The sequence below is a fragment of the Pongo abelii genome, chromosome 22, assembly GCF_028885655.2.
Source record: "Pongo abelii isolate AG06213 chromosome 22, NHGRI_mPonAbe1-v2.0_pri, whole genome shotgun sequence".
NCBI classification, from domain to species: domain Eukaryota; kingdom Metazoa; phylum Chordata; class Mammalia; order Primates; family Hominidae; genus Pongo; species Pongo abelii.
Genome location: NC_072007.2, coordinates 79,730 through 198,475, shown reverse-complemented (window position 1 = coordinate 198,475; position 118,746 = coordinate 79,730). Strand labels below are relative to the sequence as shown.

The 118,746-nt window shown below is 42.7% G+C and overlaps 2 protein-coding genes and 1 pseudogene across 10 annotated transcripts; 1 reads left to right on the top strand and 2 right to left on the bottom strand.

Annotated features, from left to right (window-relative positions):
* The first annotated feature begins 25,317 nt into the window (after positions 1–25,317).
* Positions 25,318–64,076, top strand: LOC134760828 (zinc finger protein 717-like). Of its 8 annotated transcripts, XM_063720835.1 has the most exons (8): positions 25,323–25,427; positions 28,863–29,020; positions 43,132–43,384; positions 43,929–44,021; positions 45,880–49,226; positions 53,762–54,286; positions 54,957–55,334; positions 59,027–62,096. In XM_063720835.1, the coding sequence occupies exon 5, from the start codon at positions 46,379–46,381 to the stop codon at positions 47,570–47,572; it is 1,194 nt and encodes a 397-aa protein (XP_063576905.1). In that variant the 5' UTR covers positions 25,323–25,427; positions 28,863–29,020; positions 43,132–43,384; positions 43,929–44,021; positions 45,880–46,378; the 3' UTR covers positions 47,573–49,226; positions 53,762–54,286; positions 54,957–55,334; positions 59,027–62,096. The 8 variants fall into 8 exon arrangements, with proteins under 8 accessions (XP_063576904.1, XP_063576908.1, XP_063576906.1 ...); XM_063720833.1 differs by lacking the exon at positions 43,132–43,384 and having other exon boundaries at positions 25,330–25,420; XM_063720834.1 differs by lacking the exons at positions 43,132–43,384; positions 43,929–44,021 and having other exon boundaries at positions 25,318–25,420.
* Positions 64,077–67,445: 3,369 nt separating this feature from the next.
* Positions 67,446–69,643, bottom strand: LOC129053625 (tubulin beta-8 chain-like; annotated as a pseudogene).
* Positions 69,644–110,425: 40,782 nt separating this feature from the next.
* Positions 110,426–112,577, bottom strand: LOC112131943 (protein FRG2-like-2). 2 transcript variants are annotated; one of them, XM_054546190.2, is made up of 4 exons: positions 112,070–112,577; positions 111,731–111,808; positions 111,424–111,501; positions 110,426–111,100 (listed from the first exon to the last, which is right to left on the bottom strand). In XM_054546190.2, exons 1-4 carry the CDS (start codon positions 112,245–112,247, stop codon positions 110,586–110,588), a joined length of 849 nt encoding a protein of 282 aa, XP_054402165.2. In that variant the 5' UTR covers positions 112,248–112,577; the 3' UTR covers positions 110,426–110,585. The 2 variants fall into 2 exon arrangements, with proteins under 2 accessions (XP_054402165.2, XP_054402166.2); XM_054546191.2 differs by having other exon boundaries at positions 111,731–111,805.
* Positions 112,578–118,746: the final 6,169 nt, after the last annotated feature.

The window sequence follows — 118,746 nt, the reverse complement described above, 5'->3', positions numbered from 1 at the left end:
GGACTCAAGCCATCTTTCTACCTTGGCATGAGCCACTATACCTGGCCTGTTTTCTCTTTTTAACATTTTTATACTTTGGTTTTTACTAGTTGCCCTGGAGTTTGCAGTATAGACTTGCAACAAATCCAAGTCCACCTTCAAATAACAGTATACCAGTTCAGTTACTTCAACTGTCTTCTAATAGAAATGTAATACCAGTTTCTCTCATATTCCCATCTGTTGTGTTATTGTTGCCATTTGTTTCACTTATATGTAAGCATACATAGCCTTGTATATATTAAGTATGTAATTGGCTGGGTGCCTTGGCTTAAGCCTGTAATCCCAATACTTTGGGAGGCTGAGGCAGGTGGATCATGAGGTCAGGAGATGGAGACCCTCCTTGCTAACACGGTGAAACCCCATCTCTACTAAAAATACAAAAAATTAGTTGGACGTGGTGGCACACGCCTGTAGTCCCAGCTACTCGGGAGGCTGGGACATGAGAATTACTTGAACCAGGGAGGAGGTGGAGGTTGCAGTGAGCTGAGATTGCATCACTGCACTCCAGCCTGGGTGACAGAGCAAGACTCTGTCTCAAAAAAGAAAAAAAGTATATAATTGCATACATTGTTATTATATACAAACTGTTATATGTTAGGTCAATTAAGAATAAAAAGCAGCTGGGTACAGTGGCTTATGCCTGTAATTCCAGCACGTTGGGAGGCCGAGGTGGGCAGATCATGAGGTCAGGAGATCGAGACCATCCTAGCTAACATGGTGAAATCCCACCTCTACTATAAATACAAAAACAAAATTAGCCAGGTGTGGTGGAGGGTGCCTGTAGTCCCAGCTACTCGGGAGGCTGAGGCAGGAGAATGGCATGAACCTGGAAGGCAGAGTTTGCAGTGAGCCGAGATCATGCTACTGCACTCCAGCCTGGGTGACAGAGTGAGACTCCATCTCAAAAAAAGTATTTTACCACCACTTATTCCTTCTCTAATGTTCTTTTTAAAGTGTAGATTCAGGCCGGGTGTGGTGGCTCACACCTGTAATCCCAGCACTTTGGGAGGCCGAGATGGGTGGATCATGAGGTTAGGAGTTCAAGACTAGCCTGGCAAAGATGGTGAAACACTGTCTCTAATAAAAATACAAAAAAATTAGCCAGGTGTGGTGGAGGGCTCCTGTAATCCCAGCTACTTGGGAGGCTGAGGCAGAGAATTGCTTGAACCTGGGAGGCAGAGGTTGCAATGAGCCAAGAATGTGCCACTGCACTCCAGCCTGGGCAACAGAGTGAGACTCTGTTTCAAAATAAATAAATAAAAATAAATACAATGTAGATTCAGTTTTCAGATGTATATCTTTTTTTTCTCTAGATAAGGTTTAATATTTTCTCACATGACACATCTGCTGGTAACAAGTTTCCTCAACTTTTGTTTGTCCAGGGAATGTTTTATTTCTCATTTACTTTTGAAAGAAGATCTCACAGGGCACTGAAATCTTAGTTGATTTTTTTTTTCTCTCAGCGTGTTTAATATTTCATTCCACATTCCACTCTCTTTTTACTTTTGTGATTCTGAGATTTTGAATGTAATTCCTCTCTTTTTTTTTTTTTTTTTTTTTTTTGGAGACAGAGTCTTGCTCTGTCACCCAGGCTGGAGGGCAGTGGTGCGATCTCGGCTCACTGCAAGGTCTGCCTCCCAGGTCCACACCATTCTCCTGCCTCAGCCTCCCGAGTAGCTAGGACTACAGGCTCCCACCACGCCTGGCTAATTTTTTGTATTTTTTAGTGGAGACGGGGTTTCACTGTATTAGCCAGGATGGTTTCGATCTCCTGACCTTATGATCCACCCACCTCGGCCTCCCAAAGTACTGGGATTACAGGCATGAGCCACCGAGCCTGGCCTGAATGTGATTCTTATCTTTGTTTCTCTATATGTTGTCCACTCCACCTTTGGTTTCTTTTGGAGTTGATTTTTATACAGTTGGAGAATAATATGCCTAGGTGTAGGTTTTTGGCATGTATCCTGCCTGGTGTGCTCTGAGCTTCCTGGATCTTTGGTTTTGGTGTCTGACATTAACAGTGGAAGTTGTTAGACATGATTGTTGCAAATGTTTCTTCTATTTCTCTCTCTTCTCCTTCTGGTATTTTCATAACTCTATGTTACACTTTTCTAGCTGTCCCACAGTTCTTGGATATTACTTTCCATTGTTTTCAGTTTTTAAAGTTTCTTTCAATGTTTCCAGAGCTCAGAGACTCTTTCCTTTGTTGTGTTCAGTCTACTGATAAGCCAATCAAAGACATTCTTCAGGTCTGTTGCAGTATTTTTTTATCTGTTTCTTTTTTGTTCTTTCCTTGTACTTCTGTCTCTGCTTACATTGCCTATCTGTTCTTGAATGCTGTCTCCTTTGTTCATCAGAGCCCTTAGCATACTACTCAGAGATTTTTTTAAAAATTCTTGTCTGATAATTTCAGTATCATAGCTGTGTCTTGTTCTGATGATCTGCCACTTCAAATTGTGTTTTTTGCCTTTTGGTATGCCTTGTGCTTTTTCTTCATTCCTAGATATGAGATACCAGGTAAAAGGAACTACTGTAACAGTGCATCCAGTAATGATGGGAAGCTGTGGAGTTGAGGGGAAGCTTAGTCCATCCACCAGCATAACTTAGAGCAAGTAATTTGTAAACAACAGAAGTTTGTTGCTCGGTTTAGAGGCTAGAAAGTCCAAGGTCAAGGTTCCAGGAGATTCAGTGTTTGATGAGACCCATTCCTCATAGATGGTGCCAGCTATATGTCCTCTCATGTTGGAATGGACAAAAAAGCTTCCTTTGGCCTCTTTCATAAGTGCACTAATCCCAATCAGGATGTCTTTGCCATTACCTTTCAAAGGTCCCACCCCTTAATTCTAGTGCATTGGAGACTCGGTTTCAACAGGCACATTTTGCAGGGGGTCGGGCAGGGACCAAATATTCAGACCGTAGCAGAAGTGTTCCGGAGTCTTATGACTGGGCCTCACTGTTTAAGTGAGTCTCTGCTTTTGGACTATGAACTTCACGTGTTTCTCTGTTTTTATCTTCCCCTTTAGGGATGACTGGAATAGGCTGGATTTGGGTATTTCCCTTCCAGCAAGTCATTTAGGATCTGATTATATGAGAGCAGGTTAGGCTGAGGTTCAGTAATTTCTCCTGAGGACAAGTCTTGCAGGGTGCTCTGGCATATTTTAAGATGGTTTTCCTTTCTCCTTCCCAAAGGTGGAAGCAGGAAGCGAGTTTTCTCAGGTAATTGCCACAGGAGCCTGGTGAAGCTCCAGGAGGTAAATTTTATAATATTATGCTCCCTCATAACTGGATCTCCCTGGAGTTTTTACCTCCTTGAGTTGTCCATATGGAACCTTCAGCAATTCACCAGTTACAGTTCAAGATTTTCTACTCCAGCACTGGTTCCTAAGGTGGTTTCAGTAGTAAGTCTGTTCCTGTAAGCCATAAATTCCTATATACACTTCTCTATCTCTCCAATCTTGGGGGCAGTGATTTGTCCTATATCCTCTCCACATTCAAATCCAAAAAGAATTGTTGATTTTTCAGTCTCTTCAGCTTTTATTTGTTTTATTTAAATTTTTTTTTTAGAGTTGGGGGTCTCACTATGTTGCCCAGGCTGGTCTCAAACTCCTGGACTCAAGGGATCCTCCTGCTTTGGCCTCCCAAAGTGCTGGGATTACAGGCATGAGCCACCACACCTGACTTTTTCAGCTTTTCATATGTTGTTAAAATGGACTGATTACTTCTATTCTTTTCTTTTTTTTTTTTCCTTTTTTTGAGATGGAGTCTCACTTTGTTGCTCAGGCTGGAGTGCAGTGGTGCAATCTCAGCTCACTGCAACATCTGGCTCCCAGGTTCAAATGATTCTCCCTGCCTCAGCCTCCTGAGTAGCTGGGATTACAGGCACCCACCACCATGCTGGCTAATTTTTGTATTATTATTATTTTATTTTTTAATTTTTTGAAGCAGCTCACTCTGTCATCCAGGCTGTAGTGCAGTGGCATGATCTTGGCTCACTGCAACTTCCACCTCCGAGGTTGAAGCAATTCTTCTGCTTCTGCCTCCCAAGTAGCTAGTACTACTGGCACACACCACCACACTTCGGTAATATTTGTATTTTTAGTAGAGATGGGGTTTTGCCATGTGGGCCAGGTTGGTCTCAAACTCCTGACTTCAGGCGATCCACCCACCTCAAGCTCCCAAAGTGCTGGAGTTACAGGTGTGAGCCTCCGCACCCAGCCTAATTTTTGTATTTTTAGTGGAGATGGGGTTTTGCCATATTGGCCAGGCTGGTCTTGAACTTCTGACTTCAGGTGATCTGCCACCTCAGTCTCCCAAAGTGCTGGGATTACAGGCATGAGCCACTGCACCTGGCCCCTTGTAAGCTTCTTACATGCAGAAATCAGAACCTGGAATCTGTTTCTAAGACTTATCTTCTTAATGCCTATGTGGACAATTAAAGATTTTTCTCCTCAGGACTCTGAATGTGATGAATTGTATTAGTAGACTTTCTAATATTGAGCTTTTCTTAATATGTGAAATAAACTCAGAAAGTTCCTTCTTGGTCTAACAGTCTATTCCTTTCTGTAAATATTAGTGTTTCTGTGGATTCTGTACTTGTTCCTTTTTATCCTTTCATTCTCTTAGGTTCATTTGGTCTGATGGATTCAGGTACCATTGAAATTCTGATAGTTTCAAAATCTTTATCTCCAGCTTTGATCTCCCTTGTGAACTCTGGAACTGTATTCCCAATTGCCAGTTGGACATCCCTACATATGGGACCTCAGATATTTCAAACATGCTGTGTCCAAGTCTGTATCACTTCTGGCCATCATATTGTTCTTTTATTTTTCCAAATTTCACATCACCAGTAACAAACTAGCTGTGATCATGGCAGATAGCCTGGAAATAAAACTCCCCTTTTTACCCTCTGCACAGCAAATTGACATCAAATCCTGTTTCTACTTTTTTTCCTTTTAACTATTGCTTCCCTATTCTGTATTCTCACTGCTCCATCTTCTGATGTAGGAGGTCATCTGTCTTCCTCTTTTCCACTCCTCTGACTCTTAAGCCCTTTCCCATTCTCTTTCTCAGGAATGGCTGTTAAAATGCCAATATGGTCATGTAACTTTCCTGTACTTAGTGAACCTCCGTATTTACACCCTGTTTGTGAAGTGGCTGTGTTCACCCTGGGTGGACACGGAATGTTTCTGGCATGTACAAAGAGAATTTTATGCTGCCTGTGTACAGCTATTAATATGTAAGTACACTCAGCTTTTTGTATCTGTAGGTTTAATATCTGTGTACGTAAATAAACTTGGATGCAAAGTATTTGAAATAAAATCAGACGCTTGCATCTGTAGTGAACATATTCAGACTTTTTCTTGTCATTCTTTCCTAAACAACACCACTGTTTACATCCACATTGTATTTGGTCTTCTAAATGTGAAAGGAAAATAAATCTTGGGACTCCAAACTCATTAAGCTAAAGGGAAAAGTCAAGCTGGGAACTCGGTCATGCAAACCTGCCTCCTTCTTTTGGTTCCTAAATAAGATGGCTCCAAGATAAAAAGCTTTTTATCTAGTAGCCCCCTCCCTCATATTTTTCCCACAAGGAAATTTCTGGTGTGCTTTAAGATCTTTAAAGTATTTCGTTAAAATTAATTATGGCGATGTAAATTGATAGCTTATCCTTTTTTTTTTTTTTCCTAGATGGAGTTTCGCTATTGTCACCCAGGCTGGAGTGCAATGGCACGATCTCGGCTCACTGCAACCTCTGCCTCCTGGGTTCAAGTGATTCTCCTTCCTCAGCCTCCTGAGTATTTGGGATTACAGGCATGCACCACCACACTTGGCTAATTTTGTATTTTTAGTAGAGACGGGGTTTCTCCATGTTGGTCAGGCTGGTCTCGAACTCCTGACATCAGGTGATCCACCTACCTCAGCTTCTTAGAGTGCTGGGATTACAGATGTGAGCTGCCACGCCTGGTCTGATAGCTCATCTTTACAGTGCATAGGACAGAACTCAGAGTCACCCCTCTGCCCACCTGAGACAAATGCATATCTGATTGTTCCCCTCCCTGTTTGTCTATGTTATGTACAAATGCAGATTCACTGAGCCAAAGGCATGAATGACTGTATCAGTCTGTTCTCATACTGCTCTGAAGAAATACTCAAGACTGGGTCATTTATGAAGGAAAGAGGTTTAATTGATTCACAACTCTGCACGGCTGGGAAGGCCTCAGGAAACTTACAATAATCGCAGAGAGCACCTCTTCACAGGGTGGCAGGAGAGGCAATGAGTGCAAGCAGGGGAAATGCCAGACACTTATACAACCATCAGATCTCATGTGACTCATTATCATGAGAACAGCCTAGAGGAAACTGCCCCCATGATCCAGTTACTTCCACCTGGTCCCACCCTTGAATATGGGGATTATTACAATTTATGGTGAGATTTGGGTGGGGACACAGAGCCAAACCGTATCAATGAATGTTTTCCCCCTACCTCAGTCTTACATGAAAACTGTATTTCTCAATATTTCACCCTTTCCCCTTTAAATTTGGAGCCCTCAAAATCATTTTTGAAGAAAGGCATAGACTGTCTCCTGGGTGTGTGTCCTTAATGTTGGCAAATAAACCTCCTAAAATGATTGAGATTTTTCTTGGTCATTTTTCTTGATTGACCGAAGTGTTCCAGAGGTGATATAAAGTACAGTCATGCATGGCTTAATGACATGTGTATGTTCTGAGACATGCATTACTAAGCAATATTTTTGTTTTGTGAACATCATAAAATGTTCTTACATAACCCTAGGTGGTATATATATTTATATTTTTTCATATGAGAAACCATATGTTCTAACACCATCACTGAATATCAGTCACTTTCCCTACTTGATCTGCAGTGATAGTATCAAGTCCCACATGTCAGGTTTTATGGGGGAACCAGCCCCCACCATTTCAACGTAGGTTCTTTCTAGTTTCCCTAAGTGTTGGCTGGTCTGAGGAATAAAGAGTACAAAGAGAGAAATTTTACAGCTGGGCTTCCGGCGGTGCCATCACTTTGGTAGGACCATGATGGCGACCTTGAGCTGCAAAACCAGCCAGTTTTTATTAGGGATTTTGAAAGGAGAGGGGGTGTACGAACAGGGAGTAGGTCACAAAGGTCACATGCTTCAAAAGGCCATAAAGATCAAAAGGCAAAGACAAAATTAGAACCCCTGATGAGGGTCTGTGTCCTGCTGTGCACACATTGTCTTGATAAACATCTTAACAGGAAAGAAGGTTCAAGAGCAGAGAACCAGTCTGACTAGAATTCACCAGGCTGGAATTTCCCAATCCTAGCAAGCCTGAGGGTACTGCAGGAGACCAGGGTGTATTTCAGTCCTTATTTCAACTGCATAAGACAGACGATCCCAGAGCAGCTGTCTATAGACCTACCCCCAGGAATGCATTCCTTTCCCAGGGTATTAATTATTAGCATTCCTTGCTGGGAAAAGAATTCAGTGATATTCTCTTACTCACACGTCCATCTGTAGGCTCTCTGCAAGAATAAAAATATGGCTGTATTCTGCCCAACCCTGCAGGCAGTAAGATCTTATGGTTATCTTCCCTCATTCCCTGAAAATCGCTGTTATTCTGTTCTTTTTCAGGGTGCACTGATTTCATATTGTTCAAAAACTCATGTTTTACAATCAGATTTGATATTGTTTGAACAAACATGTTTTACAAACAATTTGTACAGTTAACACAATCATCACGGGGTCTTGAGGCAACATACATCCTCAGCTTACAAAGATGACGGGATTAGGAGATTAAAGTAAGACAGGCATAAGAAATTATAAAAGTATTAATTTTGGGAACTAATAAATGTCCATGAAATCTTCACAATTTATGTTCTTCTGCCACGGTTCCAGCCAGTTCCTCCATTCAGGGTCTCTGACTTCCCACAAGAAGGTTTCTATATGTGTTTATAATCTTAGGGGACCATGGTAATATACATGGTTCATTATTGATTAAAAGGGCATTATAAGGCACATGACTGCATATGAAGGATAAGCATGGGTTATATGCAAATACACCATTTTATGTAAGACTTGAGCATCAGTGGTTTTTGGTATCTGGGGGGGTATTCTGGAGCTGATTTCCCACGGATACTGAGGAACAACTGTACTTTGAAAATGAAAGGTGCATACATTTTTGTTATTAAAATTAGGTCAAATACTTAAATGCAGAATCACTGCAAAATCAGTTCCTTCAAGACTGCATCTATCTCTCTCATCAAGGCCCAGGATCGTTTGTCTAGATACACTGCAGTATGTCATTCCATTAACATGGTGTGTCTTCTTTGTGTCCTTGGGACTGGACTTCTGCTACACCTCATACTTGTGAGATGGTGTGGTTCACATGGAAGTGCTAAACAACTTTGGTTTTTCAGTGAAGTGCAACCTCATAATACCATGCATCACCATGCCTGGCTAGTTTTTCTATTTTTTGTAGACAGGGTTTCACCATGTTGCTCAGGCTTGTCTTGAACTCATGAGCCCAAGTGATCCACCTGCCTCAACCTCCCAAAGTGCTGGAATTACAGGCATGAGCCACTGCACCTGTCCTAACTAACCATTTCAACTACAGATGAAGCAAAGTCTCTCTCTCTCTCTGATATTTGGTCTTCTATTTACAACTCCTAAAATATCTAAATGTGCCCTCCCTCTCAGGGCACACAGCCCAATCCTATTTTCTCCCAAATGATAGGGAAGAAAGAATCACATAACAAACGCCTAGTGATCTTCATTGTGAAGAGCACATGGTCAAAACTTTTTTTAAAATCCTATTTTGAAGTCCAGTTATGCAAAGAATTAATAAATAATGACACAAATTGATGAATGAGTAGCTATCTTACTGAGTCCAGTTTAAGAACACAAATGGATTTCATAATGAGCCACAAAGTCATCTGAGTCCAGATCAAAATGTCAAGGTCTTGAGAAAAGGCCCAACTGGGAGTAAATTATGAAATCTGCATGAGTCTCTTAAGGACGACTTAGGGAAGGCTTGGCTTTTGGTCCTTATTATGAGACTGATACGGTTTGGCTGTGTCCTCACCCAAATCTCGAATTGTTATTCCCATAATTCCCACATATCGTGGGAGGGACCTGGTGGGAGGTAATTGAATCATGAGGATTGTGTTGTTCTTATGATAGTGAATAAGTCTCATGAGATCTGATGGTTGTATGGAGGGAAGTTCCCCTGCATATGCTGTCTCTTGTCTGCTGCCATGTAAGACCTGACCTTTGCCTTCGGCCATGATTGTGAGGTCTCCCCAGCCACGTGGAACTGTGAGTCCATTAAACTTATTTTTCTTTATAAATTACCCAGCCTTGGTCATGTCCATATTAGCAGCATGAGAACAGACTAATACGGAGACTTTCATAATGAGTTTGACAGGAAGGTGCAGAAACAGAGTTCTGGAGTCAGATTATGGGTGACAGCTACATAATCTTTTTTATTCAGGAAAATTGAAAGACTTTGTATATGAGTGGAACTTAGCTTCTGTTCAAGGTTGATGTGGGAAAAAATGAGGTTAGATTTGTGAGCAGGAGCTGAATCATTAAACGTCTTCAAGTCCTTGCTAAAGAGTGAGAACCTAAGTTTTAAGCTGTTGTTAAATGCTTTTAAGTCCTTGAGGAACACAGTTACCTGTTTAGAGATATGTCTGGAAGCGAACAAGATAACGGGAAGTAAGAGGAGTTCAGGCTGATGGAAACATGATGGAAAATGGAAATATTTCAGATGAGAGAGAGGGAGGGTTTCACTGAGTCGAGGAGAGCAGGCTGATGGAAACATGATGGAAAATGGAAATATTTCAGGTGAGAGAGAGGGAGGGTTTCACTGAGTTGGGGAGTACAGGCTGATGGAAACATGATGGAAAATGGAAATATTTCAGGTGAGAGAGTGAGGATTTCACTGAGCCGAGGAGTGCAGGCTGTAGGAAACATGGAAAATGGAAATATTTTGGATGAGAGAGAGGGAGGGTTTCACTGAGTCGGGGAGTGCAGGCTGATGGGAACATGATAGAAAATGGAAATATTTCAGGTGAGAGAGAGTGAAGGTTTCACTGAGTCGAGGAGTGCAGGCTGATGGGAACATGATGGAAAATGGAAATATTTCAGGTGAGAGAGAGTGAGGGTTTCACTGAGTCATAAAGTTGTGGAGAGGAAGCAGTAAGTAGAAGAATACTTAAGAAGTAGAAATTAATAAAACTTTGTGACAGAACAGGTGTGATGGGTCTGGGAGAGAACTATACCTGGAACAGTGAATCTCAGAGTGCTCCATGAAAATAAGACTTTCTATCATAATACCGATATGTTACTTGTCTTTTTTGCTTGTTTTTGTTCTCTGCTTTGGTGCAAATGCAATAGTAAGTAAAACCGTAGCACAAAACAAGACAGTGGCTCCAAACAATAGCAGCAGTTCTATTATTTACAGTCACATCGTTGCCTAAATAAGTAAACATGCCAATTTTATTTTCATGTTGCTTAAGAATATCCTTGATGAAGCAGTAAAAAATATAATTTTCATTAAATCTAGATCCCCAAGTATGTCTTTTCAGTATTCTATTTGATAAAATGGTAAGAACTCATAGAGCACTTATTACTTAAAAATGAACAAAGTGTGACAGGGTGCAGTGGCTCACGCCTGTAATCCCAGCACTTTTGGAACTCAAGAGTTTGAGACCAGTTAGAGCAACATGATGAAACTCCATCTCTACAAAAAATATTAGCCAGGGGTGATGATGTAAGCCTGTAGTCTACTGTAGGGATGAGCCCTACAGGGTCTGTGGGTTTTCATCCCCATGTGCAGAGATGAGAGATCGTAGAAATAAAGACACAAGACAAAGAGATAGAAGAAAAGACAGTTGGGCTCGGGGGACCACTAACACCAAGACGTGGAGACTGGTAGTGGCCCCGAATGCCTGGATGCGCTGTTATTTATTGGATAAAAGGCAAGGGGGCAGGATAAGGAGTGTGAGTCATCTCCAGTGACAGGTAAGGTCACGTGGATCTCGTGTCCACCGGTCGGGGGCCCTTCCTTGTTTGGCAGCCGAGGCGGAGAGAGAGAGAGGACAGCTTATGCCGTTATTTCTTCTATGCATTTCAAAGACTTTTAGTACTTTCACCAATTCTGCTACTGCTATCTAGAAGGCCGAGCCCGGTGTACAGGGCGGAACATGAAAGCAGACCAGGAGCGTGACCGCTGAAGCACAGCATCACAGGGAGACAGGCCTCCGGATGGCTGCAGGCGAGCTTGACTGATGTCGACTTCCACAAGAGGTGGTGGAGCAGAGTCTTCTCTAACTCCCCCGGGGAAAGGGAGACTCTCTTTCCTGGTCTGCTAAGTAACCGGTGCCTTCCCAGGCACTAGCGCTACCGCTAGACCAAGGTCTGCTAAGTAACGGGCGTCTTCCCAGGCGCTGGCGTTACCGCTAGACCAGGGAGCCCTCTGGTGGCCAAGTCCAGGCGTGACAGAGGGCTCGCACTCTTGTCTCCTGGTCACTTCTCACCGTGTCCCTTCAGCTCCTATCTCTGTATGGCCTGGTTTTTCCTAGGTTATAGTTGTAGAACAGAGATTATTATAATATTGGAATAAAGAGTAATGCTACAAACTAATGATTATTAATATTCACATATCATCATCTATATTCTATTTCTAGCACAAGTATTCTTATTCTATATATTTTCTTTATTACACCGGAACAGCTCATGCCCTCAGTCTCTTGCCTCGGCAGTCTACTACCGGGGAGGCTGAGGCGGGAGGATCACTTGGCCCCGGGAGGCAGAGGTTGCAGTGAGCTATGACTGCACCACTGCACTCCAGCCTGGGCAACGGAGCAAGACCTTGTCTGAAAAAAAAAAAAAAGTGAGATTGTCTTAAAGAAAAATAACTGAGCTGTTACTGAAAATGTAAAAAGTTTTCAAGTGAAAATTGAAATATGGAAAACGTATCTGCATTCTTGAACACGATAATTTTTTCAAAATTTACGGATTTTTCTGAGGGGATCAAGGGTAATATTACTGAATTTCAAAATATTTTATAGTAAAGTGTATCAATATTTGGAACATCTGCATTATTCGATGAACCAATATTTTCCCAATGGCCATGCCAATATGATAAAAATCATGATTGGTAAAAGACCCATTAACATTGAAAATAGACTTATAGGTTTTAATGTTATATAGCAGAAAAAGCATATGATGTGGTGTCATGCCTCCCATTGCAATAACCTGAATAAAGCATTTGTTTGAAGATCAAAGAAGAAGAACAATAGTTGGCCAAAAATACTTAATTTTTTTTTTTTTTTTTGAGATGGAGTTTCACTCTATCACCAGGCTGGACACAATCTTGGCTCACTGCAACCTCCACCTCCTGGGTTCAAGCGATTCTCCTGCCTCCGCCTCCCAAATAGCTGGGATTACAGGCACTCACCACCACGCTGGCTAATTTTTGTATTTGTAGTAGAGACGGGGTTTCACCATGTTGGCCAGGCTGGTCTCACACTCCTGACCTCAAGTGATCCGCCCGCCTCAGCCTCTGAAAGTGCTGGGATTACAGGTGTGTGCCACTACACCTCGTCCAAAAATTCTTTTAAATTATTCTTCCTTTCTACAATTTCATGTCTGTGTGGGGCACTATTTTCTTCACACACTTAGTCAAAACAACATATTGCAACAGATTGAATTCAGAAGCAGATATGAGTATCAAGCTGTCTTCAGTTAAGCCAGACATTTTGCAAAAATGTAAGAACATTGCAACTCTTCAAACTGTTTGGGGACTTGTTTTATTTTAAAATACTATTTTGTTAGCATGAACTGAATTTATTATTTGTAAGCATATTACTCATTTTTTTTTTGAAGTGGAATCTTGCTCTGTCTCCAGGCTGGAGTGCAGTGGTGCGACCTTGGCTAACTGCAACCTCCACCTCCTGGGTTCAAGTATTTCTCTGGCCTCAGCCTCCCGAGTAGCTGGGACTACAGGCGCCCGCCACCACGCCTGGCTAATTTTTTTTTTTTTTTTTGTATTTTTAGTACAGATGGGGTTTCACCATGTTGGCCAGGATGGTCTTGATCTCTTGACCTTGTGATCCACCCGCTTCGGCCTCCCCAAGTGCTGGGATCACAGATGTGAGCCACCGCACCCTGCCAATATTTACTAATTTAGAAGTCCTAATTTCTCTTATGATAATCATTAATAGAAATAATACATATGAATAAAGTTGGGTGAGAGAGAAAGGTTTGGAAGTTGTCAATGTTTTTTCCTTTTAACTTATTTAAAATTCAAGTGTCATGTCTACAAAGTGGCTGCAAAACTCATAAATTAAAATAGAGACCTTATTCCTCCACACTCCTTCCTTTAGTTTCATTTTTTCCTCCTATCATAGGGTTTATCACTATTATTTTTAATCTTGTCATCCCAACTAAATTATGAAGTCCTGCAGAAAAAGAAAGTTATGTGCTTTATTTTTTACTTATTCGTACTTAGCACCATGAATTGCTTAGGGATTGTTCTTTAAAATAAAAATTAAATAACATCAGGCGTGGGGGCTCACGCCTGTAATCCCAGCACTTTGGGAGGCTGAGGTGGGCAGATTACCTGAGGTCAGGAGTTTGAGAACAGCCTGGTCAACATTGCGAAACCCTGTCTCTACTGAAAATACAAAATTAGCCAGGCGTGGCGGCGCTCGCCTGTAATCCCAGCTACTCAGGACACTGAGACAGGAGAATCGCTTGAACGTGGGAGGCAGAGTTTGGAGTGAGCTGAGATTGTGCCACTGCAATCCAGCCTGGGTGATAGAGCAAGATTCCATCTTAAAAATAAATAAATAAACAAACAAAAACATCAGTTAGCAATGTTGTCATTTAGGCATATTTAGGCATTAATTCTATCACTTACCAGACCTTAATATATTAAATTGTTGATCATGGAATTTGTTGATTTGAATCTGAACAACCTTAATTATTTTCAAGTAGTTTTTCCTTCAATTAAATTATATTAACTTTATATTTATTTGAAATAATTTATTTTCATGTTTTTATTAAACTTTAATCAATGTTTTGTGCTTTTATAGCCATGTGAAATATTGATTTGTTTCTGAAATATTGATTTTAAAAACAATGCAATCAGTTGATATTTATTATTAAAAAGTACTAGAATTTCACAATCTTAATAAATATTGATAATTATTGTCATTTAGAAAAATAATACTGGAGTAGGAATGAAGACAGAAGAAGGAGTAAGAAAGGTGATTGCTTTTGATTTTGAGTATTTTCTTTTCTTTTTCTTCTTTCTAGTAAAAATTGGGTCTTGCTATGTTGACTACGCCGGCCTTGAACTCCTGGCCTCAAGTGATACTCCTGCCTCGGCTTCTCAAAGCACTGGGTTTACAGATATGAGCCACTGTGCCCAACCTGATAATTATTGTTATGTCATATTGACAGGTTGTAGACTAATAAAACATTTTTATTTCGTTTATTATTTCAGATTCAGGGGTACATGTGCAGATTTGTTATAAGGATATATAGCATGGTGCTTAAGTTTGGGCTTCTATTGATCCCATCAACCGGATAGCGAACATAGTACCTAATAGGAAGCTTCTCAGGTCTTGCCCCATTCCCTCCTCCCTACTTTGAAGTCCCTAGTGTCTATTGTTCCCATGTTTACATCTGTGTGTACCCAAGATTTAATTCCCACTTATAAGTGAGAACATGTGATAGTTGCTTTTCTGTTTCTGTGTTAAGTTGCTTGGGATGATGGGCTCCAGATGCATCCATGTTGCTACAAAGAACATTATTTCATTCTTTTTTATGGCTGCATAGTATTCCATGGTGTACATATGCCACATTTTCTTTGTCCTATTCATCATTGATGTGCACCTAGGTTGATTCCATGTCTTTGCTATTGTGAACATATTAGTGTATGTGTCTTTGGGTAGAATAATTATAATTTATTTTCTTTTGGGTATACACCCAGTAATGGTATTGCTGGGTCTAATGATAGTTCTGTTTTTTGAGAAATCTTCAAACCGCTTTCCACAGTGGCTGAACTAATTTGCATTCCTACCAAAAGTGTATAGGCATTCCCTTTTCTCTGTAGGCTTGCAAAAATCCGTGGTTATTATTCTTATTCTTATTCTTATTCTTATTATTGTTATTATTATTATTAATTATTATTTTGAGATGGAGTTTCACTCTTATTGCCCAGGCTGGAGTGCAATGGCACGATCTCAGCTCACTGCAACCTCCTTCTCCCGGGTTCAAGCGATTATCCTGCCTCAACCTCCGGAGTAGCTGGGATTACAGACATGCACCACCATTCCCAGTTAATTTTTTGTATTTTTAGTAGAGACGGGATTTTCGTCATGTTGGCCAGGATGGTCTCGAACTCCTGACTTCAGGTGATCCACCTGCCTCAGCCTCCCAAAGTGCTGGGATTACAGGCATGAGCCACCACATCCAGCCAAGATGTTTTTCAAAAGTAGAATTTTATACTCCTCATTAATACTTTTCCTTCTTGGCATCTCTTTAATTTCTTAGGGCACACACTGAGGCAGATGGCATCTCACTGTTAATCAAGAACAAAAAGTCTTAAATTATGCTAGAAACCACTATAGCAATGTCTGTGTCAAGAGGCTGTCTGCATATCTAAATGTACATTTCACAGTACAGCAAACATTTTTTTTGAACTACGTTATCTGTCAGATTGCCTAAGGCAATGAAATAGAAAATCCCTAGTGCTTGCTGTATTTTGCTAGGTTATACATTAGTTTCTTTTGTTGATTTTTGCTATGAGAGGACCAAAAAGATAGAAACCACAGTATCTGTTTCAATATTCCTTTTTTTTTTTTTTTTTGAGACAGGGTGATACTCTATTACCCAGGCTGGTGCAATCACAACTCACTGCAGCCTCAACTTCCTGAGCTCAAGCGATCCTCCCACCTCAGCCTCCCAAGTACCTGAGACCACAGGCATGTGACACCACACCTGTGTATTTTAGTATTTTCTTGTACACAGAGGGTGTATTTTAGTATTTTCTTGTACACAGAGGGTTTTGCCATGTTTCCCAGGGTGGTCTCAAACTCCTGGGCTCAAAGGATCCCCCTGCCTCAGCTTCCCAATGTGCTGTGATTACAGGTATGAACCACCATGCCTGGCCTTAATATTCTTTTCTATTTGTAAATGGAAAGCTTCAGAAAAGATCCTCAAACAGGACTATAAATGTTTTCACAATACTGTTTGGTACAGCCAGATATTAATAGTATATATAATATAACTCAGGGGTCCCCACCCCTGGGCCATGGACAGGTATTGTCCGTGGCCTCTGAGGAACCAGGCTGCACATCAGGAGGTGAGTGGTGGCTGAGCAAGCATTATGAGCTGAGCTCCGCCTCCTATCAGATCAGCTGCAGCATTCGATTCTCATAGGAGTACGAACCCCAATGTGAACTGCATATGTGAGAGATCTAGGTTGCATGCAGTTATGAGAATCTAATGCCTGATGATCTGAGGTGGAATAATTTCATCCTGAAACTATCCTCCCTGCCATCTGTGGAAAAATTGTCTTCCAGGAAACCCATTTCTGGTGTCAAAAAAGGCTGGGGACCACTGATGTAACTTATATACCAGTATATCACATTTATTCTTACCTTTTGACATATATCCTGAAATTAGGTGTGAACAAGCTGTGGGAGTTAGGTGTGAAATTAACTTAGCAAGTTACACTCCCAGGACAATTCCACACTTCACTAAGCAAATGATGGCTCTTCTTAACTGACAACATCATCACCACCTGTCTCTTACTAACCCTAACAGTATAATAGTATACGCGGTAGGAGCCCAGCCAAATGTCTTCCTCCAGCCCCACATCCAATGGCTGGGATGTGCACCCTCTTACCTAAGGTTGTGTATCCCCTTCTCTGCAGCTAGAGCCCACTTGGCCTGGGTTCCATTCCCCACTGCAGAAAAGCCTTCTACTACTGACTGGAGTGGAGAATACATGCCTCAGTTCCGTTGTCCCCTGGCTGTGTATCTCTGAGGTCCATGTTCGACGTGGCTCCCTAGAGTTCTGTCATGGGAGTAAGCACCAGTCGTCTGCAGCGTAACTCACTTGGCAACACATCCTTATTTTGTCTTCTTCCTGTTCCCTGTCCCATTCTGCCGCTCCTTGACCCATGCTTCCAGTCTCCTTGGGATCATGCCCCAAATAAACTACGTGCACTGAAATCTCTGTCTAATGCTTCCAGTCTCCTTGGGATCATGTCCCAAATAAACTACGTGCACTGAATGCTTTCTAATGCTTCCAGTCTCCTTGGGATCATGTCCCAAATAAACTACGTGCACTGAAATCTCTGTCTAATGCTTCCAGTCTCCTTGGGATCATGTCCCAAATAAACTACGTGCACTGAAATCTCTGTCTAATGCTTCCAGTCTCCTTGGGATCATGTCCCAAATAAACTACGTGCACTGAAATCTCTGTCTAATGCTTCCAGTCTCCTTGGGATCATGCCCAAATAAACTACGTGCACTGAAATCTCTGTCTAATGCTTCCAGTCTCCTTGGGATGATGTCCCAAATAAGCTACGTGCATTGAAATCTCTGTCTAATGCTTCCAGTCTCCTTGGGATCATGTCCCAAATAAACCACGTGCACTGAAATCTCTGTCTAGTGCTTCCAGTCTCCTTGGGATCATGCCCCAAATAAACTACGTGCACTGAAATCTCTGTCTAATGCTTCCAGTCTCCTTGGGATCATGCCTCAAATAAACTACGTGCACTGAAATCTCTGTCTAATGCTTCCAGTCTCCTTGGGATCATGTCCCAAATAAACTATGTGCACTGAAATCTCTGTCTAATGCTTCCTGTCTCCTTGGGATCATGTCCCAAATAAGCTACATGCAAAGCGATTGAATTATTAATAAAGAAAAAACTCCACACCAAGAAAAGCCCTAGCCCAGAAAGTTCACTGGTGAATTTTGTCTAATATTTGAAGAAGATTTAGGATCAATTCTTTTAAACTCTCCAAAAAATAGAAGTGATAGAGACATGTCCCCACTCATTCTATGAGGCCAGTATTACCATGATAGCAAAGCCATACAAAGGCATCATGAGGAAAGAAAAATTCAGACCAATATATCTTATGGATACAGATGCTAAACTCTTCAATAAAATACAAGCAAATGGAGAGGCCAGGCATGGTGGCTCATGCCTGTAATCCCAGCACTTTGGGAGGCTGAGGCGGGGGCATCACAAGGTCAGGAGATCGAAACCATCCTGGCTGACACAGTGAAACCCTGTCTCCACTAAAAATACAAAAAATTAGCCAGGCATGGTGGTGGCACCTGTAGTCCCAGCTACTCGGGAGGCTGAGGCAGGAGAGAGAATGGCATGAACCCAGGAGGTGGAGCTTGCAGTGAGCCAAGATCGTGCCACTGCACACCAGCCTTGGTGACACAGCAAGACTCTGTCTCAAAAAATAAAATAAATAAAATAAAATAAAATAAATAAAATACAAGCAAACAGAATACAGCAACATGTAAAAATAATAATACCTCATGACCAAGTTGGATTCATCCCAAGTATAGAAGGTTGGATAGCAGCCAAAAATTATTTAATATAATACACTATACCAACACAATAAGCAAAACCACAGTCATCTCAATAGTTGCAGAAACAAAATCCAACATCCTTTCATGATGAAATATTCAACAAAGAAGGAAAGAAGGGAACATCTTTAAACTAATAAAGGACATATGAAAAACCACAGCCAACAGCATACTTAATGTTGAAAGCCTGTATACTTATATGCTAAGATCAGGAAAAAGACAGATAAATCCACTCTCACTACATCCATTCATCATTGTGCTGGAGGTGCTAGCCAGGACAATTTGGCAACAGAAATAAATGTAAGCCATCTAGATTAGAAAAGGAGAAGTGGGCCAGGCATGGTGGCACATGTCTGTAATCCCAGCACTTTGGGAGGCCAAGGTGGGTGGATCACCTGAGGTCAGGAGCTCGAAACCAACATGGCCAACATGGTGAGAACTCGTCTCTACCAAAAACACAAAAATTAGCCAGGTGTGATGGTGCGTGCCTGTAAACCCAGCTACTTAGGAGGCTGAGGCACAAGAATCACTTGAACCCAGGAGGCGGAGGTTGAAGTAAGCTGAGACTGCACCACTGTGCTCCAGCCTGAGCAACACAGCCAGACTCCATCTCAAAAAAGAAAAAAAAAAGCTGAGCTGGTGCGTACCTTAAATAAACAACCCTCCTGTTCTGCATATCAGCCTCTCTCGTCCTCAGTTTCCTGCAACATTTTTGGCAACCATGAAGGGACCAGAGATGGAAAGTTTACTGTCTCCTTTGCCTCTAGGGGCTACAGCCCCGGCCTCAGGAGACCTGTGACCCCAGGCACCACCAGGAGAGCTTCAGCCCAGAGAGCAGATCGGCTTTCACGTGACCCGGCGCCCCTACCGAGCAGTGGAACAGAACCTAAAGAAAGGCTCCAGGATGATTCCAGAAACAGTGTGCTTCAAGAACTGCGGTAAAGTTTTAAGGCCCAAGGCAGGACCCATCCCATAAGGGCGAAAAAGGAGCCTGATCACCTCCCAAGGTGTGCCTAATAGTCCAACCCAGAGAGGCTAAAGGCGGTGAGAAAGGCTCACCAATTCAGATGAAACTCACACCCCAGCAAACACAAGATGTGAGACTGGCTTGCTAAGTCTGTTAAGAAAAAGAAACTAGAGATATTGGGAGTGGCTTGCCACCCCAGTTAGGTACACAGGAACTAGGAGTAGAGAAGTGTGTGAAAGTGTGTGAATGAAAAGGCCTAATTAAGCTCATCAGCCGTGAAGTAAGGAGTCACAGATCTCTTAGCGTGGACTGTGCGCTCCAAGAAAAGTGTAAGGCCGACTACGAACAGTAGCGATCTGCATATGACTAATAAGAACAGCCCTAAAGCTCAGAGTTGTAGCAGGAATAAGGAACTCTCCAAAGCCAAGCAGCCTCTGAAAACTCCCCTAATAGGAGATGGTATAGTAGGCCGAAATGAGAGGAAACAGTGTGCTGTGCCATAAAAGAAAGAATAGGAAGAAAGTCATCAAAACTTACTCCGTTAGAGTGCATGTTACAGAACTTTAAGAAAGGTTTTGCAGAGGATTATGGAGTTAAGCTAACCCCACAGAGGTTGAGAACTCTCTGTGAATTAGAATGGCCTTATTTTAGTGTTAGATGGCCGAACGAAGGAACTATAGATAAGGAAATAATTGGCTGTGTATTTAAGGTGGTGACAAGAGTCAGAGGACACCCAAGGCATCCAGATCAATTTCCTTATATTGATTCACGGTTAAATATAGCATAGACAAGACCAACCTGGATCCAGCCCTGTTTAGCAGCTTATTGTGAAACAAGTGTGGCCTGAGCCCAGCCAAGAGTGAAAGTAAGAGCAGCTTCACTGGCAGACACAGAGTTAAAGAAGTCCCAAAGAGAGCAAGAAAAGTCAGTTTTGCAGGAGCTGCCAGAAAGAACAGAGATTCTTCCTCCACATGTCCCAGCCTACCCCCCTTTACTGAGTCCAACAGCCCCCCAGGAGCCAGACTGAAGAGCCAGCATGCCCCAAGTTTCACCCCAAAGGGGAGGATCAGAGCCTTGAAAGGCCAGGGAAGGAAGTCAAGATAGTCAAGCAGGCTGTCTCAGATCTGGTGGTGCTCAAGCTCTGCAAATGCCTCTCTAGGAGACGTGAGGACCCATTTATTATGATGACCAAGGCCAAGTCCAAAGAAGGCAATGGACTTTCATCAGTCAGCCCTTTTCAACCACGGATCTTTTAAACTGGAAACACCATACTCCCTCATACATGGAGAAGTCTCAAGCTCTTATAGATCTGATACAATCCATCTTTCTGACACACAATCCAACCCGGCCAGACTGCCAGCAGCTCCTCCTCACATTATTTAACACTGAGGAACGCAGGAGAGTAACCCAGGAAGCTCTCCATTGGCTAGAAGCCCAGGCATCAGCAGACGCAGTGCATGCTCAGGCACACACGCAAGGTCAGTTCCCAGATGCTGGCTAGGAGCCCAGGCATCAGCCGCAGTGCATGCTCAGACATGATGCACACACAGTGCATGCTCAGGCATATACTCAAGGTCAGTTCCCAGATGCTGGCTAGGAGCCCAGGCATCAGCAAACGCAGTGCATGCTCAGGCATACACTCAAGGTCAGTTCCCAGACCAAGATCCTAACTAGGACCCAGAGGATGCAACTCAGTTTCAGCATTTGCAGAGGTACCAAGAGGCACTTCTGCAAAGGCTGAGATGATGGAAAGAAAGCCATTAAGATAAAGAAGATTTCAGAAGTGCTTCAAGGAAGTGATGAGAGCCCTAGCCAGTTTTATGAAAGATTCTATGAGACATACCGGCTTTCACCCCGTTTGACCCTGAGGCCACTGAAAATCAGTGTATAGTGAATACATCATTTGTAGGACAGGCCCAAAGCGATATCAAACGAAAGCTTAAGAAGTTAGAAAGTTTTGGCTGGGCACGGTGGCTCACGCCTGTAATCCCAGCACTTTGGGAGGCCAAGGTAGGTGGATCACGAGGTCAGGAGTTCAAGATCAGCATGGCCAAGATGGTGAAATCCCGTCTCTACTAAAAATACAAAAAATTAGCTGGGTGTGGTTGTGGGCACCTGTAATCCCAACTACTTGGGAGGCAGAGGCAGAGAATTGCTTGAACCCAGGAGGCAGAGATTGCAGTGAGCCAAGATCATGCCACTCTACTCCAGCCTGGGCGACAGAGTGAAACTCTGTCAAAAAAGAAGAAGAAGTTAGAAAGTTTTGCAGGTATGAATGTCATCCAGCTTGTAGAAGTAGCCACCAAAGTGTATGTTAACTGTGACCAGGAGGCAAAGAAAGAAGCAGACTGGAGGCTTAAGATCTGTTGGCAGCAGCCCTTATAGAAAAAGAGATTACCAATGTAAGATGACGTGGACACAGACGTGGATGTAGAAGAAGTCAAGTCAGACAAGGATTTGAAAGTTGACCAAGGCTAGAGAAGTATCAGTGTGCGAGATGCAAAAAGAAAGGACACTAGAAAGATGAATGTCCAGAAGGCAATGAAAGAAATGGCCAAGGCCATGAGACAAACAGGCCATTGGCCAAAGGCTGCCGCACCTTAGAGGAACCAGATATTGATCTGATCAGGCTAGCAGGAGCTGAAAGATGTGAGGACTAAAACAGACTACACTCCTTCTCATTAGGCCTCCAAGAGCCCATCGTCACATTAGAAGTTGAAAGCAGCAAGATTCTGCTGTATCTAGATTATAAATTTCTCACTGATGGCTAAGCCATTATATGAAATTACAAAAAAAAAAAAAAAGAGAGAGAGAGAAAAAAGAACCCCTCCTCTAAGAAATTGAACAGGAGAAGGAGCCATGCCTTCATGCCTTGTGAAAACTTGCTTATGGACTTTACCAAAATGCCACATGGCAGAGGCTATCAGTCTATGCTAGCGTTTATTTGCACTTTTTCAGGATAGGTTGAGGCTTCCCCATCAGGGCAGAAAAAGCACGAGAAGTGACTAAAGTACTACTAAAAGACGTTATCCCTAGGTTTTGACAGCCTCTAACTTTAAAGTCAGACAATAGGCCAGCATTTGTAGCTGAAATAGTGCGAGATTTAACAAGACTGTTAAAAATAAAATAGAAGTTAAACACAGCCTATCGGCCGCAAAGTTCAAGAAAAGTAGAACGCATGAACCAGACACTCAAGCAGCTACTGAAGAAATATTGCCAAGAGACTCATCGTGAGAGATCAAAGGAAGGTCCTCTCTTAAACCAAACCAGGGTCCCTCCCTTTTACCAAGGGCCTATTTCTCTGTATTTTGATGCTTGTCAGGCAGCAGACCAAGACTCCCCTGTCTGTGGTAACCTACCTTTAGAAAGATACTATAGAAATGACTACAAATATGTATGCATGCCAAGAGTAACTCCACCTTGTTCTCCTAGGACCCCAGAAAAAGATTGTTGGCATTGCATATCGTAGCAACCTAGCACAAAACAAAGGTCAATTATGCTTACCAAAATGCTGGTGAAACCAGATTGTGAAGCAAAAACCTGTAATCCTATAAATTTCACCATTCTAAAGCTAGACTTACCCATGTAGACTGCAGGTTACCCCATACATATGTATATACACACATACCCAGCAATCTACCTATATGTTATCAAAAAAGAACCCGGACCCATCCAGCCCAGCAACAGTTCCAACTCTTTAAATCTTTCTATAAGCATGTAGACCAGAAGTTACCAGAGCCTACTCCTTTAGCCAAAAACCTGTTTGCTCAGCTGGCTGAAAACACTGCCGGCAGCCTAGGCATTTCATTACGTTTGTAGAAAGACTAACGTAGGAGACCAATGGCCTTAGGAAGCAAAAGAGTTAATGCCACAAGATAATTTAACTCTAATAGACTCTTCCCCTGAACGGATGCCCACAAGTTCAAGTGTCTAGCTCTTAAAAACTTCTTTTATCAGGAGATACTGTGTTGCTCCCTGAAGAAAGGCTTTTACAGACTCAGTAGGACAACTAACCTGCTTAGGACAGCAATATTATAATGAAACACTAAAGAAAATTTTGTGGCGAGGCAGAGATGACTCCAAAGCACCTCATCCAAATCAGTTCTCCTGTTTCTCTCCTCTAAACCACACCTGGTATCAGCTTGAAGCTCCAAACACTTGGCAAGCACCCCTTGGTCTTTATTGGCATCTGTAAGCCACAGACATATCGACAGTTGCCAGCTAAATAGACAAAGTCCTGTGTGTTTGAAACAATTAGACCATCTTTCTTCCTACTCCCGCTGCAACAGGAACAAACTTTAAGGTTTCCCGTCTATGATGGAGTTAGAAGAAGCAAAAGAGATGCAGACATAAAAAGAGATATAGAAATAGGAAATTAGAAAGACACAGATTGGCCCCCTGAAAGAATAATTCAATACTATAGGCTAGCTACCTAGGCACAAGATAGGTCGTGAGGGTACTGCACTCCTATTTACATGCTTAGCCGCATCATAAGTTTGCAGGCAGTACTTGAAATGATCACTAATGAAACAGCAAATGCATTAGATTTACTGGCCCAGCAAGCCACAAAATGAAGAATGCTATTTATCAGAACAGATTAGCTTTAGACTACGTCCCAGCCCAGGAAGGAGGAGTATGTGGAAAGTTCAATCTAACTAATTTCTGCCTGGAAATTGATGAAAATGGAAAGGCAATTGTAGAAATAACTGCAAGAATGAGAGAATTACCCCATGTTCCAGTTCAAACTTGGAAAAGGTAGTCTCCAAATCCCCTCTTTGGAGGCTGGTTTTCCTCCTTCAGTGGATTCAAGACTTTAATAAGAATAGTCCTGGCCATACTAAGAGTTTGCCCAATACTCCCTTGCCTCTTACCCCTCCTTGTTAGAAGCACTCAGTCAGCTATAGAGGCAACAGTAGCTAGGCAAACTACCACTCAGCTAATGGAGCTATATAAATATCAGCCTGTGCCTAAAGAAGAAAACTTGTCTCTTCAGGCAGAATACCCTACATACCCTAAAATAAACAATCGTCGTGTTCTCCATATTGGTCTCTCCAGTCTCTGGAGTCCTCTATTTCATATTGGTCTCTCTAGTCTCTCTAGTCCTCTAGTCCAGCACTTTTGAAGGCCAAGGTGGGCAGATCACTTGAGGCCATGAATTCAAGACCAGCCTAGCCAACATGTGGAAACCCTATCTCTATTAAAAATACAAACATTATCTGGGCGTGGTGGCGCATTTCTGTAGTCCCAGCTCCTCTGGAGGCTGAGGGAGGAGAATCACTTGAACCTGGGAGGTGGAGGCTGCAGTGAGCTGAGATCCTGCCACTGCACTCCAGCCTGGGAGACAGAGGGAGAATCCGTTTAAAAAGAAAAAAAAAGTTTTTTCTGTGACAGCAACACTTAGAACTAAAAAAAAAGTAAGATTACTTGCTAATATAATTGACTAGTTGGTCCGCGTTCGAATTTTCCCAATATTCCTGCAACGTGCCTGGTTGTCAAACCAGGATTTAATAACCAGATTCCACGTCTGTCAGGCGGATAGACACCAATCCTGAACCATCCTCGGCTCCCTCTTGGAACAGAATTTCCCGCTTCAATACCGCAATGTCTGTGGGAAATGCAGTCTTGGCTTCCAATGACGTCACCAGCACAGGACGGCGGGAAGGGCTCTTTGCGCATGCGCAGCCCCGCCCACGTCCGCCATCTTCAGCTAGAGAATTCCGGCTCCTCCCGCAATGGAGAGGGTGCTCTGGAAGCTCTGGGGTTGGAGTCTCTTCGTTCCTGCAGGTCGGTGGTAGGATGAAAGAGGAGACAGCGGGCTTGGAGGCACCATAGGGAGGCGGGGCTGACGTGCCACAGTTGGTGGGAGCAGAGGCCTGGGCACATCTCAGGGGGGCGGGGCCTGACGCGCAGATGCGGGCCGCGGACCCAGGCTGGGGCTGAAAGGGCGGCGCTGCTGGGAGGGCGGGCGTGGGATCCCGGTACTGAAGCCAGTTCCAGAGACGCCGGAGCGGGTGGGCGAAGCCGGTGGCGCGGGGACAGGGTCTGCAGGCCACCCGAGCCTGGGAGGTCTACGGGGAGGCTGCGCTCCCGCACTGCATGGACCTTGTGCGGCGTTCCATGCACGCCCTTGTAAGGTCAGCATAGGGAAGTTCTAGGGAGATGCCCCTCATTCCCAGACGAGGAGTATGAAGCGCGTGCACACCGACCGTCCTACTACTTGGCGAGTGTATTAGTAGGGTTTCCCGGTGTCTTTTCAGCAAGTGAAGATTCTGCTTGTGTCCCCTTCCTACGCATCCCATCCCGGCTTTAGTTTATAGGAGTTTATACAAGATCTGGTTTCTAGGGAAGTTGGGGGTCCCAGATGATGGTCCTGTTTTCTTTGTAATAAAGTAGGTGTTACAGAGTTTGGAGGAGGGCGCCTTTTAGGAATCCCACCTAAAAGAACACCTCTTTGGACTAACCCTCTCACTGGTACTTCAAAGCAGAGGAAGTGTCACAGGTGAAGATTCCAGTTTGTATGACCTAAGCAGTTATTTTCCCACTCTCCAGAATGGCCCAGATTTGGTTGATAAGACCTTATCCAATAGCTCTCAAACACTGGGTGGTAGCGGAAGGTTTGGACCAACATTCAGAAGGAAGAGGGGAGTTTGGCTGCGAATGACAGGCAGGGGCCAAAGAGATGTTACTTATTGGAGAGGACTTAATAGTGTGGTCTTCGGTGGAAAAATATCCTGTTATACCTGAGAGGATCTGTCTGGAGTACTCTGTAAAGACATTTTCATTCCTTCAATCTTTTCTCATTGTTTCCAGTGGCTGAACTTTCTTAAAAGTAGCCTAGGCCAAGGCAGGAGGATCACCTGAGGTCAGGAGTTCGACACCAGCCTGGCCAACATATAGTGAAACCTTGTCTCTACTAAAAAATACAAAAATTAGCTGGGCGTGGTGGTGCACACCTGTATAGTCCCAGCTACTTGGGAAACTGAAGCAAGAGAATGACTTGTACTGGGGAGGCGGAGGTTGTAGTGAGCCGAGATTGTGCCACCCTACTCTAGTCTGGGCAACAGAGCGAGACTCTGTTTCTCAAAAAAAAAAAAAAAAAAGCCTGTCACGAAATTCAGCTTCCAGTGATATGCCGAAGCTCCCTCTATCCTGGTAGCTCTTCCTGGTAGTTCAGTAAGGGTTAGCCAAACTATTTCTACCTTATGAGAAACATGAAAAAAATTTGGCTTTGAGGAGCTGTGACTTGCCAGGGTCACATGATATACAGATGTTATGCATCCTGACTTTTTGGCTAGTGTTACTCATTTTGCCCCAATTAAGTCAAAACTTTTTTTTTTTTTTTAGATTTTTGCTGACACTGAAGTCAACTAAGAACAAACATTGCTTTAAAGTACTTCCTTAGCCCCTCCCTGCCTGCTCACCCCTCCCACTGGAAAAAATAATAATAAAGTACGTTCCCTTGCTGGGTGTAGTATCTCACAGCTATAATCATAGCACTTTGGGAGGCCAGACAGGAGGATCGCTTGCGCCCAGGAGTTTGAGACTGGCCTTGGTCACATAGGGAGACCCTATGTGTTTACAAAAAAAAAAAAAAATTTAGCTGGTTGTGTTGGCATCCACTTGTGGCCCCAACTACTTGGGGGGGCTGAGGTGGGAAGATCACTTGAGCCCAGGAGGGCGAAGTTGCAGTGAGCTGTGGTTGTGCCACTGCACTCCAGCCTGGGTGACAGAATGAGACTCTGTCTCAAAACCAACCAACCAACCAATCAACCAATCAGAAACATTTCCGTAACCATCTCTTTTCCTTTTTATCCCCAACTCTTTCTTTGAATTATGTGACCTCAAGGACAATAACACAAGTGTTTCCTGCTCAGTGTCAGTAATCTGTTCTTGGAAATTATAAATTCTGTAGGAAAACAATAGCATATTTTACATACTTAAAAAGGAAAGATTAGACAGTGTCTCACTTCTATTCCAACCAGTATCTTAAAATGTAAGTAAAATACAGTACAATGCTCACTTTGTAAGAGATCCTTTTTATGTATTTTTTTAAAAGTCAACAGACATTTTTATGATGTAAAGAACCTTAAAACGCAATTTACTAATATGCAAAGAGTTGCTTTTTATGATTTAGCACCAGCAGTCTCACTGATTTCCATCAAGTTGGCATTTATTGTGATTTGCAAAACTTCTACATGAGGTTGTGATGTTCTAGTGATTGTATTTGACAAGTAATTTCACATTATCTCCTTCACATGATTTTCTTAAAAACGTTGAGTTCTGGTGGCTTAGGTGTATCAGTTACTGTTTTCTGTGTAAAGAACCAACGAAACTCAATGGCTTAAAAAGAAGTGACCGCTTTATTTGATAGAAGTTCTGTTGATTCACATTTTGGCGTGTGTTCACCTGGGCATTTCCTTTGCTAATGTTGTCTGGATCACAAATGAGGCTTTAGTCATCTGGTGCCCTCACTCACATGTCTGGTGTTTCATGCTGACGCTTGTCCAAGAAGGCAAGCAGCAGTGGGCAAGTACTTTTCCAACATATATTTTCATCATATTTTCTATGTCCCATTGGCCAAAGCAAGTCAAATGCCAGAGCCCCATTCATTATGAGAACACACTCTATGAGGTCTTAGATACAGGGAGACTTGTCACTAGGAAACATTACTAAAACAGTATATCCCAATAAATATACAATATGTACATTTTTCCCCCTATATAATTGTGGGCAAAAAATGTTGGGTTGCAAGATGCATTCTTTCAATGATGCTTAGGTATATAAAAAATGCATCCTTTCAATGATGAGTAGGTATATAAAAGATGCATCCTTTCAATGATGCATAGATATATAAAACATGAATCCTTTCAATGATGCGAAGGTATAAAAGCAAGATGTATTCTAGTGGAAACACCTATATGGAATCATGTAGAATCTCCATATTAGTAGTGAAATAGATAATGCAGCTGAATTATATTTCTACAATATTAATTTCATTGAAGACTAAATGTATATTTCTTTGGTTTAAATTATTACGTTGTTTCTTTGGATAAATTAATTGTCTCTTAATCAGTAGGTAATACATGTTTTCATTAATCCCAAAATAAATTGTATGTATCTCTACTAATTAATGTTCTTGTGGGTACATCTTCAGTGGGATATTTGTTGTCCCTTATTGAGGCATGAATGACTGTTCTGTCACAGGGAGGTTTTGTTGTTGTTTTAGTCTTTTCCAGCTATTGTGTAGAGCGTTTTGGGCAAGAGAATCTAGGACCAAGCCACATCGGTTCTCTGCTTAACCCACTCCATTCGACTGTTCTCCCAGCTATGCTTCCAGAGTGCTCTGTGCATTTCCACGATCAACAAACGATGAATAAATCTCTGGTGAGTCATTTGTTTATATATTCCTCACTTTGTTTTACATTGTATTTTTTGCCTTTATGGAGTCCACCCGCGGATTAAAATGAAAAAATAGAAATAAGTAAAGTTCAGGTTAAAGGAAATGCACATAAATAAAATAATTCTGGCATGTAGACATATGCAGGTTATAAGCCATGGAACTTGAGTACAAATGTGTCTCTGGTCTTTCTGATGCTGCAACAAAAAGGCAGTCACATTTGTTACATGATTGGAATGGAACCTGGAAGGAGTGCATGCTGCATTCTCATGGGACAGGAAGACTTGCTCTCACCAAAGTCTGGAACACTGACTGCATTGGTCACAGAAATGGTGTAGTGAAAAGTTTTTTTTTACTGCCAACCTGGAAATAAACACTTTTAGCATTTTGTGGTAGAAACAGTCACTTAGTGCTAAAGCATAACTCCCGTAATGAGGTTTTTCTGGAGTTGCTGAAACAGAGCAGTCCCAGATGGCTTTTGCAAGGCCCTACTTGATTCATGGCTAAAACTTAGAACATCTGGAGGATTGAGTTGACCACAGGTCCTTAACTAACCCCCCATACGTTTCTGTCAATTCATCTGTACATGGAGAATTTGTAGCAGATTTTTCACAATTGTATTTTCTGACAAATATTTCCACTGCTCACTTGCATTTTCATTCAGTGTAGTCTTAATTGGTTTATTCTAATGCTCACCATTAACCTAAATTATATGCAACCCCAATGGCTGTTCTGTAGTCTGCCTTACTTGAATCTTGTGCCGTACAGTAATCCCCCTTATCCACAGTTTTGCTTTCTGTGGTTTCAGTTCCCCGTAGTCAACTGCAGACAGAAGAGACAATAAGATATTTTGACTATCTTGAATATTTTGATATTTTGAATATGTTGAATGCAGTAGAATAAGATATTTTGAGAGACCACATTCCTATAACTTTTAATATAGTATGTTGTTATAATTGTTCCATTTTATTGTTGTTAATATCATACTGTGCCTAATTTATAAATTAAACTGTCAAGGGTATGTATATATAAGAAAAAACATAGTGTATATAAGGTTTGGTACTATAAACAGTTTCAGGGATCTGCTAGGGGACCTGGAATGTATCCCCCATGGATAAGGGGGGACTCCTGCATTTCAAATTATTGTTCATTATCTTCTCCTGGAAATTCTTCTGTGTTAGTTTCTATCATGATCTCACTGATGCTGCTTGTCTTTTTTTCCTGAATTCTTCTACTTCTCCTTTACATAGCTTATCCAGTTGTTTCATCCAATTCCCCATCCGTCCCACTGTGCAGTTCTTTTTTTGTTGTTGGTTCTTCGTTTTTTACCAGTTCTGCTTTCTGTGGCGTAGCAGTTGTGTTTCTCTCCAGCATGGACTTCTCCAGACTTTAGACCAGGGATCCCCAACCTCCAGGCCATGGACCGGTCCAGTCTGTGGCCTGTGAGGAACTGGGCTGCACGGCAGGAGATGAGTGGCAGGCAAGCAAGCATTACTGCCTGCACTCTGCCTCCTCTCAGATGAATGACAGCATTAAATTCTCATAGGAGCAGGAACCCTATTGTGAACTATGCATGTGAGGGATCTAGGTTGCCTGCTCCTTATGAGAATCTAATGCCTGATTAATAGCTTCATCCCAAAACCATCCCCCCTCACACCCTGGTATATGGAAAAATTGTCTTTCACAAAACCTGGTGCCAAAAAGGTTGGGGATCACTGCTCTAGACCACAGGTTCAACTCTCCATTGAATGATTCTTTGTAGCTGTCCGGAAGGCACCTCAAGCTTAACAAATCCAAAATAAAATTACATCCTTCTCTCTTCCTTTACACACGGTATTAGATTAGAGACTAATTAGCTTCTACCTCTCAATAAGAGGAATAGTGAGAATCTGTAGCAGTCTTTAATAAAACACAGTTTTCCCTCGGGCTACAAATTATTTACATTCCTTCCACATGCAAAATATACCTACCTGTAGAGATAAGTATTCACCCATGGAACCGTCACCACAAACAGTGCGATAAACAACCTTTGCCTCCACGAGTTTCTCCCCCTGCTCCCTGCCCCTTTTGGGATATAACCATTTGACATAAGATATATTCTCTGTATAAGTCCGTTCTCCCATTGCTATAAAAAACTACCTGGGACTGGGTAATTTATAAAGAAAAGAGGTTTAATTGACTCACAGTTCCACAGGCTGTACAGGAAGCATGGCTGGGGAGGCCTCAGGAAACTTACAGTTATGGTGTAAGATGAAGGGGAAGCAGGCACTTCCTATGTGTCTGGAGCAGGAGGAAGTGGGTGGTGAAGGGGAAGGTGGTGTACACTTTTAACAACCAGATCTCATGAAAATTTACTAACACGAGAACAGCAAGGGGTAAGTCTGCCCCCTGATCCAGTCACCTCCCACCAGGCCCCTCCTCCAGCCAGCCTTGAGGCTTACAATTTGACATGAGATTTGGGCAAGTAAACAAATCGAAACAATACCATCCTCTTAACACATTTTTAAGTATGCAATTCCATATTAACTATATGCTTTGATCTGTAGATTCGATATTTAGAACTTACTCATTGCATAACTAAAACTTATACTCTGTGACCAATACCTCCCCAGTTACCCTTCCCCATCAGCCCTTGGTAACCATGATTCAGCTCTAGGCTTTTGTAAGTTTAACTGTTTTACATTTTTATATACATGGAGTTCCACAGGCTGTACAGGAAGCATGGCTTCATTTGTGCTGGAACAACAACATACTTCAGACTTGGAAATTAATAAAGAACAGAAATTTATTCTTAACAGTTCTGAAGGCTGGGAAGTCCAAGATCAAGGCACTGTCATCTGGTGCCTGGTGAGAGACTTCTTCCTGCATCCTTACATGGTGGAAGGCAAAAGAGTGGCAGAGAATGAATGCACTCCGTGTCCATTCGAGAGGGAAGAGCCCTCACCTCATCACTCCCCTGAGGCCTCACCTTCTAATACTATCACCTTGATGATTAGATTTCAACATAGGAATTTGAGGGGAATACATACATGTAGACTATTGCAGATGGGATTATATAATACTTTGTTCCTGTTTGGCTTATGTCTTAGCACAATATCTTTCTGGTATGTGCATGTTTTTGCAGATGGCAAGGTTTTCTTCCTTTTTAAGGCTGAGTAATATTTCATTGCATGTATAGACCACATTTTCTTTATGCATTCATTATTATTGAGAGTTCTTATTACAAATGGGGAAGTGGTTTTTAATATTCATTTAATTTTTATTATTAAAAACGTTTTTAGATGGTTAGATTCTTTTTAAAAATAAATATACTTTATTAAGGCAGTTTTAATTTCACAGCAGAATTAAGAAGTACATAGATTTCCCATATACTCTGATCCACATATATATGTAGCCTTCACCCTTTTCAACTCCTCCCCTCACCATAGTAGTACCTTTGTTAAAATGAGGAACCAACATTGAGACATCATAGTTGTCCAAAGGCCATAGTTTACATTAGGGTTTACTCTTGTGGTTTTACATGCTATGGGTTTGAGTAAATGTATAATGACATGTATCCAGCCTTATAGTACCTCACAGAACACTTTGTTCTAAAAGTCATCCCTGCTCTTCCTGTTTATTACATATCATCCCCTTAACCCTGCAAACCATCTCCATCATTTTGCAGAATGTTACATAGTTGCAGTTGTATAGTAAGCAGCCTTTTCAGACTGCCTTCTTTTACTTAGTAATATGCATTTAAGTTTCCTCATCTTTTGAGGACAAGATAGCCCATTTCTTTTTAGTGCTGAATTATGTTCCATTGTGTGTACCATAGTTTATCCATTCACTTACTGAAGGGCATCTTGGTTGCTTCCAAATTTTAGTTATTTTTGAATAAAGCTGCTATAAATCCCTGTTTACAGGTTTTTATGCTAGCATTTATTTTCACCTCCTTTGCGTAAATACCAAGGGGTGCAGTTGCTGGATCATATGGTAAGAATATGTTTACTTTTGTAAGAACAACCAAATTGTCCTCCAACTGAGTGACTGTACCATTTTGCATTTCCACAATCTGAATGAGAGTTCTGGTTGCTGTGCATTCTCACTGTCAGTTGTTGTCAGTGCTCCCAATTTTGGCCATTCTACTAGGTATGTAGTGGTATCTCATTATTTTAATATGTTATCTTAATGTTACACAAGATAATGCATTATTTTATATATTTATTTCCTATATGTTTCTCATCATTGGTGAGGTATCTGTTAAGGTCTTTGGTCTATTTTATTAGGTGGTTTTCTTACTGTAGAGTTTTAAGAGTTTTTGGAATGTTTTGCATAACAGTCTCTTTATCAGATGTGAGTTTTAAGAGTTTTTGGAATGTTTTGCATAACAGTTTCTTTATCAGATGTGAGTTTTAAGACTCTTTGGAGTGTTTTGCATAACAATCTCTTTATCAGATGTGAATTTTTAGAGTCTTTGGAGTGTTTTGCATAACAGTCTCTTTATCAGATGTTTTGTAGAACAGTCTCTTTATCAGATGTTTTGTGTAATGGTCTCTTTATCAGATGTTTTGTTTAAAAGTCTCTTTCTCAGATGTTTTGTGTAAACAGTCTCTCAGATGTTTTGTGTAACAGTCTCTTTATCAGATGTTTTGTGTAACAGTCTCTTTATCAGATGTTTTGTGTAACAGTCTCTTTATCAGATGTTTTGTATAACAGTCTCTTTCTCAGATGTCTTGTGTAACAGTCTCTTTATCAGATGCTTTGTATTAACAGTCTCAGATGTTTTGTGTAACAGTCTCTTTCTCAGATGTTTTGTAAAACAGTCTCTTTCTCAGATGTTTTGTGTAACAGTCTCTTTCTCAGATGTTTTGTAGAACAGTCTCTTTCTCAGATGTTCTGTGTAACAGTCTCTTTATCAGATGTTTTGTATAACAGTCTCTTTCTCAGATGTTTTGTGTAAGTCTCTTTATCAGATGTTTGGTATTAACAGTCTCTCAGATGTTTTGTGTAACAGTCTCTCAGATGTTTTGTGTAACAGTCTCTTTCTCAGATGTTTTGTAGAACAGTCTCTTTCTCAGATGTTTTGTGTAACAGTCTGTTTCTCAGATGATTTGTGTAACAGTCTCTATCAGATGTTTTGTATAACAGTCTCTTTCTCAGATGTTTTGAGTAACAGTCTCTTTATCAGACGTTTTGTAGAACAGTCTCTTTCTCAGATGTTTTGTGTAACAGTCTATCCTATGTTTTGTAGAACATTCTCTTTCTCAGATGTGTCTTTTGCAGATATTTCCTCCAAATCTGTGGCTTTTCTTCTCATTTTTGTGACATTGGCTTTTGCAGAACAGAAGTTTTCAATTTTAATGAAGTCTTGTTTATGAATCATTTTAAAATGGATCTTGACATTGTTATTATATCTAAAAAGTCATTTCCTTTCCCAGGATTGTCTATGTTTTTTCCTTTGTTATTTTCTACAGTTTTATACTTTTGTATTTTACATTGAAGTCTATGATCCATTTTGAGTTAATTTTTGTGATGGCATAAGAGCTATGTCTAGATTCTGGTTTTTTGTTTTTTTAAATGTGGATTTCTAGCTGTCCCCATGCCATTTGTTGAAAACAGCAACTTTGCTTTATTGTATCAGTTTGGTGTATTTAGGTGGGTGTATTTCTGGGCTCTTTATCCTGTTCCATTGTTATGTTTGCCTACTTTTGGGTAATACCACAGCATTTTGATTAATGAATAAGGCTTAAAGTTAGGTAGTGTTTGTCTTCCAACTTTGTGCTTCAGTAATTGACTATTCTTGGTCTTTTGCTTCTCCATGTGAACTTTAGAATCAGGTTTACTTTTATTTTATTTATTAAGGTTTTATAGTATTCCTCATATAGATCCTGTTACATTTGTTAAATTTATACATAAGTATTTCATCTTTTGGGTGCTAAATATAAGCAGTACTGTGTTTTCATAGCAAATTGCACTTGGTTGTTGCTGGTGCATTAGAAAGTGATTGACTTTCTCTTTTAACCTTGTATTCTGTAATCTTGCTTTTCAGTTCCAGGAGGGTTTTTTTTTTTTCGGTTTGGTCTTTTTTCTTTTTTCTTTTTTTTTTTAATTTTTTAGATTTTCTGTATAGACAATCCTGTCATCTGTGAACAAAGTTCATTTATTCCTTCCCAAGCTGTATGCCTTTAATTGTGTTTTCTTGCCTAATTGCTTTAGCTAGTATTTTCAGTATGATATTGAAAGGGGTGATGAGAGAGTACATCCTTTTCTTCCTCCTGATATTGTGGAAAAGCTTTGAGTTTCTCATTATTAAGTATGATGTTCCCTGTAGTTTTCTGTAGATATTCTTTATTAATTTCAGGAAGTTCCCCTCTTAGCTTGATCATGTGATTTTTCCTTTTCAGTCTCTTGATGTAATGAATTACATTAATTGATTTGCAAATGTTGAACCAGCCTGGTATCTCCAGAACAAATCCCACTTGGCGATGGTGTATGATTCTTTCTATATATTGTTGGATTTGATGTGCTAGTGTTTTTGAGGATTTTTGTATATATTTTCATGGGAGATCATGGTCTGTGATTTTCTATTTTGAAATGTCATTGGAATAATGCTGGCCTCACATAATGAACTAGGAAGTATTTCAGCAGCCTCTATCCTCTGAAATAGATTATGGGAAATGGGTATAATTTCTTCCTGAAATATTTGGTCAATTTATCAGTGAATATATCTGGGTCAGGTACTTTCTGTTTTGAAGGTTATTAAAATAATAGGTTATTCGGATTGTGTGTTTCTTCTTGTGTGAGTTTCAGTAAATTGTGTCTGTCAAGGAATTGATCCATTTGAACTAGATGATCAGATATGTGCACAGAGTTGTTGATAGTATTTCCTTATTATCTGTTTAATGTCCACAGGATGTGTGGTGGTAACCCCTCTTTCATTTCTGATATTATTAGTTTCTGTCTTTTTTTTCTTAGCCTGGCTATAGGGTTTTTAATTTTATTGACCTTTTAAAAGAACCAGCTTTGTCATTAATAATATTCTCTTGATTTTTCTGTTTTCAATTTCATTGATTTCTGCAATAATTTATTTTCTTCTTACTTTGAGTTTAATCTGCTCATTTTTTCCTTTATTTTATATCATTCTTATTTTCTAACATATGCATTTGATGCCATAAATTTTCTTCTAAGCCATGCTTTTGCTGTATTCTACAAATTTTGATAAGTTGTGTTTTTATTTTCATTCTTATTTAGTGAAAATACTTATTAGGCTAGGCGTGGCTCACACTTGTAATCTCAGCCAGGGAGGCTGAGATTTGGGAGGCCAAGGCAGGAAGATTACTTGAGGTCAGGAGTTTGAGACCAGCTTGAGCAGCTATAGCAAGACCCTGTCTCTACAAGAAAATTTTAAAAAGTTAGCAGGGAGATATGTGCCTGTATTTTCAGCCACTTGTGAGGCTGAGGTGAGAGGATTGCTTAAGCCCAGGAGTTCAAGCCTGCAGTGAGCTTTGATCATACCACTGCACTCCAGCCTTGGTGACAGTGAGACCCTGTCTCTAAAAATATATATAAATAATAAAATAAAATATTAATTTCTCTTGAGATTTCTTCTTTGATCCATTCATTATTTAGAAGAGGTTCTTTTATTTTACTGTATTTAGAGATTTTCCACTTCTCTGTCTATTGCTAATTTTAAGTTTGATTTCATTGTGGTCTAAGAGTGCAAATGGCAAGATTTGTTATTTTAAATTGGTTAAAGGGTATTTTATGGTCCACAATGTGATATATCTTGGTGATTATTGAGCCTAAAAAGAATGTATATTTTACTGTTGTTGGATGAAGTCTATAAATAGAATTGTATTTGTAAGAATTAAAGAAAGAGGAGAGAAACATGAAAGGTGTCTTGCCAGTTAAGACAGATTTATTTTAGAGAAAACAAACCTGAGAGACGCCTTCTGGCCAAGTGAGGTCAGAGGCACACTCTCTTACAGACTAAGAGTTTTTAAGGATTCAGGGTGGGAGAGTTGATTAAGGCTTGGACTGCTTCTGTGTCTGTGTTGCGCTTATCTGGGAGGGAGAGTTGTGTGTCTGTCCCCATACATCTTTCTGCAGCTGCAGGCATTTCCCCTGAGTCTGCTTTTAGATTTTCTATCTTAGTGCACCTGCAGGGAAAGGAATGTGCTTACTAAGGCCCACTATTTTACTGGGCCTATTGTATGAGGGTGAAGTTTGGCAGTTAAACTTTACCCAAGAGACTTTCCCCCCACCTCCGTCTGGGCCCAAGCTGTCTTATCGGTGTTTTACTGTCTGCTCTTTCTGGCTGCTTGTAGTTAGAAGAGAAGTGATTTCCTTGAAATTCATGAGGCTAAGAAGGGAGCTGGAACTTAAAGTGGTAGTGTTTGTCTGAGGTGATGGGTGCTCCTGCTCTGTCAGTATCCAGTTGATGTATATTGATATTGAATTCAACTATATTGTTACTAATTTCTGCCTGCTAGATCTGTTTCTGATGGAGGGTGCTGATGTCTCAAATTGTGACAGTGGATCCATCTATTTCTCCTTCTAGTTCTGTTTTTGCCTCATGTCGTTTGACAATCTGCTGTCAGGTGCATGGACATTAAGGATTGTCATCTTTTTGGAGGGTTAACTGCTATGTCATGATGAAGTACCATTCTTTATCCATGATAACTTTCTTTCTTTGAAGTCTACTTTGTGTGAAATGTAGTTACTCTTTTTTTTTTTGAGACTGAATTTCACTCTTGTTGCCCAGGCTGGAGTGCAATGGTGCAATCTCAGCTCACTGCAACCTCTGCCTCCTGGGTTCAAGCGATTCTCCTGCCTCACCCTCCCAAGTAGTTGGGATTACAGGTGCCTGTCACCATGTCCAGATAATTTTTGTACTTTTTTTTTTTAATACAGATGGGGTTTCACCATGTTGGCCAGACAGGTTTCAAACTCCTGACCTCAAGTGATCCACCCACCTCAGCCTCCCAAAGTGTTGGGATTACAGGCATGAGCCATCACACCTGGCCACTCCTGCTTTCTTTTGATTATTGTTAGCATTGTATGTTTTTCTCTATTTACTTTTAATTAATGTGTGGTTTTATATTTAAAATTGGCTTCTTGTAGACAACATATAGTTGGGTCTTGTATTTTGATCCACTCTGACAATCTGTTTTAATTGGTGCATTTGGATGATTGACATTCAAAGTGATTATTGATATAGTTGAATTAATATCTGCCATATTTGTTATTGTTATTATTCCCATATTGTTTTGTCTTCCACTCTTTCTGCCTTTTGTGATGTTAACTGAACATTTTATGATTCCATTTTCTCTTCTTTCTTAGCATGTATTTTCTTTATAGCTGTATATTTTTAAACTTTTTATACTAGTTGCCCTAGGGTTTCAATATGCACTTACAAGTCCAGTTTCAAATAATACTATACCACTTCACAAATAGTGTGACTGTCTTCTAACATAATTTTTCTTTTCCATCTTCCTGTCCCTTGTGTCACTGTCATCATTCATTTCAACTATATATAAGCACACATAATCATGCATGTGTATGTAATTGTATATATTTGTACACAATAATATGTAGATTGGTTAAGATACCCTCATTTATTGTTTCTTTACTGCTCTTCCTTTATGTAGATCCAGGTATATGACCTGTATCTTTTTCTTCTCTCTAAATCATTTTTAATAGTATGAAGACGATAATTTTAAAAATTGGTTTGATTGATACTTAGTGCATACGATATGTTAGGCATGATTCTAAGCCATTGTACATACATATTTAATAGATGTGATACATAAGAGTTTAAAATTAGGAACCCAGAGATTCATTAGTAGTGTCAGATTGACATGTTTTAAATCCTATTTGGTAACTGTAAAACTATCATACAAATTTACTATTTAGGTTTACAATAAATGAACATACCATTGTTAGAAATTTTATTAGAAAGTTGGACTAACTGGGCTTGAAGATAAATGGGTAGCACAATTGAACAGTAAGCAGAGGATACACATTATTAGCAAATGACAGACAAAAATATTTTAGAAGAAAAAATACTAGGACTAAAAAATGCGACTGACTTTGTAACAGCAAAAATACAGCAGATCACATTTTGGGGCACTGTGATATACTAACATAAGCTATCATTTAATGTGTAATGACAGTCCATTGTGCTCCTCATTACACCAAATAACTTTTTGAACTAATAAACTAATTAAGTAACATTTCAGGATATTGTATCAATGTACCAAAAGTACCACTTGCATTTCTGTACCCTAACAATATGTCTGACAAAAATCCAGAAATAAATCCATTTAACAAATGTCAAAGTATTTAGGAATAAATATAACCAAGAAAGTGAAGGATCTGTACATCAAAAACTGTAAAATATTAATGAAAGCAATTATAGGAGACACAAATAAAACAAAAATATGTTGTGTTCCTGAAAAAGGTTTGTTTAAACATCCATACTGCCCAAAGTGATATACAGATTCAAATCAGTCTCTATCAAAATTTCAACAGCATATTTCACAAAAATAGAAAAAAATTCTCGTTTAGAATCATGAAAGAGTAAAGCAATTTTGAGTAAAAAGGCAAAGCTGGAGGCATTATAATTCCTGATTTTAAACTACCTACCAAAGCTGTAGTCATCAAAACAGAATGATACTAGCATAAAAACAGACACATAGACCAATGGAACAGAATAGAGAGGTCAGAAATATATCAGTCAACCTGGCCTGAGTGAACTAATTTTCAACAAATACATACAAATACACACAAGAAAACAAACTCTTCAGTAAATCTGGTTATCTACCTGCAAAAAATTGGACCCATATTTTACACCATACACAAAAGTAAATTGAAAATGAATTATGGCAAGATATTAAAACAACCTAAATGTTCATAGAAATATAAGTGAATATAGAAAATGTTATATAGTTGCACACTGTAGGTCATGTCTTCAATCCCAACACTTTGGGAGGCTGAGGCAGAAAGACTGCCTTAGGCCAGGAGTTCAAGACCAGCCTGGGTAACACAGTGAGACCTCATGTCTACAAAACAACAACCAAAAAATTAGCTGGGATAGTGGTACACTTCTGTAGTCCTAGCTACCCAGGAGGCTGAAGAGGGAGGATTTACTTGAGCCCATGAGGTTACAGTGGTCTATGATTTTGCCACTATACTCCATCCTGGGTGACAGAGTGAGATCCAGCAGCAGGATGGTCTGGGTGGCCCTTTTCTCTGGGGTGAGTTTGGTGCTGGGAGTGTCTCTACTTAAACGAAAGGATTACCATGCGTGTACTTGAGAGCAGCATGAGACCTATAAGGCAGACATCACTAAGTTTTGGAAAACACAGTAGGAACAGCTAGGTTCCAAACTTTTCCGTGTGTGAGCTCATTTTTCTAGATAACTTTGGCCTGGTTGATTGTGTGGTCTCAGTGTTTGTCATCAAAACAGGTATCTCCCAATAGTCCAACCTTGGCAATCACTTGAATTTGTATCTTCCAAATCTTGCAGTAAATTTAGAGGTCAGGCTTCCAAATAATGATTTGGGGGGACAAAAACTTGTAGACCATAGCCAAAGTGGGCTGTAGTCCCATCAATAGGGCTTATTCTTTTCATGAGCTATTCTTCCTTATGAACTGTGAACTTCACAAATGTTGCTCTTTTTTTTTCCTTCTATTTTAGGTGGGACATGATGGCTAGAGTGGGTTGGAGTTGGGTGTTTCCCTTCACCTAGGTCGTTGAAGCTGTCAATAGCACCCCAGGCTAGGCTCTGGTTAAGTAGTTTCTCTGAAGGCAGGCCCAGCTCTGGTGAAGTAGTCTCTACCCAGGGCAGGCCTTGGCTCTGATGAAGTAGTCTCTCCTGAGGGCAGGCCTGGGCTCTGGTGAAGTAGTCTCTCCCGAGGGCAGGCCTGGGCTCTGGTGAAGTAGTCTCTCCCCAGGGCAGGCCTGGGCTCTGGTGAAGTAGTCTCTCCCGAGGGCAGGCCTGGGCTCTGGTGAAGTAGTCTCTCCCCAGGGCAGGCCTGGGCTCTGGTTAAGTAGTTTCTTCGAGGGCAGGCCTGGGCTCTGGTGAAGTAGTCTCTCCCCAGGGCAGGCCTGGGCTCTGGTGAAGTAGTCTCTACCCAGGGCAGGCCTTGGCTGTGGTGAAGTAGTCTCTCCCGAGGGCAGGCCTGGGCTCTGGTGAAGTAGTTTCTTTGAGGGCAGGCCTGGACTCTGGTGAAGTAGTCTCTCCCCAGCGTAGGCCTGGTAAGAAACAATGCAGTGCTCTTTCGTATTTCAGAATGATTTGCCTTTTCCGCTCCTGCCTGCAGGTGGAAGCAGGAGGGCAGGTGGAAGCAGGAAGGGAGTTACCTCCAATATTTACTGTAGGAGCCTGTTTAAGCTCCTAGAGGTAAATTTCACAATACTGTGGAGTCACCCCTATGACTGGGTCCCCCCAGAGTTTTTAACTTTTGGAGTTGTTCACACTGAACCTCTCGCAATTTGTCAGTTACAATTCAGAATTTCCTACTCCTGCACTGGTTCCCATGGTGGTTTTTGCTAGTGAATCTCTGTTCTTCTTTTTCCCTGTCTATATCTCGAATCCTGGGGCAGTGGATTGTCCTGTGTTCTCCCTCCCTTACAGATCCAAGAAGAGTTGCTGATTTTTCCGTTTCTTCTGCTTTTCGTTTGTTGTTAAGATGGAATGATGACTTTCAAGCTTCTTACATGCAGAAATGGAAACCTGGAATGTGGTTCTAAAAGTACCTTGTGTATGTCTATGTGCAAAATTGAATTTTTCTTTATAGAACTATGAATATGATTACATTAGTATACTTATTAACACTGAGCTTTATTTGTAGAATAGTCTTAGAAAGTTTCTCTTGGTCAGTGTTTCTGTAGATTCTGCATTTGTTACTTTTTTCTTTCAATCTCTTAAACTGTGATGACTACAAGTACCTTACAAATTCTGATACTTTCCACATATTTATCTTCTGCTTAGATATCTTTTCTGAACTCGAATTGTATACCCAGTTGCTAGTTGGACATCCCCACGTACAGTACCTCAGATGTTTCCAATATGATCTAAGTCTGTGTCACTTCTGGCAATCATATTTTTAATTTTCTAAATTTGCAGTACCAGTACCTCACTAGACATGATTCTGCATCATCTGGAAGTGAAACTCCCCACTTTACCCTCTGCACAGCAAATTAGCACCAAATTCTTTTTCTTTTCCCCTTTTCCTTTTTAAGGGTTACTTCCCTGTTCTGTATTCTTACTGCTCTGTGATAGGATGAATGTGATCATCTATCACTCTATTTTCTTCTCCTCTGAGTCTCCCCAAAGTCCTTACCCATTCTCCCTCTGGGTGACTGTTAAAATGCATATTTGGTTATGTAACATACTTGTTCTTACAGGTATGTATTACACACATTACACTCACAAATGAGTGTAAATGTTACACAGATTTACACATTATTTATACCAGGTGGTTAGGGAAATAGGAGTGTTCACCCTAGGGTGGACACAAGCAGTCATTGGGCATGAGGAAGGAAATGTTCAGATGCTTGTGTACATTATTTTAATTTATAAATAATTTAAAAATAAGGTTTGGAGTTAGGTCAGATATTTACGTGCAGACTCACTCCATAATCAGTTCCTTCAGTGTTGTGTTCTCTCTCATCACAGCCCAGGGTCATTCACCTAGACAGCATGCTGGGTGCAGTTCCGTTAATGTGGTATGTGTTCTTCCTGTCCTTATGACTAGGCTCCGGTGTTGCCTCATAGTCGTGAGAACACACAGTTCACATGGAAGTACTAAGCATCTTTGGTTTTTCAATGAAGTGCAACCTTCTAATACAATATAGAACTATATTTTCTCTTTTCTTACTGCAGTCAACATTAAACTTATGTCTCTACTAGTTCATCTATCATATTGTTCCAGGTATGTATTTATAATTTTCGTCATCATACCAGATTACAGCAGAATTTTATTCCTACTTTTATCTTTCACAATAAGGATGATTCTACATCTACAAGGTAAACTCTGTAATCTATTTTATTAACAAAACATTATAGTGGCAGGATACTTCTACTGTGCTTGTTCTTTCTCCATATAGAGTACAGAGAAGCTACAGTTTATGTAAGATACACATAAGAGACATGCAGCTACAGAAGAATGAACTCTGACATTCCTATTCTTGTGACCCTGGGCTGATGACTTGAGGAGAAATGTGCTATTACAGGGGTTAGGGTCCTTTGAGGAGGTAGCCGTGCACTTCACCTGGGAGGAGTGGCAGGACCTGGATGATGCTCAGAGGACGCTGTACAGGGACATGATGCTGGAGACCTACAGCAGCCTGGTATCATTGAGTGAGTGAAGCTTCCCAGTAACCCCCAGAAGCAACAGTTACTTCCACGTTGGTAAATATAGGAAGCATTTATAAGGTTTCTTTTTTTTTATTGAGATGGAGTCTCACTCCATCACCCAGGCTGGAGTGCAGTGGCACGATCTCAGCTCACTGCAAGCTCCGCCTCCTGGGTTCATGCCATTCTCCTTCCTCAGCCTCCAGAGTAGCTGGGACTACAGTTGTCCACCACCACACCCAGCTAATTTTTTGTATTTTTAGTAGAGACGGGGTTTGACTGTGTTAGCCACGATGGTCTCGATCTCCTGACCTCATGATCCACCTACCTCGGCCTCCCAAAGTGCTGGGATTACAGGTGTGAACCACTGTGCCCAGCCCCACATTTATAAGGTTTAATGCTATTCCATGTGAAGAATGTGTCAACCCTCTCTAATGAAAGATTCAGATAGGCTCTTTCATTATCCAGCTTCTGAAACCGAGCTGTTGTCATTCGGAAAAGGACCTTACTTTGCAGTTTGGCTAAGTCCTCCATTATTTCCCATTACCAGGCCATTGCGTTACCAAACCTGAGGTGATCTTCAAGTTGGAGCAAGGAGCAGAGCCATGGTTAGGAGAAGAATGGGTGAATCAGTGTCTCTCAGGTTGGTCACTGCATCCTGGGCAGGGAAGCCAGGAAGAGCAAAGCCCAGCAGATATCTGCATTGTTGACTTGTTTTCACCAGTTTTTCTCCCAGGTCCCATACCTGAAGACAGCTGGTCTTTGTGCATCAAACATGTGAATTATATCGTCTCCAAGGAGGGCTTTCATGCATATATCCCTGAATTTTACTTTGCTGAATATTTAAAAATATTTCCTCAATCTAGTACCTACCTTGCTCTTCTTAGACATTTTTCTTTGCTGTTCATTTTCTCAGTTGTCTTCTTTTCCTCCATTTTCATGGACCGCTTTCTTCCCCCAGACATTTACTCATACATCCATTTATTCTTTCAACACATCTCAGTTGAGGAGCTTGTAAGCCGTGGTAACTTTATACTTGCATTTATAACAGCAATGATCAAAATAATGTCTTTTTCATAAAGTGTACATTGTGATAAGAGAAAAACAAAATAATATATGTTAAGTAGTTGTAAAAGAACCATGTGGAATATTTAACCAGAGTGAGAAAAAAAGATATAATTTAGGAAAGATGTTAAGACAATGCAGTGTCAGAGGCATTGTTAACTTTGGCATAGCTCCTGTTCAATTTCACTCTTTTCCAATTATGGCACATAGTAGGTGAATATAAATATATATGTAAGAGTGGACATCACAATTGGAGATACCAACTTAAAAATTGGTAAGTCACAGCTGGTGTTTAGAATCATAATTATAGAGGAGGTCACCTAGGGAGTTGAACAAAAAATAAGAGCAATCTAACAGTGAGGCTTTTTTTATAATGACACCAGAAATCCTTACAGTGAGGAAGACCCAGCATAAGAGCATGGAACAGGTTAGGTCTGGACTTTGGAAGAGAACCAGGAGGTTCTGGATTCCAAAGCCTATTGAAGCAAAAGTTTGATGTTGAAGGGCTGAGATTTCTGTTTGGCAGTAGACAGTGAGAAGTGTACAAGAGACCCCATTTTTCTCTGAAACTAGGAGACAGCTGAAACTTGAACATACAAAATAAAAGCCTTCAGAGGCATTGAATTATGAAGCAGGGATGGATGTGCCAGGAAATTGGGGGGAGAATATCAGGGCTGTTCATCTCGGAAGGAACCCATAAATGACTTTTCAAAGATGGTGAACACCACCCGAGTTCCAGAACTGAATCCTTAGGACCAGCAGGGAGGGTATGCCCACAGTGGTGGAGTGGCACTTCATGTACCTATTACAGTTCTGAGAAGTGAAGCAAGTCAGTTTAAATTAGAAATTTGAAAGAAGCAGTCTTCATAGTTTGGAGGAGAGACTTTGTATTTGAAAAATGCCAAGACGCCTATAGACATTCCCAGGGAAGCATGAAAACTAAAGAAACACTGGTATAAAATCTGGTCCTGAAGACACGTGGCCATCAGGGGCACGTGCAGGTAGCTGATCCAGGAATACCTTATCATCTTCAAGGCAGAATGAGAAAAATAGCAGCACAAGATACCTCCTGTTGTTACAAGAATGAAATGGAGAAAAACAATAGAGAAAACAGTTGGCTGGTGATAAGCACTTAGGTGAAAATTACAACTAGGTGTAGGTGAATATTTTTTACCAAATATTTTTGATGAAACAAAAAACAGTGAAAGACATGATTTCACATTAGAAAATCTATTAATGTAATTTCTTATATTAAGTTAGTAGGAACAGCCATGTGCTTATAAAACCAGTGCTGATTATTGATTTTTAAAGAACCTTATGCTACTAGGAGAGAAAGTAACTTCATTGAGTCTTTACATAAGCATTCCATAACAAATGCTTACGTGTGGTTCATGGATTTTTGTTTCGCTTTGTTTTGTTTTGTTTTTTCATTTCAGATGTCCAGACAGTTGACATAATTGAAAGAAGCCAGGAAGTTCATCAGAGACATATATGGCAGGTTGCCATCACCAACAGCAAAACATCAACTGAGGAAAGAGTTGAATTAGGAAAAATACTTAATTTGAGCTTAAACCGTATTCCAAATATGATGGTAAATAACGCAAGCAATTCAGGAATGAGGGCTGAGGAGTTAAATGTAAGTCAGAACATATTTATCTCTATTGAGCCTCATGAAATGCAGGCAGGAGGAAAACTTGATGATTGAAGTATAACTGGGAAATCTCTCATGTGTCATGAGTATCTTAGTCACCATAACAAGATTCATATGGGACAGCAGCTTTTTGAATATAGTGGACAAGGAAAGCTTTCAGCACTGAGGCAGAGAAGGGTCATGGTAGAGAGACTGCATGTACTTATAATGAATATGGGAAATCCTGTGATAAGTCAGCACTCTCTTCCCAGAAGATAAATGTTGAATGTAATGTATGTGGGAAAATGTTCAGTAAAAAGTCTAAACTTACCAAACATCAGAAAATACACACAGGAGACAAACCCTATAAATGTATACAATGTGAGAAATCCTTCATTAGGAAATCATATCTTGCAAATCATCAGAGAACACATACACAGGAGAAACCCTTTGCATGTACCAAATGTGAGAAATCCTTCTGTCAGAAGTCAAATCTAATTGTTCATCAGAGAATCCACACAGGAGAAAAGCCCTATGAGTGTCATGAATGTGGGGAAACCTTCTGCCAAATGTCAGCCATTAATTATCATCACCGAATACACACAGGAGAAAAACCCTATGAATGTATGGAATTTGGGAAAACCTTCTACCAGAAGTCAGCCCTCAATGTACATCAGAGAATTCACACAGGAGAGAAACCATGTAAATGTAATGAATGTAGGGAAACTTTTTATCAGAAGTCAGTCCTCACTGTACATCAGAGAATTCACACAGGTGAGAAACCATATGAATGTAAAGAATGTAGGAAAACTTTCTACCATAAGTCAGCCCTCACGGTACATCAGAGAACTCACACAGCTGAGAACCCATATGAATGTAAAGAATGCAGGAAAACTTTTGCTCAGAAGTCAAAACTTTCTGTATATCAGAGAACTCACACAGGGGAAAAACCCTATGAATGTAATGAATGTGGAAAAACATTTTGCCTGAATTCAGTTCTCATTATACATCAAAGAACTCACTCAGGTGAGAAACCATATGAATGTAATAAATGTGGAAAAACCTTTAGCCAGAAGTCAAATCTCAGGATGCATCAGGGTACTCACACAGGGGAAAAACCCTATGAGTGTAATGAATGTGGGAGAACTTTTAGCCAGAAGTCAAACCTGAGGATGTATCAGAGTACTCACATACGGGAGAAACCCTACAAATGTAGTGAATGTGGAAAATCCTTCTACCAGAAGACAGTGCTCACTACGCATCAGAGAACTCACACAGGAGAAAAACCCTATGTTTGTAACGAATGTGGAAAAACCTTTCATCAGAGGGTGAACTACAGCAGGCATCAGAAAACTCACATGGGACAGAAGGCTTATAAATGTAATGGATGTAGGGAAACCTTCTTCCAGAAGTCAGCCCTCACTGTACATGAAAGAATTCACACAGGGAAGAAATCCCATGAATGTAATGAATGTGGGAAAACATTCTACCAGAAGTAATCCCTCATGATACATGAAAGAATACACACAGGGGAGAAACCATATCAGTGTAAAGAATGTGGGAAAAGCTTTTGCCAGAAGTCAACCCTCAATAGACATGAGAGAACTCACACAGGTGAGAAACCATATGAATGCAAAGAATGTAGACAGGCTTTCTACCATAAGTCAGCGCTCACTGTACATTACAGAACTCACTCAGGTGAAGAGGCCTGTTAACATACTGAAGGTGTGAAAAGCCTTATTAGCAAATGAAATCCTACAGCATATCAGTGGATGCATACAGGAAATAAACCCTGTGCATGTAACCAGTGTGAGAAATCCTTCAGTCACAAGTCAAGCCTTACTGTCCGTCAGAGAAGTCACACAAGGAAAGCCCTATGACTGTATGAGTGTTGGAAACAGCTTTTAGTAGAAGTCAGACTTCAGGAGGCATCAAGAAATTCATACAAGGGAGAAAGCTTAAGAGTATAATGAATGTGGGCTGGGCGCAGTGGCTCATGCCTGTAATCCCAGCTCTTTGGGAGGCCAAGGTGGGTGGATCATGAGGTCAGGAGATCGAGACCATCCTGGCTAAGATGGTGAAACCGTGTCTCTAATAAAAATACAAAAAAATTAGCTGGGCATGGTGGTGGGTGCCTGTAGCCCCTGCTACTTAGGAGGCTGAGGCAGGAGAATGGCATGAACCTGGGAGGCGGAGATTGCAGTGAGCCAAGATCACGCCACTGCGCTCCAGTGACAAAGTGAGTCTCCAATCTCAAAAAAAAAAAAGAGTGTAATGAGTGTGCAAAATCCTTTTGTCTGAAGTAACACCTCAGCAGGTATTAGGGAATTCACACAAGAGAGAAATCCTGTGTGTCAGAGACTGGCTGTGTGTTCTACAAAATTCACCCTTTTATCTGTTGGACACACAGACTACATTTCTCAGCCCCCTGTTATTGTGGGTGCATTATATAACAGCTCTGTAGTAGAATATGTATGCAAGTAGCCGGGCGCAGTAGCTCACGACTGTAATCCCAGCACTTTGGGAGGCTGAGGTGGGCAGATCACGAGGTCAGGAGTTTGAGACCAGCCTGACCAACATCGTGAAACCCTGTTTCTACTAAAAAATATAAAAATTAATAGCCAGTCATGGTGGTGTGCACCTGTAATCCCAGCTACTCTGGAGGCTGAGGCGGGAGAATGGTGTGAACCCAGGAGGCAGAGGTTGCAGTGAGCTGAAATCGTCCCATTGCACTCCAGCCTGGGTGACAGAGCAACACTCCATCTCAAAAAAAAAAAAAAAAAAGTATGTGAGTGATGATCCTTACGGGCCTGGCTCTCACACAGAGTGACATAAAGCCTTCCACATTTTCTCAGATCCTGTGGTACTGAAGTACTGATGACCCCTATGATGGCCTTGGGAGCCATAGGTGGGAAAAGGTGACTGCTTTAAGACTGAAGGAATTACATACACCTACTATGTCCCAACAAAAATTAAAAATAAAAACATTGAACTGATTGTCTATCCTTGGCTTACTCCTTTAGGACATGTGTTAATCCATGGCAAGTGGCGCACACAAGTGTGGCAACGTTTTTTCCTAGTACAGTAGTTTAATGGGGAAGAACAGTATTGAAGAACATGTCAAAGACAGAAACAGACACCTGCTGAGGCAAGGTAACATATACAGGATCTTGACGAATAGGATTTTGCAGTGGTGGAGTGACACAGCTCAATTCCAAATGCAGCATGGTGAAATGGGAATGTTTAACAAGGGAGGGGGTTTAGGGTCACTCAGGGTTAGGGCTTAGAATCCAAAGATAGGTTTATGATTGTTATGTTGAGAATTAGGGTTACTATCAGTGTGAGGGTTAGGATTAGGGTATGATGTTGGGGTTGGGGACAGCATTAGAATAAGGGTTTAGGGGTTGTGATTAGGATTAGAATTAGGGTTAGGTGTTATGGATTAGGATATGTCAGCTTTGGGATTTGAGTTGTGGTTACATTTTAAGGTTGGGGGTTAGGATTCGAGGGGTAGGGTTAATGTTTGGGGTTAGCATTAGTGGTTGTGGTGAGGGGTTGCAGTCAGATTAGGGTTAGGGTTTAGGGTTTGGGCTAGGGTTATGGGCTACCATTAGTGGGTTTGTGTTATGGTAAGAGTTAGGGGTTAGGGTTAAGATTTAGAATTAGGATGAGGGGTAGCGGGTTAGGGATGTGGGTTCAGGTTCAGGTTATGGATAGGGGTTAAGGGTTAAGGTTTAGGGTTGGGGATTGGAGTTAGGGTTAGGGTATGGTTTAGGGGTTAGAGTTAGGGTTAATGCTAGGGTTAGGGTTGGGGTTAGGTGTTAGGTTCAGGGCTGGTTCTGGGGTCAGGGTCATGGTTAGGGGTAAGGGTTAGGTATAGAGTTGGGTTAGGGTTAAGGGTAGGGTTAGGGTTAAGGGTTAAGGTTATGGGTTAGGGTAGGGTTAGGGGTTGAGTTTGGCATTGGGGTTGGTGTTAGGGTTAGGGTAGGGTTAGGGTTTGGGGGTTAGAGGTTAGAGGGTTAGGATTAGGGGTTAGTGGTTTGGGTTAGGGGTTGGCAGTAGGGTTAGGGGTTGGTGGTAGAGTTTGGGGCTGGGGTTAGGGTTGGGGGTTATGGGGATAGGGTTGTGGTTAGGGGTTAGGGCTAGGGTTAGGGGTTAGGGGTGAGGGTTAGGGTTGGGGTCAGGGTAGGGTTAGGGTTAAGGGTTAGGGTTAGGGGTTAACTTTAGGGGTTAGGTGTTAGGGCTAGGGCTATTGGTAAGGGTTAGGTTTAGAGTTAGGTGTTAGGAATTGGGGTTAGGGTTAAAGGTTAGGGTTGTTGTTGTGGTTAAGGTTAGGGTTACAGGTGTGGGATTACAGTCGTGAGCCATGATGCCTAGCCTCCCCATCTTGAAAAATTGGCATATATGGTCCAAATAAATTACCACATTACTTCAAATAAATAAAACTTATTATATAACTCCTAATTAATTAGTGAAGGGGTGATTATCCTCATTGCTTCAACAGTTAGCAGTAGAATTTGGTCTGTTCTTAAACCTGCAAATAATAAATGGTGTTTCATAGTGGGTTGCTGTATTGTGAGTGCAGTGCTCCCATCCATTAAGGCCCCCATACCCAGTGCCTAATATTACTGTGGTTAATTTTTTTTATTTCGGTAGGTTTTTGGGGAATACAATGGTTTTTTTTTTTTATTTCAACAGGTTTTTGGGGAACAGGTGCTGTTTGGTTACATGAATAAGTTCTTTAGTGGCGATTTCTGAGATTTTTGGTGCATCCATCACCCAAGCAGTGTACACTATACCCAACATGTAGTGTTTTATCCCTCACTGCACCCACCCCACCACTCCTAGCCTTTCCTCTAAGTCCCCAAAGACTATTGTATCATTCTTATGCCTTTGCATCCTCATACCTTAGCTCCCACTTATGAGTGAGAACATACAATGTTTGGTTTTCCATTCCTAAGTTACTTCACTTAGAATAATGGTGTCCAGTTTCATCCAGGTTGTTGTGAATGCATTCTTTCATTCCATCTTATGGCTGAGTAGTATTCCATGTTAAATATATATACCACATTTTCTTTATCCATTTATTGATTGATGGGCATTTAGGCTCGTTTCACATTCTTGCAGTTGCATATTGTGCTGCTATAAACATGCATGTGCAAGTATCTTTTTCATATAATGACTTCTTTTCCTCTGGGTAGATACCCAGGAGTGGGATTCCTGGATCAAATGATAGATCTGCTTTTAGTTCTTTCCGAAATCTCTTCACTGTTTTCCATAGCTGTTTTACTAGTTTACATTCCCTCCAAAAAGTGTAAAAGTGTTCCCTTTTTACTACATCCATGCCAACAGCTATTATTTGTTGATTTTTTGATTATGACCATTCTTGTAGGAGTGAGGTGCTATTGTATTTTATTGTGGTTTTGATTTGCATTTCCCTGATAATTAGTTATGTTGAGCATTTTTACATGTGTTTGTTTGCTAGTTGTATATCTTATTTTGAGAATTGTCTATTCATGTCCTTAGCCCACTTTTTGATGGGTTTTTTTCTTGCTGGTTTGAGTTCCTTGCAGATTCTACATATTAGTCCTTTAATCAGAAGTATAGATTGTGAAGATTTTCTCCCACTCTGTAGGTTATCTGTTTACTCTGCTGATTATTTCTTTTACTGTGAAGAAGCTTTTTAGTTTAATTAAGTCCCATCTATTTATCTTTGTTTTAGTTGAATTTGCTTTTTGGGTTATTGGTCGTGAAGTCTTTGCCTAAGCCAATGTCTAGAAAGGTTTTTCAAATGTCATCTTCTAGAATTTTTGTGGTTTCAAGTATTAAAGTCCTTGATCCATCTTGAGTTGATTTTTGTATAGGGTGAGAAATGAGGATCCACTTTCATTCTTCTATGTGTGGTTTTGCCATTTATCCCAGCACCATTTGTTGAATAGGATTTTCTTTCCCTGCTTTATGTTTTCATTTGCTTTGTTGAAGATTAGATGACTGTTAAGTATTTGGCTGTATTTCTGGGTTCTCTATTATCTTCCATTGATCTATGTGACCATTTTTATACCAGTACCATGCTGTTTTGGTGACTATGGCCTTATAGTATAGTTTGAAGTGGGCTTCTAGATTTGTTCTTTTTGCTTAGTCTTGCTTTGGCTATCAGACTCTTTTTTGGTTCTAAGCTTTTATTACATTAAGGTACGTCCCTTCTATGTCTTTATTGTTTCCATATGAATTTTTCTGGTTCTGTGAAAACTGATGTTGGTACTTTGATGGGGATTGCATTGAGTTTGTAGATTGCTTTTGGCAGTATGGTATTTTCACAATATTGATTTTACCTATCCATTAGCATGGGATGTGTTTCCATTTGTTTGTGTCTGTAATTTCTGTCAGCAGTGTTTTGTAGTTTTCCTTGTAGAGATCTTTTGCTTCTTTAAGTATTCCAGATATAATTAAGATTTTGTCTGCAAAGATTGCACACAATTGACAATTATAGGAATATACTATTATAATTATAGGAATTATAATATTCCTAAGGTTTTTATTGCAGCTATTGTAAAAGGGGGTGAGTTCTTGATTTGATTCTCAGCATGGTTATTGTTAGTGTATAGCAGAGCCACTGACCTGTGAACATTAATTTTGTATCCTGAAACTGCTGAATTCATTTACCAATTCTAGTAGCTTTGGGGATGAGTCTAGGGTTTTCTAGGTATATGATCATGTCATCAGCAAAGAGTGACAGTTCGACATCTTTACCGATTTGGATGCCCTTTATTTCTCTTATCTGATTGCTCTGGTGAGGACTTCTAGTACTGTGTTGAATAGAAGTGGTGAAAGTGGGCATCATCGTCTTTTTCCAGTTCTCAGGGGGAATGCTTTCAACTTTTCCCCATTCAGTATAACGTTGGTTGTGTGTTTGTCATATATGGCTTTTATTACCTTAAGGTATGTCCCTTCTATGTCGATTTTCCTGAGGGTTTTAAACATAAAAGGATTCTGGATTTTGTCAAATGCTTTTCCTATGTCAGTGTTCCTGAGGGTTTTAAGCATAAAGTGATGCTGGGTTTTGTCAAATCCTTTTTCTGCAGGTATTGAGATGATCATGTGATTTTTGTTTTTAATTCTGTTTATATGGTGTATCACATTTATTGACTTGCAGATGTTTAACCATCCTGCATCTCTGGTTTCTCTTCAGATCGTATACATCTTTTGCCTTTGATGGTAAATTTTATTTGCCAAGTTGGGTTGCCTAAACACTCTGAATGTGTCTGTGAGGGTGTTCCTTAATGAGATGAACATTTGAATATGTAGACTTAGTAAAGTAGTTGCCCTCCCCAATGTGAGTGGGCCTCATCCAATCCATTAAAAACCCAAATAAAACACAAAGGTAGAGGAAGAGAGAATTCACTCTCTTTGTCTGATGATTTCAGAGCTGAGACATAGATTGAAGTCAGACGTGGACTGTAACTTATGCCATCAGCTTTCCTGGTTCTCAAGACTTTAGGCTTTGACTGGGACTCCAACATTGGCAGTCCTGGTTCTTCAGCTTGCTGACTGCAGGTCCTGGGACTTCTTAGCCTCCATAACCACATTAGCCAATTCCTTACAATAAACCTATATATATTCATGCAACTGATAAATACTTTGTTGTTACAGATTTGGCTACCATGTTCTTTTTGTGCCTATTTTAGCAGAGTCTCAGTCATAGCCTGCCTTCATCTCTGAAGGGACCAGGCGACCCACGGAGTGCCTCGGCAGCCTTGTCATTGCATGCAGTCTTCACAGACAAGATCTCACTGCAACCACCTTTCTACAGGAGCACAGGTGTGACATTATACTGATGACATCATTCTCAGAGAAAGTTCATTTTACACACTAAGGACACACAGATACAAGGAAGCTTACACAAAGGGAATGGACCTTTCCCTAACACACTGGTGCAAGGCCCTGCCACTTTGCTTCAATTCCTGAAAATTCCTTGGTAAACATGGGGCTGCCCTATTCCTGAGACTTTCAAAAAATAGTTATTGATCCTCTCAGCATCCACAATGTTAATACAAGCCCAAAAGTCTTTAATTTGCGTTTTGTTTTTTGGAGGCACAGTCTTGCTCTGTCACCCAGACTGGTGTGAAGTGGCACGATTTCAGCTCACTGCAGCCTCGACCTCCTGAGCTCAAGCAATTCTCCCATCTCGGCCTTCCAAGTAGCTAAGACTGCAGGTGTGTGCCACGACACTCAGCTAATTTTGTTTTGTTTTTTTTTTTTTTGGTAGAGAAAAGGTCTTGCTATGTTACCCAGGCTGGTCTCAAACTCCTGGGCTGAAGCGATCCTCTTGCCTCGGCCTCCTAAAGTTCTGGGATTACAGGTGTGAGCCACTGTGCCCAGCCCTTTAATTCTTCACTTGGGGTTCAGGTGACAACATATTTCTTATTTACAAATCTTACTTAATCTCACTGATGCTGTCATTGGCAAACTGACCCACCTTGAAAGAAGCCTCCTTCAACAAGTCTGGAATCTGGTCAAATTTAAATTAACAGGTGCCCCTATGAATATCCTCAGAGAACACACTGTGGATGCTTTAGCAATCTCTTCTCATGCCTCCTGAAGTATCTGGGTTGCATATGGTGTCCATAAGTAGTCCATGGGCTTCTGATGTAAAAAACAAACCTGCCCCTTTTGACCCTGTGCTGTACAGCATCAGGGCAGTGATTGCTGACCACATACTGGACACTCTGGAAACAGAGGTCTCTGCATCCATGTCCACGAGCCTTCATGCCTATCTGGTCATCAGGCCTTGGGAAGTAGCACCCCACAGCCTTGGCACAGCTGCAGAGACCTCCTTGCCTCAGGATGGAGTCAAACCTGGACCCCCTACCATCTCATCTGCAGGAAACACTGGCCTCCTTCATCCTCAGGCTGTGGTGCTGGAAGTCACCCGTCTCCGAGGCCCCTCAGGATCGACTGAGTGACCAGCAGTGAAGTTCGTCCACCTTCTGAATGAATGCCATCATCAGACATGATGGAACTCAGTGGGATGCTGCTGCCTTCCCTCCCTTAGCTAGGATGTCCCTGATAAAGGATGACACCCAAGCCTCAGCATGACCGGCCAAACTTGAGGTGGTCATCTCAGCACTGATGCTGGGCCAACAATTAGCCCCATTTGTACATTTCTACAAACTTTTTGGCAATTGCCAAGAATTGTCCACCTTCCCTCCTCATTGAATTGAAGAAACTTCTTGTCTCATGGATACTCAGAATACAATCAAGGTAACAGATGTCTTTTTTTTAACCAAGGACATAGTACGGATCTCACAGGGACACTCCTTATCCCCTGCAGAGTTCCAGACACTACTGATGGTGACCAAGGCAACATTTCATCAGAAAACACAGTGCTGGGCTTGTGAAAGTGTCCAGTAGAGCTTCCACTGCCCCTATAGGCTGCAGGCAGCTGCTTTAGTTGAGAGATAGACTGAGCTCCTCAAAGAATTCCTATTTAAGTTACAAAGCAGTGAGTGGATGCCCTGCTGGGTTCCACTGTTGCCCCAGGCTTTGATTACTCTAAGTTCATGCTTCTTAGGAAAGTGCACTTTTTACACCAATGCTACACAGTTCCCTCAGTTGCCTTTACTGGACATCAAGGAGTTCACATTTTTGACAACCATTCAGTCCTGGACTGTCCAGGGGTGGAGGTAGCTCCATACAGGAAGCTGCCTGCTGCTTGTGAATCAGTAATATCAGACTTGCCCAACAACTCACTGGAGACATGAAAACCAATGCATGGGGAATGCGTGACATCACCCAAATATTTATGAACACGCTTGTGCTGCCAGAGGCCCCAGATCTCTAAACCAATGCATGGGGAATGCATGACGTCACCCAAATATTTACCAACACACTTGTGCTGCCATGGACCCCAGATCACTTTTCCTGTGTCCTGCTAAATAAATGGGGCCAGTAGCTTTGCATCAGCTTCCACATTACATTGCTCATAACTGTGGCCTTCCTAATCTCTCATGTCCCTAAGCACTTATTACAATGTCTCAACAGCTTTCTCTCAGCCTCTCAAAATATTAGTCATCATGAAAATAAATGTCTGATGTTAAAACATCAGGGGTCAATTGTATTTTGGCACCTAAAATTTCATGCAGCACCCCACCATGTCCTCAGCCTAATGGCTTCATGTCCCCACCAGACTGCAAAACTCAATTAGTCAAGCAGACCCCTGAAGGGACCAGGGGTTACCCCACCCTCTGATTTCTACCAAGCCTGCCTCCCACACCCACTATTCCAGAGTGCAAACCCTGGGTAGACCTGCATAAATGCAGTGTCATCCCCCGCTGGGCTGAGTATGTGTGATGAGTAAATTACTGTGAATTTCGTCTGCTCGGTGTTTGTTGTGTCTGCAGCCATTCCCAGAATGCTAGGGCAAGACTAGCTTCTTCGCCAATGGGGTGAACAGGAAGGAACCCAACTAGGAATTGCCTTTTTTAAAAAAATAACTTCCCACCCTCTTAATTACGTAATGCATGCATTTTTATAGCTTTTTTTCTCATTCCATTACCTGAGGTCAGCCACTGATATTTAACCCATCCTTAGCCTCGGAGGAGGGCAGAGGAACACTGGTCATATTGATTTCCCTAGCAGTGACATGGTTTCCTCCTGTGCCACTCAAGTTATCTCCTTCTTTAACTTGATGCTCAGTAGGTTGCATTTCACTCGTCTTTGCAGATTGTTAGGAAGATGAGAATCAGCTTTCATTTTTGATGTTGCCATAGAGAAGACTCCATGGTAATGTTTATTCGCACAATCAACTTTTTCTTTTCCCCCAGAAATTGCAAATTCTTATGTGAGAGACAGCTTTCTGGAGTCTGCAAACATAGATTATCGTCTCTCTTTTGATGGCAAACTTCTTATATCCCCACCAACAATAAGATACTTACATATAATTTTGGCATGTCATATTGATTGCCAACTACAAGTAAGAACATTCCTTGATTTTAAATCTAGACTAATTATGAAAATTTGTGTAGTCACAAAAAATTATTGTGTACAAATTTATAGACCTTAGGATTAAATGAGTTACTATTAACTAATATTTATTGTGCAGTTAGTGTATGGCAGAAGCTTACTATGTACTACTTCATTTTATACTTAAAACAATATTCTATGCAAAATGCTATAATTTCCCCGTGCCTCCAATTTGGACATGTTAAAACTGGGTCTCATAAAATTTTCACCCCAGAGTTCTCTGCTTAGTAAGAAGTAGAAGGAAGTCTAAACCTAAGTCACCTGATTTCAGAGCCCCTATAGTTAAATGCTCTAAATGCAGCTTCCCATGGTGACGGTGACTATGACAGCCTGCCACATATGATGTAGGACAGTGTTTCCCTGTAACGTGTGCAAGATTCCCATGATGACGGTGACTATGAGAGCCTGTCACAAATGATGTAGGACAGTGCTTCCCTGTAACGTGCACAGGATTCCCGTGATGATGGTGACTCTACGAGCCTGTGACATATGATGTAGGACAGTGATTCCCTGTAATGTGTGCAAGATTCCCGTGATGATGGTGACTATGCGAGCCTGTCAGATACGATGTAGGACAGTGCTTTCCTGTAACATGCACAAGATTCCCGTGATGATGGTGACTATGAGAGCCTGTCACATACGATGTAGGACAGTGCTTCCCTGTAACATGTCCAGGATTCCCGTGATGATGGTGACTGAGCCTGTCACATATGATGTAGGACAGTGTTTCCCGGTAACATGCGCAAGATTCCCGTGATGATGGTGACTATGAGAGCCTGTCACATACGATGTAGGACAGTGCTTCCCTGTAACACGCACAAGATTCACCCGGGGATCTTATTAAAATGCAAACTCATAGACCACACTTTGACTAGCTAAGACAAGAGCATTTAAATGGATGTCCAGGTGACAGTGCTAAGATCCTACTGTTCATGTGGGCACTGGCTCACCATATTAATGAAGCTTAGGACCTCCAGTCCATGCTGGAAAAGAAATACAGATACATAGGATGTGAGTGTGCATATGGAATATCTGTTATGTTCTCGACATTGTACTAGGCACTAGAGATAAAAAGTCAAATATCCCTTGCCTGTATCTGAAAGGAGCTTCCTACACAGTGGCTTCTGACTGCAGTGTATATTTTCTCTTCTGTCCTGGGTGGGTGAGCTCTATCTTAATGTTGGTAACTGAACACTGCCTAGTGGGTTTGACGGGGGAGACCATAGCTGGCTGCGCTACCACATAGCTATGACCATAGCATATCATGATGCCATTTCCCCCTTGTCAAAAGGCTCCCTCCAGTATCATACATGCTCCCCATTATTATAAATTCTTCCTCCTTGCACCAAATGTTCCTAAATCTTGCAAAGATAAAAACATAAACCACATTCTCGTCATATTAGTTATATATTAATGATGAAAGTTCCTTACTTTTCTTTCTTTTTTTTTTTTTTTGCGATGGAGTCTCACTCTTTCCCCAGGCTGGAGTGCAGTGGCGCGATCTTGGTTCCCTGCAAGCTCTGCCTCCCAGGTTCATGCCATTCTCCTGCCTCAGCCTCCCGAGTAGCTGGGACTACAGGCACCCACCACCACACCTGGCTAATTTTTTCGTATTTTTAGTAGAGACGGGGTTTCACCATGTTAGCCAGGATGGTCTTGATCTCCTGACCTTGTGATCCGCCAGCCTCGGCCTCCCAAAGTGCTGGGATTACAGACATGAGCCACCGCACCCAGCCCAAGTTCCTTACTTTTCATGTGTTTAGTATTTTCTCCCAATTTATAGAATATATTGATTAAGAATAAATGTTAGCCATGCACATCTATTACAAACTTCATGATATACTTTGCTGTTTTTAAATTTCTTATACTCTTATAAAATGTGTGTTCTGGACTCACGTTGGCTTCCATTTCTTCCCTCTGGCTTCTATTAGTTTAGGCTATGAGCAGAGATGGACGAGGTGGCTACTGCAATGGATCAAGGCTACGAGCAGAGATGGACGAGGTGGCTACTGCAATGGATCAAGGCTATGAGCAGAGATGGATGAGGTGGCTACTGCAATAGATCAAGGCTACAAGCAGAGATGGACGAGGTGGCTACTGCAATGGATCAAGGCTATGAGCAGAGATGGACGAGGTGGCTACCGCAATGGATCAAGGCTATGAGCAGAGATGGAGGAGGTGGCTACTGCAGTGGATCAAGGCTATGAGCAGAGATGGACGAGGTGGCTACTGCAATGGATCAAGGCTATGAGCAGAGATGGACGAGGTGGCTACTGCAATGGATCAAGGCTATGAGCAGAGATGGACGAGGTGGCTACTGCAATGGATCAAGGCTATGAGCAGAGATGGATGAGGCAGCGGCTGTAATGGATTAAGGCTATGAGCATCTTGTGAAGTAGGATGTTAAATCTGTAAATATCAGAATGAATCCAAACTTACCAGTTCAAAACTGGATTGTAAAACAGCTCAAAAAAGACTGAAAACACAGCTCTACACTTTAGGAGGCTGAGCCAGGCAGATTGCTTAAGTTCAAGAGTTGGAGACAAGTCTAGGAAACATGGAAAAACCGTCTCTACAAAAAAAAAAATTATTTTTAATTAGCTGCGTATGGTGGTATGAGCCTGTGGTCCCAGCTTTTCAGGAGGCTGAGGTGAGAGGATTGCTTGAGCCCAGAAGGTAGAGGCTGCAGTGAGCTCTGATCACGCCACTGCCTAGGTGACAGAGTGAGACCCGTCTCAAAAACAAACAAACAAAAATAACAAACAAAAACAGCTCTAAACGAAGGTGGCTAGAAAAGTAGCTCAAGTTGTTCCTGTCTGGTTAAACACAAACATAAATGAACTACTTATGTGCCCAGTGGCTTCATAATGCTGAGAGCAAAGTCAATTATTCTAGCAGGTTCTAGAAAACTTCATCATATCATGGGGTTCAATGAAAATATCAAATCATAAATATAATAATCAAATCTGAAAGTGAATCTAGTTTCAAAGACCTCAGAAGCCACTGTGTAGGAAGCTCCTTTCAGATAGAGACAAGGGATTATCTGACTTCTCTATCTTTCAATAAGAGATTATTTCAATATTTGAATTAAGATTATTTCAATAATTGAAATAAGATTATTTCAACATTTGAAATAAATAATAAATTTGATTATTTCTCTATCTTTCAGATAGAGACAGGGGATTTTTTGACTTCTTACCTCTGTTGTGTAGCACAATGTCCAGAACACAACAGATATTCCATATCCATAGTCACATCCTATGTATGTGTATTTCTTTTCCAGCAAGGACTAGAGGTCCTAAGCTTTGTTTATATGGCAAGCCAGTGCCCAAATGAGCAGGAGAATCTTAGCACAGTCACCTACACACTCATTTCAATGCTCTGGCCCCTTATCCAAGCTAGTCAAAGTGTGGTCTATGGTTTTGCATTTTAAGGGATCCCCGGGTGAATCTTGTGGCTGTCAAAGGAGGAGAAGCACTGCCCTCAAAATATAGAAAGGTGAACTAATTCATCCAGGCAGGCTGGCTATTTATTTGTGTATTTATTTATCTTGTTGATGGGAAAATTCAAATTGACATACACAATCACCCCCATAAGGATTTCAGGTAAAAAACAAAGGTTTAGATATCAGATGTGTTTTACAATTACCACACCAGTCTTTTTACTACAGCATCTAGTAGCACATTTCCAATAGATTTAGGTGAAAATTTCTATCTCATGAGCCTTCTGTCAGTGTTTTTAAAATTGGATACTCTATTAGTGGCCATATTGAATCTCTTACAGGCATCTCACTCAAACTGCAGTCATACTTTCCAATAGGCCCCATAAAAATCCTTGTTCTGGAGCAATCTAATATATTTATCCACCTCGTTAGACACTTAGGTAAGTATAATAATACAAGTTTTGTGTGTGTTTGTGTGTATTGTGTAGCTTGTGGCCTCTTGCTCAGTTTCTGCAACACCCGAAGCTGATGCAAGTTTAATGTAAATAACGTCCAGCAATGTTAGAAATGTTGAATTCTATGAGCCCATCAGGAAAAAAAGATGAATGTTATTGTAGAGGAAATTTTCATTCTGGAAAAAATGCATACTGTTTAAATATTACTTTCATGCTTTCTGCAGATATTATACACAGATATTATATTCCAAGGGTTATGTTTCAAAGTCTTCAAAAATAGAAAATACATTTTATATTTCTAGCTGAAAATAATAACAGTAATTAGCCTACCTTTGGGTAAATGTGATAAAAATACTAATGAACATCACAACTCATTTAAAAGCATAAAATGTGCAATGATTTAAACTACATGTTCTTTCTATGAATCTGCATAGAAATATAGACACATTTGATGAATGCTATTTAAAGTCTGAGTGCTTTGGTAAATGATTCATCTATAGGTTGAAGGGATTACTTTTATCTGCCTTCATAGTGAGAATTAGATTTCTATTCTTTATAAAGCAGGGAATACAGATTGTGCATGGATTAAAAGCATTCAATCCTTATTAATAATGATGGTAGCGGCGCTGCAGAAAAGAAAGCCTGTCAGAATAACGTATTCAGTTTTACATCATAATCAGAGGTATGTCGATCTCTGTTGAAGGCAGAATTAAAAACGCCTTCAACATTTTTAAAATAATAGATGAAAAACATCTCAAAGTCACTTTTAAAATTTGAATTGATGATTCCACATAACAGGAAAAGGACCAAGAACATCTTAAATACTTCACGATGGAAGTGATGTTTTAAGTGCAATTTCATCAAGGAGAAGTTTTTCCAGAAAGTCTTTTGACCTCAGTAAGAATCTTATTTACTCTTGTAAATAGTTTCTGGTAAAATGAGAAAGACTTTTTTAAAAACAATAAAAAATTTACATGGTTTAATCTAATGTTGTGATTTCGAAAGTACTACTTGTGCCCTTATAGTTACGCATGTGTATTTATACGCATTTTCTTGGCTCATTCAAACGCCAATAAAATACTTTACTATCCAGGCCCCTTAAAAGCCAAATTAATTTCTAAAAGTGAGGATTGTATGTATGCTGTGAGGTGTGCGCAGGTGTATGCGTGTGATGTGTATGTATGGTGTGTGTGTGTCTGTGTGTGTAGTAGGTTCATGGGGTATGTATGTGTGTGTGTGTGTATTGTGGGTGTTATGTGTGTATACTGTGTGTAGTTTGTGGGTGGTGCATGGTGTGTATATGTGCTGTTTGTGATGTATGTGTGTGTGGTGTGTATGTGTACTATGTGTGGTGTGGTGTGCGTGTGATATGTGTGTGCAGTGTGTGGTGTATGTGATGTGTGTGTGGTGCTGGGTGTGTGTGCACTGTGTGTAGTGTTTGATGTGTGATGTGTGTAGAATGTGTGGTGTGTGTGTGCACAGTGTGTGGTGTGTGTGCTCTGTGTGTGTGGTGCTATATATACGTGTGCAGTGTGTGGGGAGTATGTGTGGAGTGTGTGACGTGTGTGGGGAGTATGGGATGTGTGTGGTGCTGTATGTGTATGTTGTGTGTAGTAGATTCGTGTGTGTTGTGTGTGTGCAGTGTGTGGGGGGGTATGGGTGTGTGCACATTGTGCGGTGTGGTGTATGGATGTGTGCACGTGTGCACATGGTGTGTGTGCAGTGTGTGTGGTGTGTGGGTGTGTGTGTGTGCACATGGTGTGTGTGTGGTGTATCGGGTGTGCGTGTGTGCACCTGGTGTGTGTGCAGTGTGTGTGGTGTGTGGGGGTGTGTGTGCGTGTGCACATGGTGTGTATGCAATGTGTCTGTATGTGGTGCGTGTACATGTGCACGTGGTGTGTGTGCAGTATGTGGGGGTGTGTGTGCATGTATACATGGTGTGTGTGCAGTGTGTGTGGTGTCTGTGGGGTGTGTGTGCGAGTGTACATGGCGTGGTGTGTGGGGGTGTGTGTGCGTGTATACATGGTGTGCTGCATGCAGTGTGTGTGGTGTCTGTGTGTGGTGTATGTGTGGGGTGTATGTGTTTGCGTACACGGTGTGTATGCAGTGTGTGTGGTGTGTGCATGTACACATGGTGTGGCGTGTGAAGTGGGTGTGTGTGCAGTGTGTGGTGTCTGTGTGGGGTGTGTGTGCACATGTGTGTGCGGTGTGGTCTGTGGGGTGTGTGCACGTGTGTGTGCATGTGGTGTCTCGGGTGTGTATGCGTGGACATGGTGTGTGTGGTGTGTGTGTGCACATGGTTTGTGTGCAGTGTGTGGTGTCTGGTGTGTGCATGTGCACGTGTGTGCAGTGTGTGTGTGTCTAGGGTGTGTGCATGTGCAGATGGTTATGTGCAGTGTGTGTGGTGTCTGGTGTGTGTGCACATGGTGTGTGTGCAGTTTGGTGTCTGGGGTGCGTGTGCATGTGCACATGGTGTGTGGAGTGGGTGTGGTGTGTGTGGGGGGTATGCATGTGCACATGGTGTGTGTGCAGTGTGTGGTGTCGGGTGTGTGCGTGTGCACGTGGTGTGTGTGCAGTGGGTGTTGTGTGTGTGCAGTGCGGGGGGGCGTGTGTGTGCGTGTGCACATGGTGTGTGTGCAGTGGGTGGTGTCTGGGGTGTGTGTGTGGTGTCTGGGGTGTGTGTGTGTGCACACGGTGTGTGTGCAGTGGGTGTGGTGTCGGGTGTGTGTGTGGTGTCTGGGGTGTGTGTGTGTGCACATGGTGTGTGTGCAGTGTGTGGTGTCTGCGTGTGGGGTGTGTATGAGTGTGTGTGGGGAAAAGAAAGAGATCAGACTGTTACTGTGTCTATGTAGAAAGAAGTAGACATAAGAGACTCCATTTTGTTCTGTACTAAGAAAAATTCTTCTGCCTTGAGAGGCTGTTAATCTGTAACCCTACCCCCAACCCTGTGCTCCCTGAGACATGTAATGTGTCAAGTCAAGGTTAAATGGATTAAGGGCTGTGCAGGATGTGCTTTGTTAAACAAATGCTTGAAGCCAGCATGCTTGTTAAGTCACCACCACTCCCTACTCTCAAGTACCCAGAGACACAAAACACTGAGGAAGGCCGGCCACAGGGACCTCTGCCTAGGAAAGCCAGGTATTGTCCAAGGTTTCTCCCCATGTGATAGTCTGAAATATGGCCTCGTGGGAAGGGAAAGACTTAACTGTCCCCCAGCCTGACACCCATAAAGGGTCTGTGCTGAGGAGGATTAGTAAAAGAGGAAGGCCTCTTTGCAGTTGAGATAAGAGGAAGGCATCTGTCTCCTGCTCATCCCTGGGCAATGGCATGTCTCCGTGTAAAGGCCGATTGTATATTCCATCGACTGAGATAAGGGAAAACCGCCTTAGGGCTGGAAGTGGGACATGCTGGCAGCAATACTGCTCTTTAAGAAATTGAGATGTTTATGTGTATGAACATAAAAAGCACAGCACTTTTTTCTTTACCTTGTTTATGATGCAGAGACATTTGTTCATATGTTTTTCTGCTGACCTTCTCTCCACTATTACCCTATTGTCCTGCCACATCTCCCTCTCTGAGAAACTCCCGATAATGATCAATAAATACTAAGGGAACTCAGAGACTGGTGCCGGTGCGGGTCCATACTTTGTCTCTGTGTCTCTTTCTTTTCTCAAGTCTCTCATTCCACCCGACGAGAAATGCCCACAAGTGTGGAGGGGCAGGCCACCTCTTCACGTGTGCACATGGTGTGTGTGCTGTCTGTGTGGTGTCTGTGTGGGGTGTGTGTGCGTGTGCACATGGTGTGGTGTGTGCAGTGTGTGTTATGAGTGACTGCTTCTCTTAGTATGTGGACATCAGTCTTCCAGACCAGCTTTCTCCATGTGTCTGGGAACATAAGAAACAAGTTTCTGCAATAATTGTTACACAACTTTTCCCGAGAGGGACCACATCTCTGTCGTGAGTGGGTATCTGCGTCATTGCAGGAGGGAATGTGATGTCCTGGCTTGGTTCACACCCTCTGTGGGTTTAGTCAGGGTTCCTGCTGGTTCCCTCACTGTGGCCAGAGAGGGAGGGCTCTGTTTAACCACAGGGAACCAGAAGAGGACTGGTGTGTGGGAAGACCAGGTAATCATAATGGTATTAATAGTGGTAATAATACTGTTTTATACATTGTATATGTCATAAGGATTTTAACTTTCATGTAACATAATTGTTGTAAAAATGTCCCCAGTTTGTTTCGTGCTATTTACCTGGTGTTGAAATATGTAAGAATTTATGTTTTAGGTATGTTAGGTTTATTCCTTTTTATATGGTTTCTGTTTGAAATTTTGATTTCAGAAGACATTCATTCTCAAGGTCGTAAAACACACACACATTTAATTTTCTTTTCTTTTTTTACATTTAATACTGTAATTAACTTTTATGTAAGGTGTGGGACCATGATTCAATTCTATCATTTTATATTCTCAAATCATTACCCAATATTTTAATATCATAAATGGAAAAATCGCTGTTTTGTGGGTTTAAAATGTTACCCTGTTACTAAAGGAAATTATACTCAATTTCTGTTTTTAATTCTCTTTCATTAATGTGTTTATTTTTGTACCATTTCAAATTTAATTTTGAATAGTAATAACAATCTTAAATATAGTAAATTTTATAATATTGGGTCTCGTGTGTGTTCAATAGATGGATTTAGAATCACATTTTCTTGTTCAAAAATATTTTTCTTAGAATTTTTATTGGAATTTGAGCATATTTTTAAATGATTTACAGCAAACTAAAGAGTTAATATTGAGTCCTGTCATCCAGAATGTGACATGCAAATTCCTCAAACCTCCTTTAATGCCATTTAGTCAAATATGTTAAATCAACATAAATTAGTATAAATGAGTATAACTAATGATTAAAATAAATTAATGTGTTTGGCTCCACGTTTCTGTCTTCTGCCTTCTATCACTAATGTTTTATTGCTATCCTTGTTTTCTATAGTTTTTATTATGTCTTTTTCTGTCTTGTGATTTGAAAACTATAAGACAAATTGTAATGTTTTAATTTTTCTAATTTTTTGCTTTTAACTAATTTTATTTTTTAGAGAAGTGCAGGTTCACAGCTAAATGGAGCAGAGAGTACAGACTTCGCTTATGTCCCTTTCCGCACACACAGCCTCCCCACTACAATTTCCTGCCTCACAGGAGCACACCTGTGACAACCAGGAACCTACCTTGACCCTTCATTATCATTCAAAGCTTACAGTGCACATTCATGTTTACTCTTCACATTGTACTTTCTGAGTCTTGACAAAACTATAATGGCAATGGGATATTATTCACTGCTAACAGGAGATGATCTAACAAGCCACAAAAAAAATACATGGAAGAAACTTAAATGCATATTGCTAAAAGCAGCAGCCAATCCGAAAAGTCTACATACTGTTCGATTCCAATTATATGACGTTCTGGAAACGGTGAAACTATGGGAACAGTAGAAAGATCAGTGGTTGCCATGGACCAAGGGGAAGGAAGAGATGGATACACAGAGCACAGAGAATCTTCACGGCAGTAAAACCATTCTGTATGATACTATAATGGTAGATATATACATTTTTCAAAATCTTTTATTCCTTTAAATTATGTTTTTTGTTTTTTGTTTTGTTTTTTTTTTTTTGATGGAGTCTTGCTCTGTCTCCAGGCAGGAGTGCAGTGGCACTATCTTGGCTCACTGCAACCTCCGCCTCCCGGGTTCAAGCAAGTCTCCTGCCTCAGCCTCCCGAGTAGCTGGGACTACAGATGTCCACAACTACGCCCGGCTAATTTTTAGTAGAGACTGGGTTCACCATCTTGGCCAGGCTGCTCTCTATCTCCTGACCTCGTGATCCACCTGCCTTGGCCTCCCAATGTGCTGGGATTACAGGCGTCAGACACCACGCCTGGCCATTTTTGTTTTAAGAACTGCAGACATGCTGGGTCTCCTAGAAGTTTGGTACATAGGATAAGCCAAGGCTTCCTTCCGGAACAGGTTCTCCACCACGTCGCTGCTCAAAGGCTCAGGGCATCCCCAAGTTCGTGGGAAGCCTGCCTGCCATGTCCACAGCCCATGCCGACCCCTCCTGAAGCCACTGAAATGCTTGTTCCTGCGCATGTGATAACTCCAGACAGCTTCAGCCTTGCAGGCCAACTATGCGCATCTGGCAGCAGTGGCCAGAGGGCCCATAGAAATAAATTGGAGGTGAAACCAGATGCTGTGAGAATACTTTGTTAGGCAAAACCACATACTATAAAAGTGCTTTAAAATGCAGCAGGAGGAGACGTGAAGACACAAACGAACAAGTGCGTAGTGACACATGGCTGTCAGAACACAGTGAAGGATCCACACTGCTTCCCCCCTTTACCTAGGAAAGGAGAGTTCTAGGCCACCTCCTCCTCAGCCGTGGCATCCTGATATTGCTGATATTCAGACACCAGGTCGTTCATGTTGCTCTCGGCCTCGGTGAATTCCATCTCATCCATGCCCTCGCCCGTGTACCAGTGGAGGAAGGCCTTGCACCTGAGCATTGCTGTAAACTGCTCTGAGACACGCCTGAAGAGTTCCTGGATGGCTGTGTTGGTCCCAATGAAGGTGGCCGACATTTTCAGCCCCCGGGGTGGGATGTCACAGGCGGCTGTTTTTACGTTGTTGGAGAGCCAGTCAGCAAAGTAGCTGCTGTTCTTATCTTGAATGTTGAACATCTGTTCATCCACCTCCCTCATGGGCTGCGACCCCTGAAAATGGGGCCGCCGTTAGGCAGCGGCCGTGACGGAGGTCGCAGGCCGCCATCATGTTCTTAGCATCAAACATCTGCTGCGTGAACTCAGCCACGGTCAAGGCCCGGCACTGCTGGCTGCCCCGGCTGGTCAGTGGGGCGAAGCCGGGCATGAAGAAATGCAGCCGGGGAAACGGGACCATGTTCACGGGCAGCTTCCGCAGGTCGGCATTCAGCTGGCCTGGAAAGCGCAGGCACGTGGTGACCCCATTCATGGGCGCAGACACCAGGTGGTTCAGGTCACCATAGGTGCATGTGGGCAGCTTTAGGGTCCTGGAACATATGACATACAGCGCTTCGTTATCTATGCAGAAGGTCTCATCCGCGTTTTCTATGAGCTGGTGGACTGAGAGGGTGGCGTTGTAGGGCTCCACCACGGTGTCCGACACCTTGGGCGAGGGCAGGATGCTGAATGTGTTTATGATCCCGTCTGGGTACTCCTCCCGGATCTTACTGAGCAGAAGTGTACCCATCCCAGACCCAGTCCCCCCACCCAGGGAGTGGGTCAGCTGGAAACCCTGCAGGCAGTCACAGCTCTCAGCCTCCTTTCTGACGACGTCCATCACTGACTCCATCAGCTCCGCGCTTTCTGTGTAGTGTCCCTTGGCCCAGTTGTATCCAGCCCCACTCTGACCTGTAAGACAGTACAACCAGTCACTCGATGGCCAGGTTTACGGTCATCAATGGTCACCACCATAATGCAAAAAGAGCCAAGTGTCACGTGTGAGGTGAAAGCACCATTCGCCCTGCAGGTGGAGCAAATGAAACCCCCTCCCCCGGAGTTACAGGACAGCAGCTTCCCCTGTTAGGAATTAAGTCAGGAGTCAAACCTGAGAGGAGCTAACAGACCTCACTGCAGGTGGAGCAAATGAAACCCCCTCTCCCGGAGTTACAGGACAGCAGCTTCCCCTTTAGGAATTAAGTCAGGAGTCAAACCTGAGAGGGGCTAACAGACCTTGCTGCAGGTAGCTCCTGCCCATTTTCAGGGAAGGCAGTAGCCACGGCCCCAACTCAGCTCCCTGCAGGGAGTTTACATCAGTAGCTCCTCACCTTGAGGAGACACCCGGGCCTTCCTCCCAAAGCCCGTTTAGGAGAGATGGACTGAGCGACTCGGCTGGGAGGACAGGAGGATGTTCTGGGGCCCTGGCTCCACAGTTCCCACAGGATGACCTTGGGGCACTCCTAGATTTTGAGCTGCCCTGGCCCCATCCCTTTCCCGCAGCTCATCGAAGATGAAGTTGTCTGGCCTGAAGACCTGCCCGAAGGGCCCCAAGCGCACAGAGTCCATGGTACCCGGCTCCAGATCCACGAGCACAGCGCGGGGCACGTACCTGCCACCTGAGTGGGGCGGGAGCGCATGAGCGAGGGGAGGGCCGCGTTCCCAGGAGGGCGGTGGGGAAGGAGGGGATCTCACCGCTGGCCTCGTTGTAGTACACATTGATGTGCTCCAGCTGCAGGTGGCTGTCCCCGTGGTAGGTGCCAGCGCAGTCGATGGCGTGTTCATCAGAGATCACCTCCCAGAACTGCCAGAGACGGGAGGGACCAGACAGGCCAGGGCTGAATCACGGAGGCGCCCCAGCCCCTCTCCCACCCCGACCCTCATCCGCACCCCCATCCCTAGGCCGCCGTGTCCCTGGAGTCCACCCCGGCCGCCTCGCCAGCACGCAGTTCCACCGCGTCCCCGGCAGGGAGCCCAGGGGCCGTAATGCAGGGACACCGTCCCCGCCACTGCCAACATCTTCCCCAGCCCCCGGCAGGCCCGGGCTGGGCCCTCAGAGCCCCGGCTGCCAACCTTGGCGCCGAGCTGGTTCCCGCACTGCCCGGTCTGCGTGAGCACGATTTCCCTCATGACCAAGGTGGGATCAGGGCTGTAGGAGAAATGCGAGAAGGAGGAGCAGACGCGGAGCGACCCAGCCTGCCCGCCGCCAAAGCTTAAATAGCCCTGCGCTCACCTCCCCCAGCCTCGGATTGGGCTCCCAGAATAAGCAACAGCTTTACTTCCACACAGGTGCACCCACCTGTGAATCCCTTGGCGTTGAACGTCTGTTGGAAAGCTCAGGTGTCCTTGCGTGGTCCTTTCCACGTTGGGGAAAGCTGCTCAGCTGGAGAACTTCCTCCCACGTCTTTAGTAAGACTAAATCTCTAGCTGAGCTGAAACTGAATTTTCCTCCCATGTGGGAGGGGAAGACTCTTGTTTCCATATTCACAGAGTGCCTTTGCACGTGTCCTAGATTGATGACATAGTTTTGTAATGGATGCATCCTTTCATCTGTTAGGAGATCTGTGGTTAGGAAAGGCCTTCCGTATGTTAACTCAACGGACTTAATTATACGTTTTACTTTGGAGCAGTTCAAATCCGCAGTAAGCTATGGGTGTTAGAGATAGTCAGGCCTCTGATTTAGCTAGAGTCTTCTTTATAGTAGGATTAGCCCTTTCACCTTTCCAGAGGACTGCGATCTCCAGCAGAGTGAAGGTAATATTGGATTCTTAAAGCTGAGGATAGGTGTTGGGCTACGCCTGCAGTGAAAGATGGGCCATTGTCACTTTGCAGGCTTTTAGATTACCCAAACTGAGGAGTTATTTCTTCTGGTAAACATTTTTCAGATGGGGTGGGTAATGCCTCGATCTAACCAGTGAAGGTATCAGTAAACATTAGCAAATATTTGAATCTCCTGCAGAAAGGCATTGGGGCACATTAGAGTTGCCAGTTCTCACCTGGATAGGTTCCTCAACTTTGGACAGGTTTATCTGGAGAAGGAGAAAATTGCTGGCCATTTGGGTCATGCCAGTCACAGAGCTCACAGTGCTAAGTCACCTGTTTTAGTGTCTTGAAAAGATTTACCCCTATAAACAAATGAGACATTAACAGAAACAATCCCTTCTAGGGTGAAAAGAATTATGAAAGTGCTGAGTTATGTTCCTGTGATTGGTACTTGACATTAATAATTTATTACCATCATTCAGCCAGCCAGAGGGGCCCTGGACTGAATTGCAATCCCCGGCCCATTTTTGTTCTTCTTCAGGGTATTCCGGCCCAGTTCTGTGTATGCCCATAAGCTTCACTGGCCTTTCAGTGCAGGGGCCTTGGCTGCGGCATCTACAAGGGCATTTCCTTTTACGTGGTCAGTCTCTCTTTTGATGTCCTCTGCAATTAATTATAGTCACTTTCTGGCAGCAAAGCAGCATTCTAACAAACTCAAAATCTGAATGATGTTGTATGGAAAAGCCCTTGGGGGTCAGGAGTCCCTACCCATTCCAAATTGCAGCATAAGCATGAAGCACTAAAAAATCATACTTGGAATCAGTGTAAATGTTAATTTTTAAATCCTTTCCAACTGCAGGGGCCTAGTAAGTTCAATTAACTCAGCTTTTTGAGCTGAGGTCGAGGCCAGCAAGGCTTGTGCCTTGATTCTCTTGTGCTGACTAATAGTAGCATATCTAGCCCTCCTGTTTTCCTGACGCATAAAACAACTTGCATTTGTTAACCACTCTGCCTCGGGATGGTCAAGTCTGGCCTGCTAGAATACATTTGTTTCATAACCTGTGACATGCTTTGGCTGTATCCCCAGTCAAATCTTATCTTGAATTGTAGCTCCCATAATTCCATATATCGTGGGAGGGGCCCCGTGGGAGGTAATTGAATCGGGGGATGGGTCTTTCCCATGCTGTTCTCGTGACAGAGAATAAGCCTCATGAGATCTGATGGTTCATTCATTTATTTATTTTTGAGACAGTCTTGCTCTGTTGCTCAGGCTGGAGTGCATTGTCATGATCTTGGCTCACTGCAAACTCTGACTCCTGGATTCAAGCGATTCTCCTTTCTCAGCTTCCCGAGTAGCTGGGATTACAGGCGCCAACCAACATGCCTGTTTAATTTTTGTACTTTTAGTATAGACGGGGTTTCACCATGTTGGCCAGGCTGGCCTCCATCTCCTCACCTCAGGTCATCCACTGCCTTGGCCTCCCAAAGTGCTGGGATTACAGCTGATGGTTTTATAAAGGGGAGTTTCCCTACACAAGCTCTTTTGACTGCTGCCATGTAAGAGATGTGACTTTGTTCCTCACTTGCCTTCTGCCAAGAGTGTGAGGCCTCCCCGACCATGTAGAACTGTGAGTCAATTAAACCTCTTTTCTGTATAAGTTACCCAGCCTCAGATATGTCTTTATTAGCAGCATGAGAACAGACTAATACAACCTGTACGCCAGAAAGGCTGGGAGCACCTGCGGACTCTAGCAGATAAGCAGCTAGGTTTATGGTTTGGCAGGCTTTAAGGGTTATGTCTGGAGTGTCTAGCAATAAGGCCTGACACTTTCATAAATGTTCTCCTATTATCCACTTGTGCCCTTTAGTTTCTAAGAACTTCTTCCTTTGGTGTGGGGTCAAAAACCTGTAGGTGCTGTTCTAATTTTAGTTTATTAGCTTTCCCTACTAGAAAAGTGGTAGCAGCAATAGCTCTAAGACATCAAGGCCATCCTGAGGCCACCTGGCCTATCTGCTTAGAAAATTATGCTACTGGCCTTGGAATGTCCCCCAGTTTTGGGACAAGATTACCCAAGACCTATGACTTGATTTTTGGTCACATAAAGAAAAAATGGTTCATCCAACCTGGGGACTCCCACGGCTGCAGCAGAGCCCAATTTCTCCTTGAGAGTATTGAAGGTTTGCTTGCAGTTGTACTTACATTCTAGGAGCCTTAAATCTTTCCCTTCAGTGTATCATATAACTGCTTGGCTACATGTCCAAATCTGGGCACCCATAAGCAGCAGTACCCAGCCATCTCCTAAAAAAGCCCACAGTCATTTGTCAGACTAGGACTCCTTAGATGACTAAAATAAATTTTTTATCTTCTAGGGATGTTGATCAGTTCCAGAGGTTAAGATAGATTCCAAATATTTAAGTCTTTGAGTCAAAATCTGAGCCCTGTATGGTGATACCATATATCTGCAAGTTCCCAGGAAATTTACCAACTTTACAATATTATTATTTGAGTCTTCTTTAGTTGGGCTAGCAATGAGCAAGTCACCTACATACTGAATAATTGTGTCCCTTTGCAATTGTAGATTTCTTAAGTCCTTAGCTAGAGCATTTTCAAATAAGTGGGGGCTATCCCAGAACCCTTCAGGGATGACTGTCCAGGTTAGTTTTGAGGCTGAATCCATATCTGGATCAGTCCATTCAAAGGCAAACATATTATGAATCTGGATGCATTGAGATGCAGAAAAATGCATCTTTCGGATTTAAGAATATAAACCAGCTTGCATCCACTGTGATTTGGTAAATTTTGGGGACAATGAGGTATATGGAGACAACTGCATTTCTTAATGCTCTAAGGGTTCTGGCAAATTTCTACTTGCCATTTGGCTTTTTATCTGGTAATATGCGAGTATTGTAAGGAGACTTTCATGGCCTTCATAACTCATATGGCAAGAATTTGGCAATAAGGGGTTGAATTTCCCCTCATGCTTCTTGCCTTAAAATGTATTATCACTTCTGAGGGCAGGAGAACTAGGCTGAAGTTGGATTTGAATGGAGGAGGTGTTTAGTGCATTTCCCAGAGCCTGTGTGGCCCAAACTTCAAGATTTACTTGAGACAATACCTCAGGTGGTAAATGTGACAGCTCATTCTTAACTTCTTTTTTTCCCCCGAGGGGTCAGGAACAAAAGTAACCCTTGCTATGCTTTATGATCTGTGAAGGTGACCATGACTTGGTCTCCTGAGTCAATAAACCTCTCCCCAGTAAGAGGTCAGGCATTCAGACAATACTAAAAGGTAGGTGAGAAGCCCAGAGGCCCTGGAGGACAACTTAGAAGATAACAAAAGCAGTTATTTTGGGCTTGTCCATCGTGAGGAGACAGGAGCCCATTGTATTGAATCTGGACAGAGTCATCTGCTCCCATACCTAATAAGAAGTTAATACTCCTACCTGCCACTTCAAGAGTCACCTGAGGCTCCTCCATCTCTCGATAGCTAATAGTCCAATAGGAGTGGCAGGAAGTATCAGGCCCTCCCACTTGCGAGTCTGCTGGGCTCTGAGGATGGCTCCCTTGGAAGCACGGTGCATTTCCTTCCGCAGTGGCCGACCTTCTTACAGAAGGCACATTGATTTATATCCAAGGCACAGTGGCCCAGAGGCACAGACTGGGACTTTCACCTTCTCACTTCCTCTGTGAGGGCCAGGGTTAAGGGGCTGCCTCTGAAGTGGTGGAGAGCACAAGGCTGCAGCTAGAACTGGGCCTCTTGGCAGATTTGGTTTATTTTATGTTTTCTCTGCCCTATTCCTGTGATGGAAATCTACAAAATCCAAATCTAAAATCTGATCCATGGGAGTCTGGAAGCCAAAGGCTGCTTTTGGCAGCTTCCTGCAGATATCAGAAGCAGGCTGGTCTATAAAGTAAACTCCTAGCAAAGCCTGTCCCTTCTTGGAGTAAGGGTCAGCGTTAGTGTATTTTCTCAAGGTCTAAATTATCCACCCTTGTAATAAGGCTAGGTTTTCATCTTTTCCGAGTAATTTTCCAGACTTTATAAAAATTAAAAAGCTTTATCACACTCTTTTTTATTCCTTCAAGGAGTCAAATGATCATAATTTTTTCTCTCTATATCCCACTTTCTTCCTAATTCATTTGTCTTTTCTAGATTCTAGTTCTCTTTTGGGTCCTAGTCAGGCACTGCTGCGCCTCCTACTTGATAGGTGTCATGTCCCTGGTTGCAGGCTGCCACCCTAATAGCATGTGCTCTGCCACTCCCATCACACACTGCTTTTCTTTTTTCTTTTTTTTTTAATTATAATTTAAGTTTTAGGGTATATGTGCACCACGTGCAGGTTTGTTACATATGTATACATGTGACATGTTGGTGTGCTACACCCATTAACTCGTCATTTAGCATTAGGTATATCTCCTAATGCTATCCCCTCCCCCTCCCCCCACCCCACAACAGGCCCCGGTGCATGATGTTCCTCTTCCTTTGTCCATGTGTTCTCATTGTTCAATTCTCACCTGTGAGTGAGAACATGCTGTGTTTGGTTTTTTGTCCTTGTGGTAGTTTGCTGAGAATGATGCTTTCCAGCTTCATCCATGTCCCTACAAATGACATGAACTCATCATTTTTTATGGCTGCATAGTATTCCATGGTGTATATGTGCCGTATTTTCTTAATCCAGTCTATCATTGATAGGCACTTGGGTTGGTTTGAAGTCTTTGCTATTGTGAATAGTGCCACAATAAACATACGTGTGGATGTGTCTTTATAGCAGCGTGATTTATAATCCTTTGGGTATATACCCAGTAATGGGATGGCTCGGTCAAATGGTATTTCTAGATCTAGATCCATGAAGAATCACCACACTGACTTCCACAATGGTTGAACTAGTTTACAGTCCCACCAACAGTGTAAAAGTGTTCCTATTTCTCCACATCCTCTCCAGCACTTGTTGTTTCCTGACTTTTTAATGATCACCATTCTAACTGGTGTGAGATGGTATCTCACTGTGATTTTGATTTGCATTTCTCTGATGGCCAGTGATGATGCGCATTTTTTCATGTGCCTGTTGCCTGCATAAATGTCTTCTTTTGAGAAGTGTCTGTTCATATCCTTCACCCACTTTTTGATGGGTTCGTTTGTTTTTTTCTGGCAAATTTGTTTGAGTTCATTGTAGATTCTGGATATTAGCCCTTTGTCAGATGAGTAGATTGCAAAAATTTTCTCCCATTCTGTAGGTTGCCTGTTCACTCTGATGGTAGTTTCTTTTGCAGTGCAGAAGCTCTTTAGTTTAATTAGATCCCATTTGTCAATTTTGGCTTTTGTTGCCACTGCTTTTGGTGTTTTAGACATGAAGTCCTTGCCCATGCCTATGTCCTGAATGGTATTGCCTAGGTTTTCTTCTAGGGTTTTTATGGTTTTAAGTCTAACATTTAAGTCTTTAATCCATCTTGAATTAATTTTTGTATAAGGTGTAAGGAAGGGATCCAGTTTCAGCTTTCTACATATGTCTGGCCAGTTTTCCTAGCACCATTTATTAAATAGGGAATCTTTTCCCCATTTCTTGTTTTTTGTCAGGTTTGTCAAAGATCAGATAGTTGTAGATATGTGGCATTATTTCTGAGGGCTCTGTTCTGTTCCATTGGTCTATACCTCTGTTTTGGTATCAGTACCATGCTGTTTTGGTTACTGTAGCCTTGTCAGTTTGAAGTCAGGTAGCGTGATGCCTCCAGCTTTGTTCTTTTGACTTAGGATTGACTTGGCAATGTGTGCTCTTTTTTGTTTCCATATGAACTTTAAAGTAGTTTTTTCCAATTCTGTGAAGAAAGTCATCAGTAGCTGGATGGAGATGGCATTGAATCTATAAATTACCTTGGGCAGAATGGCCATTTTCACAATATTGATTCTTCCTACCCATGGGCATGGAATGTTCTTCCATTTGTTTGTATCCTCTTTTATTTCATTGAGTAGTTGTTTGTAGTTCTCCTTGAAGAGATTCTTCACATCCTTTGTAAGTTGGATTCCTAGGTATTTTATCAACCAAAAAAAGTCCATGACCAGATGGATTCACAGCCTAATTCTACCAGAGGTACAAGGAGGAGCTGGTACCATTCCTTCTGAAACTATTCCAATCAATAGAAAAAGAGGGAATCCTCCCTAACTCGTTTTATGAGGCCAGCATCATCCTGATAACAAAGCCTGGCAGAGACACAACCAAAAATGAGAATTTTAGTCCAATATCCCTGATGAACATCGATGCAAAAATCCTCAATAAAATACTGGAAACCTGAATCAAGCAGCACATCAAAAATCTTATCCACCGTGATCTAGTGGGCTTCATCCCTGGGATGCAAGGCTGGCTCAACATATGCAAATCAATAAATGTAATCCAGCATATAAACAGAACCAAAGACAAAAACCACATGATTATCTCAATAGATGCAGAAAAGGCCTTTGACAAAATTCAACAATGGTTAATGCTAAAAACTCTCAATAAATTAGGTATTGACATATCTCAAAATAATAAGAGCTGTCTATGACAAACCCACAGCCAATATCACACTGAATGGACAAAAACTGAAAGCATTCCCTTTGAAAACTGGCACAAGACAGGGATGCCTTCTCTCACCACTCCTATTCAACATGGTGTTGGAAGTTCTGACCAGGGCAATCATGCAGGAGAAGGAAATAAACGGTATTCAATTAGGGAAAGAGGAAGTCAAATTTTCCCTGTTTGCAGATGACATGATTGTGTATCTAGAAAACCCCATCGTCTCAGCCCAAAATCTCCTTAAGCTGATAAGCAACTTAAGCAAAGTCTCAGGATACAAAATCAATGTGCAAATATCACAAGTATTCTTTATTATTTTTATTATTATTATTATTATTATTATACTTTAGGTTTTATGGTACATGTGCGCAATGTGCAGGTAAGTTACATATGTATTCATGTGCCATGCTGGTGCGCTGCACCCACCAACTCGTCATCTAGCATTAGGTATATCTCCCAATGCTATCCCTCCCCCCTTCCCCCACCCCACAACAGTCCCCGAAGTGTGATGATCCCCTTCCTGTGTCCATGTGTTCTCATTGTTCAATTCCCACCTATGAGTGAGAATATGCGGTGTTTGGTTTTTTGTTCTTGCGATAGTTTACTGAGAATGATGATTTCCAATTTCATCCATGTCCCTACAAAGGACCATCCCATTACTGGGTATATACCCAAAGTACTATAAATCATGCTGCTATAAAGACACATGCACACGTATGTTTATTGCGGCATTATTCACAATAGCAAAGACTTGGAACCAACCCAAATGTCCAACAATGACAGACTGGATTAAGAAAATGTGGCATATATACACCATGGAATACTATGCAGTCACAAGCATTCTTATACACCAATAACAGACAAACAGAGAACCAAATCATGAGTGAACTCCCATTCACAATTGCTTCAAAGAGAATAACACACTGCTTTTCTACCATGCAGCAGGTAAACATAAATATATGTAAATCTTGTCTGGTCAGATCACACATCAAGATTAGCCTCTTAAATTTGTCTATGTATTTTCCAGGCATCTCTGAAAACTGTTTTAGTTTTTCCTTGCATATGGCTAATTCAGACATAGAAAAGGGTACGTATATCTATATAATGTCCCTATTGTCATTTATCATCTCCCAGAGAGGGCAAACATTCAACTTTGCCAGCTGATAAGAGGCCCCACTGCATGTTGTTCTGGTGAAGCTCGGGTGTTCAAACAGTGGGGTATGTATGTAAGACAGGACTCGAAGGGCAGGGAGAAGATGATGACTGGACACTAGATAACCCTGGAAAACTAGAAGAAATTAATAACATGTTGCATACCTCACCAGAACTGGAAGGAGTCTGACTGTGTTCTTATGGGATTGTCGGACTGGCAGGGGGAGTTCAGCCCCAGCTAAGAAAAGCCTAATATTAAGAGGCACTTGCATTAAAAGGGTCATCAATTATGTGCCATCCTTATTTTGTCTTTTCCTCCATCAAACATATAGAAGCCCATTTTAATTTTTATCCTGACCAAGCATCAGAGAAACCTACATGTAAAGTATTCCCTCCCACTTAGTTTCTCTTCTATAAAACAAATTAAGCTGCAAAAAAAGGAGTTAGACTGAACAGGGGAAATGGGAAGGCTGTAACTTGTATATTGTAATGTATTAGTCCATTTTCACACTGCTATGACAAAACTGACAAAACTCTTTCAGGAAAAAAGTTGCATGCTGGGTTTAGAAAGTAGGGTCCAGCTGCCCTATACCAGCTCATCAAAGATGACCTTATGGTTAAGAAATGAGAGAAAACTGTTAAGAAAAAGTCTCATGTTCTCCATCTTGAGGCTAATTGTTTGCAGAGGGTTGTCATAAAAGAGGCTGTCACTAAACAGGCATATCTGATTCTATCATGTAGGGCTGTTAAATACCACATTTCAATTTCTAGTCATAATGATGGAGAGGTTATTGTTGATTTTTTTCTGATAATTAAGGTACAAAAATACTAGGTTCCAAGACATCTCTTTTTTTCAGTGTCACTTGGACCAGTGACAAATTAAGTAAGCAATCAGCTAGAAGTCAGACGATCACTGAGGAAAGGAAAAGCTAAACTGTTTGGGGCCTCTTTCCTGGGGCAGCCTCCAGGCTACTACAAAACAGAGGAGGTGAGCAGAAAGGTCACAAGATGCAGAGCACTCAGGTGAGGGACAGAGAGCACAAGGTGCACAGTCCAAAAAGAGAAAGTGGTAAACATCTTTTTTAGCCAAATCCATTCTTCTCAATATTCCCAAGGGCCTCTAACCCTGTGGGCTTGGCCTCTAATCTGAGTATGACTCCCCCAGGCCTCTAACTTTGGGCTGAGTCTCTCACCCTAACATTATGCCCTAGGGCCTCTCACTTAAGTAGTAGTCGATAATCATTCTTGCCCACCAGAATGGCTTCACAACTCTAAAAGATGGCCCACTTGCCAGGTGTTAGCTGATTGATTCTGTGTGGATTGTTTTCCTTGGAGTGGGGGTCTTGTCTTGGTGTCCCTTCATGGTGTTGCTGAAAGATGTTGCTGGAAAAGAGGGTCCTGATACAGACCACAAAGTAGGATTCTTAGACCTTGTGCAGGAAAAAATTTCAGGTAAGTCAAAGAGCACAATGAAAGAAGCAAATTTACCAGAAATGACTCCATTAGAGTTGGACATCCTCGGAAAACAAGAGCAGGAATGCATTGTCTTTTGTTAGTGTCTCTATTTATAAGTAACCATAAAGAGAAAGAGTTATAATTAAACTTGGAAGGTGCAGATGTACTCACTAAAGTTGGGGCTATTGGTTTTAACAATGATCATTAACCTGTTGACCTAAGCTAGCTCATTAATATTATCCTTACAAAAAAAATGCTGCACTCCTAGGACATTTATACATTTTTCAGGCTTAGTGGAAGATGTCTTGTATGGCCACAAATATTCTGCAATTGTAATTTGTGTCCAGCTAAAAAATGTGGCTATTTTCAGACCATGAGTATTAATCTTCTAGATGCCTTGTGAGTACGTAGCTACTCATATTAAGATAGAGTATTCTAGTCATGTTTATTAAACTAGAAGCTTGGTAACCATGAGCTCCTCTAACACAACAAGTCTACTCCTCAAGGAGAAAATGTATTTCTCAGGAATTCTGTGCATTTTGTTTGATGGAATTTGGCATGTTTACCAAAATGGCAGAGAAGAGTGAAATTAGTCCTCAAAGATTTCTCAAGATTGGATATAAAGTAAACAAAATGATTATAGGTAATATGCAAGTTGATACAGTTGATATTCCAAAGAAATTTTGTTTGAAACACAATGAGATTTTTATTTTTACCTATTTATTATTATTATTATTTTGAGACAGAGTCTTCTCTGTTGCCCAGGCTGGAGTGTAGTGCACCATCTTGGCTCACTGAAACCTCTGCCTCCCAGGTTCAAGCAATTCTCCTGCCTCAGCTTCCCAAGTAGCTGCGATTACAGGCATGCATCAACACACCCAGCTAATTTTTGTATCTTTAGTATAGATTGGGTTTCACTCTGTTGGCTGGGCTGGTCTCAAACCCCTGACAACAAGTGATCTGCCCACCTTGGCCTCCCAAATTGCTGGGATTACAGGCATGAGCCACTGCTCCCAGCCACAGTGAGATTTTTAAATAATTCTAACTGATTTCCTGCTGTTGAGCAGGGAGCTGAGTAAATTCAACAGATCGTGGGCCTAAAGTAGGAGAAGACTGAGCACAAACTCTAGAACACATGTGATTAAATTAATTACAATTGAAACCAAATAAAATTTAATAAGGCTGTACCTTTTAGTTTCAAGACGTTTCCCCTCACTTTGAAATGTGGTGTTATTCAGTGGAAAACAACAGGGTTCCCTGCAGGGATTGATTGACTGAAAGATATAGCTCAGGATTAAAAATCCTTTTTTCCACTTATAAACTAAAAATAAATTTTGTCATAAAAGAGGCTGTCACTAAACAGGCATATCTGATCTTATCATGTAGGGTTGTTAAATACCACATTTCAACTTCTAGTCATAATGATGGAGAGGTTATTGCTATAAACTAAAGTAAAAATAAATAAACTAAAAATAAATTTCTAAGCCCCTATTGACTAAATGGACCCCTCTTCTTGGATAAGGACATTCCAAAGTTAACCTGAAAAGCTAGTTCAAGCCATGGGTCACACATGCCTCATTATACTCTCCTCCCTTTGGTTTTAATTTTAATTTCAATTTTTAATTTATTTTTGTGGGTACATAGTTGGTGTATATATTTATGGGGGTACATGACATACTTTGATACAGGCATGCAAAGAGTAATGCATAATAAAAAATGGGGTGTCCATCCCCTCAAGCATTTTTAGGTTGTGTTATAAACAATCTAATTATACTCTTTTAGTTTTTTAAAATGTATAGTTAAATTATTTTTTACTATAATCACCTTGTTGTGCTATCAAATACTGTCTTATTCATTCTTTCTAACAAATTTTTGTACCCATTTCGCATCCCCACTAACCGCCTGTTCCCTCACTGCCCTTCCCAGCCTCTGGTAACCATCCTTATACTCTCCATCTCTATGACACCAATTGTTTCGAATTTTAGCACACACAAATAAGTGAGAACATGTGACATTTGTCTTTCTGTGCCTGACTTATTTCACTTAACATAAAGACTTTCAGTTCCATTTATGTTATTGCAAATGGCAGCCTCTCATTATTTCTTATAGCTGAATAGTACTCTATTGGGTATACGTACCACATTTTCTCCATCCAGTCAGCTGTTGAGGGACATTTAAGTTCCTTCCAAATCTTGGCTATTATAAACCCTGCTGTAGCAAATATGAGAGTGCCAATATGTCTTTGATTTACCAATTTTATTTCTTTTAGACATATACTGAGCAGTGGGATTGCTGGATCATATAGTAGCTCTATTTTTAGTTATATCAAGAACATCCAAACTGTCCTTAAATGTGCTCCCAACAGCAGTGTACAAGGATTCCCTTCACTCCACGTACTTACCAGCATTGGTTTTTTACTGACTTCTGCATAAAAGCCACATTAACTGGGGTGAAATGATATCTCATTTTGGGTTTGATTTGCATTTCTATGATGATCAGTAATGTGTAGCACCATTTCATTTGCCTGTTTGACATTTGTATGTCTTCTTTTCATAAATGTCTATTTACATTTTTTGTCCACCCTTTAATTGGATTATTATATTTTTTATATAATTTTTGAATTCAATATATTGTAGTGTATTATTCTGTTTCAGCACTGGTATAAAAAAAAATCAAGACTGGGTTATCTATTTATTTAGTGAGATGAAGTCTTGATCTGTTGCCCAGGCTGAAGTGCAGTGGTGCAGTCTCGGCTCACTGCAACCTCCGCCTCCTGGTTCAAGCAACTCTCTGCCTCAGCCTCCTGAGTAGCTGGGATTACAGGCACCTGCCACCATGCCTGGCTAATTTTTGTATTTTTAGTAGAGACGGGGTTTCACCATCTTGACCAGGCTGGTCTTGAACTCCTGACTTCGTGATCTACCTGCCTCGGCCTCCCAAAATGGTGAGATTACAGGCATGAACCACCGCACCTGGCAAGACTGGGTAATTTATAAAGGAAATGGGTTTAATTGACTCACAGTTCCACATGGCTTGGCAGGCCTCAGGAAACTTACACTCATGGCAGATGGGGAAGCAGGCAGCTCTTACATGACAGCAGGTGAGACAGCATGTATGTGAAGCAAAGGGGGAAGAGTCCTTTATAAAACCATCAGATCTCATGAGAACTCACTCATTATCAGAAGAACAGCATGGGGGAAACCACCCCCATGATCCAATCACCTTCTACCAGGCCTCTCCCTCAAAACCTGGGGATTACAATTCAATATGAGATTTGGATGGGGACACAAACCCTAACCATATCATGCAGCTATTAATTGCTTTTCAGATGGATAATTTACAAATATTTTCTCCAATTCTGTGGATTTTCTCTTCACTTTGTTTATTGTTTCCTTCACTTTAAAACGGCTTTCTGACTTTCTGTAATCCCATTTGCCCGTGTTTGTTTTGGTTGTCTGTGCTTATGGGGCATTATTTAAGAAATTTTTGCCCAAACCAATGCCCTAAAGAGTTTCCTCAATGTTTTATAGTAAAAGTGTGATACTTTGAGGCATTAGGTTTAAGTCTTTAATTCATTTTAATTTGATTTTTGTATGTGTCAAGAAATAGGGTTCTAGTTTTATTCTTCTGCCTATGGCTTGCCAGTTTTCCCAGCCCTATTTATTACAAAAACTGTCTTATTTTTTATTGTATGTTCTTGGCACTTTTGTTGAAAATAAGTTTAGTTTAGCTGTATGAGTTTGTTTCTAAAGTCTCTACTTCATTCCATTTGTCTTTATGTCTGTTTTTATGCTACTGTCATGCTGTTTTAATTACAATAACTTAGTAGTGTAATTTAAAACCAGGTAATGGAATTCCTCCAGTTTTTTTATATACTCAGCATAGCTTTGACTATTGTGGTGTTTTGTGACAGTTCCATATAAATTTCAGAATTTTTTTTCTATTTCTGTGAGGAATGTCTTTTTTTTTTTTTTTAGATGGCATCTCACTGTGTCACCTAGGTTGGAGTGCACTGATGTGATCTCAGCTCACTGCAACCTCTGCCTCCTGGGTTCAAGCAATTATCTGCCTCAGCCTCCTGAGTAGCTGGGAAGGCACCCGCCACCACGCCCAGCTAATTTTTTTGTATTTTTAGTAGAGATGGGGTTTCACCAAGTTGGCCAGGCTGGTCTTGAACTCCTGACCTCGTGATCCACCAATCTTGGCCTCCCAAAGTGCTGGGATTACAGGCATGAGCCACTGCCCCTGGCCTGTTACTTTGACAGAGATGGCATGAAATGTATACATTGCTTTGGATTGTATGGACATTTTAGAAAAATACTGATTCTTCCAATCTGTGAACATAAAAATATCTTTCCAATTTTTGGGTCCTCTTTCATTTCTTTTATCAGTGTTTTACAGTTTTAATTGTTGAGAACTTTTATTTCTTTGGTAAATTCCCACACATTCTGTTTTATTTGTGACTATTGCAAATAGTATTATATTTTTGAATTCTTTTTCAGTTTGTTGACTGTTGGCATATAGAAATCCTACTGATTTGTATATGTTGATTGTGTATTCTGCAAATTTACTCAAGTTATTACTTCGAATAGTTTTTTGGTGGATGTATTAGGCTATTATCACATTGCTATAAAAAATAATCAGTGACTGGTGAATTTATAAAGAAAATAGATTTAATTTGTTCATGGTTCTACAGGCTGTACAGAAAGCATAGCACTGGCTTCTGCTTCTGGGGAAGCCTCTGGCAACTGACAAGGTGAAAAATAAATCCGGTGCTTGCACATCACATGGTAAGTGCTAGGGCAGAGGGTAAGTGCTACACACTTGTAGATAACCAGCTCTCATGAAAACTTACTATTGTGGGAATGGCACCAAAGGAAATGATGCCAAACTGTTCATGGAAATCCTGCCCTCTTGATTCAATCACCTCCCAACTAGGCCCACTTCCAACATTGAGGATTACATTTCAGTATAAGATTTTGGTGAGAATACACACCCAAACTGTATCATTTTGCCCCTGGCCTTTCCAAATCTCATATCCTTCTCATATTTCAAAATATAATCATGACTTTCCAATAATTCCCAAAGTCTTAACTCATTTCAGCCTTAACTTAAAAGTCAAAAGTCTCATCTAAGACAAAGCTAGTTTATTCCTCCTATAAGCCTGTAAAATAAAAAAAAAAGTTAGGCACTTTCAAGATAAAAATGGGGCAGAGGCAATGGGTAAATACTCCCATTCTAAAAGGAAGAAATCAGCCAAAAGAAAGGGGCCACAGGACCCACAAAAGTCTGAAACCCAGAAGAGAAGTTATTGAATTGTAAGGCTCCAAAATAATTATTTTTGACTCGGTGTCCCGTTTCCAGGGCACACTAATGCCTTGGGAAGGTTCAACCTTGTGACTTTGCATGGTTCAGCCCTCATAGCTGCTCTCATGGGCTGGCATTTTGTGCCTCTGGCTGGTATTGTGTGTCTCTGGCTTTTCAAGGTGCAAGGTGCAAGCTGTAGCTATATCTACCATTCTGGGGTCTGGAGGACAGTGATCCTCTCCTCACAGATCTACTAGGCCATGCCCCAGTGGGGAGCCTGCATGAAGACTGTCACCCCACATTTATTTTCTCCATTGTTTTAGTAGAGGTTCTCCATGAGGGCTCCACCCCTGCAGCATGATTCTGCCTGCACACCCTGGCTTGTTCACACATCCTTTGAAACAAAGGTGGAGGCTCCCAAGTCTCAATTCTTGCATTTTGTACACCCACAGGCCTAACACCACATGGAAGCTACCAAGGCTTATGGCTTGCACCCTCTGAAGCAGTGACTGGAGTTGAAACTGGGTCAATTTGACCTACACCTGGAGCTGAAGCAGTGGCCAGGATGCAGGGAGCCACGTTCCAAAGCTACCCAAGGCAGCAGGTCTTGGGCCTGATCCCAGAAACTATTCACTTCTTTTAGGCCTCAAGGCCTCTGATGGGGGGGCTGCCTTTTAGATTTCTAAAATGCCTTCAATTCCTCTTCCCCATTGTATTGGCTATCAACCCTTGCTTTTTTTTAGGTTATACAAATATCTCTAACAAGTCGTTGCTCCATAGCCTGCTTGAGTTCCTGTCTTATAAAATCTTTTTATTTTTTAGCGACATGACTAGGCTGCAAAGTTTTCAAGCTTTTACACTATGCTTCCCTTGTAAGTTACAACTTATATATTTTTTTTGCTAGATCATGTGAGCATAGGTTTTTAGAAGCAGCCAGGCAACATCTCAAATGCTTTGCTGCTTAGACATTTTTCCAACAGAAACCCTAAATCATCAATTTCCAAATCAAAGTTTTATATATCCCTAGGGCATGACAGAAATTCAGCCAACTACTTTACTAAGACAACATGCATGACCTTTGTTTCGGTCCTAATTAAGTTTCTAATTTTATCTGAGACCTCCTTAGCCTGGCCTTCACTGTCCAGATCACTATCAGCATTTTGGACACAGCCATTCAACCAGTCTCTGAGAAAATCTCAACTTTCCCTCATTTTTCTGTCTTCCTCTGAATCCTACAAACTCTTCCAACTTCTGCCTGTTTACCCAATTATAAAGCTAATTTCACATTTTCAGGTATTCTTATAAGAATTTTTCACTCCTTGGTGCCAATTTTTTGTATTAAGCTATTTTTGCATCACTATAAGAGTGGGACTGGACAATTTATTTTTAAAAAAGGAGATTTAAGTGGCTCATGGTTCTACAGGCTGTATAGAAGACACAGCACTGGCATCTGCTTCTGGGGAGGCCTCTGGAAGTTTCCAGTCATGGCAGAAGTTGAAGCAGAATCTTGCACATCAAAGGGCAAAAAGCCGGAGCAAAAAACAGAGGGGCAAGTTGTTACACACTTTTAAATAACCAGATCTTATAGGAACTCACTCACTGTTATGAGTATAGTACCAAATAGGATGGTGCTAAGCCATTTCTGAGTAATCCACCCCGATGGTTAAATCACCTTTCACCAGGCCCACCTCCAACATTGAGAATTACATTTAAATATGAGATTTGGGAGGGGACATACATTCAAACCCTATCAGAGGAGTCTTTATGTTTTTTCAAATATAAGATTATATCATTGGCAAAAAAAGATAATTTGACTTCTTTTCCAATGGGGATGCCTTTTATTGCTTTCTCTTGTCCAACTGTTCCAGATAGGACTTTCAGAATTATGTTGAATAACAGTGGTAAAAGTGGACATTCTTGTCATCTTCCAGATTTTAGAGGAAAGGCTTTTAGTTTTTCCCCACTTAGCATGATACTAGCTGTGGGTCTGTCATATATGACTTTTATTATGTTGAGGTATGTTCATTCCATACCCAGTTTTCAAAGAGCTTTTTATAATTAATGAATATTAAATTTTATCAAATAATTTTTTAGCATAATTGAAAAGATTATATGGATTTTGTCCTTTTATTTATTTATTTTTTGAGGTGAAGTCTCCCTCTATCACACAGGCTGGAGTGCAATGGCGTGATCTCAGCTCACTGTAACCTCTCCTCCCAGGTTCAAGTGATTCTCCTTCTTCAGCCTCCCGAGTAGCTGGGATTACAGGAGCCCACCACCGTGCCTGGTTAATTTTTGTATTTTTAGTAGAGATGGGGTTTTGCCATGTTGACCAGACTGGTTTCAAACTCCTGAACTCAGGTGATCTGTCCACCTCGGCTTCCCAAAGTGCTGGGATTACAGGTGTGAGCCACTCTGCCCGACCCCTTCATTGTGTTTCTGTGATGTATCACATTGATTGATTTGAATGTTGAACCATCCTTGCATCCCTGGGATAAATCCCACTTGGTCATTATGAATTACCTATTTATGTATTGTTTAATTGAGTTTGCTAGGTGTTTTGCAAATTTTTGCACCAATATTCTCAGATATGGGCCTGTAGTTTCCTTTTTTAATGTGTCTTTGTCTGGTTTTGATATCAGAGTAATACTAGCCTCAAAGAATGAGTTTGGAAATGTTCTTTCCTTCTCTATTTTTCAGTCTGGTCCTACTGACTTTTTTATTAAGGCTTTAATTTTGTTAATTGTTATTGGTCTGTTCAGGTTTTAGATTTTTTCCTACTTCAATCTTGGTAAGCTGTGTGTGTGTAAGAATTAATTTCCTCTAGATTTTCTAATTTGTTGGCATACAATTGCTGATAGTAGCCACTAATGATCTTTTGATTTTCTGAAGCATTAGTTGTAATGTCTCCTTTTCACCTCTGATTTTACTAATTTGTATCTTCTCTGTTTTTTAGTTAGCCTGTCTAAATATTTTTCAATTGTTTTACTTTTCAAAAAATCAACTTTTTGTTTCATTAATCTTTTGCATTTTCTTCATTTTATCTTTATTTACTTCCACTGTAATCTTTATTATTTTCCTCTAATTTTGGGTTTGGTTTGGCCTTTTTATTCTAGTTAATTAAGATGTATTATTAGGTTATTTATTTGAAGCTTTTCTGTTTTTTATGTAGGCACTTACAGTTACAAATTTTCCTTTTTTAATAGTACCTCTTTTACTATATTCATAGGTTTTGCTATGCTATGTTTCCATTATCATTTGTTTCAAGAAATTTTTCTCTTTTCTTCTTAACTTTCTTATTGACCTACTAATCATTCAGGAGCCTATTGTTTAATGTCCGTGTGTGTATAGTTTCTGAAATTCTTTTTTTATTTGATTTCTAGTTTTATTCCCTGTAGTCAGAGAAAATGCTTGATATTACTTCAATTTTTTGGAATGTTTTTAGACACGTTACTTAACATATGGTCTATCCTTGAGAATAACCCATGCACTGAGGAGAATAATGTTTATTCTGCAGCTGTTGCATGAAATTTTCTGTAAATATCTATTAGGTTCATTTGTTCTATAGTGCAGATTGTCTGATGTTTCTTTGCTGATTTTCCGTCTGAAAAGTCTATCCAATGACTAAAGTGGGGTGTTGAAGTGTCCAGCCATTATTGTATTGAGGTCTCTTTCTTTAGATCTTATAATATTTGCTTCATTTATCTAGGTGTTTTAGTGTTGGGTGCATATATATTTTCAATTATTATATCCTCTTGATGAATTTATCTCTTTATTATTATATAATGACCTTTTTAATCTCTTTCTACAGTCTTACAGTATTTTGTTGAAATCTATTTTTATCTGGTATAAGTATAGCTATTTCTGCAAAGAAGTCAAACAAATTTACACGAAAAAAACAAACAACCCCAGTGGGTGAAGGATATGAACAGACACTCCTCAAAAGAAGACATTTATGCAGCCAACAGACACATGAAAAAAGGTTCATCATCACTGATCATCAGAGAAATGCAAATCAAAACCACAATGAGATACCATCTCACACCAGTTAGAATGGTGATCATTAAAAAGTCAGGAAACAACAGGTGCTGGAGAGGATGTGGAGAAATAGGAACACTTTTACATTTTTGGTGGGACTTAAACTAGTTCAACCATTGTGGAAGACAGTGTGGCGATTCCTCAAGGATCTAGAACTAGAAATACCATTTGACCCAGCCATCCCATTACTGGGTATATACCCCAAGGATTATAAATCATGCTGCTATAAAAAAATGGAGGCTTTCTAAATAGATCTTCATTAATGTTGAAAGAATGAGGTTTTAAGTCTTGGTCTCAGCCAAAAGGAATTCCTCGCATACCCAGGAGGGATGAAACACTTGCATTGTTGCATTAGATATTCTTAGAGAGAAAGAGGACCATGTGTAATGGAAAATTGTTAGCCTTGCCTCAGGGAGACCAGGTTGATTCACTGAGAAAATTTGAATTGGTTTAGAAAGCATAGTTCTGTGTTTTCTAGGAGAAGGAGAAAAGTTATGGTAGGGCATAAGAAGTAATGCCCACACCAAAAAGTTAGAAAGATCTCAAATTAAAAACCTAACATCACAATTGAAAGAATTAGAGAAGCAAGAAGAATTCAACCACAAAGCTTATAGAAGACAAGAAATAACTAAAATCAGAGCGGAATTGAAAGAAATAGAGACATGAAAAACTGTTCAAAAAATCACTTAATCAAAGTTTTTTGAAAAAATTAATAAGATAGGGTACTAGCTAGATGAATAAAGAAGAAAAGAGAGAAGATTCAAATAAACAAAATTAGAAATGATGAAGTGAATGTTACCACTGACCCCAGAGAAGTAAAAATAACAACCAGCAACTACTATGAACACATCTACACACACAAACTAGAAACCCTAGAAGAGATGGATAAATTCCTGGCCACATACACAGTCTGAAGACTCAACCAGGAAGAAACTGAGTCCCTGAACAGACCAATAATGAGCTCCAAAAATTGAATCAGTAGTAAATAGCCTACCATCCAAAAAAAAAAAAAAAAAGCCTAGGACCTGATAGATTAATAGTCAAATTTTAACAGATATACGAAGAAGAGCCAGTACCATTCCTACTAAAACTATTTCAAGAAATAGAGGAGGAGGGACTCCTCCCCAGCTTGTTCTACGAGGCCAGCATCATCCTGATACCAAAGCCTGGCAGTGACACAACAAAATGAAACCTTCAGGCCAGTATCGTTGATGAACATCCATTCAATAATCCACAACAAAATCCTTGCAAACCGAAGCCAGCAACACATCAAAAGGCTAATTCACCACAGTGAAGTAGGCTTCTTCCCTGGAATGGAAGGTTGGTCCATCATGGGCAGATCAATAAAATGTGATTCATAACATAAATAAAACTTAAGACAAGAACCACGTGATTGTCTCAATAGACGCAGAAAATGCTTCAATAAAATTCAGCAATGCTTCATGTTAAAAAGTCTCAATAAATGAGGTATTGAAGGAATATACCTCAAAATAATAAAGGCCACCTATGATAAACTCACAGCCAACATTATACTAAATGGGCAAAGTCTGGAAGCATTCTCCTTGAAAACCGGCACAAGACAAGGATGCCCTCTCTCACCACTCCTATTCAACACAGTATTAGAAGTCCTTGCTGGAGCAATCAGACAAGAGAAAGAAATAAAGTGTATTTAAATAGAAAGAGAAGTCCAACTACTTCTGTTTGTAGACAACATAATTCTCAATCTGAACCCTATAGTTGTGACCCAAAAGCTCCTTAAGCTGATACAACTTCCACACAGTTTCAGGATACAAAATCAATGTACAAAATTTGCTAACATTCCTACACACCAAGAAGAGCCAAACTAAAAACCAAATCAGAGAGGCAATTTTATCCACAATTTCCACAAAAAGAATAAAATACATAGGAATACAGCTAACCAGGGTGGTGAAAAATCTCTATAATGAAAATTACAAAACACTGCTCAAAGAAGTCAGAAAAAACACAAACAAATGAAAAATCATTCCATGTTAATGGAGAGAAAGAAGTAATATCATTTAAATGGTTTTACTGCCCAAAGCTATATTAAACTACCAATGACATGCTTCACAGAAGTACAAAAAGCTATTTAAAAATTCACATACAACAACAAAGAACCTAAGTAGCCAAGGCAATCCACAAAGCTTGAGGCATCACATTACTTGACTTCAAACTATACTACAGCACTACAGTAACCAAAACAGCATGGTACTGGTGTAAAAACAGACACATACACCAATGGAACAGAATAGAGAGCCCAGAAATAAGATCACATACCTACAACTATCTAATCTTTGACAAAGCTGGCAAAAACAAGCAATGGGGAAAAGATTCCCTATTCAATAAATGGTGCTGGAATAACTGGCTAACCATATGCAGAAGATTGAAGTTGGACTTCTTCCTTATACCACACACAAAAATCAACCCGAGATGGATTAAAGACTTAAATGTAAAACCCAAAACTATAAAAGCCCTGGAAGACAACCTAGGCAATACCATCCTGGACATAGAAACAGGCAAAGATTTCATGATAAAGACACCAAAAACAATTAAAACAAATGCAACTATTGACAAGCAGGATCTAAATAAACTTAAAAGCTTCTGCTCAGCAAAAGAAATTATCGATAGAGTGAACAGACAATCTATAGAATGAGAAAAAGTATTTACAAACTATGTCTCTGACAAAGAGCTAATATTCAATATAAGGAACTTAAATTTACAAGAGAAAAACAAACAACCCTATTAAAAAGTGGCCAAAGAATTGTCTATTCATGTCCTTAGCCTACTTTTTGATGGGATTGTTTGTTTTTTTCTTGCTAATTTGTTTGAGCTCTTTGTATATTCTGGATATTAGTTCTTTGTCAGATATACAGATTGTGAAGATTTTCTCCCATTCTGTGGATTGTCTCTTTACTCTGCTGACTGTTCCTTTTGCCGTGAAAAAACTCTTTAGTTTAATTAAATCCCACCTATTTATCTTTGTTTTTCTTGCATTTGCTGTTGGGTTCTTGGTCATGAAATCTTTGCCTAAGCCAATGTCTAGAAAGGTTTTTTTGATGTAATCATCTAGAATTTTTATACTTTCAGGTCCTAGATTTAAGTTCTTGATCCATCTTGAGTTGATTTTTGTATAAGGTGAGAGATAAAGATCCAATTTCATTCTCCTACTTTTGGCTTGCCAATTATCCCAGTACCATTTGTTGGGTATGGTGTTCTTTCCCCACTTTGTTTTTGTTTGCTTTGTCAAAGATCAGATGGCTGTAAATATTTGGGTTAATTTCTGGGTTCTCCATTATGTTCCATTTGTCTATGTGCCTGTTTTTATACCAGAACCATGCTGTTTTGGTGACTATGGTCTTATGATATAGTTTGAAATCAGGTAATGTGATGCCTTCTGATTTGTTCTTTTTGTTTAATATTGCTTTGGCTATGCAGGCTCTTTTTGGTTCCATATGAATTTTAGGATCGTTTTTTCTAGTTCTGTGAAGAATGATGATGGTATTTTGATGGCAATTGCATTGAATTTGTAGGTTGCTTTTGGCAGTATAGTCATAGACAATTCTCAGAAGATAAACAAATGGCCGACAAACATATGAAAAAATGCTCAGCATCACTAATGATCAGGGAAGTTCAAATTACAACCACAATGCAGTGCCACCCTACTCCCACAAGAAGGGACATAAGAAAAAAATAATAGATGTTGGTGTGAATGTTGTGAAAAGGGAACACTTCTGCACTGCTGGTGGGAATGCAAGCTAGTACAATCACTATGGACAATAGTGTGGCGATTCCTTAAAGAACTAAAAGTAGAAGTACCATTTCATCCACCAATCCCACTACTGGCTATGTACCCAGAGGAAAAAATAGTCATTATACAAAGAATATACTTGCACACACATATTTATAGCAGCACAATTTGCAATTGCAAAAATGTAGAACCAATCCAAGTGCCCATCAATCAATGAGTGGATGAGGAAACTGTGGTACATATGTACGACGGGATACCACTCAGCCATAAAAAGGAATGAATTAATGGCAGTTGCAGCAACCTGGATGGGATTGAAGACTATTATTCTAAGTGAAGTAACTCAGGTATGGAAAACTAAACATCATATATTCTCACTTGTAATTGGGAGCTAAGCTATAAGGATGCAAAAGCATAAGAATGACACAATGGACTTTAGGGACTCAGGGAGAAAGGGGAGAAGGTGGTGAGGGATAAAAGCTAAAAATTGGGTTCAGTGTATACAGATGAGGTGATGGATGCACCAAAATCTTACAAATCAATAAATAACTTACTAATGTAATCAAATGCCCCCTGTTGTCCTAAAACCTATGGAAATAAAATGTTTCAAAAGTGGGCAAAGGACATGAATACTTTTCAAAAGAATACATACATGTGACCAACAACCGTAGAATACAAGGCTCAATATCACTGATCATTAGAGAAATGCAAATCAAAGGCACACTGAGACACCATCTCACACCAGTCAGAATGGCTATTATGAAAAAGTCAAAAAATAACAGATGCTGGCAAGGTTGTGGAGAAAGAGAACACATACACAGTTGGTGGGAGTGTACACTGGTCCCACCATTGTGGAAAGCACAACAGTGCTTTCCTCGAAAGAGATAAAAGCAGAACTATCACTTGACCCAGCATTCTCACTACTGGGTATATACCCAGAGGTATATAAATTGTTCTGTCATAAGGACACAAGCACATAAATGTTTATTGCAGGACTATTCACAATAGTAAAGACATGGAATCAACGTAAATGCCCAACGATGACAGATTGGATGCAGATAATATGGCGCACTGTGGAGGAAAAGTTAAATATTAAATTTCACCTCAATTGAACGGGGACACAAACAATGGTCACTAAGTCCTGGAACGAGTTGTGTGAGCCCCTTGAGGCATTCATCCAGTGCTGCTTCGGAGAAACAGTTATTGAAAAACAACAGTTATTGAAAAACAGTTATTGAAAAACAACAGGCAATTGCAAAAACAAGTTGACCTTTTTGTGTTCCCTGAGCTCAGTTGCGAAGGGCCCTCATGACTGGGCTTCATGACAAACAACCTGTTACAAAAAGAGCTCGGTTCCCAGACTGCGCTGAAGCTTCGTGGGACCCCTCCTCATCTGTGCATGGACTAGTGGCCAATTCTGAATCCCAGGCTGTTGCTTCCCAGTCTGGTGATGAATCCTCCATAGTCTGGTGAGTGTAAATATATATATATGTATGTATATACCTTTTCCCTTCTCCCGTTCCCATTAAAATTTGTTTATTGTATCATTTGCTTATTATATCTATATTGCCATATACTCGGGATAAAGTCTATTTACCTTTAAAAGTATTGTGTGTTTCTTTTCTTTCCTCACACGTTTCCCACACAGAACAAACATATGCACCATGGAATACTATGCAGCTACATGTTCTCACTTGTAAGTGGGAGCTAAATAATGAGAACTTATGAACACAAAGAAGGAAACAACAGACAACAGACACTGGGGTCTACTTGAGCAGGGAAGGTGGGAGAAGGGAGAGGAACAGAAAAGATAACTATGGGGTACTGGGCTTAATACTTGTGTTATGAAATAATCTGTATAAGAAGCCCCTGTGTTATGAGTTTATCTATGTAACAAACCTTCACATGTACCCCCAAACCTAAAATAAAAAATTTTTTAAATCCTTTATGAAAGCTGTAAGATCTGCTCCTGTGTGTTTGTATGTCTATATGTGTTACATGTTATATGATAATATTTTGTAAATAAAGCTCATTCTTAAATCGTTAGTTAAATAGAAACGGCTTTACAATTATCCATTAAAAATAATTAGATACTTGCTTGATTTAACTGTGAGCTTATGTCTTTTGTTGAAAGTTTCTAGGTTCATGGGTCTTGATAGGTGACCATGATGAAGTATGGAGACATGTTCTCAGTGCCTAGACCAGCAGCTACAAGCCAGAATCAAGCAATCGGCCCCTTCTTTCTGTGCTTTTCCTGTTTTGCCTCCTGGCTATTTTAGGCGGGGTTGGATCCTCCACTTACAGCCTTCACAGCTCTGTCTTTAGTCCTAATGGACTCAGGCAGGCCCTGATCGTCATAGTTTTCCTGGGTGCCATGTGGCTACTTGGGACCTAGAATTACTGAGGGAAGACATTACGGATGCTACCTGTGTCATAGTTTCAAAATTCTGTTCATTAATTTAAAATCTTAAAATCACGTTAAATTAAGTAATACATAACCAGAAAATATCTTGAGTCATTTGTAAGCTAAAATAGTGAAATATTAACCATTAAAAATTAGTTTAGGTCTATATACCATGACATGTTACTTGTATATGGTATAGAAAACCTAAATATCTTTAGTTCTGTTAAGAAACAGTAATTTGAAGAACTATATTTCTTAAAAGTTATAAAATGGTTTTTATCTAAAAATACTGATACAAGACAGTTGAATATCACTTCTTAGGGTTTTCACTGAAAATTGGGGCTCCTAAGACTTAATTACTAGATATGAGAGAAACAATTCTGCATACAGAGTGTATAAAAAGCAAGATATGCTTTTTTTTTTCTTTTTTGAGAATGAGTCTTGTTCTGTTGCCCAGGCTGGCATGCAGTGGCATGATCTCAGCTCACTGCAACCTCCCCAGTTCAAGGGATTCACCTGCCTCAGCCTCCCAAGTAGATGGGATTACAGGTGCTTGCAACCACACCCGGCTAATTTTTGTATTTTTAGTAGAGACAGAGTTTTACCATGTTGGCCAGGCTGATCTTGAACCCCTGACCTCAAGTGATGCACCTGCCTCGGCCTCCCAAAGTGCTGGGATTACAGGCTTGTGAACATATGCTTTTGATGATAAAACTTATAAAGACATAAAAATGTGTTTTAATTTTTTTTTGGTTTGAAGTTACTTAAAGATTTCAAATTGAAGAAGTAAAAAAAAAAGTAGATAAAACTAGATAAATATAGAAAGTTGGGGGAAAATGCACAGCATAGGTTCACAAAAATCTGGGATTAAAAGACAACATTTGATAAATTTATTTATAAAGTTTTATTAAATTAACTTTAGAGGCTGGGCGTGGTGGCGCACACCTGTAAATAATAAAATTATCTTGCCAATTATGTCTAACTATGATAGTTTAAAGTCATTTCCATTGTAAATTGCTTAATTCTGAGGCAGTTTCTGAAAACTTTACAAGCCTGCAAAATCCTGGAATATTGTATCTTTAAGGAGGTTCATGAAAGGATGGAGAAGGCCCTAAGAAGCACTCTTGAATACAGGTTTTTGAGAACTTTAGAATTACATTATTTGAACTGGGTAAGAATTCCTAGAACTTTAATGAAGAGACTGACTGTTTAATAAAACTGCTAACGCAAGCAGAATAAAAATCAATTGAATACCAAGAAAACACTTTGCCAGATTTTCATGCCAAATCAGCTAGTACTTAAATTGTCTAGATAAAGAATTTGAACGAACGGCATAGTTCAAGTCAAATTATCTATGATAATCCCTGATTAGTCAGTACTAAGCACCTAAGTTGAAGAAACAGTCCAATGTTAAGCATGTAGAACGAGAATGTCTTCCTTCTCCTTCCTGAGTTCTGAAAGCTTTTCTTATTAAAAGTTCTGCATTCTGATTCTTGGGTGTAAGAGTAAAGCAAGATGGCAGAAAGAAGGCTCCACTGATAATCCCTCCTGCAAGGACACCAGATGAACAACTATTAATATCTACATAGAAAATACATTCATAAGAATCAAAAATCAGCTGAGTACTCGAAGTGCCTGGTTTTAACCTCAGATCACTGAAAGAGGCACTGAAGAGACAGAAAAAACAGTCCTGAAATCACCATTTCCTCATCCCCAGCAGTGATGGCATGGTGCAGAGATCAACTCTGGGTTCTGCGGGAGGGAGACAGCAATTGTGAGGCACTGAACTCAGTGCTGTCCTGTTAGAGCAGACAGGAAAACCAGACCAAATGCAGTTAATGCCCATCCACAGAGGGATCAATTAAACCAGCCCTAGCCAGAGGGGAATCAGATTCCAGTGGTTGGAAATTGAGTGTTTGGAAACCTGGCAACTAAGTGCTCCTGCACTCTGTGTGTCTAAGAAAACTTGAAAGGCAGCCTAGGCCATCAGGACTGCAACTCTTAGGTGAGGCCTAGGGCTGAACTGGGCCCAGGGACAGTGGACTGGGGTGGGGAGGGCATGCAACATACTGAGACACCAGCTGGGGCAGCCAAAGGAGTTCTGACATTATCACTCCGCTAACACCAGACTGCACGGCTCATGGTTCCAAAAGGGACACCATCCTTCTGCTTGAGGAGAGGAGGGAAAAGAGTAGGGAGTACTTTGTCTTTCATCCTGGACACCAGCTCAATCACAGCAAGATAGTGCACTGGTCAGAATCCTGAGGCCTCCTTTCCAGTCTCTGGCTCCTAGACATTCCTAGACACACCCTGGGCCAGAAGCAAACCTGCTGCCTTGAACAAAAGAACCATGTGCTGGCAGGATTTATCGCCTGCAAACTTGAAAACCTTTGGGCTCTGAATAACCAGCAGCCATACCCAGGTACTACATCAAGGGCCTTGGATGACCCTCAGAGACTTGCTAGACTTAGGTGAACTCAGCACATTACCAGCTGTGGTGGCTAAAAGGCAAAACTCCTTCTTCTTGGGAAAAGTAGAGGGAAAATTAAAGGGGACTTTGTCTTGCCCCTTAGGTACCAGCAAGGCCAGAGGTGGGTAGAGCACCAAGCAAAATTTCAGAATCCCTGATTCCAGGGCTTGATTCTTGGTTGGCATTTATGAAGCTGCCCAGGGCCAGTAGGGAGCCCATTGCCCTGAAAACAGCAAGACCCAGGCCAGGCAGCATTCATCGTAAGCTGACAAGAGGCTTTGGGCCTTCTGGGAACATTGGTGGTAGCCTGGCAGTACTCATTGTGGCCTGAAGTGGCGGTGGCTACTCTGCCTTTAGGAAATGAAGGGAGGAATAGGAAGGACTATGTCTTATGGTATGAGTGCCAGATCAGCTGCAATGCAATAGAATGCCAAGTGGACTTCTAAAATTTTTGACTCTACTCCCTGACTTCTGAATGGCACTTCTGGACCCAGCCAGGGACTGAGGGCACTCACTGCCCTAAAGGAAAGAACACAGGCCTGGCTGGCTTTGCCACCTGCTAATTGTAGAGACCAAAGGCCTTGAGTGAACATAGGCAGTCGTCAGAAAGTTCATGCCGCAAGACTTGAGCAAGACCCGGTGCTGTGCTAGCTTCAGGTCTGATCCAGGGCAGTCATAGTGTGGTGGCCAGGGGTGCTTGTGTCTTTCTTCTCCCAGCTTTAGGTGGCTTAGAACAGAGAGAAAGACTCTGTATCTCTGTGAGAAAATAACGGTAGAGAAAAAGAGTCTCTGGCTAGTAATCCAGAAAATTCTCCTGGATCTTGTTGAAGGCTTTCAAGGTGGGACTTCTCTGAGTCTGGAAGAATTACAGCATTATTGGGTACAAAGTACCCATAAAGCAGATATGGCTTAGATCACAACACCGAAGTCTTTTCAAATATGTGAAAACTCTTCCCAAGAAAGACAGCTACAAATAAGCCCAGACAGTGAAGACTACAATAAATACTCACCTTTTCTCTTTTTTAATTTTATTTTTTAAACCTCTCATATGGTGCTGCATGGCCAAGATTTTAATGTCCAGACACTGAAGAACATCTACTAGCATCAACACCAACCAGGAAAACATGACCTCACCAAGTGAACTAAATAAGGCACCGGGGACAAATCCTGGAGAAAAAGAGATATGTGACCTTTTGGACAGAGAATTCAACATAGCTGTATTAAAAAAAAAAAACTGAAAGAAATTTAAAATAACAAAGTAAAGAAATTCCAAATTTTATCAGCTAAACTCAACAAAGAGATTGAAATAGTTACAACAAATTCAGCAGAAATTCTGAGCTGAAAAATGCAATTGGCATGCTGAAGAATGCATTAGAGCCATTTAATACCATTTAATAGCAGAATGGATTAAGCAGAAGAAATAGCGAGCTTGAAGACAGGCTATTTGAAAATACATAGTCAGAAGAGACTAAAGAAAAAGAATAAAAACAAAAAATCATGCCTACAGGATCTAGAAAAATAGCCTCACAAAGACAGATCTAAGAGTTATTGGTTTTAAAGAAGATGTAGAGAAAGAGGCAGGGGTAGAAAAATTTATTCAAAGGGATAATAACAGAAAACTTTCCAAACCTAGAGAAAGATATCCATAACCAACTACAAAAATGTTATAGGACATTAAGCAGATTTAACCCAAAAAAGACTCCTTCAAAGCATTCAATAGATCTTCCAAAAGTCAAAGATAAAGAAAAGTTCTAAAGGAAGAAAGAGAAAAGAAACAAATAACATACCGGTGAGCTCCAACACCCCTGGCAGGAGACTTTACAGTGGAAACCCTACCGGCCAGGAGAGAGAAGCAATAAATATTTAAAGTACTAAAGGAAAAAAAAACTTTTACCTTAGATTAGCATATACAGTGAAAATGTTCTTCAAATAAAAAGAAGAAATACTGACTTTTCCAGACAAACAAAAGCTGAAGTATTTCATGAATACCATATCTGTCCTAAAGAAATGCTAAAGAGAGTACTTCAATCAGGAAGAAAAGGACATTAATGAGCAATAAATGATCACCTAAAGGTAAAAAAAATGCTCACTGCTAATAGGATACAAAACAAAACAGAATCTTATAAAACTATAGCTGTGCGGTCTGCAAACTACTCTTATTCAAAGCAGGAATACTAAATAATATCCAATCAAAAGTAATAACTACAACAACATTTCAAGACATAGCACAATAAAATATAAATAGAAACAACAAAAAGTTAAAAAGTGAAGGGATGAGCACACCCGTCCTGAGCCGGCCGACGTGGTGGAAGCTGGGAGCTGGGGAGCGGGGGAAGGCCAGGAGCGCGGGCGGAAGGGAGGCCGCCCCGAGAGCCGGAAGCCTGGGCAGGGGACCGAGGCCTCCTGCGCCCCCCAGCAACAGCAGGGCGGCGCCACATTGGTCCTGCGCGAGGCCTGGCCGCCGGCGACGGCGGGACGCTCTGGGAGGCCGGCGGTGCTCGGGCGTAGAGGGAGACAGCTGCCCGGGGGCACGGGCGAGCGGCTCGGGGGTCCGGGATCCGAGCCCCGCTGCCCCGGGGTGGCGGTGACGCCTGGAGTCTGGCGGGCGTGGCTGGGCCGGGCTCTTGGGGCAGCCAGGCGCTGCTGCGGGCGTCTAGGACACACCACCCTGAACGCGCCGCATCTCCTCTGATCTCGTGAAGCTAAGCAGGGTAGGGCCCGTTTAGTACTTGGATGGAGTCCGCCTGGGAATAGCGGGTACCCTAGGCTTTTGGCTTCCCGCTCCCTCCCTCTTTCCCCCTTTTGCCTCCGTGCTTCCCAACCGCCCCCATCCCTCCACCTTGTCCGCCCCTGCGCCCCAGCCTAAGCCCAGGACCTCCCCCTGAGGGTCCGCCACTGCAGCACCACCAGGCAGCAGCATCCCACCTCTTCCCACTCGCTGCAGCCCCACCAGGAGCCCGGCTCCAACCCGGGCGGACGGGACCGACCCCGAGGGCGCAGGCGCGGGTTCCCTGAGGTCCCGGGTGTCTTTCCCGCTCCCCGGACGCCCAGGCAATTCAATTAATTCATCCAGCGCCGCCACAACCGTCCAAGCTGGGGGAAGGGGCGGGCAAGGGCAGCGGGTCCCACAGAAGCCAGCCAAGACCTCCGCTCCGGAACCCGTGGGCTGCTTTACCCGGGGGAAGGACATTGCCTTCGCCAGCCACGAGGAAATCCGTCCCTGTGCACTTTGCCACCGGCTTCGTGTAAACTCCAGTCCCCAGGACACAAGAGAGACCCAGGCCTGGCCCCGTGGACAGGCTCAGAGCCACGGCTCTTGCCTGCCGGATTGGGCGTACTCTACAAATCTGGGGGCCACCGCACCGAGAAGACAGAAAGAAGCAAACAAAGGAAGGACCCCATGAAACACACCCCCAAAGCAACCAACAAATCCAAGAAAATAAAAGACGTCTCAGGGCTTGGTTTTCCCACATGGGGGGCCCTGACCCCCTGTTGTAGCCGGGCCTAAGCACCCTCCACCCCACCCCGGCCTGCTCAAAGGGGCCCTGTCTACCTGAGCAGAGCCTCCCTCTCCAAGGCTCTGTCGCTCTCGCTCTACAACTCCCTCACCCTCTCCCTTTCTCTATTTCCCCCTCCACCTCGCGCTCTTCTGTCGCGCTCTCTTTCCCTCTTTCCCTCTCTCTCTCCTCCCCCACTCTCTGTCTCTCTCTCTATCGCTGTCTCTCTCTCTCCCTCTGGTTCTAGCTCTCCATTCCTCTCTCCCTTGCTCTCCTTCTGTAACAGGAAGAGCCGCAGACAAAACCCCTCAGACACCGAGTTGTAGAAGGAAGGGCTTTATTCAGCTGGGATCATCGGCAGACTCACTTCTCCAAAAACCGAGCTCCCAGACTGAGTAATTCCTTTCCCTCTTAAGGGCTTACAACTCTAAGGGGGTCTGCGTGAGAGGGTCGTGATCCATTGAGGAAGCAGAGGGTACTGACTGGGGGCTGCATGCAGCGGTAATTAGATCAGAACAAAACAGGACAGGGATTTTCACAGTGCTTTTCTATACAATGTCTGTAATCTATAGATAACATAGCCGATTAGGTCAGGGTTATATCTTTAACTACCAGGCCCAGGGTGTGGCACCGGGCTGTCTGCCTGTGGATTTCATTTCTGCCTTTTAGTTTTTAACTAAAAGGGGTGCGCCCATGTGTGTCTGTTTGGAAATGGGTTTGCTCGTGATTGTGGTGGGGTGTGTCTGGATGTCCGTCAGTACCTTTGTCCTGGGATCAGGCTGCTGACTCTATTGCCAGCGCATGGGTGTCACAGTTGCTGTGATACTCTCAGTACGCAGAAACTGGGCATAAGACAATATGAGGGGTGGTCTCCTCCCTTACTTCAAGCTATCTTTGTCTGTGTCTTTGTGTGTCCGTGTGTGTGTGCCCGTGTGTGTCTCCGTGTGTGTGTGCCCGCGCGCGTGCTCCCGTGTGTATCTGTGTGTGTGTCGGGGTGGGTTTGCTCGTGGTGGTGGGGTGTGTCTGGGTGTCCCATCAGCCCCTTTCTCCCGGGATCAGGCTGCCGGGGCTCTAGTGCCAGCGCGGGGCAAAGCAGGGCCTTGGCCAACGGGGCGAGTCCTCATTGGGACAAGCGACAATGGTGTGGGAGTTGTGAGAAAAAGGGCCCACGAGGCTGGGCCGGCTGTTTGCCCCTGGAGGGCCCTGACGGCTCTGGGTGTGTGGGGCAAAAGGGGGTCTTGCAGGAGGGGCGGCGAGGGATCCAAAATAATTTTTCCACGGCAAGGCGGAGGACCAGAGTGGAAGCCAGGACCGTTGGCTCTCGGCCCTGACGCCTGGGAGCACACCCCGTCCTGAGTGGGCCCTATGTCTTGGAAGCTTGGGAGCTCCCGAGCAGGGAAAGGCCTGGAGCGTCTGCGAAAAAGGGAGGCCACCTGGTGTGCCTGGAGCCTGGGCAGGGGGCTGAGGTCTCTGGCTTTCCCGCGCTGCAGCAGGGCGGCGCCACAGCGGTCCCGCGCGTGGTCTGGCCGCAGGCAAGGGGGGTGTCTCTGGGAGGCCAGCGGAAGGCGCAGCGCGGCTGCCAGCGGTGCTGGGGCCTTGATGGGGAGAGCAGCCCGGCCGCGGGGGAGCGGCTCTGGGGCCCCGGATCTGAGCCCCGCGGCCCCGGGGTGGCGGTGACGCCTGGAGTCGAGCAGGCGTGACTGGGCCAGGCTCTTGTGGCAGCCAGGCACCACTGCCGGCCTTTATGGCCACACCACCCTGAACGCACAGGATCTCGACTGATCTTGAAAGCTAAGCAGAGTTGGGCCTGGTTAGTACTTGGGATGCGAGACCCCCTGGGAATACTGGGTGCTGAAGGCTTTTGGCTCCCCGCTCCCTCCCTCCTTCCCCCTTTTGTCGCAGTGCTTCCCAACCGCCCCTGACTCTACTCCGACTTTTCCGCACGCCTGCGCTCCACAACGCGTGGGCTGCTTTCCACCGGGAAAGGACATTGCCTTCATCAGCCACCAGGAAAACCGTCCCTGTGCACTTGGATTTTCATTGCCACCGACTTCGTGTAAAATCCAGTCTCGGGGACACGAGAGAGACCCAGGTCTTGTGCCCTGTGAGCACGCTCGGCGTTCTGGTTCCCGCCAGATGGACAGGCGCACTCTACAACTCTCGGAGCCTACTGTATCAAGAAGACAGAAAGGAGCAGACGAAGGAAGGACCCTACCAAACGCACCACTGAAGTAACCAACCAATCCAAGAGTAAGCACATCTCAGGGCTCAGTTAGTCCTCTCCCTTGGACGGCCCTGCCCCCCTGTTCTGGCCCAGCCCAAGCACCCTCCACCCCACCCCGGCCTGCTCAAAGGCTCCCTGTCTACCAGAGCAGAGCCTCTTTCTCCAAGGCTCTATCGCTGTCACTCTCCAGCTCCCTCACCCTCTCTCTTTCTCTTCTTCCCCTCCACCTCTAGCTCTTCTGTCACATTCTCTCCGTCTCTCCCCACCCTCTCTGTCTCTATCCCTATCTCTGTCTCACCCTTTGTTTCTATCTCTCCATCTCTCTCCCTTGCTGTCCTTGAAGCTGTCTGTCTTTGTGTGTGTGTCCGTGCGTGTCCGTGTGCGTGTGTGCTGGCGCGCGTGCGTGCGCCCGTGCGTATGTGTGTGTGGGGGGGGCGGGTTTGCTCGTGGTGGTAGTGGGGTGTGTCTGGGTGTCCATCAGCCCCTCTTTCCCGGGATCAGGCTACCGGGGCTCTAGTGCCAGCGCGGGACAAAGCAGGGCGGAAGGCCACGGGCTGGATCTTCCTCAGGACAAGCGACAATGGTGTGGGCATTGTGAGAAAAAGGGCCCGCAGGGCTGGGCCGGCTGTTTGCCCCTGGGCAATCCTGGCTTATCTGGGTGTGTGGGGCAAGAGGGGGCCTTGCAGGAGGGGTGGCGAGGAATCAAAATAATTTTTCCGCGGCAAGGCGGAGGACAAGAGGGGATCCCAGGACCGTGGGCCCTCTGCCCTGGACCCTGACGCCTGGGAGCACACCCCGTCCTGAGCAGGCCCCAAGTGTTAGAAGCTTCGGAGCTCGAGAGCCAGGGGAAGGCCTGGAGTGTCAGCTAAAGGGAGGCCGCCTGGAGAGTCCAGAGCCCTGGCAGGCGATGGAGGCCTCTGGCGCCTCGGCGGTCCCGCGCGTGGTCTGGCCTCGGGCGACAGCGGGACGCTCTGGGAGGCCGGCGGAAAGCGCAGCGCGGCGACTGGTGGTGCTTGGGCGTATAGAGGGGGAGAGCAGCCCGGTCGCGGGCAAGCGGCTCTGGGGTGCCTGATCCCAGCCTCGTGGCCCCGGGTTGGTGGTGACGCCTGGAATCAGGCGGGCATAGCTGGACCGGGCTCTTGGACCAGCCAGGCACCACTGCCATTGTCTACGGCCATACCACTCTGAACATGAGAGAGACTCAGGCCTCGGCCCGTGGGCACGCTTGGCGCCACTGCTCCCGCCACGTGAATGGGCGCACTCGACAATTCTCAGGGTCCACAGCACGAAGAGGACAGGGAGGAGCCAGCAAAGGAATGACGCTACGAAACGCACCCCCAAAGCAACCAACCAATCAAGTAAAAACACGTCTCAGGGCTCCCTTGGTTTTCCCGCGTGGGCGGCCCTGCCCCCCTGTTCTAGCCCGGCCCAGGCATCCTCCACCCTACCCTGGCCAAAGGGGCCCCTGTCTACCAGAGCAGAGCCTCCCTCTCCAAGGCTCTGTTGCTCTCCCTCTCTAGCTCCTTCACCGTCTCCCTTTCTCTACTTCCCTCTCCACCTTGCCCGCGCTCTCTCTCTCTCTTTCTCTCTCTCTCTCTTTCTCTCTCTCTCTCTCTCTCTCTCTCGCAGTTTCTCCGGTCCCTCTCTGGCTTTCGCTCTATCGCTGTTTCTCTCTCTCCTTCTGTTTCTATCTTTCCATCTCTCTGTCCCTTGCTCTTCTTCAAGCTGTCTGTGTCTTTGTGTGTCTGTGTGTATGCTTGTGTTCCCGCGCGTGCCCCCGTGTGTGTCTGTTTGGGAGTGGATTTGCTAGTGATTGTGGTGGGGTGTGTCTGGATGTCCGTCAGTACCTTTGTCCCTGGATCAGGCTGCCAACTCTATTGCCAGCGCGTGGGTGTCACAGTTGCCGTGATAGTCTCACACACGCAGGTGTGTGGATCTCGTTCATTTTCATGTAGACAAAGAGAGTGAAACCACAGAGAAAAGAAACGTCCCGTGCATCACGGCCTGACTGTGGATTCTTGTTTCCTGCAAAATGGGGAGTCTCCATTATAGCCTGTTTGTAAACTGGAAAGGAGAGCACCGACACAATGCTGGTCTTCCACGCATTCCTGGAAATTTCTGGGTCCCCACAGAGCTCGGGAAACAGTCAACATGGTCACGCTTTCGGGGAGGGGTGGGGGGCGGGCAGAGACTTGAGCAACAGGCACCTCCGCCGAGGGCAAAGAAACGTGGAATCCAGAATCACGCTTCAGTCGGCCTGAGTGTGACTCCCGTGTGGATGGGACTATCCGCCTCGCGCTCGTTACAGGCTCAACGTGGGGATTTGTCATCTGTGAACCATGTGGATGAAAAACAGACAACCACCTGAGTCTCCGCTCATTGCTCTCTGGGGAATTCGCTCATTCCTTCGGAAACGGAATTCGAATTCATCTGAATCGCTCCGGGATGAAGTAACCCAGGCTGGCGATCCGGAGGGCCGCTGAGCGCCCCGCCGGCCAACGGTGCTGTGGGCCCAGCACTCAACCTGCACTGGTCACCGAGCGTTTTCCCGGAGTGCTGGGTCCTGTTGGTTCTAGAGGAAGAAGACCGTTTTTCTGTCTGCCTTCCTTTATCTGTTTCTTGCTCCTTTTGTCCCTCGGTCCATCCTTCCCTCTGTTCTTCCCTCCCTCCCCCGATTTTTTCCTCCCTTTCTCCCTCCCTCCCTCTTTCTCTCCCTTCCAGGGTCCCTCCGTCCATCCATGCTTTCCTAGCTCCATCCTTCCGTCCCACTCTGTCTCCGTTCCTGTCCTCATCTCTGCCTGCCTTCTCTCTTGCCTGGAAATGGCAGCACCCCGGTTTGCGCGGGGTCTCGGGTCTTTATTTAGTTGCAAGGCGCTCCATGGTGCTGGCGAGGAGGCTGGCGGGACACGGGTTGGCAAGTGATAGTGAGCGAAGGGGCAGAGGAGTCGAGCCGCGGAAAGAACTCGCCTGGCTTCTGTCCCGGCCCAGTGTTTCGAGGACTGAGGTCTCCGCCAACCCGACTGAAGAACGCGGGGGAAAAAGGGATGAGAGCTCCTCCTGGGCTAGTTAGAAAACCTAGGCTGCTGCCTGCAAACCCGCGCGTGTGCAGTAGACAGTCCACCTCCCGGTACCTGGAAGGGCCCTGGGATCCCGGGGATGCTCAGGAAAGAATGACAGCCCTCCTCTGTGTGGAGTCTCTCGCCGGACCTGGAACTTAGGGATCCTAGACAGGTCAGCTGGAAGGGAAGACACGCCTCTCCATACCGAGCCAGAGGTTCACCGCGAAAGAGAGGCCGCCGCTCTGCCCCCGCCCCCGCCCCAACCCCGCGTCCTAAAGCTCCTCCAGCAGAGCCCGGTGTTCTTCCTGGCTGAGGAGTGGTTCCAGCAGAGCGGGCTCTTCCACCTCCTTCAGCTCCCCCAGTGACACCGGACCTAGGAAAGGTTGTGCCTTTTGCTGAAACTCTGGGGTTGACAGGAGCTCATCTAACAGGCTGGAGGTGAGTGCAGACGAGCGCCCCAGCTCCTGGAGCGGTTGGGAGGCGCCTGCTTGGCTGGCATCTGTGCTTGACGAGGAGGCCTCCAGGGTCGCGAGCTTCGGAGGCGGAGGTGCCTCGTCTTCGGGTTCCCACGCCGCCCTGGCGACCTGGGGCTGCAGCCCCACCGCGGACTCCGGTGGGACATGGGTGGCCCAAGCACACCTTGCCCCTGTGACTCAGCTTGAGGGGGCCTAGGCTGTCCCACTGAGCACGCGCCCAGCAGGCCGTCACGCTGCGGGTCCCGGTCCTCCTGGCATTTGTTGGGGTGCGGAGGCCACCGAGGAGTCTGAGGGTGGGAGAGCGCCCCGTCCGGGGGAGCCAGGGCAGCGTAGGCAAAATCCGCGCGTGCCGGGGCCGCTTGGGAGATCCCTCCTGCCGGCGCGGCCTGGCTGGGCTGGAGCACGGGGACGGCCCTCGCTCCCTGGCTCACGAAAGCTCCCTGGGGGAGAGCCCCAGGCGCGCAGGGCACGTGGGGTGCCGGAAGCCCCGTCCCCACGCCCCGGCGTGGGCGAAGGCGACCCACGAGGGAGCAGGGTGACACCCACCGGGGGCCGCGTTGCACAGGCCGCCTGCGTGCGCGGGCGCCCTGCCACCCTGTCCCGGGTGCCTGGCCCGTCGATTCTGAAACCAGATCTGAATCCTGGACTCCGGGAGGCCCGTCTCTCTGGCCAATTCTTCCCTGGCGGCGATGCCTGGAAAGCGATCCTTCTCAAAGGCGCGGAGGAGCAGGGCTGTCTGGGATCCGGTGACGGCGGTCCGCTTTCGCCTGCCTTCTTGCGGGCCGCGTCTCCCGGGCCAGGGCCGAGATTCCCGCCGGTGCTGCCTCAGCTGGCGTGACCTCTCATTCTGAAACCAAATCTGGACCCTGGGCTCCGGAACGCCGATGGCCTGGGCGAGCCCTTCTCTGGTGGCCATGCCCGGGTACGGGTTCCGCTCAAAGCAGGCTCGCAGGGCCTCGCTTTGGCTCGGGGTCCAGACGAGTCTCCTTCGCCGTCCTCGTCCTCGGGCTTCCGCGGGGAGGGGGCCGTCCGAAGGTGTCGGGAGAGCCATCGCGGGGAGCCCCGGCTGGAATTTCACGGACGGACACGGGCAGAGAGAGGCCCGCGGGCTCCCGGGCACCTCAGCCGGCCTGTGCACTGGGCGCAGGTGCAGCCAGGAGGCCCTTAGAAAGACGTACCACCTCCACCCCGTTATGAACATGCATGAGCTCGGGGCCCAAGGTCCCGGGGTAGCCCGCCCTCCGAAGCCGAAAACCACAGGGACCAGGGCCTTGTGGGGTGGGTGGGTGTAGGGCCAGATTGGAGGGGAAAAAAGGGGTCTCGGGGGCTGGCTCTCTGAGGTTCTCCAGTAATTCTATGGAAACTGGATGCCGCTGTCTTGACTCCCAGTTTTCAGGCACAAACCACCCTGAAGGGTGGAGTGTGGAACTGAACTTCCATGACAGTTTTGAGTTTTCCAGGCCCTCTCCGTGAAGGCGGCAATGCCTGTGGATGTCGCCGTTGCCGTGATAGTCTCACACACGCAAGGGTGTGGATCTCGTTCATTTTCATGTAGAAAACGAGAGCGAAACTACAGAGAAAAGAAACGTCCCGTGCATCACGGCCTGACGACGGATTCCTGTTTCCTGCAACAAGGGGAGTCTCCACTGTGAACTGTTTGGAAACTGGAAAGGAGAGCGAAGACAGGATGCTGCTTTTCCACGCTTCGCTGGAGGTTTCTGGGTCCCCACAGAGCTCGGGAAACAAACAGTCAATGAGGTCACGCTTTCGGGGGCCAGAGACACCTGAGCAACAGGCCCCCTTGCAGAAGGCAAAGGGGTGGGCCTGAGTGTGACTCCTGTGTGGACGGGACTATCCCCCTCGCGGTCTGTTGCAGGCTCAAGGTGGGGATATGTCATCTGTGAACCATGTGGATGAAAACGGACAATCACCCGAGTCTCGGCTCATTGCTCTCTGGGCAATTCGCTCATTCCTCGGGAGGCGGAATTCGTCCGAATCGCTCCGGGATGAAGTGACCCAGGCGGGCCATCCGGAGGGCCCGTGAGCGCCCCGCAGGCAGACGCGGCTGTGGGCCAAGCACTTAGCCTGCACTGGGCACCCAACATTTTCCGGGAGTGCGAGGTCCTGCTGGTCCTGGAGGCAGAATACCGCTTTTCTCTCTGCCTTGCTCTCTCTGTCTCTTGCTCCCTTTCTCTCTCTGTCCTTCCCTTCCTCCCTCCCCCTCCCTACCTCCCTTCCTCCCCCCTCCCCACTTTCTCCTTTCCAATGTCCCTCTGTCCATCTGTCCTTTTCTCGCTCCATTCCTCCTTTTCTCTCTGTTTCTGTTCCTCTCCCCATCTCTATTTTTCAACATTATATGAACCCATTGTGTGTATCTCTGTGTTAACATTTTTAGCAATGAAGTTCATTTTCATTAAGATATGTATATTGTTATTTAGACATGTTATTTATGTATGTGCATTTGTTTAATAGACATAAATTTATTTCAGAGTTATTCTACAGCGTAGTGTAAGCATAACTCATAAGCCGTGTCAACCCAAAAATTGTGTGACTCGCGTTACTGTGATTCTTTTCTATTGCAGTGCTTGAGAATAAATTCTCTATATCTCCAATTTGTATCTGTGTATTGCCATTGAATTGGCCCCATTTCCTGTAGTGACAGAACACTATTCCCGGACTATGACAAGAGCTGCGGACTGTGGGGAGGTCAGGGTTAGGATGATGCAGAAGTGAAGATAAGACATTCTCTTTTTCACATCTTTATTAAATACAAATTCCATATGAAATAAATTTAAAATTCCAAACAACATTAATGTTTATTTCATTACATAAAATGAAAATTATAAAGCAACCAAACAAGTCATTAATACACTTAGATAATGAAAGATTGTATGATCTCAGTACAAAATACAAGTAGAATATACATCAAATATAACAAATACACTGTGTTGTAGTCATATGCTGCAATACAGTACAATCAATTGAAATGTATAAAATACAATAAAATATAAATTCAGGACGTTTAAAATGAAATAAAACATGAGACAGGTCAATAAATAAGTACAATCATTTACCATTTAATATATCTTGACTTAAATTTTATGTAGAAATATTAAAAGTAAACATTGCATAGTAATTTTACTATAATTATATCAAACTGTAAAAATGTATAGACATTTTCCCACAGGGAGTGCTACTAATGGTTTGTGGATATTAGTACTCCATGGGTTCAGGCTGGAAGAGTGAGAGCCTACAACATTTTCTGGATTAAAAGAGAAGCAATTTCTTGGTAAAGCGGCTCATGCCTGTAACCCCAGCACGTTGGGAGGCGGAGGCTGGCAGATCACTTGAGTCCGAGGCCAACCTGGCCCACGTGACAAAACTCTACTAACAATACAAGAAAAAAAAATTAGCCAGGCATGGCGGTACATGCCTGTAGTCCCAGCTACTTGGGAGGCTGAGGCATGAGAATTGTTTGAACCTAGGAAGCAGAGGTTGCAGTAGGCTAAGATTGTACCACTGCACTCCAGCCTGAGTGACATAGCAAGACTGTCTCAAAAAAAAAAAAAGAGCATATAATTTTATATTTACTTTTCTACAATCTAAAATATGCAAATTCACAATTACAATCTAATATTTTTCTGATTATATAGAAATGCACGACTGTCATCAGACATCCAAAAGGCATCAAATGTCTAACATGAAATATAAAATTTGTCTATAGCCTTAGCGGTCTGCAAAATGCAGGGCTCAGCATTCTGAGTATACCGCTCAAGTTTCTTTCCTATGACTTCTTCAGGTTCTGTCATTTATTAACACAGTGTGTCTAAAATTGTCACTGCTGGTCATCTGGAAGAATCTGAGAAGAAGCAGGTCCTTGTTCTCATTCCTAGAGCTGCATCTCTGCTGAATAGGGTCAGGGTGCTCCCAGCTTAGCCTTATCTGATCCACTGACAGGCTCAGTTATCTCCTGCCCAGGGAAGGGATGGGTTTCTCTCTCCAAGGCTGAATCCCCAGGACCAGGCAGTGTGGCTGGGACAAGCCAGCTCTCAGCAGGGAAGACATAAGCTGCCTGGGTGGCCATGGAATACAAGGTCTGCACCTGGGCACACAGAGGCCCCCGGAGCTCAGTGAGCAGTATCCGCTGCTCACAGGTCAGTGGAGAATGGATCTGCTGTGCCCACACCTGGGCTAGGTCTTGATAAACAGCCTCTGACATAGCTCGCACAGAGGTCACCAAGCTTTTTCGAAGTGACGGTGTTTGGACTCCTAGGGCCCGAGATCTATGCCGCTCGCTGCGCCCAGTGCGAACCCTGGAACGTCCCCTATGGTGGACATCACAGGTCTCCTGGATTTCACTGTTGTGCACAGCGGTGGAGGATCTTGATTTTTTATTCAACGTCAAGCTGCACTCCTCTTCTGGACAGTTCCCTGCAAAGAAAGCATGTGAGAGACTCATCAGAGCAGTCCCCACAGACCCTCATTTCCAGAACCCCTTGTGCACCCAGGTGAACCCCACTTGTTTCTCCCACTTCTTCCTGTCCATCTCAGCACTGGAATGAAGTGAGGCTGAACCGCTTGTGAGTCCCCAGATATTCTCAGAGTGCCAAGATCTCAAAAATTTACTTGTCAATAAGTAACTCCCTTTCCGCTCCAGCCTCATATAAAAGTTTCCTGATTATTTGCTTTTTGGGGCAAACCAAAAACAAAAAAACCACCACCACCACCAACAACAACAAACACCAAGATTCTACCTGCTCTGTCTTGGCAGCTGTCCTTGGAACTGATTTTTCTTTTCCTGCAGTTTTCCCGGTATGAGCTGGACTCTGGTTCTGTGAACACAATGAAAGTTTGAGAAAGTGCCTCCAACTGAACACCCTGAAATTCCTAGTCTATCCTGGACACACAGGAGCTGAGGTTACCAGCAAACTCCAGCTCTCTTCTGTTCTCCAGTGTCAAGGATCTGTACGGCCCTGGCTGCCAAGGAGCTCCCAGTTTCCTTGCCAGGGGAGCCTGTGTTGCTACCCTGTCCCTTCTCACCTTGAAAGAGCCAAATCTTACCTGATCCAGCAGTGCTGTTCCCGGCCTTGAGCTTGGTTTCCTCAGAATTCTCCTTGTTTGGATTGGGCTCTGATCCTGCTGCAAAAGAAAGTTTGGATGAGTCACCTCTCCCTTGGAAGAGTCCCATAGTCTATCTCTGATGCATTTTTGCAGATCAGTCTTTCATGTGAAGCTCTTCTGCCAGTGTCACGAGTGAACACATTTCTCAAAGTCCCCTGAGAGCACCAAGCCATTTCTAATCCCCAAATCTCAAAATAAAACCCTACTAAAGACATATAACTCAGTATCCCTGATTCCAACCCTCCTTCCAGCCTCCACAGGAGCAGCCCAAGGCCTTACCTTGCCTTTGTGTGTACTTCTCACTGGAATGGGAGAAGGCGGTCTTGCCTTTTCCTTTGAATGGTTTCTTCTCATCTGAGCCCTTTTCTGTAAAGGAGATCTGCTGGAAAGGGGGCTGGTCAGTGGAGCACTGGATGGAGGAGCAGTGGAGATCGGCGTCTTCATTTCCCTTTCCCATGTTGAAGCTCAAGTCAAAGGTGCGCTCTCTCACACGTCCAAAGGCAGAGTGTGGGTTATTCTGAAAGACCTGCCTTTTATACCTCCCTCGGCTGGGCGTGGCTTACTCTTATTGGCTGAAGAGTTTTCTCATTTCTGCCGCTTCTTAGAGCCTCAATCAGAAGTTTCTTGCTGTAGTTCTACTGGGGACCTAGACACAGTTAAGGGGAGACATTTTCAGGGTCCTCTTACAGTGTCAAGAAAACAAAGAACTGGGAGCACAGGGATCGGAAGATCGGGGAATCTTTTCTTCCAATTTCTGTTTCAGTTCCTACCTGGAAGGTTTTATGATCCTGTTCACCTTTCAAGATGCACAATTAAACATGCCTATATTGACATATGTTATATATTTTGCCCAGAAGAAGAATTTATTATACATAGTGTTAACATTGTATGCATAGATATTATAACTTCTTAAATGCTTGGAAACAACAAATGTTAAATTATGGTTGATTGTATTAGATCCACACCTATATGATGAAATAAAAATGCAGAGAAAAAATAAATACCAAATGAAATGGCCCTTCCTACCTTAAAAATGGGAAGATAATTAGATCAAATGCAATAAAATTGAATTGATTAGGTTGAGCCAGTGCTAACCTAATCAGCCCCTGATTCCTGAGGCAGCAAAAAGTCTAGGTGGAAAAACTTTCCCCCTTTCTCACACTTCCTCAGTCATCCTGGGAGCGCCATTGTGTTCTGTGGAATTTATTCAAGCTCCCTACTGAAAATGGACTTGGTTTCAAACAGGTAAACCATCAACTGATCACAAGAAAAACAGCCTAGATTCTGAACATCAGCTCCTGTCTTCACACCGCAGACACCACCTGAATCCCATCAAAGCCCACGTTGTTTCTCAACATCCACCAGCAAGACGCATTCCAGGGCAGCCTCTCAAAATTGCTTCAGTGAGACGGAACAAGATGTGGCAGAGCTCCAGGTTCAGAACAGCTTCCTCATCCCTTCCTACTGCGGCGGAGTCTGTCTCTGCTGGTCAGAGCCCTCCAACTAGCCTAGTCTATGTCCAAGCAAGTGTCCCCTAAAAGGACCTTCTTGTCTCCCCCTTTGCTGAGGAAAGCATGCAGGAATGAGACCTTCTATGTTAGGGAGTACTCAGCCTCCAGTCCCAAATGACTTGATTGACTGATGAACTGATTCCTTGAGGAGGAGAAAGACACGGGGAAGAGACTGTGTTGGGTGAGTCTGTGTTTTCCCAGCTGTGCTGCCTGTGCAAATAGTGGAACAAAAAAAGAATTAGTGGTAGACACTGCCTAGTGAAATTGTCTGAATGTAAATGGAACTTATCATAATATGATATCATTATATATTATAATATTATGTTATAAAATTTATTTGACATCTGAATACCTTTTTATATATTATGATATATAAAATTTGGTCAGGTAATTTTATAAGAAAATTGAGTTAAATTTTGTAACAACATTGACACATAAACTCAATAGAAAGCTAGGAAAATTGTCTGCTCTATGTAAATGACTGCTTGTTGGATAACTCTGTAAAAGGTATGAAGAGGGGTCTGCTACTTACTTGATAAGTAAGTACTTGATAAGACATCGGCTTCCACATCTTTGCTGCTTTTAACCTCTCAAGATATGAGAATATTTTACTCTAAGAAAGTATTTTCATAGATATCGTAATAGAAATTTTGTTCATTTTAGTTAATAAATTATTATAACATTTAGTGATTATTAATAATTTATGTCATTGTTAAAATATACTCCTACAGACAGCATATTACACATGTGTTTTGATTTGTCCTTTAATCTCAGGTAAATTTTTGAAATTTTTATTTATTAAATTCTATTTATTTTAGATAAAAGAGACCTTGTAACTGCCATATGATGTACTTTCTTAGAAAGAGAAATTATCAGGCAAAACTCAGGCTTGGCTGGGCATGGTGGCTCATGCCTGTAATCCCAGCACTTTGAGAGGCCAAGGCGGGTGGATCACCTTAGGTCAGGAGCTCAAGGCTAGCCTAGCCAACATAAGGAAACCCCATCTGTACTAAAAATACAAAAAATAAAAAAATAACTGAATGTGGTCGTTCACGCCTGTAATCCCAGCTACCTGGGAGGCAGGAGGATTGCTTGAACCCAGGAGGCAGAGGTTTTGGTGAGCCGAGATCACGCCACTGCACTCCAGCTGGGTGCCAGAGCAAAACTCCTTCTCAAAAAAAGAAAAAACTCAGGCTTATTTTTATCAAAATCTAGATTTTAAGAAACATTTCTAGGTGTCCCCTTTCAATAAAAATCCAAACCAAAACAAACAAAAAATTTCTAGGTAATTCCCATGAATATTAATAACTGTTAAATTGGGTACTTTTATTTTTAAGAGAGGGATTGTTTATATGGATGTGTTGATGTGTCAAACACGTACAGTTAAAATTGTACCTTTTTTTGACAGACCCTCACTCTGTCCCTCTGGATGGAGTGCAGTGGTGCAATCACAGCTCACTGCAGCCTTGACCTCCCAGACTCCAGTTATCCTCCCAAGTCAGCCTCCCAAATAGCTGTGACTACAAGTGTGCACCACTATGCCCAACTAACTTTTAAAAAATTGTTGTAGAGATGAGGTCTCACTATCTTGTCCCAGTGAGGTCCTGTTATGTTGCCTAGGCTGGTCTCAAACTCCTGAGCTCTGGCTTCCAAAGTGATGAGGTTATGAATGTGAGCCACCGTGCCCAGCCAAGATTAGACCTTTCAATGAGTGCACATCTTACCTCAAAAAAAAAAAAAAAAAGAAACTTATTAAAAGATAAAGTCTGCGTTAAAAATGGGTTCACATTAATGATTTTTAATTTGGTAATTCTATTGTTAAAAGAGGGATTGTTTATATGGGTGTGTTTATGTGTAAAAAGCTAGTTAAGGTCGAACCTTTATTTATTTATTTTTTTGAGACAGCGTCTCACTCTGTCATCCAGGCTGATGTGCAGTGGCACAATCACAACTTACTGTAGCCTCAAACTCGTAGAATCAAGGGATCCTGCTATGTCAACATCCCAAGTAGCTGGAACTACAGGCATGCACCACTGCCCCTGATTAATTTAAAAAAAATTAATAAAGATGTGGTCTCACTATGCAGCCCAGGCTGCTCTCAAACTCCTGACCTCAAATGATCCTCCTGCCTTGTCATTCCAAAGTGATGGGATTACACAGGCTTAAGCCATTGTGCTCAGCCAAGATTTTACCTTCAATAAGCACACATTTTATACCACAAAAAATAATAATAAATAACAAAGTCTATGTGAGAAATGAGTTGAAGTGTAGATAATACAAAATTGACATGTTATTAGTTGTTGTTGAGCCTGGGTAACAGGCCTATTGTACTGTTTCTTTTATTTTGTGTATGTTTTAAATTTTCTGTAATAAAACATGTATAATAATACAAAGTTGATCTACAATGTTAGCTCTTAAGATCTTACTGACTTTGGGGGAGCAAAAAGAGAGAAAGTGGTTGCCAGGACATCAGTGAAGCTGGTTCTATTTCTAGGTTACACACGTGTTCACTTGTAATAATTCATTGAACTTTACGTGATTTCTTTGTATACGTCTTTCTGCATGAATATTATACATATATAAAAATTTAAATATTACCTATTTGCACATAATTTTAACTTTATATCTCAGAATAATAGCACTGTTTTGTGTTGTTTTAAAGTGGGACATGTTTGCTCAGGGCATCATCAGATGGATATTAATATTCCAAGGTATTTACTTATGTTGTAACACTTCGGTGATCTTCTAGGTCTTCCCATGTTTACATCAATTTAGTAAGTAAGATTGTTTTAAGTTTTTAGAGTATAGGCCAAGCATGGTGGCTCATGCCTACAGTCTCAGCTCTTTGGGAGGCCAAGGCAGGAGGATCATTCGAGTCCAGTATTTTGAGTTTTTTTAGGATGCAATTATTGTTCAGCAAAGTCCTCTCCCCAGAGTGAGGTTCAGCAATGCAAGGGCACCTAGTGCATACTATGCATTTGGTATGAGTAGAACTGGATTGAATCAGGAATAAAATATGTAGCAGAGGTCAGTTTGGCAAGGAAAAGTAGGTAATGCAGGTAAGATCAGAAGAGCACAACCCAGCAGCAAATCTTTCCATTTATTTCAGGAACCCATTTGCCACTAGTTCACTGGAAGAGGCTGATTTAAACCATTCATTTCAGGAAACCATTTGCCACTAGTTCACCGGAAGAGGCTGATTTAAACCATTCATTTCCGGAAACATTTGCCACTAGTTCACCCGAAAAGGCTGATTTAAAGCAGCAGTTTGGGGGCTTGGTTGTACCCCATAGTCACCCAGAGAGCTTTAAACAGCACTGTGGCTCAGGTCCCACCGCAGGGATTCTGAATTCATTTATCTATTGCCTTTTGAGTTTAGGTAATTTTAAAAGCCTCCCTGGTGATTCCCGTGTGCACCCAGGGGAAACAACCCCTGGTTCAGGGTGAGAAATGTATTTGCTGCGCATGCATTCCATGTGTGCAGCGGTGATTTACCCGATGGCCACTCCTGAGTTTGGGGTCTTAGAAAATACACTTGTCCTGTTAAAAATCAAAAAACAACTTCAAGACACACTCAGCTGTTTGACTAAAATGCAGCAGGAGAAAATATCTTCTCAACAGGTGTATCTGGATGGCACTTGCTTTCAGAGTAAAAGATGGTTTCAAGCACAATATAGCACTTTTTTCCTACAGGCTTTCAAGGCCTTTTACTATCATATCCTTATGAATCACAGGAATAAAAAAATCATAGTTATATAACTGTCAAATATTGTATTAGGAAAAAATAAAGGGCATGTCTTCCATGCTCAGGTGTCCTGATTAAAATCAGTTAAGACCCATCTGCCCGGTGTGGTGGCTCACACCTGTAATCCCAGCACTTTGAAAGGCAGAGGCTGGAGGATCACTTGAGCTCAGGAGCTCAAGACCAGCCTGCTCAACGTAACAAAACCTCATCTCTGCCAAAAATACAAATATTATCTGGTTGTGGTAGTGTGCACGTGTGGTCCCAGCTACTTGGGAGGCTGAGGTGGGAGAATTGCTGGAGCACAGAATGTCAAAGATGCAGTGAGCCACTGCACCCCAGCCAGAATGACAGGGAAAGAGACTCTGTCTCAGAAAAAATAAACAATTAAAGAGACCCATTCTTTCAGACACCCTCATTCTTCTACATAAAACACGAGGCTTTTGACTGAAATGTTTTAAGATGAACTGAAAATTCTCCCATAATCAGGAGCAGTAGATGGGGGTTGCTCCATTCCTGTTCTTTCAGTTGAAGCAAGGCAGAGGTCTGGAGACTGAAACTGGTAAATACTCAAACTGGTAAATATATCAATTGCTTTCTTTTCATATGATGTATTAAGCTATTTTGCATTGCTATTTAAAAAACCTGAGCCTGGGTAATTTCTAAGAAAAGAGTTTGATTGGCTCATGGTTCTGCAGGCTGTACAGGAAGCATAGCACCAGGGTCTGCTTCTGGGAAGGCCTGGGGAAGCTTACAATCATGGTGAAAGAGAAGCAGGCATCTCACATGGTAGAAGCAGAAACAAGAAAGATGGGGGAGGGATGGGCCACACCTCTAAACAACCAGATCTCGAGAGTACTCACTATCACAAGGACAGCACAGAGCCATGAGGGACTCACCTGGTGATTCAACCACCTCCTCCCCAGGCCCCACCTGCCACATTGGGGATTAAAATTCAATATGAGATTTGGAGGGGACATCTAAACTATATCACATGACCATCAGAAAAACAGATGAAGAATTCATGGTTTCTACTGTCCAGAAACTTTTCATCTAGAGCAAATGGATTAATGGCTGAATTCAGCATCCTGTAGTTGGAAGGGAGAAGGGAGCTGCACAGGGGGCCTTGGCTGCATTTGCTCCATTTCCCTTATGCTGTTCCTTGAGTTCCGATGTCACCACCTGAAGGGCTATTCATGGACAGAAGAATTATTGTTATTGTTGTGATTATTTCTATTTCTTTTATCTTGGTAAAAATAAGTTTTTAGCTTCTCATATAATTGTCCTAAAAAACCCTAAGAGTTTTGAGTAAGTTTCTTGTTATCATGTGTTATAAAAATTGACAGGGAAGTGACTAAAACAGATTAAAATTACACAAGCTCTAAGAGTCAAGTCTCTGTTGGGCAGGCTTAGGAAAGACAGAACTGGAAATACTCCACCAGCATGAACATCAGAAATATGGGGTCCACTTTCTATTCCAGCCTTGCCGAGATCCACCCTTTTCTAAGGCCTCATCCAGGTCTGGCCTCACCCTAGAATCTTCTGTCACAGAACTGATTAAAGGAGACCAGAGATTCGGGCGCGGGCTCCTGCTGCCTCTCCTGTGCTGGTGCCCACAATTTCCTAAAATGGAAAAGCAGATAAGTGGAAGCAAATAATTCTATATTTGGGGGTGATAATTTCTTTTTCATTGAAGCCAGTGC

Coding starts and splice junctions, on each gene's coding strand:
- LOC134760828 (XM_063720834.1), top strand. CDS start 46,379: ATGTTCAGTAAAAAGTCTAAACTTACCAAACATCAGAAAATACACACA.
- LOC112131943 (XM_054546190.2), bottom strand. CDS start 112,247: ATGGGAAAGGGAAATGAAGACGCCGATCTCCACTGCTCCTCCATCCAG. Junction 111,809..112,069: donor GAAGTACACACAAAGGCAAG/GTAAGGCCTTGG, acceptor TTTCTTTTGCAG/CAGGATCAGAGCCCAATCCA. Junction 111,502..111,730: donor GAACAGCACTGCTGGATCAG/GTAAGATTTGGC, acceptor TTGTGTTCACAG/AACCAGAGTCCAGCTCATAC.